At 41.1% G+C, this 144,179-nt stretch overlaps 2 protein-coding genes across 3 annotated transcripts; both read left to right on the top strand.

The window, feature by feature from the left end:
- Positions 1-62,388: 62,388 nt before the first annotated feature.
- On the top strand, positions 62,389-73,889 carry sall3b (spalt-like transcription factor 3b). Its single transcript, XM_036952540.2, is given in 5 exon segments — positions 62,389-62,573; positions 69,597-72,626; positions 72,835-73,178; positions 73,354-73,710; positions 73,713-73,889. Coding segments are annotated over 5 exon segments (3,858 nt in total). The 5' UTR covers positions 62,389-62,491; the 3' UTR covers positions 73,758-73,889.
- A 1,036-nt stretch (positions 73,890-74,925) lies between these two features.
- atp9b (ATPase phospholipid transporting 9B) lies at positions 74,926-134,653 on the top strand. 2 transcript variants are annotated; one of them, XM_021571743.3, is made up of 30 exons: positions 74,937-75,279; positions 77,958-78,131; positions 80,647-80,797; positions 81,995-82,108; positions 82,291-82,399; positions 83,761-83,819; positions 84,100-84,151; positions 86,482-86,576; positions 88,215-88,295; positions 89,368-89,443; positions 91,161-91,237; positions 102,593-102,753; positions 107,320-107,462; positions 111,041-111,153; positions 112,592-112,864; positions 116,122-116,283; positions 119,525-119,617; positions 120,447-120,530; positions 120,788-120,958; positions 121,189-121,287; positions 121,409-121,498; positions 124,080-124,224; positions 124,568-124,632; positions 124,790-124,945; positions 125,031-125,095; positions 125,249-125,357; positions 125,528-125,585; positions 130,494-130,697; positions 131,150-131,182; positions 131,585-134,653. In XM_021571743.3, exons 1-30 carry the CDS (start codon positions 75,200-75,202, stop codon positions 131,719-131,721), a joined length of 3,429 nt encoding a protein of 1,142 aa, XP_021427418.3. In that variant the 5' UTR covers positions 74,937-75,199; the 3' UTR covers positions 131,722-134,653. The 2 variants fall into 2 exon arrangements, with proteins under 2 accessions (XP_021427419.3, XP_021427418.3); XM_021571744.3 differs by lacking the exon at positions 131,150-131,182 and having other exon boundaries at positions 74,926-75,279.
- Positions 134,654-144,179: the final 9,526 nt, after the last annotated feature.

Below are 144,179 nucleotides of genomic sequence, written 5' to 3'. Positions count from 1 at the left end.
GGATGAGACCTCTAACAAGGAGTGTCACGGAAGCACAGTGATTTCACAAACCTGTATGAATTTATACCCCTTCTTTTCAGCCTGCCCCCCCCCCCCCTCTCTCACTCTCTTTCTCACTCTCTTTTTCTCTCTCTTGCTCAACAAGTAGTCATGGTCCAAGGCAGTATGTTCCTGTCATAACCGCTGAAATGATTTAATGCTGACACCTAGTGTTGTGATGAACAGCTTGTCAGAGGTAAGGAACACACTGAGGGTACGTCTCAAATAGCATCCTATTCCCTACATAGTGCACTACATTTGACCAGAGCCGTATTGGCAATGGTCAAAAGTAGTGCACTAGCTCTATAGGGAATAGGGTGCTATTTGGGATGTAGATATGGGGGCTGAGATATTTATCTCCCACCAAAAAGGGACTGAGAAGAAGAAGAAGAAGAAGAAGAAGAAGAAGAAGAAGAAGAAGAAGAAGAAGAAGAAGAAGAAGAAGGATGATGATGTTTCCAGGAAGAGAACTCCATAAAGATCATGTTTCATCTTTAAGAAATACTTAATAGCATGAATTATGAGTTTGACTAAATGATGGTCTACATTTAGTGTATTAATTTTCTTAGGTTCTAATCTTAAATAAATAACTCACGGACACTAGAGAAGCTGAACCAAGTTGAATTCTTCCCAAAGGGTCGATACAGCTGTAAATCAGACTGACATGGCTTACCCCGTGGTGGTATTCATACCCCACTTTGAGTGGAGTCTCCTCCTTATCTCTAAACATTGCATCATTACTGCTAAGCAGGGAACTAAGTGATATGAGCCTTCAGTGGTTTCTCCCCTTATCAGTAGTGTCACATGCGATCGTGTTCCCTGCATTCAACACCTTCCAAGCATAGTTGCACACACTATATACTTTCCTCCTATAACCCTTAACCTCTGGTCTAGACCCTCTAAACCGTAGCATTCCATTACTGACATGAATAAGTATATTTTCATATTCTCAGAAACCAACCATTTTTATTGATTGTCGTACTGTAAATGTTGTTTACAGTACAGGCCTTTATCTGGCAGCTGGATGATACCAAAGTACGTTTGAAGTTTTAATGTTATTGGATTAAATATTTAGCATTAGACCTATACAACTGTATCAATGCAAACATTTATTGTGAAAAAAGTTAATTTATTGAGTATTTTTCAATCAAATAAACAATGCCGCACCATACTATAGGTCCCTGATCAAATTCACACAGAGTAGACTTTCTCACTAGATGGCAGCACTCTCCTATGATGCAAATCAGGTGCAAATTAACTCGCTCTACTATGGAGAGATGCTGTTTAGATTTGTGTTAGTTTAATTACAAAAAAATGCAGTTTTTTCCACATTAAAGATGAGGTTATGATGTATAAAATGCATGCTAAATTACAATAAAACTGTTTGAGTTACGTATGAAAATTGTTGTAAATTGTTTTACCCCTAGCCCCTTCTTCCTGCCCCCTATAGCCACACTAAGGATGTTAAACTAATACGAATTATGCACATTTTCCACTGAATGCCACAGCATTCTTTTGACTACTGCCTGTATTTGTCATTGTTATATTCTAACTAGGCTCAAAACTGTGTGTGTGTGCGCGCGCGTGTGGGGGTTTAACAGTTAAGTAACAATTAAGTACCTCACTGTGATTGTTTTCAATTAAAATGATCAAAAGAAACGAAAATAGCTTCTTAGCAAAGAGCAATAATTTTCACACTTTGACAGTATTATTCCAAATTTCAAAAGGCACTCGCACATCTGAGCAATCTTTTTTGCAGGTGCCTGGCAAAAGTTGAACAAGATGAAGGAAAAAGGAAACCGCACTCTGCTCTTGACAGTATCACTGATCGTTAATAAGCTCTGCGTATTGTCCTCACCGCCTTCGTCAGAGTTTTTGTGAGTTTTTTTAAATTAGCACCCTTATGTAGACCTAGCCCCACCCACATCCGTCTCACGCATCGAATGTGTTTGGAGGCGAGGGAAAAACAAATAAGTGCTACCAAATATAACAACATGCATTTCATAAATATTAAAATAAAGTGTGTAAATAAGACGTATTAAACACGTCTGTAAAACCACAATGAGGACACGAGGACAAGTTTTCATTAATCATTGGGTACATCGTACGAAATCAGAGTAATCTTAAATAGGGGCATAATTCATGTTCAAATTCACAACATAACATACATAGGCATTTCATCATTAAGACCTTTAGGAAATAATGTCTGGAGGGTGAAAATCCCAAAACGTTCCCTTCTACTCAGAGTATTATTAATATCACCTCCCGTGTCTGATATCTTAACTTTCTCTATGCCACAAAATCTAAAGGTAGAAATGTCATGCTTCATGCCATTGAAATGTACTGCGACTGGATAATCGCTGTCATTTCTCCTGATTGAACTTTTATGTTCTCTGATTCTCTGCTTGAGAGAAGGAGAGGTTTTACCGACATAGCACAGCCCACATGGACATTTAATAATGTAAATAACATGGGTGGTGGAACACGTAATAATGTCATTTATTTGGAACCGTTTTCCTGTATGTGGGTGGCAGAAATATTCACACTTCATCATATTGTTGCACTGTGCGCATCCTCTGCATTTATAGCTACCATTTGGTAGGAAGCGTAAAAGGGGCTGGCTGATTGTCTTTTGTGGCTGGCAGTTGGCATGAACCAATTTATCGCGTAAATTGCGACCTCTCCTATACACAATACGTGGTGGAGTTTTAAATTCAGCAGGCAAAACTGGGTCCGATGATAAAATATGCCAGTGTTTCTTGACCACACCTCCCACTTTTCGCGAGTTTAAAGTATATGTGGTTGTGAACATTACGGAGTGTTTATCTTAAACGGGTATTTTTTTGTAACAGTTCATCTCGTGTTTTTCCCTAATGCCAAGTTAAGAGCTTCATCCACACATTGTGGCGAATAGCCTCTTCTTGGAAACATAATGCGCATCTCCGCTGCTTTTTCTAGAGAATCCTCTGTGGAGTGGCATATACGGCGCAGTCTGAAAAACTGGCTTCTTGAAAGTCCTCTTTTTAATGGCTCAGGATGGAAGCTGTCCCCCTGTAATAGAGTATTTCTGTCCGTTTCTTTTCTATACAGAGTTGTAAACAGGGTTCCATTTGATTTCTCAATCTACATATCAAGGTAATGAACACGTTGAGTGTCACATTCAATAGTGAATTTGAGATTGGGGTCAATGTCATCGAGTCGTGCAATAAAATCTGACAGCTCTTTTTCCGTTCCTTCCCATATGCAAAAAATGATGTCAATATATCCATACCACTTCAGGACTTTATTCAAAAATTGATTTTCGTTTTCATTATTAACAAAACGTTCTTCAAAAAGACCCACATAGAGGTTAACATAGCTCGGAGCGAATATGTAGCCCGCGTTTGGAGGTAGTATTCATCATCAAACCTGAAATAGTTATACGTGAAAACATATTCAGCTCTAGAATAAAGTTTGTTGGTGGATATTCGTTAGTATCTCTGTCTCCCAAATAGTGAGCTATGGCTAGGGTTCCTATTGGAACTAATGACAAAAAGAAAGGACAATGCCTGCAGCACGATATGTCCTTTAATTTACATTTACATACTAGGCTAATCAGAAATGTTCTTACTGTATGTCCCTGATTATCCACTATCCTATTGGTCACATACACATGGTTAGCAGATGTTAATGGTCACATACACATGGTTAGCAGGTGATAATGGTCACATACACATGGTTAGCAGGTGTTAATGGTCACATACACATGGTTAGCAGATGTTAATGGTCACATACACATGGTTAGCAGGTGTTAATGGTCACATACACATGGTTAGCAGGTGTTAATGGTCACATACACATGGTTAGCAGATGTTACCTAACACATACACATGGTTAGCAGGTGTTATTGGTCACATACACATGGTTAGCAGGTGTTAATGGTCACATACACATGGTTAGCAGGTGTTAATGGTCACATACACATGGTTAGCAGGTGTTAATGGTCACATACACATGGTTAGCAGGTGTTACCTAACACATACACATGGTTAGCAGGTGTTATTGGTCACATACACATGGTTAGCAGGTGTTAATGGTCACATACACATGGTTAGCAGATGTTAATGGTCACATACACATGGTTAGCAGGTGTTAATGGTCACATACACATGGTTAGCAGGTGTTAATGGTCACATACACATGGTTAGCAGATGTTACCTAACACATACAAATTGTTAGCAGGTGTTATTGGTCACATACACATGGTTAGCAGATGTTAATGGTCACATACACATGGTTAGCAGGTGTTAATGATCACATACACATGGTTAGCAGGTGTTAATGGTCACATACACATGGTTAGCAGATGTTACCTAACACATACACATGGTTAGCAGGTGTTATTGGTCACATACACATGGTTAGCAGGTGTTAATGGTCACATACACATGGTTAGCAGATGTTACCTAACACATACACATGGTTAGCAGGTGTTAATGGTCACATACACATGGTTAGCAGATGTTAATGTTCACATACACATGGTTAGCAGGTGTTAATGGTCACATACACATGGTTAGCAGGTGTTAATGGTCACATACACATGGTTAGCAGGTGTTAATGGTCACATACACATGGTTAGCAGGTGTTAATGGTCACATACACATGGTTAGCAGATGTTAATGGTCACATACACCTGGTTAGCAGGTGTTATTGGTCACGCACACATAGTTAGCAGGTGTTATTGGTCACATACACATGGTTAGCAGATGTTAGTGGTCACATACACATGGTTAGCAGGTGTTATTGGTCACATGCACATGGTTAGCAGGTGTTAATGCGAGTGTAGCGAAATGCTTGTGCTTCTAATTCCGACAGTGCAGTAATATCTAACAAGTAACCTAACAATTCCCCAACAACTACCTTATACACACAAATCTAAAGGGGTGAATGAGAATGTGTACATATAAATATATGGATGAGCGATGGCCGAGCGGCATAGGCAAGGTGCAATAGATGGTATAAAATACAGTATATACACATGTGTAATCTCCCAGCAATTTTATGGGTATTTAATAGGCACCCTGAGGAAGGCACCCTGAGGAAGGTACCGTGATGCTGAAACGTTGGTAAATACCCATTAAATTGTTGGGAGATTCCACATTGAGTGTGCGACTTTCTTTATTTTGATAGGCTTCATTTTGGGCCTACTTTTTTCACGGTCGCTGCACTCAGAGCGAGCTACGGTCAAGCGGGTCATCTCCTTGAACTCGTCACGGCCTAGAGAATATGTGTGTGTGTGTGTGTGTGTGTGTGTGTGTGTGTGTGTGTGTGTGTGTGAGAGAGCTTTTCTTTGACATCTGTTGGGAGAAATGACTGACTTACAGTTCATGAGGGTTGCCTAATCACACATATGAAGTTTTGAAAAGATCTGACCTTTTTAACCCTTCGAAACAGCACCTATGACACCATTTTAAGGCACTTTCGGGTTACACAGGAAGCTGAAAGTGAACACATATCCTCCTTGGGGTAGGCAATTATATAATTTTATTATAGAGTTTTAAGTCTTTACTTTAAGAACTGACTTATTTACGGAGGGTTTAGTGAGTGTGTGTTATTTCAAAAAATCACAGAAAATCACAGAAATCTCGCAGAGCTCCGAAACACTCTTTAAAAAGATTAGTATGAACACGCTGCAACTGGATCTGTAACTGTTTCTTTTTTTTAAACTATTTTTGAACATCACCAATTTGGCATTGTATGATTTCTCTTAAATGATGGCTGTTTTTTTTTTAATGGACACTGTAGGTTCCTTTACCTTGACGTGAAGCGGAAAAATTATTGCTCTATTTTAATTTTGGACGTTTAATCCCAGAAAAATGGCCATAACTCAAAAACAGTTGAGGCCTAGACACCATCTTGTTCGGGGCCAACTGCCCATTTTGCCAAACCTATGCTCACCAAATTTCGGCTTCAAAATATTTTCTGTTTAGGAGATAAGGCCACGTCGTGATTCGTGATGTTTTGTACATTTGCAATATGATTCCATTCACCCTCTTGTGGGATTTACCGTGCCAGCGGAAAAATAACCAAAATTTGATTATTGTATAAAAAGGAAACCGAATGTCCGAGAGAGATCGTTTGATGACTTCCTGGAAGATCCGGCCCTGCCGCACGGCCCGATGCCGAAATTTTAGAAACGTTTTTCGGACGTCTAGTAAGGGACCGTACATTTGCAATGTAGACTCTCACTAACCATATGGCAAATGTCAAAATGTTCCCTTATGTATGGAAGTGCATTGGAGATGCTGTACCCACTGTGACGATTAAAACCTACCCTAACCAGAAACCATGGATGGAAGGCGACATTCGTGTAGAACTGCATTTAATCAAACAAGTGAAATGCCGTTACAGGGACAAAGTGGAGTCGCAATTCAATGGCTCAGACACGAGACATACAGTGCCTTGCGAAAGTATTCGGCCCCCTTGAACTTTGCGACCTTTTGCCACATTTCAGGCTTCAAACATAAAGATATAAAACTGTATTTTTTTGTGAAGAATCAACAACAACAAGTGGGACACAATCATGAAGTGGAACGACATTTATTGGATATTTCAAACTTTTTTAACAAATCAAAAACTGACAAATTGGGCGTGCAAAATTATTCAGCCCCCTTAAGTTAATATTTTGTAGCGCCACCTTTTGCTGCGATTACAGCTGTAAGTCGCTTGGGGTATGTCTCTATCAGTTTTGCACATCGAGAGACTGATTTTTTTTCACATTCCTCCTTGCAAAACAGCTCAAGCTCAGTGAGGTTGGATGGAGAGCATTTGTGAACAGCAGTTTTCAGTTCTTTCCACAGATTCTCGATTGGATTCAGTTCTGGACTTTGACTTGGCCATTCTAACACCTGGATATGTTTATTTTTGAACCATTCCATTGTAGATTTTGCTTTATGTTTTGGATCATTGTCTTGTTGGAAGACTCTGTCCGAGTCTCAGGTCTTTTGCAGAATCCATCAGGTTTTCTTCCAAAATGGTCCTGTATTTGGCTCCATCCATCTTCCCATCAATTTTAACCATCTTCCCTGTCCCTGCTGAAGAAAAGCAGGCCCAAACCATGATGCTGCCACCACCATGTTTGACAGTGGGGATGGTGTGTTCAGCTGTGTTGCTTTTACGCCAAACATAACGTTTTGCATTGTTGCCAAAAAGTTCAATTTTGGTTTCATCTGACCAGAGCACCTTCTTCCACATGTTTGGTGTGTCTCCCAGGTGGCTTGTGGCAAACTTTAAACGACACTTTTTATGGATATCTTTAAGAAATGGCTTTCTTCTTGCCACTTCCATAAAGGCCAGATTTGTGCAATATACGACTGATTGTTGTCCTATGGACAGAGTCTCCCACCTCAGCTGTAGATCTCTGCAGTTCATCCAGAGTGATCATGGGCCTCTTGGCTGCATCTCTGATCAGTCTTCTCCTTGTATGAGCTGAAAGTTTAGAGGGACGGCCAGGTCTTGGTAGATTTGCAGTGGTCTGATACTCCTTCCATTTCAATATTATCGCTTGCACAGTGCTCCTTGGGATGTTTAAAGCTTGGGAAATCTTTTTGTATCCAAATCCGGCTTTAAACTTCTTCACAACAGTATCTCGGACCTGCCTGGTGTGTTCCTTGTTCTTCATGATGCTCTCTGCGCTTTTAACAGACCTCTGAGACTATCACAGTGCAGGTGCATTTATACGGAGACTTGATTACACACAGGTGGATTGTATTTATCATTATTAGTCATTTAGGTCAACATTGGATCATTCAGAGATCCTCACTGAACTTCTGGAGAGAGTTTGCTGCACTGAAAGTAAAGGGGCTGAATAATTTTGCACGCCCAATTTTTCAGTTTTTGATTTGTTAAAAAAGTTTGAAATATTAAATAAATGTCGTTCCACTTCACTATTGTGTCCCACTTGTTGTTGATTCTTCACAAAAAAATACAGTTTTATATCTTTATGTTTGAAGCCTGAAATGTGGCAAAAGGTCGCAAAGTTCAAGGGGGCCGAATACTTTCGCAAGGCACTGTATGTGGCAGAGTCTACAGGAAATAAACAAAAAGAAAACCAGCCACGTCACGGACACCGACGACACGCTTCCAGACAAACTAAACACCTTCTTTGACCGCTTTGATTTTAATACAGTGCCACCGTTGCGGCACGCTAACAATGAGTGCGCCTCCCCCTCCTTCTCCGTGGCTGACGGAGTAAAACACTGCACCTGTACTTAGCCTATCTGTAAACAGCCCATCTACTGTATCTACCTACCTCATCCCCATACTGGTATTTATTTATTTATTTTGCTCCTTTGCACCCCAGTATCTCTGCCTGCACATTCATCTTCTGCCGATCTACCATTCCAGTGTTTAATTGCTATATTGTAATTACCCTCGCCACCATGGCCTATTTATTTCCTTAACTTACCTCATTTGCACTCAGTGTATATAGACTTTTTCTTTTCTACTGTATTATTGACTGTATGTTTTGTTTATTCCATGTGTAACTCTGTGTTGTTGTATGTGTCAAATTGCTATGCTTTATCTTGGCCAGGTCGCAGTTGCAAATGAGAACTTGTTCTCAACTAGCCTACCTGGTTAAATAAAGGTCAAATAATAATAAAAAGAAAATCACACGTACACTTCAACTATGACAGACAAAATGTGAAAAAAAATCAGGAAAATCACATTGTAGGATTTTTACTGAATTTATTTGCAAATTATGGGGGAAAATAAACTTTTTTTATTGACCAAATACTTTTCTAAATACTTTGTTATATACCCTTTGTTGGCAATGACAGAGGTCAAACATTTTCTGTAAGTCTTCACAAGGTTTTCACACACTGTTGCTGGTATTTTGGCCCATTCCTCCATGCAGATCTCCTCTAGAGCAGTGATGTTTTAGGGGTGTTGCTGGGCAACACGGACTTTCAACTCCCTCCAAAGATTTTCTATGGGGTTGAGATCTGAAGACTGGCTAGGCCACTCCAGGACCTTGAAATGCTTCTTACGAAGCCACTCCTTTGTTGCCCGGGCGGTGTGTTTGGGATGATTGTCATGCTGAAAGACCCAGCCACGTTTCATCTTCAATGCCCTTGCTGATGGAAGGAGGTTTTCACTCAAAATCTCACGATACATGGCCTCATTAATTCTTTCCTTTACACGGATCAGTCGTCCTGGTCCCTTTGCAGAAAAACAGCCCCAGAGCATGATGTTCCACCCCCATGCTTCACAGTAGGTATGGTGTTCTTTGGATGCAACTCAACATTCTTTGTCCTCCAAACACGACGAGTTGAGTTTTTACCAAAAAGTTATATTTTGGTTTGATCTGACCATATGACATTCTCCCAATCTTCTTCTGGATCATCCAAGGGCAAAAATGATTTTGGGGCTAGCATTTGATGACAATCGAACTAGCTTCCCAGGCTTACATAATTAGAAAGAGGAGATTCTCATGATTAAAATGGAGTCCGACTTGAAAAAATCTAAATATACACATTGCAAGATATTTGGCGAAATAGACAAACATGCCTTTATGTATTGTAGACTGCACAGTAGCCTAATAAATAAATACATTTCGTTAATAAAATAATGATAAAAATACTCTTTCAACATGCAGATGATGATTTAGTTATAGATCCATAACGAATTACTATGGGAATAAATATCACTGATTTACATAAATATTGGAACAAAATCCACCAATCCTGTAGCCTATTCCCAACAATCACGTTGTACAGCGCCGTATTTTACATTCCATCCTAACGGAAACACTGAGGGTTTTGTTTTAGTTTTTGATGAAACGATGAATGATGAAACGTTCATAAAGCAGGCTCAGCCCTGTGAGTTCTATTGCTTATCAGTTGTTGTCTCTGTGAAGAGGAAATCCCCCTCTTAATCTATTCTAAATGGAATGAATATGAACAAGTATAAGGTAGCAGCAGTTTGACAGGGTTTTCACCCCCCCCCCCCCCCCCCCAGAGCCAGGAGTTTTTTTTTTCAGGAGTTTCTTTAAAACCATGTGACGTGATTTGGAAAAACTGGTCCCATCATACTCCATTTGAAACCGTTTCACAACTGATCAATCACTGTCATACCTTACAGGGTCCAGAGTTTTCTTGGTGAGGATAACAGAAAAACTACAGGCCCCAGGGGAGTTACAATAGCGTGCCTGTAATGGAATGTATCTGCTGTTTGTACACAACTATGTCCCTTCCTGTTCCCTGTTTAAGAGGTGGTGACCACTCCACTACCACTGTCAACTCTCTCCTGACAGTGAAGCCACGTCTCATGTGCCCACTCATCCACTGGCACCATGAATGTTTCTTCTCCAAGCTCTGTGAGTAGCCACATCAATTTTCTCTCATTACTGTATGTAGAATCAATCACACACACAATCACAATCACATTATTTCACATCAAGGATTTTACTCCTCGCTTGAACTCATGAATTCTTAGCTCTTTTGTCTAACTGCGTAATGTATTGTGTTATTGTTTTTTGTCTTCCTAGTCAAATCTTGTCCTGTCCTCAGTGGAAGAGTTGAGCTCTTCTCCTTCCCTATCCATCAATGATGCGCCTGTCCTGCACTCAAGCATCTGAACACCTCAACTCATGCTGCATACCCTCATTCATTCACTGCTGTGATCCCTTCCCAACAATGTGTAAGTAGCCCTCTCATTCCCATTCCCCATAATATTGTACAGTCTTTATTAAATGCTTTAGGTTAAAATAATAATAAGTCTTTGACACATTTTTAAACACGCTTTGTCGTCTCCGTGCGTTTCACACCCATACCCTGGGTCTCCCATCCTCTTAATTTTCACCAGCCTCCACTGGATTCAGATATATTTACTGCTGAACATAGCTATATAATTGTGTGATCTCGCTCTCCGTAGCCAATGTGAGTAAGACCTTTTAACAGGATAACATTCACAAAACTGCAGGGCCAGACGGATTACCAGGATGCCCACTCAGAGCATGCGCTGACCAGTTGGCAAGTGTCTTCACTGACATTTTCAACCTCTCCCTGAGACAGTCTGTAATACCTACATCAGGGCTGCCCAACCCTCTTCCTGGTGATCTACTGTCCTGTAGGTTTTCAGTGCAACCCTAATCTGATTCAGCTAGTTAAGGTCTTGTTGAGCAGCTAATTAGTAGAATCAGGTGTATTAAATTAGGGTTGGACTGAAATCCCACAGGGCGGTAGATCTCCAGGAAGAGTGTTGGGCAGCCCTGACCTACATGTTTCAAGCAGACCACCTTAGTCCTTGTGCCCAAGAACGCCAAGGTAACCTGTCTAAATGACTATCGCCCCAAAGCACTCACATCTGTAGCCATGAAATGCTTTGAAAGGCTGGTCACATCAACACCATCATCTCAGACCTTGTGTTTTAGGTTATTGTCCCATTAAAAAAGTAAATTAATCTCCCAGTGTCTGGTGGGAAACCAGACTGAACAATCCTTCTAGGATTTTGCCTATGCTTAACTCCATTCCATTTATTTTTTATCCTAAAAAACTCCCCAGACCTTAACGATTACAAGCATACCCATAACATGATGAAGCCACCACTCTGCTTAAAAATATGGAGAGTGGTACTCAGTAATGTGTTGTATTGGATTTTCCCCAAACATAACAATGTGTATTCAAGTCAAAAAGTGAATTGCTTTGCAAATATTTTTGAGGTATTACTTTAGTGCCTTTTTGCAAACAGGATGCATGTTTTGGAATATTTTTATTCTCTACAGTCTTCCTTCTTTTCACTCTGTGACTTATATTAGTGTTGTGGAGTAACTACAATGTTGTTGATCCATCCTCAGTTTTCTCCGATCACAGTCATTAAAAACTGTAAAGGTTTAAAAGTCACCATTGGCCTCACAGGGAAATCTCTGAGCGATTGGCTTCCGTTCCGGCAACTGAGTTAGGAAGGACGCCTGTATCTTCATAGTGACTGGGTGTGTTGTTACAGCATCCAAAGTGTAATTAATAACTTCACCATACTCAAAGGAATATTCAATGTTGGCTTCTTTTTTTACCCATCTTCCAATAGGTGCCCTTCTTTGCGAGGCATTGGAAAACCTTACTGGTCTTTCTGGTTGAATCTGTGTTTGAAATTCACTACTTGACTGAGGAACCTTACATATGTGTGTGAGGGTACAGAGATAAGATAGTCATTCAAAAATCATGTTTAACACTATTGTTGCACACAGTGTATATCCATGCAACTTATTTTGTGACTTGTTAAGCACATTTGTATTTTTTTAGGAATTTTACTTATTTAGGCTTGCCGTAAGACTCATAACATTTCAGATTTACAATTTTTATTCATTTGTAAAAAAAATAATTGAAAAACACAATTCCACTTTGAAATTATGGGGTTCAGGACAGTGACAAAAAAAATAATTAATACATTTTATATTCAGGTTGTTGTCACACCCTGATTAGTTTCACCTGTGTGTAGGACAGTGACAAAAAAAATAATTCATACATTTTATATTCAGGTTGTTGTCACACCCTGATTAGTTTCACCTGTCTTTGTGCTTTCTCTACCCCCACCAGGTGTCTCCCATCTCCCATCAATATCCCCTGTGTATTTATACCTATGTTCTCTGTTTTTCTGTTGCCAGTTCGTTTTGTTCGTCAAGCCTAGAAATGTTTTCCCCCTGGCTCCTGTCTTTTCTATGGTTCCTGTTTTTTAGATTTCCTTGTTTTGACCATTCTGCCTGCCCTGAGCCTGCCTGCCGTCCAGTACCTTGCCCCACCACACTGGATTATTAAACTCTGCTGACCCTGAGACTGCCTGAGGTTCTGTACCTTTTGGACTCTGATCTGGATTACTGACCTCTGCCTGCCCTTGACCTGTCGTTCTGCCTGCCCCCTGTTCTAGTAATGAACGTTTGTTACTTCCACACTGTCTGCCATGACCAGGCGTTTGAGACTTTGCTGGAGCAATTCTGCGGATTCCCCACTGGGCAGCGGGTCATACCCATAACCTCCCAGCCTACGCCTGTGTCCCAAGAACCCTGCTTACCTCCTCCGGAGCGCTACGTTGGGGATTCCAGCACCTGCCAGGCTTATCTCTCCCTCATTTTCAAGCTGCAGCCTTCTTCATTCACCCTGGACCGCTCGGGGATAGCGTACATCATAACTCTGATGTCTGGGAGCAACAGTCCACGGTCTGTCTCAGTCTAGAGGAGTTTGTGGCGGAAGTTCAAAAGGTGTTTGATTCTCCGTTGTCCAGGAGAGAGGCTGCTCATAAGCTGCTCTAGCTACACCAAGCATCCCATAGTGTGGTTGGCTACGTTGTGGATTTTCGCACGTTGGTGGCTGAGAGTGCCTGGAACCCGGAAGCATTGTTTGACATGTTTCTTCACGGATTTTCAGAGGTGGTCAAAGAGGAGCTTGCAGCCCGGTAGCTGGCCATGGACCTTGACTCCCTCATAGCTTTGACCATCCGGATTGATGGGCAGCATTGAGAACATAGGAGGGAGAGGGAATTTGTGTACAGTCGTCCTTATTCGCCCTCGATTCCCACCTTGCCTCAGACAAATCTCGGAGACCCCCGAAGTCTACAGGTCCGAGTGAACCCGACGTCACCTGAGTTCTCTGGGGAAGCATCTGGGCAGGGCTAGATTGACTCCGGCTGAGCGCTTATGCCAAATCCACAACCAGAGCTGTCTATATTGTGGAGCTACGGGACATTTCGTAGCTACCTGGCCATTAAAGAACCAGGCTCATCAAGAAGGGACGTTATTTAGGTCAACATTGGATCATTCAGAGATCCTCACTGAACTTCTGGAGAGAGTTTGTGCACTGAAAGTAAAGGGGCTGAATAATTTTGCATGCCCAATTTTTCAGTTTTTGATTTGTTAAAAAAGTTTGAAATATCCAATAAATGTCGTTCCACTTCATGATTGTGGACCACTTGTTGTTGATTCTTCACAAAAAAATACAGTTTTATATCTTTATGTTTGAAGCCTGAAATGTGGCAAAAGGTCGCAAAGTTCAAGGGGGCCGAATACTTTCGCAAGGCACTGTATATCCGCACCACCAAGCTTCTCAATTCCAGGCAAGCTAGGTGGGCCCTGCTCTTCACCCGGTTCAAGTTCTCCCTCTCATACCGACCAGGATCCAAGAACATCAAGCCGATGCGCTGTCACGCCGCTATAGCCCCACGGCTACACCCTTGCACCCCGAGACGATCTTTCCCACCTCATGTCTAGCGACAGAACTTAGCTGGGGATTAGGTAAGCAGGCCCGTGAGGTGCAGCGTTGCCAGCTGATCCCTGGAGGGGACCCAGATAACCAGATGTTTGTGCCTGACACGGTCTGCTCCTCAGTCCTGGAGTGGGCCCACTCCTTCAGGCTTGCCTGCCACCCAGGCTCCCGTCTAACCCTGGTCTTTGTGCGACAATGCTTTTGGTGGCCTACCATGGTCCCGGGCGTCTCCGCGTTCGTTGCTGCCTGCACAGTTTGTGCGCAGAACAAGACACCTTGGCAAGCTCCGACTGATCTTCCTCAACCACTGCCTGTCCCTCACCGTCACTGGTCTCACATATCCCTGGACTCCATCACGGGTCTTCCCCTGTCTGATGGCAACACCGCAATCCTGACAGTAGTGCACCGGTTTTCCAAAGCTGCCCACTTCATTCCTCTCCCCAAGCTACCCTCTGCCAATGAGACAGCCCAGCTCATGGTGCAGCATGTCTTCCAGATCCATGGACTCCCAGTGGACGTGGTCTCCAACCGGGGTCCTCAGTTCTCGTCCCGGTTCTGGAAGGCATTCTGCACGCCCATTGGGTCATTGGCCAGCCTGTCATCCGGGTTCCACCCCCAGTTCAACGACCAGTCGGTGCGAGCCAACCAAGACTTGGAAATGACTCTTTGCTGCCTGGTCTCCGCCAATCCCACCACCTGGAGCCAGCAACTAGTGTGGGTCGAATACGCCCCGATACACCCTTCCTTGCTCTGCCACGGGTCTCTCGCCCTTTGAGTGTTCCCTGGGCTGTCAGCCCCCGCTCTTCCCTGAGCAAGAGGACGAGTTCGGCATACCTTCGGCCCAGATGTTTGTCCACCGTTGAGCCGTGTTGTCGTAACTGAAAGAGAGCCCGGTCGGCCCTTCTCAAGACCACCTCCAGGTGTCAGATGTAAGCAATATGGCTACAATTCCACCATGGTTATCAGAGTTTTTTTTTACATTTAATACATTTGCTAAAATGTAAAAAATGCTTTGTCAGTAATGGGTATTGTGTGTAGATTGATGAGGTGGGGAAATGATTTAATCCATTTTAGAGTACAGCTGTAATGTAACAATACTCAAATACTTGTGGGCAATAACTTTCAGTCTGGATAACAACACAAAACAATTTATAAGGCTAAAGAAATGTATCGACCAATATTACCAACACAGTCACAACAGAACAAGCATTTTGCTACATTCACATTAACATCTTCTAACCATGTGTACGTGACCAATACAATTTTATTTGATTTAATTTGAACATGTCGGAGTGTAAGCATGGAGAATCAATTCCCAAAAGAAAACGAGACTCCTCAACTGACAGACGATTTATGATTTTCATCACCTGGAAGGGTAAGTGTAGAAACCGACTTGCTAAAGTTCATAAATTATAAATTGGGCATACTTGAACTAGTCAGTAAAGATACAAAGGAGTTGACGAAATGCCGTGAAGAAAAGCCATGACAATTGATAAAGAAACAAACAAGCTAAAACGTACAGTCAACACTATTGAAATGAACATTAAAGAACTTAAAAAAGAGAACATTCTTCTGAGAGAAGCCTTACTTGAAAAACATACTAGATCTATGCGAGAAAATATGGTACTTACTGGTATTAAAGAGAATGAGGGTGAAGATCCGGGAGTGCGGTGAAACATTTCCTGGTTAAAGCACTACAGATTCCAGTCAGCAAAATCAAACTCGAACGTGTACATCGTTTTGGACAGAAAGGACAGAGATATGAGCGCACAATCGTTGCCAAATTTGCATTCTTTTAGCATAAAATAATGGTTAAAAGCCCGGGCCAAAGACTCGGGACGAAAATAGGCATGAATGATCAGTTCCCGAAGGAACTTGCAGAATGAAGCAAAGTTCTGTACCTACTCCTCAAAGTGAATAGACTAAAAAAGGAAATGTGTAGCTCTCGTAGTCGATAAACAGTACATAGATAACCAAATGTTCTGAGACACCAAGACTACTTAATGGCTATTCTAAATATTACAAAGTTCCCATAGAGGAGTCGAAAAATGGAACACCCAATACTATCCATGGTAGGGATTGTAATAAAAAACAGGAAAACAAAAAATACACTATACTCTTCAAGATAGGGAATGTTGTAAAATAATACATTTTCAACATTCTATTTGTAGTATTTATAAATAGATAAAAGACAGCATTCGAAGAAATGCTGCAGTCATTTCAGTCGCTGTAGTGGCTGAAATGTATAGTATTGAGTCACCCGTATGCATAGACACTCTGGCTTCCCTCAAAGCCAGTGGCAATTCATGATGAAGATTTGAAAAAAGTAAGGGGCCTAGACAACTGCCTTGGGGAATTAATGATTCTACCTGGAACATGTTGGACAGGCTTCCATTAAAGAACACCATCTGTGTTCTGTTAGAAAGGTAACTCTTTATCCACAATATAGCAGGGGGTGTAAAACCATAACAGATACGTTTTTCCAGCAACAGACTGATCGATAATGTCAAAGGCTGCACTGAAGTCTAACAAAACACCACCCACAATATTTGTATCATCAATTTTTCTCAGCCAATCATCAGTCATTTGTGTAAGTGCTGTGCTTGTTGAATGTCCTTCTCTGTAAGCATGCTGAACATTTGCTGTCAATTTGTTCACTGTCAAAAAAACATTGTATCTGGTCAACACCATTTTTTCCAGAAGTTTACTATGGGTTGGTAAAAGGCTGTTTTGGTCGACTATTTGAGCCAGTGAAGGGGGCTTTACTATTGTTAGGGAGCTGAATGATTTTTGCTTCCCTCCAGGCCTGAGGGCACACACATTCCAGTAGGCTTAAATTGAAGATGTGGCAAATAGGAGTGGCAATATCATCTGCGATTATCCTCAGTCATTTTCCATCCAAGTTGTCAGAACCCGGTGGCTGGTCATTGTTGATAAACAACAATCATTTTTTCACCTCTTCCACATGAACTTTACAGAATTTATGTGTAGTGTCAGCATTTGCTGCTGGCATGTTATGCCTAAATTTGCTAATCTTGCCAATGAAAAAATCATTAAAGTTCTTGGCAGTGTCAGTTGGTTTTGATGAGTCACAGGATTTCTCATTTTGCAGTAAGTTTGCCAATCGGTTGTGCAGCCAGACTTATTTGCCATTACTTTTGCTTCATCACGCCTCATGCTTTTGCCTCAATTCCTGATCAATCAACAGTGATTTAACCATTTTTAATGCCATTTCTTTAATGGGTGCATGCTTATTAGCAACTGGAATAAGCAATTTCATAAATGTGTCAAGTGCAGTGTCTGGTTGCTCCTCATTACACACCATGGACCAATAGATATTCTTTACATCAATAACATAGGAATCTCTACAAAACGTATTGCATGACCTCTTATACACTATATTAGGCCCAGCCTTTGGAACTTTGGTTTTCCTAGATATGGCTACTATATTGTTATCACCAGATCCAATGGACCTGGATACTGCGTTAAAGCTAATTTCTGCAGCATTAGTAAATATGTGATCAACACTTGGTGGTCTACAGCAGCTTCCCACCAGAATGGGCTTTAGGTGAGGCAGATGAATCTGTAGCCATATTACTTCAGCAGTATTTGACATGAGATCCTCTCTAATCTTTATAGGAATGTGGTTCTGAATAGAAACATTAACACCTCCACCACTGGCATTTCTGTCTTTTCGGTAAATGTTATAAACTTGTATTGCAAAACACTGTATTGTCAAAGGTATTATCTCAGTGAGTGTCAGAGATAGTCAGAACACGAATGTCATCTCTTATTAGCAAATTATTGATTTCATGAACCTTGTTTCTTAAGCTACATATATTAACGTGGGCTATTTTGAGCACTTTTCTTCCGGGATGCTTACTTGCTTTCATTGATTTACTGGGAAGCTTAGCAGCAGAAGATATCCTCATGTTCTGAATGCTTTTCCAACAGCCTTTAAGGACTTGCCACACTGCTTTTCCTTCACTCTGCGGTCCAACTCATCCAAAACCATCACAACTGAGTTGAGGTCGGGTGATTGTGGAGGCCAGGTCATCTGATGCAGCACTCCATCACTCTCCTTATTGTTCAAATAGCACTTATACACCCTGGAGGTGTGTTTTGGGTCATTGTCTTGTTGAAAACAAATGATAGTCCCACTAAGAGCAAACCAGATGGGATGGAATATCGCTGCAGAATGCTGTGATAGCCATGCTGGTTAAGTGTGCCTTGAATTTTAAATAATCACAGACAGCTCCTCCTCCATCTTCATGGTGGGAACCACACATGCAGAGATCATCCGTTCACCTACTCTGCATCTCACAAAGACATGGCGGTTGGAAACAAAAATCTCAAATTTGGGCTCATCAGACCAAAGGCCATATTTCTACCAGTCTATTGTCCATTGTTTGTGTTTAAAGCAAGTCTCTTATTATTATTGGTGTCCTTTGGTAGTTGTTTCTTTTCAGCAATTCAACCATGAAGGCCTGATTCACACAGTCTCCTCTGAACAGTTGATGTTGAAATGTGTCTGTTACTTGAACTCTGTGAAGCATTCATTTGGGCTGCAATTTCTGAGGCTGGTAACACTAATTAACTTTTCCTCTGCAGCAGAGGTAACTCTGGATCTTCCATTCCTGTCCTCATGAGAGCCAGTTTCATCATAGCACTTGATGGTTTTTGCGACTGCACTTGATTGACTGACATTCATGTCTTAAATTGATGATGGACTGTCGCTTCTCTTTGCTTATTTGAGCTGTTCTTGCCATTATATGGACTTGATCTTTTACCAAATAGGGCTATCTTCTGTATACCACCCCTACCTTGTCACAACACAACTGATTAGCTGAAACGCATTAAGAAGGAAAGAAATTCCACAAATTAACTTTTAACAAGGCACACCTGTTAATTGAAATGCATTCCAGGTGACTACCTCATGAAGTTTGCTGAGAGAATGCCAAGAGTGTGCAAAACTGTCAGCAAGGCAAAGGGTGGCTACTTTGAAGAATCTCAATTGTAAAATATATTTTGATTTGTTGAACACTTTTTTTGTTACTCATGATTCCATATGTGTTATTTCATAGTTTTGATGTCTTCACTATTATTTTACAATGTAGAAAATAGTCAGAATAAAGAAAAACCCTTGAATGAGAAGGTGTGTCCAAACGTTTGACTGGTACTGTATATATATTTATTCATATAATATTTTCCTGCTGTTGCTCTGGCTCTATAATAATCACTTTGTTGCTGTACACATGTATCAGAATCCCACAGTTATTACCTTTCTAAGAGTACTAAGAATACATTTGTAGGACTTGTAGTTTAGAAATCAAAATGTATTTAACGAAGGTAGTTTACAATTTGTGTCACTGACAAAATGCCACCAGAGGGTGTCAGAGTTTAAAAGGTTAAACCATTTTTAAGGGAATCACTATTATTTACCTATCACAAGATTATGATGGGGAGAAAATCTGAGCTGTCGGCCTAAATTGTTTAAAGTGTATCCCAGGCTTTGTATTCTATATGGTAAATTATGGCTGGTATTGGTTACAATCTGCTGCAATAGCAATGTTTCCAGCTATATGAGGGGGATAGTAAGGCCAGGTTGAACTAGGCTATCTTAATGTGTACATTATGGAAGTTACAAGTAAATATGAGTTATTTCATGGAGAAAGAACAGTTTAATGTGATTAAAATGACTGTGACTACAACCAGACAAAAATTGTTCAGAGTTTTAGTAGATTGATAATGACGACAACTATGAACGATGAAATGACTAAAATGGGACTAAGACTAAAAAGTATTTTAGACAAAAGATTTTTGTTGGTTGGATTTAAGATAGTCATACCAAGGATCATTTCGGTATTTGATTTGTAATTTTAGGGCCACTGTAGGTATAAATATATATATTTTTGTATTATTTAAAGAAATATTGAATTTGGCCTTACTGGTATTATCCCATAGAAACGCATTGAATAACATATTCATACTTATTAAGATAGTAAAAAAATACATTGAAAGGAAGTAGGTTTTGAAGTGTCTGTCCTTTATCTGAGAGAAATAAGGATTTATAAAAATTTTAAAAATGGACCCATTTTTAACCTCTTTTTGGGGGGGCACTAAAGTACTTCCATTCTTTCAATCATTTTTTAAACTGGTACCGGGTTACATTCAGATGAGTCTTGTGGGCGTCACAGAGCAAAACATGTACATGTTCATGAGAGGCTCAGCTTTCGATGGTGGGGGGTAATATTAGTTTGTAGACCAAACCATTCAGACGATAAAGACGTTTTCGTGAGAAGACCAGTTTTGGGGATGTCTCCTGGTCTGACAAACACGCTGTAGCTCTGCCACATTCCAACACAGATGCTGAAGGCCGACCTTAGCGGATGCGGTGGATTGAGATGCAGCGTGTCAATCGACTCTAGTGGGTCTATTAAGGACGCACTACATATATGTTTGGTAGCTGGGATATACACTATATATACAAAAGTATGTGGACACGCCTTCAAATTAGTGGATTTGACTATTTCAGCCATACCTGTTGCTGACAGGTGTATAAAATAGAGCACACAGCCATGCAATCTCCATAGAAAATATTGGCAGTGGAATGGCCTTAACTGAAGAGCTCAGTGACATTCAACTTCACACCGTCATAGAAGGCCACCTTTCCAACAAGTCAGTTTATCAAATCTCTGCCCTGCTATCTCTGCCCCGGTCAACTGTAAATGCTGTTATTGTGAAGTGGAAATGTCGAGGAGCAACAACAGCTCAGCCGCGAAGTGGTAGTCCACACAAGTATACTGTTTACACTGTTCAACATACCTTGTGTCAATTGAAGCTTATCCTCAATACTGACAAAACTAAACTAATGGTGTTTTCTAATGCAAGAAATAGACCTCTGAACCTTTCACCTATTACTACCTGTCAGGGCAAGGAGATTGAGGTTGTAACCTCATATAAGTATCTTGGAATTTTAATTGATGACGGCCTCTCTTTTAAATTGCATATTCCACAACTTCCACAAAATTGAAGATGAAAATGGGATTTTATTTTAGGAATAAGGCCTGTTTTTCTTTTGAAGCCAGAAGGAGGCTAGTATCAGCTACATTTATGCCTTTACTAGACTATGGGGATATTTTATATATGAATGCTTCCGCTCAGTGTTTGAGATCAATTGACACTCTTTACCATGGCACTTTGAGATTTATTTTAAACTACAAAACCCTTACGCACCACTGCACTTTGTATACCAGGGTTGGCTGGCTTTCTCTAGTCACTCGTAGGCTCAGTCACTGGTATACTTTTATTTACAAAGCCATTTTGGGTTTACTACCTTTTTATTTGTGCATTTTTATTGTTCAGAAATGTGGTGGGTACTCTCTTCGTTCGCTGGACTTTATCCTTGGTAATAGGGCTTTTATGAACTCTGCACCATCGTCTTGGAACACCTTACAAAATACTTTTAAACTGGAAGAACTTGTCCCGATTGGTGTTTTTAAATCACTGATGAAGGATTTTGAGGCTGATTCCCTGACCTGTCAATGTTTTTAATTTTCTGTTTTATACTCTTGTGAATTAAAGGTTTTTACTAGATTACTTGTAGTTTTTCATGATGTTGTCACTGACCTTAGTATTCTTTGTTTTCCTTGTTATTTTGGTTAGGTCAGGGTGTGACATGGGTGATGTATGTTTTTTTGTCTTGTCTAGGGGTTTTGTATGTTTATGAGGCTGTCCCCTTTCTAGGTATTTTGTATGTCTATGGTTGCCTAGATTGGTTCTCAATTAGAGGCAGCTGTCTATCGTTGTCTCTGATTGGGAACCATATTTAGGCAGCCATATTCTGTGGGTACTTTGTGGGTGATTGTTTCCTGTCTTTGTGTTCTCTGCACCAGATAGGACTGTTTCAGTTTTGCCACGTTTGTTATTTTGTATTTGTGTAGTGTTCACGTTATCGTCTTTCATTAAACATGTTGAACACGAACTACGCTGCATTTTGGTCCGATCCCTGCTACACCTCCTCTTCAAGAGAAGGAGAGGAGAAAATCAGCCGTGACAGATGTCTGTCTGTATTTTTTTTTGTAATGACTTGGTGCTGCCTATCTTGGCCAGGGCGCTCTTGAAAAAGAGATTTTAATCTCAATGAGCCCTTCCTGGTTAAACAAAATTTTAAAAAACAAGCTAACAGAACGGGACCGCCAAGTGCTGTCCTCGGTTGCAACACTGACTACCGAGTTCCAAACTGCCTCTGGAAGAAATGTCAGCACAATAACTGTTCGTCTGGAGCTTAAAACCTGTTATGGCAAGGCGATCCCCGAGGGGAACTCCACCCCCCCCATTCAGCTGAAAAGGTGGCGCAGGGAATTCAAAAATATTCTTTAGAAATATTTAACTTTCACACATTAACAAGTCCAATACAGCAAATGAAAGAAACATATTGTTCATCTACCCATCATGACCACCACCAAATCAAATCAAAGGAAAAACACAGCCATTTTTTCCAGCCAAAGATAGTCACAAAAGCAGGATTAGAGATAAAATGAATCACTAACCTTTTGAAAATCTTCATCAGATGACACTCATATGACATGTTACACAATACATTTATGTTTTGTTCGATAATATGCATATTTATATCCACAAATCTCGGTTTACATTGACGCCATGTTCAGAAATGCCTCCAAAATATCAGGAGGATTTAAGAAATACTCATCATAAACTTTGATGAAAGATACATGTTCTACATATAATTAAAGATACACTGGTTCTTAATGCAACCGCTGTGTCAGATTTTTTTTTAACGTTACGAAAAAAGCCTACCATGCAATAATCTGAGACAGCGCTCAGACGTAAAAGTATTTCTCCGCCATGTTGGAGTCAACAGAAATACGAAATTACATCATAAATATTCCCTTTGAGGATCTTTCATCAGAATGCAGTGCAAGGAGTCCTAGTTCCACAATAAATCGTTGTTTTGTTCCATAATGTCCAATACTAGTGTCCAATTAGCTGCATTTGCTAGCACTTTCAGCTCCGTGCCCAAAAGCTGACGCTGTTCCAGGCGACCTCGGACGAAAATGTCAAAAATATATATTCCAGGTCGAATAAACTGGTCAAACTAAGTAGAGAATCAATCTTCAGGATGTTATTTTCATATATATCCAATAACGTTCCAACCGGATCATACGTTTTCATCTGCAGCCAAATGGAACAATGGTAACACCCACAAATGCGCCACAGGAAAATGGCATTCTGTCTGGACAGTGACTATTTCCCCTCCCATTCGGTCAAAGTTCACACCAGAAGCTCCATTCCACGTTCTACTGAATGAGGACATCTAGTGGAAGGCGTAGGAAGTGCTACCAGATCCATATCTTATTTTTAAGTGGATAGGCGATGACTAGAAATTAGACATGTTTTCAGAATTTCACTTCCTGTTTGGAAGATTGCCTGCCCTATGAGTTCTGTTATACTCACAGACATAATTCAAACAGTTTTAGAAACTTCAGAGTGTTTTCTATCAAATAGTAATAATAATATGCATATATTAGCAATCTAGGACAGAGTGAAATGCAGTTCACTATGGGCACGCAATTCATCCAAAGTGAAAATACTGCCCCCTATCCCCAACAAGTTTTAATGAAATGGGTTTCCATGACCGAGCAGCCGCACACAGCCCATGATCAACATGTGCAATGCCAAGCATCGGCTGGAGCGGTGTAAAGCTTGCCGCCATTGGACTCTGCCGCAGTAAAAAGGCGTTCTCTGGAGGGATGAACCACGCGTCACCACCTGGCAGTTTGAAGGACGAATCTGGGTTTGGCGGATGCCAGGAGAACGATACCTGCCCCAATGCATAGTGCCAACTGTAAAGTTTGGTGGAGTAGGAATAATGGCCTGGGGCTGTTTTTCATGATTCGGGCAAGACCCCTTAGTTCCAGGGAAGGGACATCTTAACGTTACAGCATACAATTACATTCTAGATGATTCTGTGGTTCCACCTTTGTGGAAACAGTTTGGGGAAAGCCCTTTCCTGTTTCAGCATGACAATGCCTCTGTGCACAAGTCCAATTAGAATTGGTTTGCTGAGATTGGTGTGAAAGAACATGACTGGGCTGAACAGAGCCCTGACCTCAACACCATCAAAAACTTTTGGGGTGAAAAACCTGGCCTAATCGCCCAACATCAGCTCCCAACCTCACTAACGTTCTTGTGGCTGAATGGAACCAAGTCCCCTCAGCAATGTTCCAACATCTAGTGGAAAGCCTTCCCAGGAGAGTGGAGGCTGTTAAAACAGCAAAGGGGGGACCAACTCCATAATAATTCCAATGGTTTTGTAATGGAATTTTCAATGAATACGTGTCAACATACTTTTGGTCATGTAGTGTATCAGTTAGCAGTTAACCATTTACAGTAACAACAGTTCAGTAATAAGTTATTAAAACCTATCATTTTTGTGGCTAGCTTACATGACTAAACTTAACTCTAAAGTAGAAATGGTGAAATACCACTTCATCTTGGCATTAAAGCAAGAATCCGTAGTTGAAACAATAACAAAGTGTTCACCTTGCCACTGTTTTTGTAAATTGGTGAGAGATAGGCCTGTCACATTCATAGACAGACCTATGGATGCAAGGTCTGACCGTCCATGTTATCAAAATTATAGTTCTAACCATGTCTTGAGTCTACAGTGCCTTGCGAAAGTATTCGGCCCCCTTGAACTTTGCGACCTTTTGCCACATTTTATGCTTCAAACATAAAGATATAAAACTGTATTTTTTTGTGAAGAATCAACAACAAGTGGGACACAATCATGAAGTGGAACGACATTTATTGGATATTTCAAACTTTTTTAACAAATCAAAAACTGAAAAATTGGGCGTGCAAAATTATTCAGCCCCTTTACTTTCAGTGCAGCAAACTCTCTCCAGAAGTTCAGTGAGGATCTCTGAATGATCCAATGTTGACCTAAATGACTAATGATGATAAATACAATCCACCTGTGTGTAATCAAGTCTCTGTATAAATGCACCTGCACTGTGATAGTCTCAGAGGTCCGTTAAAAGCGCAGCATCATGAAGAACAAGGAACACACCAGGCAGGTCCGAGATACTGTTGTGAAGAAGTTTAAAGCCGGATTTGGATACAAAAATATTTCCCAAGCTTTAAACATCCCAAGGAGCACTGTGCACGCGATAATATTGAAATGGAAAGAGTATCAGACCACTGCAAATCTACCAAGACCTGGCCGTCCCTCTAAACTTTCAGCTCATTCAAGGAGAAGACTGATCAGAGATGCAGCCAAGAGGCCCATGATCACTCTGGATGAACTGCAGAGATCTACAGCTGAGGTGGGAGACTCTGTCCATAGGACAACAATCAGTTGTATATTGCACAAATCTGGCCTTTATGGAAGAGTGGCAAGAAGAAAGCCATTTCTTAAAGATATCCATACAAAGTGTTGTTTAAAGTTTGCCACAAGCCACCTGGGAGACACATCAAACATGTGGAAGAAGGTGCTCTGGTCAGATGAAACCAAAATTGAACTTTTTGGCAACAATGCAAAACGTTATGTTTGGCGTAAAAGCAACACAGCTGAACACACCATACCCACTGTCAAACATGGTGGTGGCAGCATCATGGTTTGGGCCTGCTTTTCTTCAGCAGGGACAGGGAAGATGGTTAAAATTGATGGGAAGATGGATGGAGCCAAATACAGGACCATTCTGGAAGAAAACCTGATGGAGTCTGCAAAAGACCTGAGACTGGGACGGAGATTTGTCTTCCAACAAGACAATGATCCAAAACATAAAGCAAAATCTACAATGGAATGGTTCAAAAATAAACATATCCAGGTGTTAGAATGGCCAAGTCAAAGTCCAGACCTGAATCCAATCGAGAATCTGTGGAAAGAACTGAAAACTGCTGTTCACAAATGCTCTCCATCCAACCTCACTGAGCTCGAGCTGTTTTGCAAGGAGGAATGTGAAAAAATGTCAGTCTCTCGATGTGCAAAACTGATAGAGACATACCCCAAGCGACTTACAGCTGTAATCGCAGCAAAAGGTGGCGCTACGAAGTATTAACTTAAGGGGGCTAAATAATTTTGCACGCCCAATTTTTCAGTTTTTGATTTGTTAAAAAAGTTTGAAATATCCAATAAATGTCGTTCCACTTCATGATTGTGTCCCACTTGTTGTTGATTCTTCACAAAAAAATACAGTTTTATATCTTTATGTTTGAAGCATAAAATGTGGCAAAAGGTCGCAAAGTTCAAGGGGGCCGAATACTTTCGCAAGGCACTGTATGTATAGGACAGACACTTCAAAACCTTGACTGTCTTTCTTGCCATCTTTCTATGAGCTATTGAAGTAAAGGCCAAATTAAATATTTGATCAAAATATTTTTACATTTTTCTTGGGGGATACCTAAATGACTTCAGAGGGCACTATCAGACACAAACCCCTTGAATGGCCTACTCCATTAAGTTGGAGTACTGTCTAAAGAACACTATTTTGCGCAAAACATGTTTTTATTTACCCATAAGTGTGTGTACACAGCATTTATACATGGGAGAATGTTCCTTCAACAGGAAAAGTAAAAAAATGTATGTAGTGCGTCCTTAATAGACCCACTAGAGTCGATTGACACGCTGCATCTCAATCCACCGCATCCGCTAAGGTCGGCCTTCAGCATCTGTGTTGGAATGTGGCAGAGCTACAGCGTGTTTGTCAGACCAGGAGACATCCCCAAAACTGGTCTTCTTACAAAAACGTCTGAACAGTTTGAACTACAAACTAATATAATCCCACTATTGAAAGCTGAAACTCTCATGAACATGTACATGTTTTGCTCTACGACGCCCACAAGACTCATCTGAAGGTAACTTCAGTGCCCCCCAAAAAGAGGTTAAATATGCGTATTTAATCAAAGAAATCCGGAGCTTTCTAATAAATTGATGCACAGTTATTTTCAGGTCTCTCCAGAGATGTTCTATCTGGTTCAAGTCTGGGCTATGGCTGGGCCACTCAAGGACATTCAGAGACCTGTCCTGAAAGCCACTCCTTCATTGTCTTGGCTGTGTGCTTAGGGCCGTTGTCCTGTTGGAAGGTGAACCTTCGCACCACCACCATGCTTTACCATAGGGATTGTATTGACCAGGTTGGCCAGGTTGACCAGGTTGACGCTTGGCATTCAGGCCAAAGAGTTCAATCTTGGTTTCATCAGACCAGAGAATGTTGTTTCTCATGGTCTGAGAGTCCTTTAGGTGCCTTTTGGCAAACTCCAAGCGGGCTGTCATGTGCCTTTTACTGAGGAGTGGCTTCCGTCTGGCCAGTCTACCATAAAGACCTGATTGATGGAGTGCTGTCCTTCTGGAAGGTTCTCCCATCTCCACAGAGGAACTCTGGAATTCTTTCAGAGTGACCATCGGGTTCTTGCTCACCTCCCTAACCAAGGCCCTTCTCCCCTGATTGCTCAGTTTGGCCAGGCGGCCAATTCTAGAAAGAGTCTTGATAGTTACAAACTTCTTCCATTCAAGAATGATGAAGACCACGCTGTTCTTGGGACCTTCAATGCTGCAGAAATGTTTTGGTACCCTTCCCCAGATCTGTGCCTCGACACAATCCTTTCTCTGAGCTCTACGGACAATTCCTTTGACCTCATGGCTTGGTTTTTGCTCTGACATGCACTGTCAACTGTCGGACCTTATATAGACAGGTGTGTGCCTTTCCAAATCATGTCCAATCAATTGAATTTACCACAGATGGACTCCAATCAAGTTGTAGAAACATCTCAAGGATGATCAATGGAAACAGGATTTACCTGAGCTCAATTTCGAGGCTCATAGCAAAGGGTCTGAACACTTATGTAAATTAGGTATTTCTGTTCTTTGTGAAAATTTCTCGCATGAAATAGCCTTCATTTCTCAGAACAAGAATAGACTGTCATGTTTCAGAAGAAAGTTATTTGTTATTAGCCATTTTGAGCCTGTAATCAAACCCACAAATGCTGATTCTCCAGATACTCAACTAGTCTAAAGAAGGCCAGTTTTATTGCTTCTTTAATCAGAACAACATTTTTCAGCTGTGCTAACATAATTGCATGAGAGTTTTCTAATAATCAATTAGCCTTTTAAAATAATAACGTGCCATTGGAACACAGGAGTGATGGTTGCTGGTAATGGGCCTCTGTACGCCTATGTAGATATTCCATAAGAAATCTGCCATTTCCAGCTACAATAGTCATTTACAACTTTAACAATGTCTACACTGTATTTCTGATCAATTTGATGTTATTTTAATGGTAAAAAATGTGCTTTCCTTTCAAAAAAAAAGACATTTCTAAGTGACCCCAAACTTTTGAACGGTAGTGTATATAAAGTGTAATATTGGAATGCAAAATTAAGTACATTTCAACTCTATATCTGACATGGTACAGTACAGGAGTCTTCTTTCTTCAATTTTTTTTGCTCATAACTATGTGTGTGATGTGTATACTTTTGTTTCAAAGTAGATCAAATCAAATCAAATGTATTTATATAGCCCTTCGCACATCAGCTGATATCTCAAAGTGCTGTACAGAAACCCAGCCTAAAACCCCAAACAGCAAGCAATGCAGGTGTAGAAGCACGGTGGCTAGGAAAAACTCCCTAGAAAGGCCAAAACCTAGGAAGAAACCTAGAGAGGAACCAGGCTATGTGGGGTGGCCAGTCCTCTTCTGGCTGTGCCGGGTGGAGATTATAACAGAACATGGCCGAGATGTTCAAATGTTCAGAAATGACCAGCATCTGGAGCAGCAGCACGGCCAGGTGGACTGGGGACAGCAAGGAGTCATCATGTCAGGTAGTCCTGAGGCATGGTCCTAGGGCTCAGGTCCTCTGAGAGAGAGAAAGAAAGAGAGAATTAGAGAGAGCACACTTAAATTCACACAGGACACCGAATAGGACAGGAGAAGTACTCCAGATATAACAAACTGACCCTAGCCCCCCGACACATAAACTACTGCAGCATAAATACTGGAGGCTGAGACAGGAGGGGTCAGGAGACACTGTGGCCCCATCCGAGGACACCCCCGGACAGGGCCAAACAGGAAGGATATAACCCCACCTACTTTGCCAAAGCACAGCCCACACACCACTAGAGGGATATCTTCAACCACCAACTTACCATCCTGAGACAAGGCCGAGTATAGCCCACAAGGATCTCCGCCATGGCACAACCCAAAGGGGGGCGCCAACCCAGACAGGAAGATCATTTCAGTGACTCAACCCACTCAAGTGACGCACCCCTCCTAGGGACGGTATGAAAGAGCGCCAGTAAGCCAGTGACTCAGCCCCTGCAATAGGGTTAGAGGCAGAGAATCCCAGTGGAAAGAGGGGAACCGTTCAGGCAGAGACAGCAAGGGCGGTTCGTTGCTCCTGAGCCTTTCCGTTCACCTTCCCACTCCTGGGCCAGACTACACTCAATCATATGACCCACTGAAGAGATGAGTCTTCAGTAAAGACTTAAAGGTTGAGACCGAGTTTGTGTCTCTTACATGGGTAGGCAGACCATTCCATAAAAATGTAGCTCTTATAGGAGAAAGCCCTGCCTCTTTGCTTAGAAATTTTAGGGACAATTAGGAGGCCTGCGTCTTGTGACCGTAGCGTACGTGTAGGTATGTACGGCAGGACCAAATCAGAGAGGAGCAAGCCCATGTACTGCTTTGTAGGTTAGCAGTAAAACCTTGAAATCAGCCCTTGCCTTGACTGGAAGCCAGTGTAGGGAGGCTAGCACTGGAGTAATATGATCAAATTTTTTGGTTCTAGTCAGGATTCTAGCAGCTGTATTTAGCACTAACTGAAGTGTATTTAGTGCTTTATCCGGATAACCGGAAAGTAGAGCATTGCAGTAGTCTAACCTAGAAGTGACAAAAGCATGGATTAATTTTTCTGCATCATTTTTGGACAGAAAGTTTCTGATTTTTGCAATGTTACGTAGATGTAAAAAGCTGTCCTTGAAATGGTCTTGATATGTTCGTCAAAAGAGAGATCAGGGTCCAGAGTAACGCCGAGGTCCTTCACAGTTTTATTTGAGACGACTGTACAACCATTAAGATTAATTGTCAGATTCAACAGAAGATCTCTTTGTTTCTTGGGACATAGAACAAGCATCTCTGTTTTGTCCGAGTTTAAAAGTAGCTTTGTTTTAGACTACTAAGAATCACTCTGTGTGACCCTGATTTAATCAAATAAAGGTGACAGTTGTGAGATGATTTATTAATTTGTTCTGATTTAAACACTCTGGGTTACAGTGGTGATAACATTAACATCATAATCAACATGATGGAGTTCATGCCAAATGTATTCTCTCATTTTCACACAAAGAAAACATGGAACATGGGGAGAGAGAATGGTTGAATATCAATATATAACAGACAAAAACGTCAGATTTGTGTAAAGGGAAACGTAATCAGAAGAGGTTTTTTAACTGTGTACTTGAGATTGTTCAGCTCTCAAATAAAATTACAGGGATTTATTGACTCAGCGACATTGAGATTGTAATGTTAGGGTCTACAAGGGGCCAAGAATAATGTGACAAGTGTCCCCAGAACCATACATCAGGGTAAGAAAGACAATCCCTCCAGTAGACTAATGTCTCAGTCTCTGCAGTCAGTCAGGCAGGTTGTTCTGGAGAGGTATGTCTGGGGGCTGCTGAGAGCTAGGAGCTCAGCCCACCCTCTCAGTCAGGCGACAGGCCCTGATCCTGAAAAATGATGAGGTGATTGGCTCTTTGTGGCACTTGTGTCAGTAGAACAGCACCAGGGGCTTATGATGAACTGTAACGTCGGGTGAGTGATGAGTGAGGAGTCAAATGCAGAGAGCGGAGTGAACGAGGAAAATGCTTTAATGTCCTTCAAAACGTAACAGGTCCAAAACATGTGTGAATGCCATAAAACACTGGCGCTAAACAAACCCAAAACCTAGTTACAAACACTGGACAGCGAAAATCCAAAACAAACACGATACATCACCAAACGTAACAAACCAACAAGCCCGCACAAACACCAGCGGGCAAAACAAACTTAAATAACATCCATCCCAAAATCCCAACAAGGAACAAGTGAAAACAATTAGACAGACAAAAACAAACAAAAAGGAAAAAGGGATCGGTGGCAGCTAATAGACCTCCTCAGGACTTTAAATGGCCCTACACACTGCGGACCCAGCTCCCGGCAGGGCAGGCGGAGGGGCAGGTTTCGGGTCGAGAGCTAGACCCTGTCCCCCGGTGCAAACACGGGGGCCTCACTGCGGTGACGGTCAGCGCTCTTCTTCTGCCGTCCACTCGCCTGACGCAATGACTCCTGGACGGCTCTCCAGGTCTCCTTAGAGCGCTGCACCCCCTCCTCCACCGCAGGAGCCTCGGTCTGGCTCTGATGCCATGGTGCCAGAACCGGCTGGTACCCCAACACGCACTCAAACGGTGACATGTTGGTATAGGAGTGGCTTAGTGAGTTCTGGGCCGATTCTGCCCAGGGGATGTATCTCGCCCACTCCCCTGGCCGGTCCTGGCAATACGACCGCAGAAGCCTACCCACCTCCTGGTTCACTCTCTCCACCTGCCCATTACTCTCTGGGTGATAACCAGAGGTCAGGCTGACCGAGACCCCCAACCGCTCCATAAACGCCTTCCATACTCTGTACGTAAACTGGGGACTCCACACCTTCAGAGCCTTAACCATGGCCAACAACTCCCTATCCCCCACATCATAATTCTGCTCCACTGGCCCGAGCTTCTTCGAAAAAAAAGCACAGGGGCGGAGCTTCGGTGGCGTACCCGAGCGCTGGGAGAACACCGCTCCAACCCCAGCCTCGGATGCGTCCACCTCAACTATGAATGCCGAAGAAGGGTCCGGATGCGCCAACACTGGCGCGTCGGTGAACAGCGCCTTCAAACGACAGAACGCTCCGTCCACCTCTGCTGAGCACTGCAAACGCACCGGCCCCCCCTTCAGCAGTGAGGTAATAGGGGCCGCCACCTGGCCAAAGCCACCGGTAGTAATTGGCAAACCCTAAGAACCACTGCACCTCATTTACCGTGGTGGGTGTCGGCCAATTACGCACAGCCTTGACGCGGTCACCCTCCATTACCACCCCCAAGGTGGAAATGCGATAACCCAGGAAGGAAACGGCTCGTTTGGAAAATTCACATTTCTCTGCCTTCACGTACAGGTCATGCTCCAGCAGTCGCCCAAGAACCTTGCGCACCAGAGACACATGCTCGGCGCGTGTAGCGGAGTAGATCAATATACAACACTACACCCTGTCCGTGCAGGTCTCTGAGAATCTCATCAACGAAGGCTTGAAAGATGGCTGGAGCATTCTTTAACCCGTACGGCATGACGAGGTACTCATAATGGCCAGATGTGGTACTAAATGTGGTTTTCCACTCATCTCCCTCCCGAATACCCACCAGATTATACGCTCTCCTGAGGTCCAGTTTCGTGAAAAATCAAGACCTAGATAATCAATACACAGATAAAAACCACCCTCCTTTTTCTTCACGAAAAAGTAACTCGAGGAGATGGGTGACATGGAGGGCCGAAAGGTTTATCACGCAATCCCCCTGTCGATGGGGTGGTAATAGGGTCGCCTTCTTCTTACTGAAGGCGATAGCCAAATTGGCATACTCAGCAGGAATGCGCACAGTGGAAACCTGGTCTGAACTCTCCACCGTTGTCGCACCGATGGAAACTCCTAAACACCTGCCTGAACACTCATCAGACCACCCCTGGAGCGCTCCCTGTCTCCACAAAATTTTAGGATTGTGAATAGCCAGCCAGGGAATCCCCAATACCACCGGAAACGCAGGTGAATCGATAAGGAACAGACTAATCCGCTCCTCATGATTCCCCTGCGTGATCATCTCCAGAGGAATCGTGGCCTCCCTGACCCGCCCTGACCCTAACGGTCGACTATCTAAGGAGTGCACGGGGAAGGGGGGGGGGGGGGGTCTACCTCATCTAACGGAATCCTCATTGCCTTGATGACAGCTTTTCATCAAATGTTTAGAATTTGTCTGATTACATCAAACTTGTGACTCTATAAACTTCTTGGATGCATTTGCTGGTTGTTTTGGATGTGTTTCGGAAAGTATTCAGACCCCTTGACTTGTTGGGGGTTTTTGTTACATTACAGCCTTATTCTTATATGGATTAAATATGAATGTTTCTTTTATTTTTGCACATTTATTAACAGAAATACCAGAAATACCTTATTTGCATAAGTATTCAGACCCTTTGCTATGAGATTCAAAATTGAGCTCAGGTGCATCCTGTTTCCATTGATCATCCTTGAGATGTTTCTACAACTTGATTGGAGTCCACCTGTGGTAAAATAAATTGATTGGACATGATTTGGAAAGGCACACACCTGTCTATATAAGGTCCCACAGTTGATAGTGCATGTCAGAGCAAAACCAAGCCATGAGGTCGAAGGAATTGTCCGTAGAGCTTTGAGACAGGATTGTATCGAGGGACAGATCTGGGGAAGGGTACCCAAAAAATTCTGGAGCATTGAAGGTCCCCAAGAACACAGTGACCTCCATCATTCTGAAATGAAAGAAGTTTGGAACCACCAAGACTCTTCCTAGAGCTGGCCGCCTGGCCAAACTGAGCAATCGGGGGTGAAGGGCCATGGTCAGGGAGGTGACCAAGAACCCGATGGTCACTTTGACAGAGGTCTAGTTCCTCAGTGGAGATGGGAGAACCTTCCAGAAGGACAACCATCTCTGCAGCACTCCACCAATCAGGCTTTTATGGAAGAGTGGCCAGACGGAAGCCACTCCTCAGTAAAAAAGGCACATGGCAGCCCGCTTGGAGTTTGCCAAAAGGCACCTAAAGACTCTCAGACCATGAGAAACAAGATTCTCTGGTCTGATGAAACCAAGATTGAGCCCGGACTTGAACCTGATAGAACATCTCTGGAGAGACCTGAAAATAGCTGTGCAGCAACGCTCCCCATCCAACCTGACAGAGCTTGAGCGGATCTGCAGAGAAGAAATGTAGAAACTCCCCAAATACAGGTGTGCCAAGCTTGTAGTGTCAGACCCAAGAAGATGTGATGCTGTAATCGCTGCCAAAGGTGCTTCAACAAAGTACTGAGTAAAGGGTATGAATACTTATATAAATGTTATATTACAGTTTTTGGAACCACGATTCTGTGGTTCCAACTTTGCGGCAACTGTATGGGGAAGGCCCTTTCCTGTTTCAGCATGACAATCCCCCCATGCACAAAGCGAGGTACGTACAGAAATCGTTTGTTGAGATCAGTGTGGAAGAACTTGACTGGCCTCCACAGAGCCCTGACCTCAACCCCATCGAACACCTTTGGGATGACTTGGAACGCCGACTGCGAGCTAGGCCTAATCGCCAAACATCAATGCCCGACCTCACTAATGTTTCTGTGGCTGAATGGAAGCAAGTCCCCACAGCAATTACTGAGATGTTTTACGAGCAGGTGTCCACATACTTTTGGTCATGCAGTGTAGATCTAAAACAGCTATCCCCCATCTCCACCAGGGGCAGTAGCAGCTCTGATGTTTAACAGCAGAAGTGGAACAGGAAGGATGTTGTTAATTGTGGCTGTTGGACCTCCAGCATGGCTTTGGCTGCTCTCAAGGTAGGACTGAGCAGCAAGAATATTTACATCAAGTTAAATGACTTATTCTGTATTCTACACAATGATTTAAACAAAGTTGGACAGAGATCTTCATCATGCACAATTCTCTATCAATAGTTACTTTCACTTGACATTTCTCAGCACTGATGAAGTGACTACTAAAGTCATGCGCAAACAACTTGTGCAACGGTGGATATAACTGAGCTAGACTGTGTTTGAATAGAATATGAAGTTGAGAACCAAGCTAATCACCTGACACTAGACAGGAGTAATTGAAGGCTTTTCAGAGGGCAGATCTTTACACTTTTCCACCGCAGCACCTCTCTCTCTCTCTCGATCTCGTTCTCTCTTTCTCTCTGGCATTATCTCCTCTGAATACCCCCCCCCCCCCCCCCCCCATATTCGAGGTATATTTTAAATACATCTGTCTATAGTGAACCCGTGCTTTGTGACAAGTTGTGTCTACAGTGAACCCGTGCATTGTGACAAGTTGTGTCTATATCTCCGGTGCAGGGTAGCAGAGCTAATGTCACTGTGACGTGACGTGGCCTACCATCTCCCACTGACAGCTCAGGGCTTCCCTGGAGGGAGGGTCCCTTTGTTCCCGCAGTCATCGTGAGCCACTCCTTTCAGGAAGAGATCATACCAGAAGGTGAGGTCAACTATAAGAAAACTCCAGACAATAGGAGCTGGAACTGGATTTAACGTTCCACATAGCAGAGCTGTGTTCTTTGAAGATTTTGTTTCCCCCTGTGAGGGCTAATTAAACAACAGCCAGCTTGGGGTTCAACATCCTTGGCTGGAACAGATGAAAATAAAGACTAAATTCTGGAAACATTAGCAGCACATGCATCATTATTATCATGTGTTTAGAGCTTGCAAAAACGGAACTGTACTTGTACATGTGAACTTGAAACTCTTGTTGTGGATTAATTTAATATGATAGGTTATGGCTATTTCAAAAACAAAAAAAAGGCATATGTCCCAAATAATAACTGTCTCAAGTAAGATTATCTGCAAAACCAATACAAAAACAGTCAATGAATGAAAATATGAAAAATATTCATATCAGCAGAAAGAGGGAGTGTGTCCATTATTTTATTTTCTTCCGTCGTATAAATAAAAATTGAACTGAGGATTGGCATAATGTCCATTCATATAGATGTTCCCGTTTTTTTTCTTCGGTCAAACATTTTAGAGCATCTTTGAAACTCAAATTCTCTGTAATCTCACATTTTTGTGTTGTCTGCCCTTCCATGTCTTGTGTTGTTGCTTTCTGGGGCCCTCAGTGGGATGGTTAGTTTGTGAAATGACAGGACATGCCAACAAATTGCATCACTTCTGGCTAAGAGGCCAAGGACAATGCCATGCCATATGCCAATGAGGGGGATGAATGAATGGGTCTCATTTCCATGGACCCTCCCTCCGTACCCCCCCCCACCCTGCCGAGAGCCTGCCTGGCCAGTGGTGTGACACAGATGAACGAGCTGACACAGCCATTAGCCAGAGTAAAACATCCAGAGATACATTTCAATACACAAATGGGCCCGAGGAATACCACTGCTCCCATATTCGGCTGTTGTCCTTACCCTCCCTGACTCAACTTGTCTGTCCTCACCTGACTCCATGATGTGTGTGTGTGTGTGTGTGTGTGTGTGTGTGTGTGTGTGTGTGTGTGTGTGTGTGTGTGTGTGTGTGTGTGTGTGTGTGTGTGTGTGTGTGTGCGCGCGGTGTGTGTGGCAAGTAGAACAGCTGAGGAATGATGGTTGGTGATTAAGCATCTCTCAGTTGACATGAGATACTAATTAGGCTGAAATGAAAGGTCAGGACCTGGATCGGGGCATAATGCACTCTTTGCCCCAACACACACGTATGCAGGCACTTACACATGTGCACACACTCCCAGGCACTTAGTGCCATCATCAACATAAGAACAATATGTTCATAATAATTTACAGTGTGTTAGCATTGCTGGTCTCCCTATTCAAATGGCGAACTCGGACATCTGTTAACTAAAAAAGGTAAATGTATTGTTTAAGTGGCGATGTATTATAAATGTATATATTACAATTCAACATGAACTTCCTCTTTGTAAAGAATTATTGTTTTGGCAATAGAGAAGGGAGTGTGAATGAAAGTTATGGTAGCTTTAGGTGGTGAGATTCTCGCTTCTATTACATTCACACTATCAGGTACGTATATCAAGTTTTTTAACCTTCTTTGGAGGCCATTTTGTGCAATTACTCTAGCCACCTCTTCCTTGGGCCAATGCCAGGTGTTCTTTCAACCTTATTTTATTTTTAAACCAGGCAAGTCAGTTAAGAATAAATTCTTATTTTCAATGGCAGCCTAGGAACAGTGGGTTAACTGCCTTGTTCAGGGGCAGAACGACAGATTTGTACCTTGTCAGCTCAGGGATTTGAACTTGTAACCTTTCAGTTACTAGTCCAACGCTCTAACCACTAAGCTACCCTGCCTCCCCGTGTGGCTTGGTGTGGGATGGGCCACACAGATGCTTTCAATCAGTCCCTTGTACTTAGTAGCCAGATGCCAACAGTACAACCCCAGGTAATTTTAGGACCAGGATATTGGAGTTGTGGCCAATAACACTGAATGCCACGATACAGGTCATTAGCAGCAAGCTTAATTTGTGACGCTATTAGTTTTTGCATGGCATTAGCATTAGCACAATCGCATGAAACATCTGATAAGGCAAAGCCAAATCATTATCCTGCTAATACACACCTACAGTATATGCCAGTTTCAAAACATGATCAAACATTTAATCTGTCTTTGATGATTTTGTATGTGTGACAATGTTTTAACATCTGTTTAGTTAATCATTTTCAACAGAATAGTCTTAAACTATAGATTAAGAAGTGCAACTAGGGATATTCAAATGGAAATCAGCAGGCATTGATACCCCCTGTTGGGCAAGACAAGATTGGGAGGATCGTTCTAGAAGAGCAGAAGAGAAGCGGAACTGTACTGACAGATTCATTGGTGATTTAAATTCTGAACACTTCATATACTGTACAGTGCCTTCAGAAAGTATTCATACCCCTTGACCTTTCCACATTTTGTTGTGTTACAGCCTGAATTCAAAATTGATTAAATTATCTACACACAATACCCTATAATGAAAACATGTTTTTAGACATTTTAGCAAATGTATTGATAATGAAACACAGAAATATCTAATTTACATAAGTAATCACACCCCTTCGCTATGACACTCCAAATTGAGCTCAGGTGCATCCAATTTCCATTGGTCCTCCTTAAGATGTCACTACAACAACTTGATTGGAGTCCACCTGTAGCCAATTCAATTGTTTGGACATGATTTAGAAGGACCACACCTGTCTATATAAGGTCCCACAGTTGACAGTGTTATGTCAGAACAGAAACTATACCGGGAAATCCAAAGAACTGTCCCTAGATCTCCAAGATAGAATTATGATGAGGCATATATCTGGATTGTTGAAAGTGTTCAAGAGCACAGTGGTCTCAATGTAGCACTGCCCAGACTCTTCTCAGATCTGGCCATCCGACCAAACTGAGCAACTGGGCAGAAAGGAGCTTGGTTAGGGAGGTGACCAAGAACCCAATGACCACTCTGACAGAACTACAGAGTTCCTTGGCTGAGATGGGAGAACCTGCCAGAAGGACAACAGTCTATACAGCACTTCACCAATCTCAGCTTTATAGTAGAGTAACCAGAAGGAAGCCACTCCTGAGAAAGGCACATGACAGCACACCTGGAATTTTCAGAGGATAAGGCAACATATTCTGTGGTCTGATGACACAGACATTTTACTCTTTGGCCTGAATGCAAAGCGCTATGTCTGGAGAAAACCAGGCAAGCTCATCACCTGTCTAACTTCATCTCCACCGTGAAGCATGGTGGTGGCAGCATCATGCTATGGGGATGATTTTCAGCAGCAGGGACTGGGAGACTGGTATAGAGCAGCGTTTCCCAAACTTGGTCTTCAGGACCCCAAGGGGTACATGTTTTGGTTTTTGCCCTAGTACTACACAGCTGATTCAAATAATCAACTAATCATCAAACTTTGATCATTTGAATCAGCTGTGTAGTATTAGGGCAAAAACCAAAATGTGCACACCTTGGGGTCCCGAAAATCGAGTTTGGGAAATGCTGGGATAGAGGGAACAGTGACTGGAGCCAAATACAGGCAAATCCTTGATGAGAAGCTGCTTCAGAGCGCAAACAACCTTAGACTGGGGTGGAGATTTAGTCCTTGAGTGGCCCAGCCAAAGCCATGACTTGAGTCTTATTGAAAATCTGTGGGAAGACTTGAAGATTGCTGTTCACCACATCTCCCCATATAACTTAGCAGAGCTTGAGAAAATCTGTAAGGAAGAATGGGAGAAAATCCCCATATCCAGATGTGCATAGATGATACAGACACCCAAGACAACTCAAAGCTGTAATGGCCGCTAAAGGGGATTCTACAAAGTATTGACTCAGGGGCATAAATTTGATATTTCTGTAATTCATTTTCAATAAATTTGCAAAAAATTCTAAACATATTTTCACTTTGTCATCATGGGGTATTGGGTGTAGATGTTAATCCATTTTGAATTCAGGCCATAAGACAAAATGGAGTAAGTCAATGGGTATGAATACTTTCTGAAGGCACTTTTAAGTTTATCCTCCCACTTTTTTCCCTCGACACATACATTTTTGTACTCGTTGTGTCTTTTTTTAGGCAAAACTATAAAACATTTGACTTTCGTTGCATGCTGTAATGTGGGAAGGTATCGCAATTACATATGCAAATATGTTTATATTTACATATTGTCTTTTTTTCCCGTTTTCTTAACATACTTTTAAGGAGGGAGGACGTCCTGTGGGTGATTGGCTTCTTTTTTTTGTCCCCGTACTTTTTTCCCCACTTTATTTTCTTGAAAAAGATGAAATATTTCTGCTTGAGAAAGTCTTTTTAAGTCTGTCGCTGACTGCTGTCCTGGCCCCTCTGTCATTGTTTCTGCACACAGAGCCTCCTCCAAGCCCCATAGTTCTCCCTCATTTTGTCATTCCAAAATGTGGGGAAAAAATGTAATCTTCTGACAAAGAATAGAAAAGGAGCCTATAAAGGAATTTTTCTGCAAGTGACCTCTTTATTGGGTGGGGGATGGGTGAGGGCCTTAAACCAATGGGTCCTACACAATATCCACACACAATACGGTTCCAATCTGTCAAATAATTAGCCGGTGTGGAGGGACAAAGGTATTATTTGCGTGAATTTCATACCTCACTGCTTGAATACTTCATCACTGTATTGTGATAGGTCATGGGAACGTCAACTTTGGGGGGAAGAGAGAGCTATTCACAAAAGACAGAGAAATTGACAGCTAAGGGAGCATATTTCATTCCTAATTTATACATGTTCATACTTGTTTTGATGGATGCCCAGGCTGTATTAAGGAGACTTGTTGATATCGAAGTCAAGATTTTTTTGTGTGCAATGGACTGTATTGAATAAATGCAACAGTCACACCTGTAATAAACAGAGTTTACATTGTATACTTAATATGCGCTTAAATGTTTACATCAGATACAATACTTGTAAATCTAGGCGTATTTGATCTATATACTACATACTTAACTAGTTAATTTATTTTGCGCTTAACTTCTTTACTAATACATTAAACATACACTGAAAGAGAAGGACAGAGGAGGAGAAAAGAACATTACCTGAGTGGAATTGAGAAGAGTCAATAGTAAAAAATATGGATTACCTTCATTCTCCACCATTCACACAGCCTCATACTGGCTCCCTTATTGATTTATGAAGTGTTCAGGTCATCCCGCTCTCATCACCTCTCCAATGGCTGTTAAGAAACTTAAATGTCCACTTGGTCAATTCCAGCTTCTTCTGTGGCAACATTAAGAATGCTTTCTTTTAGTACGGTGTTCATTATGAAAAATGTTTTCAAGTTTTCAATACGCAACCAAATTGTTTTTTTTTTTTTTGTAGTGTTGATGTCCATTGGCAGGTAGTGAATTAAAACTGCATTAGAAACTGGCGATTTTTGGGGTAAAATCATTGAATTCTACAGCCCCTTGAAACGGTAGCAGATATGGTCCAACCATTGTCTTTTCAATCTTAGCAGTGTATAAGTCATTGTCAATAGTGTGAGGAGTTAATTTCTCTCTAAAGCTTTCTGAAAACACTCTATTTTTGAAAACTCCTTCAAAATGATTCATTTGGATTGAAGTCAGATAAGGATTTTTACTCTTACTGCTACACCTTACTGTCTGTGTCTGTCTTTCCCCCTTTCCTACCTTTCATCATTCAATTACTAGGCCTGGGTATCAGACCTCTATATGCCTATTGTTTGGTATCATTGAAGCATCGCACCAGTCTGTCAAACACTTATCTTCAGAACTGAATTGATCCAGTAATGATGTTAGAGGGACTTTATTTCTCAGGATCATTAGTGTCTCCATACTGTATGTAGGTGAGGGTATAGATAGAGGATTTTAAGGGTAACTTTGGTGGGGGGAAACAGCTACAGGGGACAGCTCAGCTCTGCTTCCTTAGTCCTTACCATAGCTGGGCTGAGAGAAGTTGGCTTTGCCCTCAGTCGTAGACAAACATTTATTACAGAAGAGCCAAGGCTGCTGAAAATCAGCTTAGGAAGTGGTGATATTATCTGTGTTGGTGGTGATTTTTTTTTCTCTAGAGATTGGGAGGGGAAAATGGGTCAACTGTGAACACTGACCACAGTCCGGACCTATAGGTTGACTTGTGCTGGCCTGGTAACGTGATATACTGTAGGCTTCTGGGTCTCACATAATGGCTTGAAGAAGATCCCTTTGGCATTAAAGACATGACTTTGGCGACTACTAAGTCTTTTTTCAAACTCCCGCTTTGGCCTGGATTTGTCAGTTCATACAGTACATGCATAATCTATGAGCAGAATTACTCTCTTACCTCAATTAGCCATGGAATCTCTAGTTTGAATGTAACTGTTTTTCTGGAAGCCCTTCTCCCTACATTTTCCCCTACGTGGGCTACCCCCATACAGTAGCAATTCGAGTTCAACCAATGAACTTCAAGATGCAACTAGCAAGATGCAGATGATACAGCCACATTAGGGCTTCAGAGACAGAGCAATGATGTGTTGCACATATCTGCATATATGTGACATAGTACAATACACGATGTTTGGGGACCACTTTTGGCTCATGAGCTACTTTCAGAACTAGAATGCATTCGGAAAGTATTCAGACCCCTTGATTTTCTCAACATTTTGTTACGTTACAGACTTATTCTAAAATAGATTTATTTTTTTATCCTTATAAATCTACACACAATACCCCATAATAACAAAGTGAAAAACGTTTTTTCTAAATGTTTGCAAATGAATATATATATATATAAAAAAAACTGAAATATTACATTTACATAAGTATTCAGACCCTTTACCCAGTACTATGTTGAAGCACCTTTGGCAGCGATTACAGCCTCGAGTCTTGGGTCTGACACTACAAGCTTGGCACACCTGTATTTGGGGAGTTTCTCCCATTCTTCTCTGCAGATCCAATCGGGTTCTATTGGGTTCAAGTCTGGGCTCTGGCTGGGCCACTCAAAGACATTCAGAGACTTGTCCCGAAGCCACTCTTACGTTGTCTTAGCTGTATGTTTAGTGTCATTGTCCTCTTCGAAGGTGAACCTTTGCCCCCAGTCTGAGATCCTGAGTGCTCTGGAGCAGGTTTTCATCAAGAATCTCTCTGTACTTTTCTCTGTCCATCGATCCTGACTTGTCTACCAGCCACTGAAAAATATCCCTACAGCATGATGCTACCACCACCATGCTTCACCATAGGGATGGTGCCAGGTTTCCTCCAGACATGACGCTTGAAATTCAGGCCAAAGAGTTCAATCTTGGTTTCATCAGACCAGAAAATGTTTCTCATGGTCTGAGAGTCCTTTAGGGGCATTTGGCTAACTCTGCAGCTGTCATGTGCCTTTTACTGAGGAGTGGCTTCCGTCTGGCCACTCTACCATAAAGGCCTGATTGGTGGAGTGCTGCAAAGATGGTTGTCCTTCTGGAAGGTTCTCCCATCTCCACTGAGGAACTCTGGAGTGACCATTGGGTTCTTGGTCACCTCCTTGACCATGGCCCTTCACCTCCGATTGCTCAATTTGGCCGGGCGGCCAGCTCTTGGAAGATTCTTGGTGGTTCCAAACTTCTTTCATTTCAGAATGATGGAGGCCACTGTATTCTTGGGGACCTTCAATGCTCCAAAATTGTTTTGTTACCCTTCCGCAGATCTGTGCCTCAACACAATCCTTTCTCTGAGCTGTCTGGACAATTTCTTCAACCTCATGGCTTGGTTTTTGCTTTGACATGCACTATCAACTGTGGGACCTTATATAGACAGGTGTGTACCTTTCCAAATCATGTCTAATCAATTGAATTTACCACAGGTGGACTCCAATCAGGTTTTAGAAACATCTAAGGATGATCAATGGAAACAGGATGCACCAGAGCTCAATTTTGAATCTCATGGCAAAGGGTCTGTTTTTCACTTTGTCGTTATGGGGTATTGTGTGTAGATTGATGAGGGAAAAAAATATTAAATCAATTTTAGAATGAAGCTGTAACGTAAGAAAATGTGGAAACATTCAAGGGGTCTGAATACTTTCCGAATGCACCGCACTGGTTAAGAGCTATACAAAAGTAACAAATAATCCCTTTAAAAACAAGCAAAAATACTACGACCATGACTAAATCAAGCTGACCAGAAAAAAATGATAATTGATATTCAAAAATGTCTATAATAGGATGCTAGAGATTTCCATTCTAAATGTTGCTATATGTTATAATACAATTTTTAAGAACTAAACTTACACAATATTCTAATTCTGATATCAAGGGAACGTGACTTTCTCAGTTCTCATCTTAGAGAGAGTGTTTTTCTTTCTCCCCATTTTGTTCTCAGCCTCTTGATTTATATCCACAACATGTTGCACAAAGGGAGCCTTGTTTGCTAAATGGGATAGCCTTAATGGAGACTTATATTTCCAGGATTATATCTGTATTCAGTTGCAAATTATTTTTGGGGGTGTTTAAATGCTCTGCCTCTGTCTCTATGAATAATAGTATCATTTGAATTAAGTGGACACCTGGTGCAGTGGCTAAGACTCTGAGGCGGGCTGTTGACCCGTCACCACTGCCAACTTCCCTTTTTCCCAGCCTGTCCTTATCCATCCCACTGAGCCTCCGATTTCATTCTCCCTCTGCAAAATGCCACACACTTGTAACTTTATTCTCCCTGGGTAAAAACTTGCTCTCTCGTGAAAGACAAGGGAAAGAAAAACTTTAAGAGAGAAGGAGTGAAGGGGGAGGGAGGAAATTCTTATCAAGCTCCTCTTAGATTTGGGCAAAGTCATTTGGAAGCGGGGTGTAATGTTTCAGGAAAACCTTCCAATTAAATACTGCAAAAAGATAAAATAACAGTAGCCTCGGCACTGCCCAGTGCTCGTATTAAAGCCCTCTTTTGTTGATTTATTGTACATTAACCACTGAGCCATGCAAGGAATGGGCCATTTTAGAGGGGCTTCTATTTGTATGCATCCTGCGTCTACTCCACACACAATAAGGTCTGTATTGCGTTTTGCAAATTTATACCAGGATGTAGGTTTAGAGTGTTTTGCTGAAAAAAAAGTTTTTCAAGTGTCTGCTTTCATGAGCACAAGTGATCGAGGCACACAAACAAACCATTGTTTCAAAACTCCGAGATGTACGACCCAAGCCTAGCTTTGTCCTCCACCCATGAGAAGTATTCATAGATTTTGTGTTGGAGTACAACACTGAATTGTTCAAAAATACTTTTAGAATGGATGTACAATATTAACCTAAGCTTTCCCAGGACTATATTTTCCACCCAAGATTCAATTTAATAGATCAGATAGGAAGGCAGGAGTCTTTCTCTTGCTCTCAGATAGTTTGTTTTCTTCTTTTAATTGACTTTTTCTAGTCTTGGGTAACTAATAGGACATTAAGGTTTTTAATATAGAAAACATAATTTATTTGATTTGATTTATTAGGATCCCCATTAGCTGACGCCAATGGCGACAGTTAGTCTTACTGGGGTCCAACACATAATTTAAAAAAAAATACATTACCGGCAAAATACTTTACAATTTACATACAGTAAGAGTCAAAGGTTTGGACACATCTACTCATTCAAGGGTCTTTCTTTATTTTGACATTGTAGAATAATAGTGAAGACATCACTATGAAATAACACATATGGAACCATGTAGTAACCAAAAAAGTGTTAAACAAATCAAATATATATTTTATATTTGAGAGTCTTCAAAGTAGCCATCCTTTGCCTTGATGGGAGCTTTGCACAATCTTGGCATTCTCTCAACCAGCTTCATGATGAAGTCACCTGGAATGCATTTCAATTAACAGGTGTGCCTTGTTAATTTGTGGAATTTCTTTCTTTTATGCTTTGAGCCAAACAGTTGTGTTGTGACAAGGTAGGGATAGTATACAGAAGCTAGCCCTATTTGGTCACCTCCCTGACCAAGGCCCTTCTCCCCCGACTGCTCAGTTTGGCCGGGCGGCCAGCTCTTGGAAGATTCTTGGTGGTTACAAACTTCTTCCATTTCAGAATGGTGGAAACCATTGTGTTCTAGGGGATCTTCAATCCTGCAGAATTTTTTTGATACCCTTCCCCAGGTACCCAAGGCCCTTCCACCCGATTCCTCACTTTGGCCAGCGGCCACACTCTTGGCATTCTCTAAACCAGCTTCACCTGGAATGCTTATCCAACAGTCTTGAAGGAGTTCCCACATATGCTTAGCACTTGTTGGCTGATTTTCCTTCACTCTGCGGTCCAACTCATCCCAAACCATCTCAAATGGGTTGAGGTACTGGTGATTGTGGAGGCCAGGTCATCAGATGCAGCACTCCATCACTCTCCTTCTTGGCTAAATATCCCTTACACAGCCTGGAGATGTGTTTTGGGTCATTATCCAGTTGAAAAACAAATTATAGTCCCACTAAGCTCAAACCAGATGGGATGGCGTATCGCTGTAGAATGTTGTGGTAGTCAGGCTGGTTAAGTGTGTCTTGAATTCTAAATAAATCACTGACAGTGTCACCAGCAAAGCATCCCCACACCGTCACACCTCCAAAAATCTCGAATTTGGACTCATCAAACCAAAGGACATAAACTCAGCATAAAAATAAATATCCTCTCACTGTCAACTGCGTTTATTTTCTGCAAACTTGACATCTGTCAATATTTGTATGAACATAACAAGATTCAACAACTGAGACATAAACTGAACAAGTTCCACAGTCATGTGAGTAACAGAAATGGAAAATGTGTCCCTGAACAAAGGGGGGGGGGGGTCAAAATCAAAAGTAACAGTCAGTATCTGGTGTGGCCACCAGCTGCATCAAATACTGCAGTGCATCTCCTCCTCATGGACAGCACCAGATTTGCCAGTTCTTGCTGTGAGATGTTACCCACTCTTCCACCAAGGCACCTGCAAGTGACATTTCTGGGGGGAATGGCCCTAGTTCTCACCCTTCGATCCAACAGGTCCCAGACGACCATCACCTCTGGTGAGACAAAACCCCGACTCGTCAGTGAAGAGCACTTTTTGTCAGTCCTGTCTGGTCCAGCGGCTGTGGGTTTGTGCCCATAGGCGACGTTGTTGCCGGTGATGTCTGGTGAGGACCTGCCTTACAACAGGCCTATAAGCCCTCAGTCCAGCCTCTCTAAGCCTATTGTGGACAGTCTGAGCACTGATGGAGGGATTGTGCTTTCCTAGTGTAACTCGGGCAGTTGTTGTTGCCATCCTGTACCTGTCCCGCAGGTGTGATGTTCAGCTGTACCGATCCTGTGCAGGTGTTGTTACACATGGTCTGCCACTGCGAGGACAATCAGCTGTCCATCCTGTCTCCCTGTAGTGCTGTCTTAGGCGTCTCACAGTATGGACATTGCAATTTGTTGCCCTAGCCACATCTGCAGTTCTCATGCCTCCTTGCATCTTTCTTTTGGTGTTTTTCAGAGTCAGTAGAAAGGCCTCTTTAGTGTCCTAAGTTTTCATAACTCTGACCTTAATTGTCTACTGTCTGTAAGCTGTTAGTGTCTTAATGAGCACTCCACAGGTGCATGTTCATTCATTGTTTATGGTTAATTGAACAAGCTGTGTTTAAACCCTTTACAATGAAGATATGTGAAATGATTTAGATTTTTACAAATTATCCTTGTAAGACAGGTTTCTGAAAAAGGGACGTTTCTTTTTTTGCTGAGTTTATTTCCACCGGTCTAATGTCCATTGCTCATGTTTCTTGAACCAAGCAAATCTGTTCTTCTTATTGGTGTCGTTTAGTAATGGAATTTTTGTAGCAATTCGACCATGAAGGCCTGATTCACGCAATCTCTTCTGAACAGTTGATGTTGAGATGTATCTGTTACTTGAACTTTGTGAATAATTTATTTGGGCTGCAATCTGAGGTGCAGTTAACTCTAATGAACTTATCCTCTGCAGCAGAGGTAACTGGGTCTTACTTTCCTGTTGCGGTCCTCATCACAGCCAGTTTCATCATAGTGCTTGAGGGTTTTTGTGACTGCACTTAAATAAACTTTCAAAGTTCTTGAAACTTTCCTGATTGACTGACCTTCATGTCTTTAAGTAATGATGGACTGTCGTTTCTCTTTGCTTATTTGAATATAACAATATAGACCTTACTGTGAAATGCTTACTTACAAGCCCTTAACCAACAGTGCAGTTCAAGAAATAGTTAATCAAAAAGTTACCAAATAAACTAAAGTAATTAATGAAAAGTAACACAATAGCATAACAATAACGAGGCTATGTACAGGGGGTACCGGTACAAAGTCAATGTGCGGGGGGTACAGGCTAGTCGAGGATAGGGCTATCTTAATGCTGTTGAGCCAATCAATTGTGTTGTGACAAGGTAGGGGTGGTATTGTATTAAGAAAGAAAGAAATTCCACAAATTATCTTTCAACAAGGCACACCTGTTAATTGAAGTGCATTCCAGGTGACTACCTCATGAAGCTGGTTGAGAGAATGCCACGAGTGTACAACGCTGTCATCAAGGCAAAGGGTGGCTAATTTTATTAATCTCAAGCATAAAATATATTTAGATTTGTTTAACACTTTTTTGGTTACTAGATGATTCCATATGTGTTATTTCATAGTTTTGATTGCTTCACTTTTATTATACAATGTAAAAAATAGTAAAAATGAAGAAAAACCTTGGAATGAGTAGGTGTGTCCAAACATTTGACTCGTACTGTACTTTCAAAAAACATTTTAACATGTAGTGTGTGTGTGTGTGCAGTTATCAATTGCACATACATGTCAGTACATACTGTACATACACCAAGTAGGTCACCTGCAAGGCGTTGTGCCGTGAGGTGTTACTTTATTTGTCTCACATATTCAACATAAACATGTATAACAAATATATGTGTAAGCATAAGATCAGTGAAAATATTAAACAAATTCCACTGCAATTTTTTTATTTTCATGAATGTCTCTTATTATCATCTTACAGTATGTGCCCTGAACACCATTTGAGCTCTCTTTATCCAAGTTTTTTTTCTGAATATCTTGCAGAACAACTATGTTAAATTATTATTGTCACAAAAAGTTGACAAGGTGACAAAAATATATTTTAAAAACATGATGGCTCTGGTCAAATGTAGTCCACTACATAGGTACTGTTCCACTACATATGGATGTAGCCCTAGTGAATCTGCCAAGCTGACCTGGGTTTGTTAAATTCAGTTGTAAATCTATTAGTGGTCGAAGGAAGTTATGGATTAGCTACTTTTGCCTGAAGTGGATGCAGCTGATTGTGTGATTAAATCAATGATCACTCCTTGATTCATTCCTGTGTAGTTCTGAGGCTTAGCAATTTGCCTCAGTAAAAAGCAAGGATGTTGGTATCATTTACCAAAAAAATTATGCATTTTTGTTGCGTATAACAACAACCGGTTCTGTCAAAAGTATATGATGAATTAATGTATGGGAATATAGAAAATATGTTTAAAAACATTACATTTGAGTAAAGTAAGCCGTTGACAAGTGAGCCATGTCAAAGCCAGAAAATAAACAAATTACATTCTACGTAACATTTTACAAATGGCGTAGCTGTTTTTTATGTATTTTTTATTACGATTTTTCTTTCATTTTCCCTTTTTTTACTGTAATTTGCCTGTCAAAGATTTGCAGTGCACTCCTACTATACTATGCCTCTACCTCCTTTGTTGTGTCTAGACTACAGGAAATGTGAAATTGCATTTGTTTACAACCGTTAGGAAGTCAAAGCGGGTGGCGGTTTAAGTGTAGCACCCAGTGAGGATGGCTCAGAGAGGCGGAGAACAACACATTGCTGTTTTTCTGAAGGGGGCCGGATATGAGGCGGGTTTGACTGCAGGCAGTCAGTCAGATCCAGCCCAGGATGTGCTGTAAAACTGTTGTAAAGTATATTGGACTATTTTACTGTTTACATCACGTAACGTTTTTTTTTCTTCCCTTCTTTTCTGGTAAATGGTCTCTTTGACACACATGCTGCCATTTTGTGTGTTTGTCAGCCGTGTTTTAAATGAGAGCAAAGGCATACAACCAGGTAACAAGAGATAAACATCAGTGGTTCTTGCCTTAGGTTTTACAGGAGAATGCATGTGTGCAAGTGTGTGCATGTGGATGTGTGTGGCCGTAGCGATTAAATCGGCATTAACGAAGCATCAGCCCTGCAAAACATATGTCAAGGTGGTGTGATATTACTGGTGTTCACACATCCAGTGCAGGATAGACATATTGTAAACATTACATTGATGACAGACTTTGTCCAAGCAGTCTATGCTGTCCAGCTGCCTATCCCTGGATTTGTAGATTTTACCCCCTTTTTCTCCCTAATTATGTGATATCCAATTGCGATCCAATTACAATCTTGTCTCATCGCTGCAACACCCTAACGGGCTCGGGAGAGGTGAAGGTCGAGTCATGTGTCCTCCAAAAAATGCAAAAAATGCTTCTTAACACCCACTTGCTTAACCCGGAAGCCAGCTGCACCAATGTGTCGGAGGAAACACCGTCCAACTGACTACCTAGGTCAGCTTGCAGGCGCCCGGCCCACCACAAGGAGTCGCTACAGCGCAATGGGCCAAGTAAATTACCCATCATCATCTGGGTCAAAATATATTCACAACATCTGACCTGTCACTAGAGGTTAATCAAATAAATCATACTAACTCCATTAAGCTCATTGTGCCCAAATGTATTTGATTTATTTGATCTTTAGGACTAATTTGGGCACAATGAGTATTAAGCTCATTGTGCCCAAATTAGTCCTAAAGATCAAATACAACATGTTTCTTGACTGGTTTTAGACCTCTATCTAGCTCACACACTCATTGATGATTCGATAAAATATAGGGGGGTAAAAAAGTAATGGTAGATGGAGTTAGTATGATTTATTTGATTAACCTCTAGTGACAGGTCAGATGTGAATATATTTTGACCCAGATGATGATGGGTAATTTACTTGGCTCATCGCGCTGTAGCGACTCCTTGTGGTGATAGAAGATAGAAGATTACATTGTTTGACGTTAATACTTTTTTCTAAAAGTCTGTCTTTATATGTTTTGACACATATGTGTTTAAACCCGACCCAAGAAAAACTACAAGTGCCAGAGAAAAATGCTCACAGGGTGGCTGAACTTCCTGATTTGGAATTGTATTTAATTTTGGTCGTTAAGAAATGCAGCGGCCATGACGAGAGTTGTCTTAGGGTGGTGGTTTAATGTGGGTGTCTCTTGTGTGTTCATACATGGTAAGTGTACAGTCCCTCAGCCAAAACAGTACACAGTAACTCCGCCTTCTAGATAGCTTGAAACAGTCTAACCAGGTCTCGTGTCTTGAAGTAGCCTAGGCTAGCTAGTGCTAGCCAACCTCTTTAGCCAATTAGCTTCAGCCTGCTGGTGTGCAACCGTGACATAGTTGGTTTGACATTACATAGCCTATCTCTGGGGCTAGTTAGAGACCGTCAATAAATTACACAATGTAAACGGAACAATATTTTCATGTTGCACATCTTTAAGTTACCTCATTAAATGCTTTCAATATTAATTTTTACAATTTATAGTTGGTTTGAGGCTTTTAAGTCATTGAAATTTGGAGCTATTGACATTTTAAAAATATTGTCCCTTATACATACATTGTATAATTTACTGATGGTCCCTAACTAGCCCCACAGGGATATGGAATCTCAAACCCAATTGAGAGGGCATTACAATTGGACCGTGTGCAGCTGCTCTCCGAATTGATGATTACTTGGGTGCTGCCAACTGTGGGTATGTGGGCAGGATTCAAATAAACCCAACCCAAGGAAAACTGTACAGTACCCTTCATCCTGTGACATACACTTTTTTCCTATCATCTTGAAAATCTCAGTTTAGGACAAGAATGACTTTATGACCAAAATTATCCCACTTACACTTTGTAGTCAATTTTGACATTACAATAAATGTTTCAGACTCATATTGATTCGCCATAGGCCATTTCAAAACGAGAAGTTGCTTTTTAGGGGCAGCCGCTCTTAATTGCACAACATATGCGAAATTCACAGGTAATAAAAAAGAAAACTCCTACCGAGAAATGATGACCCCAATTTATGAATTTTCCAAAACAAACAAGTTATATATTTTACTGTGGGATTGTAAAAGAAGAACATCTCACTGTAGCAGAGGAAAACCGTCATAAAGTCTATGGATGGAACCTTTACAGTCTCTCCTAATCTCTCCTAATCTAGTCTCCATCTCCTTAGCCCTTTGATGCTGTGGCATTTATTTACAATCTCAATAAGTAGTTGCAGAAACCCATCACTCCAGTATCCTCCCTGATAAATGGAGGATGCTAACTTTAAGGGTGGTGTCATAGAGAAACACTAATATCACCGAAGAGGACAGGAGAGCAAGGGAGAGGAAAAGAGACCCTGGGAAGCCGCCGTGCTGTTTATGGCTCCAGTCCTCCGTCCCCCTCCGTCCTATGATCCCCTGGGTTTGTTTGGACTAGTTCACTTTTTCTCTGAACCGCCGAACATGTCATTATGTGGAACCCTATAAAACGAAGCTTGCATTAATGAGGATATTCAGAAGAACATGTGAAGGAGGGCCTGTGACAGACTTATAGAGGCACTATAAATGTCCACAGTAAGAATGAGGGGATATGGGAAAACATTGCTGTTGAACCTGTTATTGAGTTCTCTTGATCACTGAAACATTAGGTATGACCCTACCTTGTATATGAGACTAATATATTGATGAATCTTGTTCTTGTTTATCTCAAATGTACATGAGAAGGCAGCGTTATGATCATATCTTTGGACTTTTGGATAAAAAAATATATCTTCCAGGCACTGAAATGTACAGTAATGTCATACTTACAACCTTAGTGGGGCAATCTGTGTTTTGAGGCTATAGAGTGGTTGTTCACATTTACTTGTTTTATTCCAATGTTTGTAAACAAACTAAATGTAAACAACCATTCTATAGCCTCAAAACATGGTCAAAACTTTCCTTTTGATATCATGCATGGTGACTCCTTGACTCCATAGCTCTGTCTAGGAATTTGAGAGTGGTCAAAAACATTTGCCAAACAGTGATGTGGGAGTAAGCTTTGTTATTATTTCAACTGCTGATTGTCGCTTTAAAAGTGAGCTTTGATTTAACTAGAGCATTTTAGAGGTATAAGACACACGGACCTGTCCCAACTCCCAACACTGCAGAATATATTTGGGACTCAATGTATTGGAGACCAGTAACAAAGCGTAACCATGGGAATGTGTGCCATCTTGCATGATAAATATCTTTGATTGCTTCAGGCTTCAGACTGACTCACAGGAAGTCCCCGTTTCAGACAGTTTACACAGATGGAGACCATTCTTAGTCAACATTCACATAAAAATGGGTCTGAGACTTTTTTTCATGCCTCTTTTTCAATGTATGCAGACAGTGACAAAAGTTTTAGAGTGTAAAAGCGTTTGAATGGGCAGGAGTAAAATAACTATTTGTTTGCCAGCCTTGCTGAACTTCATTGAATTCTATTTATTTTCAAACTGCCCTAGCCATCTCTTGTTTATAACCTACACTAATTCAACATATTTTGGGGGGCAAGGTAACACTAATTTCCGTGAAGAATAAATGCAATACTACTAAAATAATTGTTTAGTCCTCCCAGGTTCTGTGTTGTTTGAAATGTCTGTTTGAGGAGATTTTACAGGCAGAGAGGAATCCAGCTAATTCATAAATTCAGACACATCATTGCCACCGTCTGTTTATTCCCGATCGGTGTACAGAGCTTCAAAACTACAAATGCAAGCATCTGTGATCTCACACCAGTGGCATCTAAGTAGGGGGAACTATTTTCAGACACACCATCTTGTCGAGCATTTCTAAAAAAAAAAAACTATTATATGCATCTGAAATGCACAATGATTTACTTTTGCTGTACTTATGAAAAGTGTAGATGTACAAATGTAGAATGACATTTCTGTATGTAAAAGTGCAGGAGGAAGTGGTTTCATTCTGGTTCGTTTCTGGTGTTCATGCTATACCATCCTCGTTCATGAGTCATTCATTTATGTGGGAAATCAGGTGACAGTTGTATAGGTGAATTATGAGTACTTAAAAATGGTTATGTGTTTCTCCCAGCATGCTTTAGAGATGAGTTTCCAAATCGTTATCTTGTCCCCTGTCTCCTACTGAGACTCACATGCTGGATAGAGGCTCCAGAATCTTTACATATGTTGCTTTAATGTGTCAAAGATGCCAGTTAGTGTAGCGTTACAACTTCAGTAAATGTTTCACAGTTTCCATTTCAATGACATATGCCAATGTCGACATTGAAAACATAGTAGGATTCTTGAAATTCAGGACAATCCTTGTCCAGCAGGGAACATTAATTGTTAATTTGATTTATTTTTATTTTGCATTATTTGAGATACAAAATAAATGTAGTGGAATTTTAGGAAAAAGGGAAAAGATCTGTTTTTGAAATATTCTAAATATTTTCTATATTATTCATTTCCACGTCGACTCTATGCCCAGAAATGCCCTTCTCGGGAGCAAAGGATCCCAATTGTAAACTCTCCAGAAAAGCAATAATTAATATTAACTGAAAAGATATCTTATGTAGTTTCTTGCAATAGCCCTCTCTGACTTTGTAGCCCTCCCTAAAAAGAGTGTCTGGACAAATTACCGCTGGACTGGTATAAAAACTTGGTTTTGCTAAAGCTAGAAATCAACAAAGGGATATCAGTAGGTACGCTATTTGAAAAAAAGGGTTCCAAAAGGCTTCTTCAGCTGTCCCCATAGGAAAACCCTTTTTGGTTCTAGATAGAACCCTTTTGGGTTCCATGTAGAACCCTCTCTAGAAAGGTTTCTAGATGGAACCAAAAAAAGGTTTCTTCAAAGGGTTCTCCTATGGGGCCAGCCGAAGAACCCTTTTAGGTTCTAGATAGCACCTTTTTTTCTAAGAGTGTAGGATGCTTTTTGAGGAAGGCTACGAAAGGACTCCTTGGTTGTCCTTTTATCTGAAAAACATTAACGGGACATCCTCAAACAACACAAACGACATCCTACTGGTACATCCAATAATATATTCCCCTTTATTCTCCAAGAAAACAGCTATGACAAAGATCTACAATACTCTCATTTGTAGTATTCAAAATAGTTACAACGACCTTATATATATCCTGTAACTTTTGGAGAGGCTGGTCTCACATGGTATCAATATAGGGTGCTACTAAATAACCTTTGCCACATTAAGACACACTGAGATCAACACATAAACGATTTGATACCTTCCCATACTTTAACCATTCTCTGTAATAACAGGGTCTTTACTAGTTCAAGTCTTAAATGCGTCTGAATTATATTGTGCCTTGAGTCTTCTTTTGCCCACTGTTAGATGTTATATGCTCACAGGCTTTATTTAACCACTGTTAGATGTTATATGCTCACAGGCTTTATTTAACCACTGTTAGATGTTATATGCTCACAGGCTTTATTTAACCACTGTTAGATGTTATATGCTCACAGGCTTTATTTAACCACTGTTAGATGTTATATGCTCACAGGCTTTATTTAACCACTGTTAGATGTTATATGCTCACAGGCTTTATTTAACCACTGTTAGATGTTGTATGCTCACAGGCCTTATTTAACCACTGTTATATGTGATATGCTCACAGGCTTTATTTAACCACTGTTAGATGTTGCATGCTCACAGGCTTTATTTAACCACTGTTAGATGTTGTATGCTCACAGGCTTTATTTAACCACTGTTAGATGTTATATGCTCACAGGCTTTATTTAACCACTATTAGATGTTATATGCTCACAGGCTTTATTTAACCACTGTTATATTGCACTCATTGTTGTAATTTCCATGTACTCCCTGGAGGTGGTTAAAATAAATAATTTCCATAAATCCACCATTTTGTTTCAGATGGGGTTGTTATGCAAGCTTAAATGCCAACAAAACTCCCAACCCTATCATAAAAAGTCACCTACTTGTTTGAGGATGTCAGTCCTAGAGGTGTTAAAATGTTTATCCAGTCTGTTACTAAATGTGTTAAATTAGAGAATTAGCTAAACGCCTTGTCTCTTGTGTAACTACAAAATGAGGAAATCCACTCACTTAATAATTAGAAAAGTGTTGTATATTTCTGAGGTAATCACACCTGTATGTTAAATAAACCATAATGTTAGTTATAAGGAATTTGCATAGTCATAATTGGAACTGGGCATTTGATTGATACATTGACAAATACATGACAATGTCATGACCATATGCTGTGAATTGAAATAACAATGTCCCAGGATAGTTCTACTCATAGTCAGAGCAAATATTTACAACAGTCATGTCCCATGCAGAGGTAGAACGTAGATTTAGGTGTAAAGAGTTGTTTTGTTGTAGTTTCCATCTAAGCTCCACTCTCTCCTCTCATCTCTATCCCCGGCCAGTGGTATCGTCATCCAGCTTGTTTATTTCTGGAAGGCAATCCTGACACACTGGACATCATGTGAAACCATGAACGACAGGAGGCAATAAGGTGGAGAATAGCAGCAATCTGGAGGAAAGCTCACCATTCACTCTGGCTCCCTTAGCGCTCTGTCCTGTTATCCAGCATTAAAGATAAAAATAAAAAAAAATCAATACTGTAACACAGTGCCAGATAAAAGCAGTGGGTGAGAGAGAAAGAGAGAGAGAGGCTCCCTGGTCGGATATGGTGAATTAAAGCGATCAGAAATGTCTAGTCTACTCAGCCCCGCTCTACATAACCTAAAGCAGTCTACCACTCTCTGTTCATTTCCCTTCTTTGTTCACTTGTGATTTATTTTTGAGCTTTGTGATGAGGTACAGTACCTGCACCCATTTAGTTTCAATTGCAGATTAGTTAAGGTTTGGTATATTAGCTTGCCTTTCTGAGCTGTATTATCAACTTAACAATATTATATTGGGCTCTTGAAAAACATATGTAGTTCTCCTTCTTGTTCATCCTTGTTGGGGCAAAGGCATAATGTACCTGTAGCATAAAACAACATTACAGTTTCATTCAAACAAGTCATGCCGATAGGGGGCACAAGGGCACGTGTCCCCTCAGATCTGTCCTGTTTTAAAAAAGATTCACATGTTAAATTAACTTCCAGGCTTCATTTTTAAGCCCACGATCATAATTATTTATTCAACTATTTGTCAGTGGTATTTTGCGGAGGGGGCACACTAGCTGGACCAGACAAAAAGTACCCTCCCCTATTCTCCCTAGCAAGTGGTTCCTTCCAAGGTGCACCACAGAGCAAAGATATGCTTGGCAGGGCGCTAGATACTCTAGTGCGTGCAGACAGTATCGTCAGTGGGGGAGAAAGAGTGTAGAGTGACACACACTGCATTTGATTTGATTTTAGGTGCTGGTGATGTACAGGACTCGCAGGAGGTATGTTTGTAAATTAATTTGTAGCCTATTGATTCCTTCTTGATGAATAAATAAAACAAAAATGTTTTGTTGTTTCTCTGTAATACTAGCCACCTAGCAATGTTATGAAGTTGGCTTTAGCTAGCCAGCTAGATAGGTTCCCAACCTCCCAACCTCATAACTACACTCTTAGGGGGGAAAGGGTTATTTGTAAGGCAAAGGGTTCTACCCAGAACCTTTAACATCCAAAGAACTGATTTTGGAAGAAACGGTTCTACCCAGAACCTTTAACATCCAAAGAACTGATTTTGGAAGAAAGGGTTATTTGATGATTATTTAGAAGGCAATAATTATTTTTTTGGAAGGCAAGAAGGGTTCTACATTTAGCCATATTTCCCAGTGTGCTCTATTGTGTTTTTACATGTGCATTGATTGGTTGATTCATTTAATGCTACACAAAGATAAATAAATAAATAAATTCTAAACTAATCCAATCTGTTAGTAATTATACCACTTATTACACCTGGTACTGGGATGGTTGTTCCAGTTTATATGATTGAGTTAGTCTAAGTATTCAATCTTTCCTACCCTGGCAGTCATATTGAATGCAAGTTGAAAGTGATAAAAAAAAATCAAATTGTTGGATATCCTAACTCTGGCTGGATTCCAATAGGAATTATACATCACTTTGCAAGCTAGCATAATGTGACTTGCAGGCCTGACGTGGCCTGTAAACCGGGAGTTTCCTAATCAATCAATCAAATGTATTTATAAAGCCCTTATTACATCAGCCGTTGTCACAAAGTGCTCTACAGAAACCCAGCCTAAAACCCCAAACAGCAAGCAATGCAGATGTGGAAGCACGGTGGCTAGGAAAAACTCCCTAGGAAGGCAGGAACCTAGGAAGAAACCTAGAGAGGAACCAGGCTCTGAGGTGTGGCCAGTCCTCTTCTGGCTGTGCCGGGTGGAGATCATGGCCAAGATGTTCAAACATTCATAGATGACCAGCAGATTCAAATAATAACAATAATCACAGTGGCTGTAGAGGGTGCAGCAGGACAGCATCTCAGGAGTAAATGTCAGTTGACTTTTCATAGCCGAGTCAGAGACAGCAGGTGCGGTAGAGCGAGAGAGAGTCTAAAACAGCAGGTACGGGACAAGGTAGCACGTCCGGTGAACAAGTCAGGGTTACATAGACGCATACAGAACAGTGTGTTAGGGTAGAACTAGGCCCTCAAAGAAAAGCCTTTTGTACTTATTGTCATAAAGAATTTTATTTTAAAGGCTAATAAGGCTGGTGGAACGATCCATAGACGATTCTAGAAAGAACCCTCCAAAGATAAAATGGTTCCTCGGTAGAACCCTTCATAGATGGTTCCAGCAATTGCTCTTCATATAGGGTTCTAGGTAGAACCATTTGCAAAAGGTACTACATAACACCAAAAAGGTTTCTCCTATGGGGACAAACCAAAGAACCCTATATGGTTCTATTGGTGTAGCTATCAAGCCAATTCAGGGTATCAATCAAGTAGCTTGTGTAACTATCTTAGCTGGCATGCCTGCTGGAAAGGTTGCTAGACTTTAGAAAAGCAAGCAATTACTAAATGTACTGAGTAAGACTCACATTCCTTTCAATCTTTTCCCCAGATTATAGCAGAGATGCAGAGAAGCATATTTATTTTCTTTAAAAAAAAAAGAACCACCAGGATACAGACAGCTCAAGAGGTATGCTTAGATATGCAGAAAAATCCTTGGTTTAAATGTAATCTGGCACGTTATGACAATATCACATTTGTGTATTAATTATGATGCCATGTTATATGCCTCTATTGATAACATATGTTGTGATTCTATGTACTGTGTTGTAATTTGGATGAAATATCCTAGGCATTAGTGCAGTATATTGAGATGTGTGATTTACAACGGTCAGAATGATACCCTCATTAAAATGATAATTGAACAGGTGACGAGGTATACTTAGATAACGTATGCAGAAAAATATATATAAAATATTTTTTTATGATTATGGCTCTAGAATGCAGGAAAAGGCTGTTGTGCCTCCTCTAAAATAATGGTTTCATTGCTGGGAGAAAAAAAAAATATATATATATATATATATATTAACCTTTATTTAACTAGTCAAGTCAGTTAAGAATAAATTCTTACCCCGGCCAAACCCTAACCCGGGCGACGCTGGGCCAATTTTGCGGCGCCCTATGGGTCTCCCAATCACTGCCGGTTGTGATACAGCCTGGAATCGAACCAGGATCTGTGGTGACGTATCTAACACTGAGATAGAGTGCCTTAGACCGCTGCACCACTCTGGAGCCCCCCACTTTCATGTCAAGGGATGTGTGGACAAAAACAAAACCCTTCTTTCCCACGCACATGCCATCATGTATAGAAGGCAGAGCTGAAGAAGCACACACACACACACACACTATACCGACTCTTGCTTCACAAACTCTTTACACCTATAGGTTCTTGATCCCAACTACATCTGATTACAGATATCAAGAACACATTTGGTGCACTAAAGGGACAGAGCTTAGATCATAATATTTCATGATATAAGGTCTGACTCTCTGTCATGTATGAATTAAAATCCAAATACCCAGCATTGATTGTGTTATCAGGCCATTGCAGCCAGGCCCCACTGTATTGATCCAGGCTGTGATTGATGATCATTTTCAAGAAAAATCTCTTTGTGTGATTATACGAGGAAACAGACCCTCAGTATGTGTGTAATTATTTTGTTATCTATTTCGTAACGGTGTAGCGTGCAGGCAGACTGCACAGAATGTTGCCAAACATGGTGCTCCTCTGATAACCCTTTTGTGGAATGATATTTTCAAATAAGTAATAGCAAGTGATAACTATAGAAGCTTACTATCAATAGTGCCAAACTGATAAGTAACATGCTTATGTAATGTTGCTACAATAGTAATTACAGCGTTACTACACAGGTGCAAGTTAATGTAAGGTGTTCCTTATGTGGTAAATAGTAAAACACCTACAATGTTGCCCAGTGTCAGAGAAATGGTGTTGTCTCTCCAAGTAGATTTGAAAGTGTCCCAAAATAATTCAATTGTTCTTCCTTGTACAGCCCTCACCAGGCCTGTTGGTGTCAGTCATCTGTTGTCTAACCCATAATGCAAAGCTTAGCATTTTGCGGTTGCTGTCTTGCTGATCAGTGTCTTTGAGCAGGGACAGGGAAAGGGGTCACAGGATGTCATATCTTCATTGTAGGTCACCAAACCCACATAGTACACACATTCCTCAGCTGACAGATCCTGACCGAGGGGGGTAAAATCTGCTCATCCATTTGGCCCGTAGTAATTCACACCCCACTGTAATCAATGCACACAAAAGCATGCCACAGGAAGCACTTCCATATGTACACTTGAGCACTGGCCTCCAAGACGTTGTTTACCTTGAAACGAGCTTCTTGTTTCGTTGAGACTTTAGTGGCACAGACAAAATGCAGTAAACATGTTTTTTTATACACATACGATTGTTTACCATCTATAACAATGTATTTTGGAAAATTATTTTTTTCCGCATGCACACTGAAAACAATCTAAAGTAGGCTGATACTGTAAAAAAAAAAAAAAAATCTAAATAATCAGAAGGTTGAACGAACAGAACACCACAAATCTCCCTGGTCCATGGGAAAGAAACACTTCCCTAAACCCCTCCCTCTACTGGAGCTCATGCACTTCTTTGTTATAGCATGCATGTGATGCACTATCCTATTGGATTAAATCATTTACTCATGATAAGTAGGATCATACATTCAGCTTAAGTAGGCTGATCTGTGTCTGTACTGTATTGTGTTTCTCTTTGGTAAAAGTACAGTACTGAAATGAAATCATACAAACTGTTTCAAAATAGGATTTTCTTTGCAGAAGCAGGAGATCAGTGTTCCAGCATTGTAGTTGTACATGATAGTGGTCAAGTAGGTAGTTTGTGTGCCGAGCTAATTATAAAGAATCAATATCATATCAAGGAGGGTTAAGTTTCGAGATAAGACAGCTCTCAACCACTCTCGCTACTCATCATAAGTCTGTAGGAAGCTGATAGGTCAAAATAAATTGTATTCCTCAAGGAGTGGGTCTTCTTACCTCTCTATACCAAGGGAATGGGAGACAAGGCGATCAATACAAGGCTGTTGTGTAGTAGTCCTATATGCAGTTATTAACAGCTGATTCTGCCCTCTCCAGGCAGGCCACATATTTTAACACCATAATTACAGACTTTTAAACAATAGCTGATGAGAGGGCCATAACTAAAACACCCACTTTGATACATTTAATTTAAAACATAATATTATCTCAGACAGGGAATGATTAATGAATTATATCCACACAACTCTTACAACAGTGTATTGTTAGTAAGACATGAAACCTCAAAAGTGACATTTGTAATTTAATTATCTATAGGCTACTGTTAGTTACACTCAGTTTGATTGTTTGAGAAAACAACTTATCAACCCAGTAAAATGGCTCCATAAGCCAACTGAAACATCAGCTGTGGGAGGTCGCTGAAACTGAAGTAACGCTTCCAACACCTTCTGTGGCATCCTAGCGGTCGCCTATCACATTCGGCTGCAGGGCTTCTCATAATGGACTAGAGGCGGAAGCTTCTAAAGAATAGCAGCTGCGGGCAAGGAAGACCAAGAACCCGCTCCACGGAACGACCATCGCAATGAGATTCGCCGTCGGTCTGGGAATAGGAACATTACTTTTACGCAATAACTAGATTGTTATGCACGAAAACAGAGATAGGGATTCGATCACGGCCCCGTGACATCTTTTTGGGCACCTGAACCGGACTCTTGCTATCTTCATTTTTTTTGTTTTACTTTCCCCCTCCTCCGCTCAGCTTCATGAAAAATAGAAGACGAGGAGGATAAAGGCAATGGGCAACACTTTTCCAGCCAGCACTTTCTTATCCATGTGTAGACCTCCAAAATAAAGTACAATACTCAATGCGTGGGAAAAAAACAGAAATGAAAGTGGAGTAAATTAAAAGAAAGGACTTCTGATAACAATGGGACTTAAACTTAAAGACGCGTTGGGGAAAAGGTAGGCTACAATAAAAACGAATGGCACAAATACATTTACAAAAGTGTGGCGGGTAAAAACAGAACAAAACCAACCAGAAGGGAGAGAAATGTTCTCGACTTAGTAATGTCCATCACTGTTGTATGGTGGACCGTGCGGAAAGACAGGTGGATAGGAAGCAAAGTATAGTGTAATTATCAAATCCATCCCTCATTTCCATATCTAGTGTGGGTCAGCTGGACCTTAGCCAATCCCCCATCGAAAGCCAATCCCCCATCGAAAGCCACCAAGAGTCATCAAGCATTATCCTCCATCATAATTACACCGACATGCGCAATCTGCACATGGGTAAGTAACACCAGCTAATAGGTTATCCCTTATTTCACAGACCCGACTCTCTCTGACGGGTTTTATTTGTTAGATGCTGATGTATCCGCCAAAGGCAACAAGAGCAACTAGCAGAGAACTGACAACATGTCCCGCCGCAAGCAAGCGAAGCCACAACATCTCAAATTGGACGAAGAAGCGTTGCAAACCGACGTCGCCACAGAACATGGTACGTGAGATTCGCACACATTTTTATCCAACAAAAAAAAGCATTAAAAAAAGTTATCATATGCATATTTGATTGCCAGATTATACTAGGCTACAGCAGGCCTATTTAGCTTGAATAGTTATTAATTAATTTCTTATTATAATCCTTCCTAACCATTCATATATTATTATAACCCTTTGCCTTATATATATATATTTTTTTTATTAGAGTCAGGGACTTAAAAAAAACGATTTTATTATTTCCTTTACTTCCCAAGTTGTCACAAAAACTCAGGATTACTGTGAATGGGAGCAGATGTTCAACGGTCTTTATCCTGCACCTCAGTGTGATGTCTTATTCAATATAAGAAAGTGTTATAAATAAATGGTCGTTTATAGCCTGGATAAATAATACACATTAGCATAAATACATTAAAAAGCCCTCGGATATGATAAGATAACTCCGGATAGATTATTGTCTGATCGATATCAAAGCACACTTTCATGAGCTATGCGTGCAATTTTGCCCACAGGTAATGGTAGAAATGTGTCCTGAGAGATGTGTAGCCTATCTATAGGCTATATCCTTTCGATGTGAAGGAATATTGAAACAGTTTGGCCCTACATGTACATAAAAAATGTATTGTTGTTGTTATTACATTTATCATGAAGTCATATGACATTATTTTGACCCATTTATAAAAAGGAAGTAGTTTCAAAGAGGATCCACGTCAGCTCCCTGTCTGTGTATATTATGCTTTAGTGTAACTGTATAATGTTAATGAAAAACTATGTCATAAAAATGTTTTGTTGTCACACATATGGTAGGCAACTATGGTACAATTGACATATGATTTACACAAGGAGTTATAAGTCCAGAATGTGAGTTCGGTTTTGGATTATGGACGTGTCCAAGATAATTAGGACAGGTCCACTCAAAAATACTTCGTTTTTTGAAAGAGGTAGGCTTTATATGCTATTTTAGTTTTTTTATTAGACTATATTTATCCTCAGGTATGGAAAAGAAAACGTATATGTCATACAATTTTTCATATTCTACTGCAATTGAAAGTGTGCACAAACTGGTTAAATCAACGTTGCTTCAAGGTATTTTGTCAACATATAGTGACGTAAAATCTACATGGAAAATACATTGTATTTGGAAAAAAAGCACAAAAGTAAACTGTTGTTTTGAGGGTGAAATTTAAACCACAGGATGTCATCATTGTAACCATATATTAACATAGACAAACCTAGTATAAAATATGTTGAATTTGTACCTTTAAAACAATGTCAGATCTTCAACATTATTTCCACTATCAGAAAAAAAAACAATAGGCTGGGCAGCACCTCCTACTGGAGAATTGATCTATCTACAGCTACCCTCTGATCTCCCACCAAAGGTTCTAAACAAGCCCTGCTGAGCTATGATATTTGTCACTGACTATGACCAATGTGCTATCGAGAGAATGATTGTTGAGAGATCTCCACTTAAAAATGAAATAGATTTTCTGTTGCTATCAATGTCATTCCAAAGGGTTAGTTTAATAGAGCAAACAAAATGTGACCATACTTTATCACTCACATCATCAATTATGCTATTTAGGCCTATATAGCATTTGCGAAATTGTCAACAGCTATTGTTTCAATTCACCCAGGATTCAACCAAAAACAATCAACAATACAGAGGCTTAGGGTTTCAAGCTCGGGTTGATTTCAAATGTAATGATATTTAGTGATGTTCAATTGTGTTTGGTTGTCAACGCAACCAAATATCAACATTTGAAGGCCATGTATGTTCTAATTAGATAGTTCTGTGCCACTGACTTCGTTCCAGTTTGTCTACAAATGAATAATGTATATGTTGGAATCACATCTCCATCTCATCCAAAAAGTTAAACAATAGGACTGTGATTTTAAATAGTTGAAAGCGTAGTGATAGACATTTGGGTGGCAACTAAACCAAAAATCTGATATTGTTTTAACAATGGAATTTGGTTGTGCTATTAGATGGTTGAAAGCGTAGTGATAACACAATGGAAATTCAACTAACTTTTGGCTGTCTTTTTGAGTGTAGGAATATAGGTTGTAATCTCATTGATCAATGTCTCAAACAGATATTACCAAATTATCCATGTTGAAATGACGTGGTGTGCTCAGTGGGAGGCTAATGGTCAGAAAATGTTTCCCTGATTCGATTCATATTTTACAGATACAGTAGCCTATATGTATAAAATATGAATATCAACAAAAATATAGTATTTATCCCGTTAATCTATTCAAGCCATTCAAGACAAGAAATTGCATTGTTTAAATATTTATCTGAGCCACACTCAAACATGACTATTTTAATTGAGTTCTATTTGAGACAACATATTTTATGCTTTCTACACATTTCCTAAATAGTCTTAAAGTATTTTTTTTCCATTTTCCATAGATACAAATTCTAGATGACAGTTTTTGTTTTGTTTAAGATATTCGTCATTTGTACCAATGCTATTCCCTCCCTCCAAATAAAATGCCTAATGTTTTCTAAAGTTTTCTGGACAGCACATAAGTGTAGGCCAATATTGTTCTCATATGGCTGATGGATATATCAACTTAAATAAATATATTTTACAGTAATAGCACATTTATCCTTATGATAATATATGATATATTTCATGGTAACATTAATTTGTGATAATTAAATAATCTAGTTTTGATACGTTTTAGAAGTGTTATGGTGTTAAACGGGTTGTAATAGGGTTTGGCACAGTGATTAAATCAGAATCATCAGAATCTTGCTCAGAGGTCCTTAAACTCAAAATGATTCATTACTATCAGGTTTATTACATTATCTGCACGGTATTTATTTGAGTAATTATTTTAAAATATTTCCCCCCACCTCAGTCAAAGATTGTGTAGGATTTTTCCGTTATTCAATGTTAGGCAACCCATCAGGCCATTTTTTTCTAGGGTCTTCGTGCTTGGCCTGTATTGTTGACAAATGTGGCAGATTAGTAGTATGAAAAGGTGGGATTGCATTGAGTGCCAACAAGGCTCTTCTTTGTCCCTTCCCCCACCAGGCAGGGGTTGTGTTCTGAGATGAGCTTTGATTGAGCCTGCTGATTTAACCTTTGTCCACCTCACCCTACAAGGGGCAAGTGCTGCATGTCAGAATCATAATGCAATTAGTACATCTGTGCCATAGACCTCTGAAGCATGTATTGCTGTGTAAACTGATTCCTCACTCTGATCTGTTTGTTTTCATATCAAAATATCAATTGCTGTGAATGATTTTGCTCTCCACTGTAAACAAACAATACAAATATATTTTGGCCATCCTTTGTTCCTGTGTTTGGATAGTGCATTGTGTCATTTATTTCCCGTCAGAGTCATAATATACCCACCTAGATTGTCAAAAGTGTTTCTGTTTTTGTTGTTGAGGTAGCTTTCTGATACAGCAACAACTTTCCCTATATTAACTATGAAGAAGGATAGTATTTGAATTATCAATTAGAAAAATATTTGTAACATTTTTTAGAAAATCCAACTCTAGCTACTCATGGCATCGTTGTCTTACTTCTGTTTGCTAAGTAACTTACCATTGGTGATCTTGAGGCCACCCACTTAGATGAGCCAATGACACTGATTCTCTACTGAAATGTTTTGTATGCTGTTTAGGTTATTAAATCAAAACAAATAATATTGTATTTGTCACATGCGCCGAATCCAAGAGGTGTAGACCTTACCGTGAAATGCTTACTTACAAGCCAACAATGCAGTTAAAATATGTACAGATTAACTCAATTTAAAAAATAAAAGAGCAACAATAAAATAACAATAACGAGGCTATATACATGGTGTACCGGTAACGAGTCAATGTGCAGGGGTACAGGTAAGTCGTGGTAATATGTAAAGTGATTATTCATAGATAATAGATAATATATTTTTTAAAAGGGTGGGGTCAATGCAAATAGTCCGGGTAGCCATTTGATTAGCTGTTCAGCAGTCATATGACTTGGGGGTAGAAGCTGTTAAGAAGCATTTTGGACCTAGACTTGTCGCTCCGGTACAGCCTGCCGTGCGGTAGCAGAGAGAACAGTCTATGACTAGGGTGGCTGGAGTCTGGCAATTTTTAGGGCCTTCCTCTAACACTGCCTGGTATAGAGATCCTGGATGGCAGGAAGCAAGGACTATGATAGTTTGTTGGTGATGTGGACACCAAGGAACTTGAAGCTCTCAACCTGCTCCACTACAGCCCCGTCGATGAGAATGGGAGTGTGCTCGGCCCTCCTTTTCCTGTAGTCCACGATCAATTATTATTGAACTTGGTGTGACAATAAATTAGTGCAGAAATGTCTGCTATTTTCTAGGCTTTAAACAACTAATTGACCAACATCGGTTCAATTATTTTTATTCGCCTTCGTTTATTTTTTTTCTGTGAGCTCAATGCTCACATTGGCAGTTTCTCTAAAGATAAATCAGATCAATCCTGAACTGTGTCATGTAGTAGGGAGTTGTAGTTTCCAACAGGCTAATATTCTACATAGTTTCAAGTTGGAAACAAGGTTAATTAACTACAATGCCCATAATCCATTGCACGCCTACTTGTCCAGTCTGTGTGTTTCTTTTACGCCTGGCACGTTAGGTTAGTGTGGTCCAGACACTGACAGTGAGAGAAGAATGTGTGATCAAGAGGGATAGAGAGCAGCTGTTTCGCTGGTATCTCTACCTGAAAATATCTAAGGTATCTGAAAATACATGATATGATTGTTAGTTGGTATTCAGCAGTCATAAAAGTGTGTCTTATTTACTTTGAAGAACTACTAAATAGTGATTTGTCAGACAGCATAGGCAGCAGAACTATAGAGATGAGATTATGACTCGGAATGAAATAATAAAGTCTTCAAATAAAACAAATGTAATAAACACAACTGAAATATTTTATGAAAGTCAAGTAATGCGAACAAATTATGGTTAATAAGAGATAAGCAGTAACTACCATCATGGGACTTGTATTAATTATTTTATTATGTGTTGTTACAGCATTGCACTCTCATGATGCATAGTGCATTTAATGTTAAAAAACAAAACAATAGGAACTGAAATTGATAACCGTTTTTTTTTAATTATCAAACTGAAACCGAACTGACTTCAAAAAGCACTCATCACTAATCCCTCAGAACTACAATTTATTTACCACACAGTATGCTAGACATTGTTGGACATGCGCATACAAACACACACACAAACATACACGCGCGCACACACTAGACAGACACACACAGACACAGACAGACACAGACACAGACACAGACACACACACACACACACACACACGCACACACGCACACACGCACATTATCGAAGCTGCTTTGTGTATGCGCTGTCACAATGGCCCTGTTTTTCAACCAGGGCCACGAAGGCACTCAAAAATAGTAAGAAACCCCCCAAAACTGTTTTTGCTACAATGTTTAGTTTTTTAACAAACAGTGATCAAAAAAACATGTCAATTTTATTTATTTGATGTACTGAAAAGACTAAACCTTGGATAGATCACGGCACTCATGTTTCAATGATACGTTTAAGCCATATCTCCATTCTATCTTATTCTATAGAAGGGTAAACATGCACAGTTATCCCTTTTTTTCTGATTTTATAGATTTATAGACTGAATTTATTCATCACACAATGACCATTGAAAAGTTGTTTCAATGCGCATTGAAAAGCAACTTGGGTGTATGTGCAATAAAAGAAAGGTTGAAAATGGAACCCTATGGGCGCTGGTCAAAAGTGCACTATACAGGAAATAGGATGCCATTTTGGATGCACATAAAGTATTGTTTCGCTGGAACTTCCCAGCATTACCCAGCTGGCATGCTCATCAGCCAGCCTCCTAACAACACACAGCTTTAACAGATGCCATGGCGATTTCCCTGTCAACTGCATTGATTTGAGGGCATTTAGGAGAAGCTTAATGTCTAAAAGAATTAAGCTCTCTAGACTTTTTACAGTTACTGCAGCTGCTAGAATATCACTGAGGATATTGAACAAGAGGCCATGAGATTGTAGGAACGTCTGTTTACTCCTTATATAATTTACATCAACATAGCAGTAGCTATTGCATGTCCAAGATCTAGATAAATATCATGTTAAAATATAATGTTCTGTCTGTGCGAGGGAGGTATTTGCAGCCAGGAATAAAAAAAAAAAATGGTTTGCCATGTGTTTATAGCTGGATTGTGTAGCTAGGTATTAGTGAAGTTATTTAATATCAACATCAGACCAATAAATACATGTTTTAATGATCTACATTGATAACATGTTAAACTAATTATTACTTTCAAATAGAAGCAGCATTATAGATGAATAATTTAAAAGGTTCCTATAGAATGAGAAAGATCAATTATTGGGTTTTCCCTGTTTTGTTCTTTAAATTACTACACTGTAAATATAATCTCACATGAATTCACAGAATGTAGTAATTCGAATGAACTATGAAATATTATTTGGAAATATTGCTGTTTTATGAACTTGTTTTCAGCTTGTTTACAGAAGGTCATTTTGGAAACAATTTCACAAAGATAATGGTGCACTTTTCCCAGGCATGCTCTAATAGACAGTGATTTGTTTGTTTGACAGAGCCAAGCGTTGTGGAATAGCATTTGAAATTCCTGCTGCGGAAATTCGAGTGGTTGATTGCAATAGGGAATGAGCCATTCAAAGACCCAATTTGTACTCAACGGACATGGCACTTTAACTGTATGAATGCATTGGGAATCAATAATCAATACATTTCATTAAGTTTCAGTATGCACAATTGGTAGGTCACATAATTTGATTGATTAACCAAATCAAATTAGCAGCTGCATACAAGGAGATTGAATTGAGTAGAAACTGGGTCTAATATGATGCAATTAATCTACACATTTAGAATGAAAACTATAGATTTAGTTTATCGTTGAAAAGGTTTACTCTTACTGTAGTTGTAGGGTTATAGTCTGTCATCCTAGTTATATTAACTAACAATTATTTTCTTCTCCCCCTGTTTTCCATGCAGCTCTATTGGAGGGAATGGATGAGGAGGAGCGCCGCAGTGGCATTGAGGAAACCCATGTGTGTAGAAACATTGCTGAGTACTTCACCTGGGCCGAACTGTATGAGCACCAGAGAAGCTGCACAGAGGACCTTCCTCAGGTCCTCATTGTGAAGGAAGATGAGAGGATCCCTGAACCTGAGGGGTCCCCAGCTGGATCCTCTCCAACCCTCAGCCTGGCCATTCTTAGCCTGGCCCACAGGGACTCAGCAGACATGGAGTCAGCGGACGGGGGCCTTGAACTGGTGGAGCCTATGAATTATAATGATAATGACAGCACAGATGTGTTAGAGGAGATGAACATGGGTGAGAAGGAGGATGAATCCATGGAGGTGGAGCAGCAGCACCACGGCAAATATAAGTCATCTAGCTCCCAGAGTCCCCCAGATATAACTGAGTTGGCTATCCCTTCAGCTCAGTCGTCCTCTGTGACTAGCAGCATGCCCAGTACGAACGTAACACTGGAGATCCTCCACGGTACCCGGGTGGCTGTTGCCCAGTTCTCCCAGAGCCTCCACAGTAGTGGGGCAGGAGGGAAGGCGGCCACAGCGGCCATCCCAGTGATCCTAGAGCACCTGCTGGCTTTGCAGGAGCAACAGGTCCACCAGTTGCAGCTTATTGAGCAGATCCGTAGCCAGGTGGCCTTCATGAACAGACAGCCCACACAAACAGCACTAAACCCAGTCTCCAGGGCCCTATCACTGGCACCAAACCCTTTCCCCTCCCAAGGCCTCATTGCTCCCCCTGTCCTACCACTGTCTGGGACCATACCCTCTGCTGTTAATGGACAAGCGTCTGTGTCTTCGGCATCTGTGCTTGAAAGGTCCCACACACTCTCCAAACAAACGTCATATGGACAGGCCCACATGAGAGACGCTAGATGTACCTCAGCTCCCTCTGACAACTCTGCCCCTCCCCCTACTAGCTGCAACAATATTTCCTCATTACATCCTCCCTGCATGGGTTCATACTCACACACAAGCAGTAGCTGTACTCAGACCCTGACCTCGTCCAGCCCACTCTCCATGCAGGACCAGAGCAACAGTCTCCTCAGCTCACCATCCAGCCTGCCGTTTCTACCTCAGAGCCCCCCCAGCAGTGTCATCTTCCCCAACCCCCTGGCCAGCATCGCAGCCACGACTAATGCCCTCGACCCCCTCTCCGCCCTGATGAAGCACCACCGGAATGGCAAGCTGCCCAGTGTGTCCATGTTCGACACCAAGCCCAGCCCCGAGGAGCCCTTTTTCAAGCATAAGTGCAGGTTCTGCGCCAAAGTGTTTGGCAGCGACAGCGCGCTGCAGATCCACCTGCGCTCTCACACCGGGGAGAGGCCCTTCAAGTGCAACCTCTGCGGCAATCGCTTCTCCACTAAAGGGAACCTGAAAGTCCACTTCCAGAGACACAAAGAAAAGTATCCCCGTGTTCAGATGAACCCTTATCCAGTGCCGGAATATTTAGACAATGTGCCAACGAGCTCTGGCATTCCCTATGGCATGTCATTCCCTCCTGAAAAAACAGGAGCCACTTGGCTGGATAGCAAGCCTGTTTCAGCGACGGTACCCACCTCTATGGGCATTCAGCTTCCCTTCACTCTCACTACTATGGGAAGCTCAAGTGGATCTCTAAGTGTCACACCACCCATCAAATCTCCTTTTAGGCCTTCCCCAGCCTTAAGTGAATGTGTGTCTTTGTCGCTGAACACTACAGGCAATGAAACTAGTGTTCCCACAGCTTTAGAGTCTCCACAGTCTAATCAGGAGGGGGAATCCTCCCATGTCTTGAAAGCAGAGGAAATTCATCTGTCCCAGAACTGGATGACTAGACCCAGGGTGAGTCCACTTACTGTGGCAACAAGTAAAGCCATGACTATTACCACATCCACACCTGAGCCCAGTGCTCTGACTTCCAACTTTTCACCACTTTCCCTGGCCTCTGACCCGTTCAAAGCAAAGTTTCCATTCGGTGGCCTCCTGGACTCTATGCAAACGTCAGAGACCTCAAAGCTCCAGCAGCTGGTGGAGAACATAGACAAGAAGATAACAGACCCCAACCAGTGTATCCTCTGTCACCGCGTGCTCAGCTGCCAAAGCGCGCTGAAGATGCACTACCGTATCCACACTGGGGAGAGGCCCTTTAAATGTAAGGTGTGTGGCAGGGCTTTCACCACCAAAGGAAATCTGAATACCCACATTGGTGTCCACAGAGCAAACCCTCCTCTCCGGGTTCAACATTCATGCCCCATCTGCCAGAAAAAGTTCACCAACGCTGTAGTTCTACAGCAGCACATCCGCATGCATATGGGAGGTCAGATCTCAAACTCACCCTTAATGGACTGCCTACAGGACCTCGACAATGATCTCTCCTTCCACGAGAAGAACTTTGACAGCCTGAATAAATATGACAATGACCTCATGTATGACAACTCCATGGGGGAGGAAGAGGATGATGATGAAGAAGAAGAAGAGGTAGAAAATATGGAGGGGGGTGTTGATACCCTTAATCCCCTGAGCTCTGTCTCTAGTTCTTCTCCCAACTCTGATGCTGTTGTCTTCAGCATAGCTGCACTGGAGAACCAAATGAAAATGATAGACTCCACCATGAACCTAAACCACTCCTTTGGGCTAAAGTCAATGATGAATGGTTTTATGGACAGTGAGCGCCATGCTGCTATCCACTCCTCTATAGTGGGAGAAGGACAGAATCACAATGCAGCCGGCAGCCCAACTGTGTCTGAATCGTCCACCTGTATTCATGTACCAGTGTCACCTGCGCAAAGCAATTCTGAGGTCCACCTCTGCAATTCCCCATCTGGGAAGCACAGTGGAGAGTCCCAAGAGATCACAGCCTCAGTGAAGAGTGAGCAATTTGATTTGTCCACCTCAACTCCGGTACTGGAAAATGGAGTGACTTTGGATCTGAGAGGGTTGCAACCTAACAGGCAGTGTGTGAAACAAGAGAGTCCTTACAGTACGCTGTTCCTGAGTAAAGAACGTGGTAAGATAACAATATCAACTGATAATACCTGTTGTGTAGAGTAGGTGTAATAACAATGTAAAAAGGTGTTCCCTTTTTAAAAGCTCTTTATCACTACAAGTGTTGAAAATGTTGTTTTCCCCCTTCACTATCTAGCAAATGTCGATCTTATTAAGTTATCCCCACAACTGATTAAAACTCTAAACATCCCTTTATCTAATTGTTTTAGGTTCCAGCCAAAGCATTCCTAGCCTGATTACCAGCATTGCGCCAAGGATGATCAAATCTGAAATGAATGGGCACCATCGACCAATGAACTTCAACGAGGGGCTGCATCATCCATTTGGCCTCCAGGTCCCTGCTGCTCCTCCATCTCTGGTGAGCCCAGGAATCACCTCTCTGCTTGGGCCACCTCAACTTCGACGGACCCCGAAGCAACACAACTGCCATGCGTGTGGAAAGAACTTCTCCTCAGCCAGTGCTCTACAGATCCATGAGCGGACCCACACAGGGGAGAAACCTTTCGGTTGCTCCATCTGTGGCAGGGCATTCACAACTAAAGGAAACCTGAAGGTACTCCACATTTTAATGGGATTATAATGACTGTATTTTCTCCCAAACACTCTTAAGACTCAGTACCTGTTGTTCAAACTATTTCAGCATATTTATAGCTTAGCTAATAGCTATGACTAATGTTCATGTATTTGGGTTTTATGTCCTCCATCCCATCTCCCCCATTTCTCTTTAGGTACACATGGGCACTCATATGTGGAACAACGCACCAGCCAGAAGAGGCAGGCGTCTGTCGGTGGAGAACCCCTTGGCCTTGCTGGGTGGGGAAGCTGCCATGAAGTTCGGAGAGATGTTTCAGAAGGACCTGACGGAACGGGCCATGAACGTGGATCCAGGGTTCTGGAACCGCTACGCATCAGCTATAACCAACGGCCTAGCCATGAAGAAGAATGAGATCTCAGTGATCCAGAATGGGGGTATTCTACAGCTTTATCCCATGACGGCAGGCATGGACAGAGTCAGCACTGGGGGTAGCCCACCAATGACCAGTCTTGGAAAGACAGCCATGGACCTTGGAATTAACCGACCCGACACTTTTCTTTGTTAATTGGTGACAGTAAAGAGATTGAGATCAATTAAAAATAATTTGAATGGCAGATTAATAAAATATATAGATTATACAAACAATGTAGAGAATAAATGATTGATTTATTTGTAAAAACAAGTTGACTATGTATTATATAGAGATAAAAAATGTTTTATTAATTCACAGACCTACAGTATTTCATTCTTTTTTTATTGAATTGTCCATATGCAAATGTTGGTTTTGCCCACACAAACAGGTTCTTTCACTTCGTCCATGGTGCTTACTATAGACACACACTCTATTACTCTAGAAAGGGAAAATGTGATATAGAAATGCAAAGAGATGAATCTGTCGGTTACTCACTGCTGCTAGTTGGTGCAAAGCACAAATGTCTTTATAACGAGGCCTCACATGTAGGCCTGCAGCATTTCAAATGGAAGAATTTGTGCAAGTAACTGAGCAAGCCTAAGGTTGGACAATCATTTATTGAATTTACTTCAGCTTAAATTGCATGTCCCATTTCTTCACTGGGCTTTACTCTTGACTTTATGCAGTCTATCAGCATTTATTTCAGCTTCATCATTTAGGTTATTTTCTCTGCATCCAAAATGTATATTAGATAAAAATGTGAAAACAATCAATTGGCTTACAGATGCATACATAAACAGAATGTAAGCTATATGGTTTAGTCAAAAAGTTGAATTTTTTGTTTATCTTGTTGTTAGAGATTGAATCATTTTATCTCCTCCAATGAGAACTGTTTTTTAGATTTCTGAATTTGATGTACAGAAGAGGCATCACAGATACAAACTAGAGACATTTGCCTCTTTTCTGCATGAAGGCTACAGACAACAACAAAAAATTAGTGTGCATATGGTAGGATGAGCTAAAAAGCAATGGAAGTGGATCCTCTCAATCTCAGCAAATATTTTTACAAGCAAAATTTACTGGGCTGACAGACATCTACTGAAAGAAAATAATTTATTTGTCTAGATTACAATATTTCATGCTACTTTAAATAAATATCTACAATTTGAGAAGTGTGATTTTTCCAACTTTTACTGTGTTAAGCATTACTGCTTAACATGTAGCGACATTAATTCATAATTGTAGACGACAAAACGAACTGAGCTAATAAAATCCCACATTCGCATCTGTCAATCCAGTCAAACCGAATAACGGTGCATTCGAGCCAACTGGGAACTCGGAAAAATGCTAGGTGAAATCACGGCGTCAGTCAGTGATGTTCAAGTCGGAAAGTCGGAGCTCAAGAAAGAGGCCCGTGTTCCCGAGTTGGATTTCCGAGTTGGATGACCGTTCAAAATATTTTTTTCTATTCGGAGCTCGTTTTTGTTCGAGTTCCCAGTTGTTCGTAACGCACTGAAGTCGGAGGTCAGAGATTTTCGAGTTCCCAGATACGGTGAACACAGCATACTGTAAGAAAAGCATTTTCCGGTGCTGGCAGTGACGTCAAGATGTGTATAGTCCAGCCAAGATGGCTGACAGCATCCCGCTAAACTCGATGCGGAAGGGCTCGAAAAAAGTAGCTTATTACAACACTCCAAGACATTCTAGGTATGGGACACGTTTTTTTTGTTCAACCGGTGGAGACATCGTTATAAGTATTTATTTAGCATTTCAGTAGTTTGGGACGTTGATACAATAACGTTAGTTGTTCGGTGACTAGCCGCGTGAGCTAATAAGCAATTCTTACCTCTGGTTTCAACAAACGAAGCAGGCTTCTTTGCTAGCTAATGTTAGCTGTATGATAACCGCTAATCTCGCTTGACTAGGAAAAGTAGACAAGACCTAATGCTATTTTAGGCATGACTAGGACTCAGGAGCCCTTTATTTGCCAAGCACCGCCAGATAACAGAACAGCTTTGCTGCACGCCAAGCGTCACATGACGTTTTCGCCCTTTCTTTTGTCGTCTGGTTATTTATCTAGGTTGGCTAGTTACATTAAAAAAAACATTTAACCTTAATTTAACTAGACAAGTCATAAGAACAAATTCTTATTTATTGGCAAACAGTGCTTATAATTCCACATTTCCAAGTGATACCTAATGAAATACAATGCGACCCCATGCTGGTCCGGGTTGGCTCGGAGTAGGAAGAGAATTGGCGGCAGAGTGCGTGACTAGCTCACTGATCAATAACCTACTGCTGAGGATATGTCCTTGCTAATGGACCCCGAATGTGGCCATTATAAAGACATTCACTGCTGAGTCTATTAGTGCATTTTTAAGAAAGCAATGCCAGCAAACGTGCTTCCCTACCTCCTTACACCATCACAATCCTATTTCCATGGCTCTTTGAATCTCTAGGTGGTTTATATTGAAAAGGTGTTGTCCCTTACTTTCACTCCTCTTCATCCAGCCATGGACATTCAGCATGGTCTGAGTTTGTGAAAACGTCACACTTCATTTTTTCTAGATATTTATTATATATGCCTAGCTTAGTCCTAATCATTTTTGTTTTCCAATTAATCAAATCCTCAATGATGATGTCAGCAGTGCAGTTTCTTTTGGAATGACTTTGAACTAGACAAACTCTCCACCACAGCATATGTCTGACAGAAAATCTTACATTTCTGATAAGCAGGAACATTAGTAGGGAATCTCCCTGATTTCCCAGTTCATAGAATCGTCTGCCTTGGCGTGTTGCACTGCTCGGTAGAGTTTAAATGCATCAAGTGCTACTGGATGGGTTGGCCCTGTGATTGTACTAAAGCCCTCCATCTGCGCTTCATGTTAATATCTTTTACAAGTACAACAACACCACATTTTCATCATCAATTGTTGCCTTTGTCCATTTTTGTGTAGTTGTTGGTGGAATGAAACGATTAATCAACAAATGCTTGGCCAGGTTATTATGCAAGGCCTAGTATTTGTCTTGGGCATGGCTCCTCACTTCTCCATTCGAATGTAGGGGAACCATTGTTTCAATGTTGCATTATGTAGGCCTTGGCTATGCATTGGAATTGATACAGTGCAGGTATCATATTTAGCACGTTTTCATGATGAGACTATGCATTGTTGAAAATAAATGCTAGACAATGTAGACTGACCCAAATTAGATAGGTCCTTTGCACTTGCTATCAACTTTCAATTTTGATCCATTATCCCTTTGATATTTTGAACTGGCCAATTATTACTCAAGCAAAGTGGTTTGTAAATCTTTATTTTTTTTACAAAGGATCAATTGAAGAAATAGAATAGCTATTACCTACTTATAGAATAACATGAATACAGAAAGGAAAATAGCAAGGGGTTTACAGTAACCAGGGGAGAAGCTCTTCTAATCACCAGTATAGCCTAGTGTTAGGGAATCTGATACCCTCATGGGACTAAACCAGTTGCATTGTAGCTTATCTATCAAAATGTGTCTGTTGCATTGGAGAGTTGTGGACCCATTCAATGACTGAGGCAGGATGATCAGAATCTACAGTATGCTGTGTAGTCCAGCTCATTGAGAGGCCCTCCTTTACCTGGTATTGTATTAGATCTGCTTCCTAATTCCTTAAGTCCTTATGCATAAGACATTATGTTCCCAGGAGACTTTCCTGTGTGCTCTTAGTGCTCATGTGAATTGTGTGCTACTCCAGGACATAGGAACCAAGCCAACCTCTCCTCTGGCTTAATTATATTTGTCAGTAGTCTTTCATTCCTACATCAGCGATGTTAAAGCTTTAAAATGCAGTAGAGATTAGTTTACATGCATCCATACTGTTAGGGTCCATACATGTTTGCATCTGGATGCTAGGATCCTATTTGTTAAGTGAAAAATGTGGCCCAGTGGAATCGATGTAATGCAATAAAGTAGGAGGAATGTGTCAGCAAATTAATTAATTGAACCTTATCTTTATCAGAGTGGTAGTGAATCAGTGAAACCAACTGACAAATGTTCAAGTTCCCCTGCTTTAAGGTTGCAATCAATACAGATCCTCACCCTGATAGGCCTTTGTTGTTGTCTGGGTAAACAACTGTCTAGAATTTTCTGCCCTCGTCTTCATTATTGTTAGTTCCCAAGTTCTCACTTTTACCATGAGTTCCTTCCTGTTTTTGTAAATATTTTGCTGTAACAACAAGCCCAGTTATCAAACATCTGTATTTTGTAGGCATACATGCGTTTGCTGTAAGGTCTCTTCTGTCAACATGTTCACTGCAGGTTTGTTAGTATCTGTGCCTGCTTGAAATGAACTTGTATATAGCTGTATTATTTACAGTAAACATGTTGTTTTTCCTTTCCAGGTATTCTTTAGAAGATGAACCCTCTAACTTGGACGAGATGCCCCTGATGATGTCTGAGGAAGGTTTTGAGAATGATGAGAGTGACTACCACACCCTGCCTCGGGCCAGGGCCAACCAGAGACAGAGAGGCCTGGGGTGGCTCCTCATGGGAGGCTGGAAGATCCTCTGTGGCAGGTAGGTGGGAAGTGGAACCACTAACTGTTGGGCTGCAACCCGATTCTCCACCCTTCTCCTGACTTGCACACTCCCTGTAAAAGATTTAACAATGTTGGAAACTTCCTCTAGCTAATGCTTGCACAAATCCAATGCTTTTATATCCATGTCCTGAATGTGTAAGTGCACACTTTGGGAGGAGGGTGCAGAATTGGGATTCAGCCTTGGTCATCCAGGGGCTCTCAAAAGGTTTTAGTTTTTTCATCAAGCAACCAGTGGCTTTAGTGAAAGATGAGCTATACTATATATTTTTTAAATTGGTTATTAAAAAAAGAAGAAATGTTTTTAACAAGGCAAGTCAGTTAACAAATTCTTATATACAATGACGGCCAAACCCGGACGATGCTGGGCCATTTGGCCCCCGCCCTATGGGACTCCCAATCACGACCGGATGTGATACACTTGCACTGAGAGGCAGTGTCTTAGACCGCTGCGCCACTCGGGTGCCCTATATGGCGATGTAGTTTTAAGGACTTCATTTCATATCACAAAAATATAGTCATTCCCTGCCCCAAAGTGTGTGTGTTGGGGAGGGGGCATTATTGGTATATTTGTATTGTATGCCAGAGAAGCTCAGTTTGGATTTCCAACGCACTGGTAGCTGTGCATGAAGTGAGCAGAGGGGATGTTTTTGGTTGAGTTCCTCGATACGCACTACCAGTCCCAAAATACTTTGAGGTCAAACAATACAATGCGGCTTATCCAGCTAATGATTTATTTGACGGGTTTTGTCCTCTACTAAAATACAATTTACAATGTGTTAGAGTGAAATATTTATCAGCACTAACACCAATAAAATGTAATAAGGTGTGTAAACAAATGGAAGAGGGATATTTTAATGCTAAACAAATAACTTTTTGCAATGTTTATGTATGAATTTGATAGAATACTACGTTTTCAGTGTCGTTTGGTTATCAGTGGTGCATCTCCAGCCCAAAACTGCGTATTGATCTTTTCCCTAATGAACAAATCGGATTTTTCACAGCTGACCAGTTTGATGCTTTCCAGTAATTTTATGTATGCTTAGCCGAGGATTATAAAACACAAATAATTCACGCAGAATAACCCCTGCTTATTCAAATGTCCTATTATTTAAATAGTATTCATTTGTGCAAATAATCTCACTTATGAATCTGGACGGTGGCATGTAGAGAGGGGTTACATAGAAGCCAACACAAACACATATTTTTTTCAAAGTTGATTTATGTTGTGTTTTGCCAATGTGCTTAAAGAGTGTAAATGCCAAGGCAATCAGCATGACGGTGTACACCATGAGGCCAGACTTTCTCTTCTCTCTAGTGCCAGAGTTTAGGGCAGAGGCCTAGTCAGATGCATCTGAATATAGACCCATACGTGTTAGCTATCCCTACCACTAGCTAGTTGTCTAAAGACAAGCAGTTGTATCACACACAGTCCACATCACTCAGCCATTATGAAGTAGCCATTATGCATGTCAAATGTGTTTGCAGAGACTGTACTGAAACTGATATTCTGGCCTCTTTGCAACTTCTTGTAGACTCAGATGCATGGGAAATGGCTAATCTCTGGATGTTACCAGTGCCACTCAGCCACCCCGGGCAAAACTCACAAAGAACCTATGGAGTAGACTATATGCAATTATTACATAATGCCCTAAAAAGCATTTATTCCATATGTCTGGCTCTTGAGTGAGACTTGACTCTTCTCTTCAGCTGGCAATGAAGTCTGGCTGCCGTAACATTCACATGGGAATCCGCCCTGGAGTGCTCCTAACCTTTTCAGTTAATTTAAAGTGCTAAAAGAGCTTTCTTATAAATTGTGTCAAAGCAACCCAGTATATCTAATTAACAGTGACATGGCTTAGGATATAATTAGCAGGCTGGACCACCACATTGTTTCTCCTCAGCAATGCTATGAACGATGAGAGACCTAGCCTGCTTTGGGAGAATGTGAATGTGTACTCAAGAAACTGTACTAGTCTCTACTTTGCAGTATCCAGGCTGAACCCCAGTAATACAGTACAAATCCCATGATAATTGTGTAAAGTAACCGTCCCATAGCTAGAGGTTTATTTACATTATAAAATCTACCTGTAAACATTACGCAACTTCCTTTGGTAGCTCACCTGACCTATTTTATTTCCATAGCAGAGATGCCACACTTCAGACCTTTGCAAAGGCCGTCCATGAGGAAGGCCGTCTGAACAAAACGTGTTTAGTGTTAGGCTATTTATTTAGGGTTTTCTGTTTAATTGAAGATAACCATGAAAGCAAAAACCTTGTTTGGGACGTATGTAGTTATTCTCCAATTATGTTTCTTAAGATGTCATTCTTTCTCCTTTTGTTTGGATTACCTGTCTGGAACACCTTTTGTTTCATCTGTTCTTGGACTACTACTCACGGGAAATAAGGGATTCTCATGACAACGTCACCCGTGGCTTGTTTTTCACAGCACATTTCTTAGTGATGGTGATGACGTTCTTCATTCTGTCCCTCAGCTGCTGTGACTGCTTGGCTCGTATGTGTCGGAGGACGAAGGAGCTGAAAGCCCGGACAGTGTGGCTGGGCCACCCGGAGAAGTGTGAGGAGAAGTACCCCAAGAACGCCATTAAAAACCAGAAGTACAACTTCTTCACCTTTGTGCCTGGGGTGAGTTTACACACAGTGCTGAATGTTAGCTTATCTATCAGGATGCGCTTTAGACATATTTGAAATGTGTCGTTCTAAAGGACAAAGTTAAAACTTATTACAAACTTTTATATTAGATGTCATGTACCAATTTATAACAGTTCAGGGTGCATACAATTCCAACATATATTTAGAAAAATGTATAGAAGAACATGCTGTGAAGAAATTGCTGTCACGAACTGAGGTATAATGTTAAGTTTCCAACAAAGCGCAGATCAACCAAAGCTCAGTTTTATTTACCAAATGGCTTTATGATGAAGAGACTGGTCTTCAGCCAGTGTCATGAAGCTGTCTCTCAGAAACATATTCTCATCCATATTGAGCCAAACCCTCTGCTTTTCTCCTACACTTTGAATTATTAAACAGTTTAGCAGTATGAGTCATAAAATGTCAACTGTCTCTCAGAAACATACATATTCTCATTCATATTGAGCCAAACTCTCTGCTTTTGTCCTACACTTTGAATTATTAAATGGTTTAGCAGTATGCTTTATCCTAAAGGTCAAGGAGTTCATTAACTATAGAGCGTCATTCATTGATCCCATTGGCTCTAATAATCTGGGACTGGAAGCAAGCGCTCATCATTGTGATCATTACAAAAAAAATTAATTTGGCTATCTGTGGGAGTCTAGTGTACTCAAAGCATGCGCAGACCAACTGGCAAGTGTCTTCACTGATATTTTCAACCTCTCTCTGATTGAGTCTGTAATACCTACATGTTTCAAGCAGACCACCATAGTCCCTGTGCCCAAGGAAGCTGGGGCCAAGCTTCCTGCCATCCATGACCTATATACTAGGCGGTGTCAGAAGAAAGCCCCAAAAATGGTCAGACTCCAGTCACCGAAGTCATAGACTGTTTTCTCTGCTACCGCACGGCAAGCGGTACTGGAGCGCCAAGTCTAGGACCTGTATATAGCCTCGTTATTGTTATTTTATTGTTACCTTTTTATAATTTTCTACTTTAGTAAATATTTTCTTAACTTTTTCTTGAATTGCATTGCTGGTTAAGGTCTTGTAAGTAAGCATTTCATGGTAAGGTCTACTACACCTGTTGTATTAGGATCATGTGACAGTTTGATTTGATCTAACCCATCCGGTGTGCTATGACGTTCTTTCTTCAGTGCAGATATTCACTCATAATTTTCTTATTCTTCTCAGGTTCTCTACCAGCAGTTCAAGTTCTTCCTCAACCTGTACTTTCTAGTGGTGGCCTGCTCCCAGTTCGTGCCATCCCTAAAAATAGGGTACTTGTACACCTACTGGGCACCTCTGGTAAATGTGTTTTTCACTTTTCAGGATTAGTGTGAATGCTTTGTGTAGGCTAACCTTTGTGTTTTTGAACACACAAACTGACGTTGTCCCAGTCCTAAATATGAACACACTTGTATTACATCCTGTCAGTACTTGTTATGTGTGTTAAATGTCAACGGTGTGTTTTTATTTCTGCCACCCAGGGCTTTGTGATGGCTGTTACAATGGTACGTGAGGCTGTGGACGAGGTCCGACGGTACCAGCGGGACAAGGAGATGAACTCCCAGCTCTACAGCAAGCTCACAGTGCGAGGTTCATAACAAAACATGTTTCCTCCTCCGTATGGATGAAGATACTACTGTAACTGTTTTGGAAATGGCTACTCCTCTGTATGGATGAAGATACTACTGTTATGGAAATGGCTACTCCTCTGCTCACACTTGATTGGTCACATGATGCTGAATGATATTGTAGTTGTACTTAAGCTTGCCCCATGCAATTAAGGAACAACACTCACAGGGTTCTGCATTCTAACGAAAGTCATTCTACTTGCTGTAATTGCATTGATTTCTTTCCAAGACTGCAAACAGTTGTGTGTGTGTGTGAGAGGATATCCTCTAGTGTGATATCCATGACACAGGAGAGGGATGTCAGTTTCGCACACAGAATGTGTGTGTGCCTAGTGCAGGGCTGGGCAACTTGGGTGGGGGCCATAAAAAAGGGTCTCGTGGGTCTGTATACACACATCCCCCCACACCTTGCGGGAAAAACATTTTAGCGGCCGCCCTCGTGACAGCAACGATAACAGCATTTAAGTTTCCTGAAATTCTGCACATTTTGCCATGGGGTGTAGAGAAAATGTTGTTGTTTTTTAAAGCAAGTTCGCTGCAATTCCACATATTTTGCCATAGGATGGAAGCAAATATTTTCAGTTTTTAATATGATAACTGATGATCAGTGGGCCCCACCCCAGTCGGTAATTCGACCATGCTTACTACACGATTAGATAGCTGGCCACTATACTAACTTACCAATCTAAAAAATATTAGCTGACATGGGCAAATTGAGTGACTGCTGGTTGTGCATCAGCAATCAAATGTTGAAATTGCACGTGTATTTTCTAACTCTCAAGAGCCCCCCCCCTGAATGAATTAATGTTTTGTTTGTTGTAATTGGTCCTCGGCCCACAAAAGGAATGCGGGTCGACAGTTTCCCACACCTGGTCTATTGTGTGTGTGTGTCTCTCTGTCTGTCTCTGTCTGTCTGTCTGTCTTTCTGTCTAGTGTGTCTATGTGTCGGAAAGAGGGTATTGAATGGATATAATTGAGAGTGACCTGGTGTGCCCATGTTTTTGTCTATGCCTCAGACCAGGGATCAGAACAGAAGGGTATTACATTTGCATGGGCAAGGTAATCAATCTCTTCAAAGTTGAGGGAGTGAGAAGAAGAGTGATGGAAAAACAGGGTTGTGGTTTTAAGAGTCAGCATCATTTTCAATGACCAAAGATCAATACATGCATTTTATTTCACCTCTGTTTAAACATTCATAGTGTGTCTTATGAGGTAGTCAATCTACAGTCAATGTGTCTGTAAAGGAGCCACTTTAGAGATTGCTTTCTGTGTTTCTGTCTATTTACAGACATTTGATCTTGGTTCTCTTTATTTTTCCCTCAGGTAAAGTTCAAGTGAAGAGTTCTGACATACAAGTTGGAGACCTCATCATAGTTGAAAAGGTGGGTCTCTTATAGCTCTTGTGAGCAATGTTGCAATCCTGTAAATTCACTTTGTGTTTGAGTATCATATGGCCCTAAGTGATTCATATGACTGGATCACCGTAACTGCCTAGTCAGGGAAGTGACCTTGTTCAATTATTCAGGAATATCCCAGGACTACTGTTACTGCGCTCGCTAACATTTTGACAACCATACTAAGCTCACTTAGTGGCCTTAGTTGACTAGCTAGTTCTCACCTCATCTTTTTCTGTTTTTATCTCATTATAATGTTTTGTTGCAGAACCAAAGGATCCCTGCAGATATGATATTTCTAAGGACATCAGAGAAGACTGGTGGGTTGTAGGGTCTCAGTGTCTGTAACATGGAATAAACACAACATTCCCAAAGCACAACAAATACCATCAGTGTAATTATACTCAACAAAACTATAAACTCAACATATGACCATTTCAATGATTTTACTGAGTTACAGTTCATATAAGGAAATCAGTCAATTGATATAAATAAATTAGGCTTGAATCAATTGATTTCACTTGACTGGGCAAGGGAGTGGAGCTAGGCCCAGCCAATCAGAATGAGTTTTTCCCCACAAAAGGGCTTTATTAAAGACAGTAATGCTCCTCAGTTTCATCAGCTGTCTGGGTGGTTGGTCTCAGATGATCCCGCAGGTGAAGAAGCTGGATGTGGAGGTGCTGGGCTGTTGTGGTTAGACGTACTGCCATTCTCTAAAATTACATTGGAGGCAATTTATGGTAGAGAAATTATTCCTGCAGTCAGCATGCCAATTGCATGTTCCTGCAAAACTTGAGACAGCTGTGACATTGTGTTGTGACAAAACTGCACATTTTAGTGGCCTTTTATTTTCCCCAGCACAAGGTGCACCTGTGTAATGAACATGCTGTTTAATCAGCTTCTTGATATCCCACACCTGTGAGGTGGATGGATTATCTTGGCTAAGGAGAAATGCTCACTAATAGGGATGTGAACAAATTTTTGCACAACATTTTAGAGAAATAAGCTTTTTGTTTATGAAGAATTTCTGTGATTTAAAAAAAGTTTTTACATTTTTTTATTTCAGCTCATGAAACACAGGACCAACACTTTACATTGGGCATTTATAGTGTAGATAATAACGTTTGACATTAAGACTACAAAGTTATGTAGTCCATATAAATGATTAGGGGAAGGGATTGTTCAATTATAGTAGTGTTATTACATTATCCAGTTAGTAACTTTATGCTTTCCCCTGTCATGTTTATCTTGGCTAATATTTACGGGCAATTTTGGTTATACAATGGAGCAGAGAAAGTAAAGTCATGACAGTTCAAATATCCCACCTTGTCTTTCTATCTAATTCAGCTGTAGCTCACTGAAACAAACCTTTCCTGAAAAGTAAAGTTGAGTTTCATACAACTTTTACTAGAAAAAAGTACTGTAGATTGAATAAAGATATCGGATTTGGGAATGATAAAGACCCGAACAAATTCCTTACAGTTATGATAGTGATGAAATGTATTTGATATAAACACATTCCAATTTCCAAAGCATTAGATATTCAAATACAGGACTGCCAAAGCCTGTCCTCACAGAATGAAATACTCCTCTCTTGTCACATTATAGTAAAGTAGCAGGATTTACCCTAGATCTGGCTCTCTGTCCAGAAAAACACAGATTATAATTTATCGTAGATTTAGGGACTGTCCTGTGACCTATATGTGTAATGAAAAACCCTGCCCACGAAAGTACAGTATTAATCCAAATCTGAACTATTTTGCATTTACAAGCAATAAAACAAGCATGTCCACCTTTTTGACTAGAACTAATAAAGAAACCTCAACATCAATCCATGATTTTACTATAGATACAGTACTACAGAATGTAATGAGTGAAATGAGCCGTTGACTGGCGATAAGGGACAGTATTGAGCTCAGTGTGGTATTACTGACTCGTCTCATCAGAGGCCTCTGTGTTCTCTACCATCAGCTGATTGGCTGGGGAATGGAAACCATATGCCAGACTCCTCCAGTGACTGATGATTTAAATATCAATTAATCAATGGTTCCATCGGGTCTCGGGCTCCTCTCTGAGAGGTATCATGAGAAATAAAGGCTCTGGACATAATTTCCATCGATCTCCTATGTGTCAATATGCCCTCGCCCGAAGGGAGCACTGATGTCTTTATGCCCTCACAACATCTCAGTGGTGTTATGTGTGCAGAGTCATAGCAGCCATGAATCATCCTTGGCGATATGTTTTCCATCATGCTTAACCCCCTGGGCCCATTTTAAAGCTGACCTTTAGCCTCTCTGTCAAATAGCCATCCTCGTCCATCAGTTTCATATAGAATATTACCTCAGATCCATACAGTTCATGACCTCTAAGCATTTGTTAGGCTCTTGTGGATGGCTAAGTGGCTTTCTCATGGCTCTATATCGTGCAGTGCACACATGTTGAAAGCAGACATACTGTAATGGTTTGACCATTAGTACATTAATACTTTCAGGCTAAGAACTGATATTTATAATATGTATACATCTTCTTTCACTGTACTGCATATCTTTCATATTTTAGGTACTGACTAAACCCAAACGTCTCTGATTACACACTTATTTTTTGCGAGGGATTAAAAGCATACCTACTGTAAAACCTTTTGTTTTTCTAGGTTCATGTTTCATCAGGACGGACCAATTAGATGGAGAGACAGACTGGAAGTTGAAAGTTGCTGTTGTTTGCACACAAAGACTACCTGCTCTTGGGGTATGTACATGACCTGTTCTCAGTATGTGACTAATATAACTGATAAATGTCATGTTATATTCAGTGATTATATTTTGTGTTATTAAAAACATTGTCAGTATTAGGTTGTTTTTAATGAGGCATGGAAACCTTATCCTCATGATAGCCAGAATGCCATAGAACACAGTACCTTCTTTCTCTACGATGAGATGATACTAAACACTTCAGATTTATGTTTGTTTTTCTGTCACTACTTAATGTGACCACATAATTCAAGTTTCAGCAAGTCAACTGGGCGATTTCATTACCATATAAGGTTTCCAGTCGATGGGGGATGGCAATCACTTTATTACTTTTTACCCCAATTAAACCCATCCTCCCTACTTATTGTAACAGGATAATTTTTAGAAGGCTGTGGGGTCATTTTAACGTTCAGTGAATTGTGACAAGCTTTTGAGAAGATCCATACAGTTGTTAACCAAATCATATTCTGTCAATTTGATGAGGTCTATTGAGCTGATTGGTTCTATTTTATTAGTTATATGTCCCATGTGTTATGATTGAATGATCTTTATACAGGGATAACCTTTCACCCAATAACACTTGAGAGTGAATTGAAATTATGTTGAGCGGGAAAACAACATAATTCAGTATCGCTATTTGACCAGATTACTAATCGAGGTTACAAATTCTAACTTCAGATACACTTTTCTCATAAAACTCTCTTGTCCACATAAGCAAGTTATTTATTTGAACGTTTGATTCGGAACCCCATTCATTTCCTTTTTCATTTCCTATCTTGATGAGACAGTTAGTCTGTGGTAAGACACTTGCTGCAACTGTGTCTCAGAAAGTGGCATTCTGCCTCTATTGTGTCTGGCTCTAGAGAGTCTGTATTTCATCCATGGGAGGCATCTACTGGCAACAGCTCTACACTGGGGCTGAGTAAGATAATCTTCCCCTCCCTGCATGTTCTCACCCAGAGAGCACTATGTGAGCATAACTGAGGGTACCTGGTGCATAGAGGCAGCCTGGCTGAATAATTTAATGTTTACAATCAATTCTATTCCACAAGGGGAGTGGGCTGCAGTAAGATCGGCGACAGGTCACACAACTGAAATGGAGCTTTTGCACCTTTATTTACTAGGCAAGTCAGTTAAGGAAAAATTATTATTTACAATAAATGGCTTCCCCGGCCAACCCTAGCGACACTGGGCCAATTGTGCGCCGCCCTATGGGACTCCCAGTCACGGCCGGTTGTGATACAGCCTGGAATCGAACCAGGATCTGTAGTGCCGCATCTAGCACTGAGATACAGTGCCTTAGACCGCCGCGCCACTCGGGAGCCCCCAACTTGATACAGTTTTTAAGGGGGTTGGGATAATAGAAGAGAGTAAGGTAGTGTCTGTACTGTATGTGTTTGCAGTTAAATATTTTTTACGTTTTGGGTTGTTTTTTACTGTGTCACACACACACACACACTACTTTTCGCTGACACGATAATCCCATCCTTTTATAGCAGGTGTTATCTTTGGCAAGCCTCACAGGTTTCTTCAACTCCTGACACTTTGATACTCTCTGGGATAGTTAGGAAGGCTTTTTATGAAGGGAAATATTTACTTGATTACTTTATTCAGGTCATTTCTACCCCTCTCTCAGGACCTCTTTTCCATCAATGCTTATGTCTATGCCCAGAAGCCTCAGCTGGACATCCACAGTTTTGAGGGAAACTTCACAAGGGTAAGTGGCTCACTGACATCACACTGTCAAACAAATGTGAAAGGTACATGACATGAACACAAAAATAGGATCAACATCACAAAGGGATATACCACGTTGACAAATGGCAACAATAAAGAATAGTGTGAGCAGCAGCAGCAGTATCTCCAAGAGGCATGGTGCTGAGTGCTGACATCACAGGAAGGTCCTCCCTGCTCTCCTCCATCCGTCCCCTCACTTATTTTATTTTATTAATAGCAGATTAGTGCAGCCCCCAGAGAGAGTAGAGCCCCAACACAGAGGGGCTTTGTGTATCGCCTTCACTCTTGGCGCCACACCAGGCTTAGTGAGCGAGCACTTCCTCTGCTCATTCATCCTCCGCGGCCTTCCTTTGCATAACGTGTACTTTAGGTCCCGGCCATTCCCACTGACCCCTTCAACTAAACGTACCTATTTATGAGGCTTTCCTTCCTCAAGACGGATATGAAGCTTTGTTTCTTTCAGTGTTCCCTACTTCTACATTCAGTGGTCAGACTCTGAGAACGATGTGGGAAATTATGTCAATGTCAGAGTGGGCAAGCATTCAGCCAACCTGCCATTTTATTTTTCATGCACCTTTTCCCCTGTTTTAATGAATTGACCGGATGTGGGGGCTTGGGTATCATAGTTATCATATCAGGCATGCAATTTGAGCTGAAATCGGAGCCTTGGCACTCATTCTGACTTGAGCTGTTTTCAGCGTACGTCTTTATTTAAGAGCATCGGGGGTGGGGGTACTACTCTGAATCGAGGCCCTCTGGGGGCTTATGTATCACTGAAATCGCATCTGCAACCCCACCCAGGACTCTTTTAAAGGAGCCTCTTTCCCCACTATTGCCACATCTTGTGAAAGTATCGATAAGGGAGTATGTAGCTACAGTATGTAGCTCGGACCCATGGTAGCAGGTGCTTATGGAAATGAATGGTACTGAATGGCAGTCTGGTATTCTGACTGCACCGTCTGAGGATGGGCGGTCAGGTATTACCCTATAAAGTAACCTTACTTCTTGAATGTTGAGCGAAGATAAACATATTTTTGAATTTTCCCCTCTAGGAAGACGGTGATCCACAAATCCATGAGAGTTTGAGCATTGACCACACCCTTTGGGCCAGCACTATTGTGGCATCTGGTAAGTAAAAAAAACTTCTCAACTGTGTGGTTTATGATATGTTTACTGTCAAAGGCCAAGATAGGTTGACTCTTAATTTTCATTTTGCATTCAAAGTTTGCAATTAAGCTTTATCTAGACATTTCTGATGTGTAGTTGTTTATGACTTGGGATCACATTTTCCATCCAACCCAATGACATTTTGTAGTGAGATACAATGATTCGGAAATGGGAGATTTAAATACATTTAAATTAAATGTGTGAGCTTACAGTGTATAACTTTCTCCTACCTCAGCCTGCTAAGCTTAATTCCCCACACCACAGTTGTCTCAGTAGAAAGTGTTTGACACTTTCTCAGTCATTCTCCACACCATTGATCTGCGGTTTCCCTCTCTCCCTTGGCCTGACCTTGAACACAAAAACACACATCCTTTATTGCCCCCAACCCACCTTTACTTACACACACCTAACTTAGACCTCTGACATCATTCTTGTAAGGCTTTGTCATTGTCCACCACATAGCTCTCCTTGGCTTTAATCAGAAGGACACTCGATAGACTTAGGTCTTTGTCTGGGACTGGTAAAGCACTCCTCAGATGATCACGGTTTTGCTCTATTAGGTGTGATAAGTCAAGTTGTGAGAAGTTATTCACATACAGTGGGGCAATTTTGTTTCTGATGTCCTTTGACAGCTCTTTGGTCTTGGCCATAGTAGAGTTTGGAGTGTGACTGTTTGAGGTTGTGGACAGGTGTCTTTTATACTGATAACAAGGCCAAACAGGTGCCATTAATACAGGTAACGAGTGGAGGACAGAGGAGCCTCTTAAAGAAGAAGTTACATGTCTGTGATAGCCAGAAATCTTGCTTGTTTGTAGGTGACCAAATACTTATTTTCCACCATAATTTGCCAATAAATTCATTAAAAATCCTACAATGTGATTTTCTGGATTTTTTTCTTCTCATTTTGTCTGTCATAGTTGAAGTGTACCTATGATGAAAATTACAGGCCTCATCTTTTTAAGTGGGAGAACTTGCACAATTGGTGGCTGACTAAATACTTTTTTGCCCCACTGTATTTAAATGAAATCTTGTCTGTGCCAAAACCATTTGTCACATTTTTGCCCATTTATCTTCAGTCAAGGTGATTCATTACATTTGATTTGTTTCCTCACCGAATGTTCTCTCCTAATCTTTCAATAGTTTTCTCTTTACCATTTTTCTCACCCAGTTGTGTCCTCTCTCTCTTCCTCTTAGCCTTTTTAGTTGGGGGATTGCATGGGCTGTATTTAAGTTTATTAGTGGTCTTGCTCTCCCATTTAAGCTCATTTAATATTAATGGCACATTCGTCTTCTGTAATAAGGGTGCCTTAATGAATCTGCAAATAAAGATGGTGGAGTATCGATTGGCTTTTAAGAGCTGCTTCCATGGGAAGTCCGGCCAGGGACCAGGAGCCTAGCACATTAAACCTCTGTCTCTGTCTGTGGGGCTACAACCATAGAGCATAGCCGCTCTCTGCGCTTTGCATTGTTTTTTTTTAAATATCTAGGTAAGTCAGTTAAGAACAAATTCTTATTGTCAATGACGGCCTAGGAACAGTGGGTTAACTGCCTTGTTCAGGGGTAGAACGCTCTAACCACTAGGCTACCTGCCGCCCGCTTACTTGACAAAGATGAGTCTGAAATGTGTGTATGTTCCAGTTAATGAGCAGCATTGCTTTCCTGTCTCTCTGTTTGACAGGCACAGTGATAGGGGTGGTGATCTACACAGGAAAAGAGACCAGGAGTGTACTGAACACGTCCTCGCCCAAGAATAAGGTAAATGTTTTTTGTGTACAGGCCGAAAGAAGTTGGAGATTTGTGTGTGTTTATATGTGCTTGTTGTATGAACAGATAACCCATAACGTTACACCAAATATAACCCCTCTATTTTATTTAAAGGGGTTCTTTGGGGTTTTGGCAATGATGCCCTTTAACTACTTCCCCAGAGTGAGATGAACTCATTGATACCATTTTTATGTCTCTGCATGTTGTTTGAAGGTAGTTGCTAACTAGCGTTAGCGCAATTTAGCGCCTGGAAGTCTAGGTGTCTGCTAGCATGCTAGTACATACCCATTGCTAACTAGCATTAGCGCAATGACTGGAAGTCTGTGTGTCTGCTAGCATGCTAGTAAATACCCATTGCTAACTAGCATTAGCGCAATGACTGGAAGTCTATGGGTGTCTGCTAGCATACTAGTAGATACCCATAGACTTCCAGTCATTGCGCTAACGCTAGTTAGCACTGGCTCTTGAAACTACATCGAACTTCCTTCATACTAGACACAGAGACACAAAAATGGTGTCCATAAGTTCATCTGCCTCTGAGGAAGTAGATAAAGGGCCTCATTGCCAAAATCCCAAAGTATCCCTTTAAGGCTCCCTTTATTAAAGATGTACAGTAAGCAGCTACAAAAAAACTGAAATGTTGTCATACCATTTATAAAATTTCAGTGGTGTTAGATTTGTAAGATTATAAGCCTCAAAAGGTTCAAGGCCCGTACAGCATTGAGAACCACAGAACTCCTCTCTCTGTTCCGCTGCCTTTCTCTAATCAGTAATCAATCACTGTTGACCTGTCAATTCTAAAGGTCACCCCCATGCTAATTAACCTGGAGGGAAATTAACCAACCCAGGATTTAAATTACATTTTCAGCACAAAGTTAATCCTGCAGAATCCCCATTGAGCGTTTATTCTCCCCAGAACGAGGAGATTAATGAAAACGCGTTTCTAAATATAAGATTTCAAACCCAAGATCTTCAGATTAGATGGACGTGGGTCAACTGATAGAGAGCTATCTATTAGATCCCGCTGTCTGGCACTGTTTTGGCAACAGTAGAAGGAAGAATATCTCTGCCATGCACTGATATGTGTACAGAGTTCTTACCTAAAGATCTTTGCCACAACCACACTCTTCTGTGTTAACCTTTTTGTTGGTTGACACTCTCCTCACTATGGACATTTTTTGACACAAGTTCCTTTTAATAAGATCGCTGATGTTGCCGGTCGAACAGCAAGGGCCAGTGTTTTGTGTAAGCTCCGCGGTTGAGAGGAATTCAATATTTCAAGGAGATGTCAGAAGTGCCAATATGGAGACTGAGATTGGGGAGAAAGTCAATACAGTGTGGCTAAAGTCACAAGAAGGTTTTTGCCTCATAATCTATTGTGACACAAGCCAGCACAATGCACTTGATCTGAGTGACAGGACATCAGGTGTAGCTTCTCTCTTTTTATTTGGATGTTGTTAAAACAGTACATCAACATTCTGTGATGTGAGACATTCCCCAACGTCTATTCCTCATTGAACCCTGTACTTATTATTTCCACTGGTTCTTCACAGAGCACATTGGCGGTTACTAGAATGATTTACATGATATACAAAAAGATCCGAAATGCTTTCTCTGCTGTTTTGTCTTTTTCCCTTTTCTTTTAAGCACAATCATGTGGAATGTTACTGAATATACTACCTGCTTGTTATTTTTGCCATGGTCTTAGTGTTAGGATTCTTTGGCTTTTGCTCAATGAATATGCATGTCTCAAGGCTGTAATTCATCATCAAATTTCACACAAACACCGCCGTGCAGCCAGATTAAATAATTCCTTTCACTTTTAATGGGTTTGGGATGAATGGAGTAAAATATGCACTTTTATTCATTGATAGCATCTTTAGGTTGAGGTAATTGAGTCCTTTCCCCCCCTGACTGAATGAATAGTGACTTCATCTGATCCTCAGCGAGCCTCAGAAAATGAAGGTTGGTCCATTGTTCAGGCAAAAGGGTATCCTTTGCTTTTCAGCCATTAAACTGTGTCCTCTGTCTTAAATTTTTCTTAATTTTAATCTACCAAACCCCCTATTTTTCTCAATAGCTCAAGCATGAACCTTGTAGTGAGGCACTGGGGTGGGGGGGGGGGGATATTTCTACCCCCCTCTACAGCGGGGGTTTAACTACAGCAGATAAGTCACTCACTGCTCTCTCAGTGCTCTCAGTTCTCTGGGGAATGGGGCTGGTAGGGGCTTAGCAGCACTGGAATTCACCTGCTTTATATACACCCCCCATCCTCCCCCTCCCCCCTTTTCAATCCAAGTTCCTTTATTTAGGGGGAGATGTTATGGCTTGCTGTTTTTGTTTGCATGGTGCGGAGATGAAAGACCTCTGTGTTCGGTGCTTTGCTGCGAGCCCTGCCAGAGAGGGGAAGGGCACTTCTTTTTTTGACATCATTTTCCCACATGCTCCATTGGCTGAGCGATGCACTTGAGAAATAAAAGAAAAGTTTGGACCTTTTGAAGGAAAAGCCATTTCAATATGGGAACTTACTCTTTTTTGGCTTCTTTTTGTGGTATTCAAGGAGGTTTGTGACAATTCAGTTTATGGTTTACCAGGAAGTGCCACCAAGAAACTCATCTCTGCCCAACAACACGGTTTGCATGATAAAAGACTGCAGTGGAGACTTTCGCCTGATTATTCCCGTGTTCTTCACCCTTGACGTAATAAGGTTGAGGAACTCATTATCCTAGGAGGGGATAAAAAAATATGTCCTCTTGAAAGTGAGACTTAAGGAATGGCTTAAGCATTATTTGCCTATCAGTAACTAGCTTTATAAGTTCATACACTAGGGATCCTGCTGTCTCTATATGAAGGAATACTTCTATATGAATGCCTTTGTCGATCCTACAGCTATTGTCAGCAGTAATCATGCGCCTATGAACCCGAGTTAGCACTGAAGTCCACTGTGTACTAACAGTATATCAGCTCAAACACAACCATCACCGTCATGTCTCTCTCTGATGAGCCTAGCAGTTTAGCAATAAAAACAATCAATAATCCCAGAAAAGTGCAAAAACATTGTCCAGATCAACATATGTATCCTAAGAAACAATTCACTGTATCACAATTCCAGTGGGTCAGAAGTTTACATACACTGCCATTAAACAGCTTAGAAAATTCCAGAAAATTGTGTCATGGATTTTGAAGTTTCTGATGGGCTAATTGACATCATTTGAGTCATTTGGAGGTGTACCTGTGGATGTATTTCAAGGCCTACCTTCAAACTTAGTGCCTCTGCTTGACATCATGGGAAAATCAAAATAAATCAGCCAAGACCTCAGAAATAAAATTGTAGACCTCCACAAGTCTGAATCATCCTTGGGAGCAATTTGTGTCTGTGTAGGTAAGTAAATAAATAAAACAACAGTAAAAAGACATTTCAAAAAAGAGTAGCAAGGCTATATACAGACACCTGTTAGTCAGGCTTATTGAGGTAGTATGTACATGTAGGTATCGTTAAAGTGACTATGCATATATGATGAACAGAGAGTAGCAGAAGCGTAAAAGAGGGGTTGGGGGGGGCTAAACGGGTGATGATTTAGCACTGTCGTTGCACCAAACCTACCCATAAATATCAATGCCTTTTAAAGTCAATACACAATTATTTATTTTTAAACCTGCATATTTAGTTAATATTGCCTGCTAACATTAATTTCTTATAATTAGGGAAATTGTGTCACTTCTCTTATTTATTTATTTTATTTTATTTCACCTTTATTTAACCAGGTAGGCTAGTTGAGAACAAGTTCTCATTTGCAACTGCGACCTGGCCAAGATAAAGCGTAGCAATTTGACACATACAACAACACAGAGTTACACATGGAATAAACAAAACATACAGTCAATAATGCAGTAGAACAAAAAAGTCTATATACACTGAGTGCAAATGAGGTAAGTTAAGGAAATAAATAGACCATGGTGACGAAGTAATTACAATATAGCAATTAAACACTGGAATGGTAGATCGGCAGAAGATGAATGTGCAGGTAGAGATACTGGGGTGCAAAGGAGCAAAATAACGAAGTAAATACCAGTATGGGGATGAGGTAGGTAGATACAGTAGATGGGCTGTTTACAGATAGTCTAAGTACAGGTGCAGCGATCTGTAAAATGTTCTTAAAGCTAGTGAGGGAGATGTGAGTCTCCAGCTTCAGAGATTTTTGCAATTCGTTCCAGTCATGGGCAGCAGAGAACTGGAAGGAAAGACGACCAAAGGAGGAATTGGCTTTGGGGGTGACCAGTGAGATATACCTGCAGGAGCGCGTGCTACGAGTGGGTGCTGCTATGGTGACCAGTGAGCTGAGATAAGGCGGGGCTTTACCTAGCAGAGACTTGTAGATAACCTGTAGCCAGTGGGTTTGGCGACGAGTATGAAGAGAGGGCCAACCAACGAGAGCGTACAGGTCGCAATGGTGGGTAGTTTATGGGGCTTTGGTGACAAAACGGATGGCACTGTGATAGACTGCATCCAGTTTGTTGAGTAGAGTGTTGGAGGCTATTTTATAGATGACATCACCGAAGTCGAGGATCAGTAGGATGGTCAGTTCTACGAGGGTATGTTTGGCAGCAAGAGTGAAGGATACTTTGTTGTGATATAGGAAGCCGATTCTAGATTTAATTTTGGATTGGAGATGCTTAATGTGAGTCTGGAAGGAGAGTTTACAGTCTAACCAGGCACCCAGGTATTTGTAGTTGTCCACGTATTCTAAGTCAGAGCCGTCCAGAGTAGTGATGCTGGACGGGCGCGCAGGTGCGGGCAGCGATCGATTGAAAAGCATGCATTTAGTTTTACTTGCGTTTTAAGAGCAGTTGGAGGCCACGGAAGGAGAGTTGTATGGCATTGAAGCTCGTCTGGAGGTTAGTTAACACTGTCCAAGGAGGGGCCAGAAGTATACAGAATGGTGTCGTCTGCGTAGAGGTGGATCAGAGAATCACCAGCAGCAAGAGCAACATCATTGATATATACAGAAAAGAGAGTCGGCCCGAGAATTGAACCCTGCGGCACACCCAGAGACTGTCAGAGGTCCAGATTACAGGCCCTCCGATTTGACACACTGAACTCTATCAGAGAAGTAGTTGGTAAACCAGGCGAGGCAATCATTTGAGAAACCAAGGCTGTCGAGTCTGCCAATAAGAATGTTGTGATTGACAGAGCCAATCAGAATATGGCTGCACACTAATGTCTCTTATCGATGACTGCTTGCGTTCCGTGCAAGCAGTCAGGGTATATACAGCAGTTTGGGCCGTCTGGCTCATTGCGAACCGTGTGAAGACCATTTATTCCACAGGCCATAATTCATTTGCCAGAATTGTACATAATTATGATATAACATTGAAGGTTGTACAATGTAACAGCAATATTTAGACGTAGGGATGCCATCAGTTAGCTGAAATATGGAACGGTCCCGTATTTCACTGAAAGAATAAACGTTTTGTTTTCGAAATTATAGTTTCCGGATTTGACCATAATGACCAAAGGCTCGGGTTTATGTGTGTTATGTTATAATTAAGTCTATGATTTGATATTTGATAGAGCAGTCTCTTGTGTGAAGCTGCTATAGACCACCAAGTGCTAACAGTCAGTATCTGGATAATGTGTGTGATGTCAACAGAGGTAATTTTCTGGGTGACCTAAATACTGTGACTGGCTTTCATCAAGCTACCACTCAAGAAAAAGCTTCAAACTGTAACCAGTGCCTGCAACCTGGTTCAGGTTATCAGTCAACCTACCAGGTTATTTACAAACAGCACAGGAATTAAATCATCAACATATATTGATCACAGCTTTACTAATGCTGCAAAAATCGGCTTTAGAGCAGTATCCGTTGGAAGTAGCGGTCACAATATATTAGCCATATCTAGAAAAACCCAAGATCCAAAGGCTGGGCCTAATATAGTGTATAAGAGATCATAGAAGAGGTTTTGTAGTGATTTCTACGTTGAAGATGTAAATAATATTTGCTGGTATGTGGTGTGTAATGAGGAGCAACCAGATGCTGCCCTTGACACATTTATGAAATTGCTTATTCCAGTTACTAATAAGAATACACTCATTATGAAAATTAGTGCAGAATCATGTAACAATTAACTTATTAGGAATTTGGGGCACCACGGGAAAAGTTGTTTACCGAGTTACTATCTCCCGACTTAAACTCTAAAGATCTATAAATATCTCTTACATTAATAACAGTCAATTCTGAATTATTACCTCAGTGTCAATCTGAACCTCGCATAATTCTGGATATCTGCACAAACCCTAGCTTAAGTGATGAATCAGCGATACACAAATTGGCTTAATTACTTATTTACTAACTAAATAATCACACAGAAATGCATAAACACACTGTATAGGTTATTGATTACTAACATAATGGAATGTTAATAGGTCCCAACTGGACTAGCAAAAGCATGACTGTTTGGTTACACCACGGAAAAGGAGGGGTGGTAAGGAGAGAGGGCGACAAAAAGAGTCAACTTGTCGTACATACATTTGGAAGCTACGCTCACTGGAATATGAACATTTAGCACCCTAACAACCGCTCATTCAGATTAGAAATGCAACATATATTTACACGTAGATGTCGTCTCTCTGAAACCACTCGATCTGTCTATGGGGGAGTAGTTTGATTGCGAATAGCTGTGCAGCAACGCTCCCCATCCAACCTGAAAGAGCTTGAGGGGATCTGCAGAGAATAAAATGCAAGAAACTCCCAAAATACAGGTGTGCCAATCTTGTAACGTCATACCCAAGAAGATTTGAGGCTGTAATCACTGCCAAAGGTGCTTCAACAAAGTACTAAGTAAAGAGTCTGAATACTATTTTTTTAAAATCATTATGGGGTATTGTGTGTCGCTTGAGGGTGGAAAAAACTATTTCATTTTCAAATAAGTCTGTAACGTAACAAAATGTGGAAAAAGTCAAGGGGTCGGAATAATTTCCGAATGCACTGTAGATTTTATTGGACTCCAACTAAGACTTCGTAAGATGGGACTGACCGACAATTCTCTGTGTTGGAAATGCCAAAAAGACACTTGGACATTTTTACATGCAATATGGGAATGTACTACCTTTCTGGAAGGATGTTTTGAAAAATCTGGAGGAATGGTTGAGGTTAACAATTCCAGTTTCACTGATACAGTGGGGCAAAAAAGTATTTAGTCAGCCACCAATTGTGCAAGTTCTCCCACTTAAAAATATGAGAGAGGCCTGAAATTTTCATCATATGTACATTTCAACTATGACAGACAAAATGAGAAGGAAAAAAATCCAGAAAATCACATTGTAGGATTTTTAATTTATTTGCAAATTATGGTGGAAAATAAGTATTTGGTCAATAACAAAAGTTTATCTCAATAGTTTGTTAAATACCCTTTGTTGGCAATGACAGAACTCAAACATTTTCTGTAAGTCTTCACAAGGTTTTCACACACTGTTGCTGGTATTTTGGCCCATTCCTCCATGCAGATCTCCTCTAGAGCAGTGATGTTTTGGGGCTGTTGCTGGGCAACACGGACTTTCAAGTCCCTCCAAAGATGTTCTATGGGACCTTGAAATGCTTTTGAGTTGAGTTTTTTTTACCAAAAAGTAATATTTTGGTTTCATCTGACCATATGACATTCTCCCAATCTTCTTCTGGATCATCCAAATGTTCTCTAGCAAACTTCAGACGGGCCTGGGCATGTACTGGCTTAAGCAGGTGGACACGTCTGGCACTGCAGGATTTGAGTCCCTGGCAGCGTAGTGTGTTACTGATGGTAGGCTTTGTTACTTTGGTCCCAGCTCTCTGCAGGTCATTCACTAGGTCCCTGGAATTCTGGAATTTTTGCTCACCGTTCAAGGTGATCATTTTGACCCCACGGGGTGAGATCTTGCGTGGAGCCCCAGATCGAGGGAGATTATCAGTGGTCTTGTATGTCTTCCATTTCCTAATAATTGCTCCCACAGTTGATTTCTTCAAACCAAGCTGCTTACCTATTGCAGATTCAGTCTTCCCAGCCTGGTACAGGTCTACAATTTTGTTTCTGGTGTCCTTTGACAGCTCTTTGGTCTTGGCCATAGTGGAGTTTGGAGTGTGACTGTTTGAGGTTGTGGACAGGTGTCTTTTATACTGATAACAAGTTCAAACAGGTGCCATTAATACAGGCAACGAGTGGAGGACAGAGGAGCCTCTTAAAGAAGAAGTTACAGGTCTGTGAGAGCCAGAAATCTTGCTTGTTTGTAGGTGACCAAATACTTATTTTCCACCATAATTTGCAAATAAATTCATAAAAAATCCTACAATGTGATTTTCTGGATTTTTCTTCTCATTTTATCTGTCATAGTTGAAGTGTATCTATGATGAAAATTACAGGCCTCTCATATTTTTAAGTGGGAGAATTTGCACAATTGGTGGCTGACTAAATACTTTTTTGCCCCACTGAATGTCTCTTGGGCGATAGAACAGAGTTACTTAATGTAACAAATTTGTGTGACGAATTTGCACTGATCATTGTTGGTATGGTTACAGCAGCTAGAGTAATCCTTAGAATTTGGAAAGGTCATGCCACTCTTACTCTGAAACAGTGGATAGAATCAATGTTGGAGGTTAGCATCTTATAAACAAATGCTTGCTAGGATCACTTGTAGAAACAACAATTCTAGAAGCTGGATACATTTTTAGTTGTAATGTTATTTCTAAAACTGGGAGTTGATGACTTGAACCCTTTTAGTTCTGTATTGTAGCTTGTGAGATACTGTTTGACTGTGTGCTATGTTGGAGGATATGTCTGGATGTCATGCTCAATGTTTTTATGCGGTACAATGCTTTTTTAAAATTGTTAACAAAAAAATAAACTGTACTATAAATTATATAAAGAATGATAGTAAAAAGTTTTGGAGTATCTTAAATGAAATTTTGGGCAAAAATGCCAACTGCTCCATCATTCATTGTATCAGATGGCTCATTCATCACAAAACCCACTGATATTGCCTACTAGTTTTTCATTGGCAAGCGACAAATGCTGACACTACACAGTGTAACTGTCTTTCAGAATTTGTTCAATCATTGTAATTTTGAATTCTGTAAAGTGAGTGTAGGAGGTGCAAAAAGTGTCTGTCGACAATGACAAGCCACCTGGGTCAGACAACTTGAATGGAAAATTAGTGAGGATAATATCGGACGATATTGCCACTCCTATTTACCATATGTTCAATCTAAGCCTACAAGAACGTGCCCTCAGGTCTGGAGGGAAGCAAAAGTTATTATCCTACCTAAGGAGAGTAAAGCCCCCTTTGCTGGCTCAAATAGCTGACCAATCAGCCTGTTACCAACCCTTAGTAAACTTTTGGAAAAAATTGTGCTTGACAAGATACAATGCTATTTTACAGTATTCAAATTGACAACTTTATGCATACTTATAGGGAAGGGCATTCAACATGTACTGCACTTACACAAATGACTGAGGATTGGCTAAGAGAAATGGGTGATAAAAAGATTGTGGGAGCTGTTTTGCTGCACAGTGTGTCTTTTGACATCCATCATAGTCTGCTGCTGGAAAACTTGTGTTATGGCTTTATACCCCCTGCTATATTGTGGATAAAGAGTTACTTGTCTAACAGAACACAGAGGATGTTCTTTAATGGAAGCGCCTCATATATATATATGAATTCTCCAGGGCAGCTGTCTAGGCCCCTTTACTTTTTTAGATCTTTGCAAATGACATGCCACTGGCTTTAAGTATGCGGATGACTCAACACTATACACGTCAGTCAATACAGCAAGTGAAATTACTGCAACACTTAACAAAGAGCTGCAGTCAGTTTTTGAATGGGTGGCAAGAAATAAATGAGTCCTAAATATTTCAAAAACAAATCATTCACTAAACCCTAACCCTCAACTAAATGTTGTAATGAATAATGTGTGAATTGAGCAAGGTGACATGACTAAACTGCTTGGAGTAACCCTGGACCATAAACTATCATGGTCAAAACATATTGATATAACAGTAGCTAAGATGGGGAGAAGTATGTCCATAATAAAGTGCTGCTCTACTTTCTTAACAGCACTATCAACAAGGCAGATCCTACAGGCCCTAGTTTCTACATTCTTAACAGCACTATCAACAAGGCAGGTCCTACAGGCCCTAGTTTCTACCTTCTAGACAGCACTATTAACAAGGCAGGTCCTACAGGCCCTAGTTTCTACCTTCTAGACAGCACTATTAACAAGGCAGGTCCTACAGGCCCTAGTTTCTACCTTCTTAACAGCACTATCAACAAGGCAGGTCCTTACAGGCCCTAGTTTCAACCTTCTTAACAGCACTATCAACAAGGCAGGTCCTACAGACCCTAGTTTCTACCTTCTTAACATCACTGTCAACAAGGCAGGTCCTACAGGCCCTAGTTTCTGCCTTCTTAACAGCACTGTCAACAAGGCAGGTCCTACAGGCTCTAGTTTCTACCTTCTTAACAACACTATCAGCAAGGCAGGCCTTACTTTTGTCGCACATGGACTACTGTCCAGTCGTGTGGTCGGGTGCCATAAAGAGGGACTTAGGAAAATTACAATTAGCCCAGAACAGGGCAACACAGCTGGCCCTTAAATGTACATGGAGGGCTAACGTCAATCTCTCCTGGCTCAACGTAGAGGAGAAATTGACTTCATCACTACTTGTATTTGTGGGAAGTATGCATGTTGAATGCACTGAGCGGTCTGTTTTAAACTACTGGCACACAGCTCAGACACTCCTGCATACTCCACAAGACATGCATTCAGAGGTCTGTTTAAACTACTAACACACAGCTCAGACACTCCTGCATACTCCACAAGACATGCCATCAGAGGTCTCTTCGTAGTCCCCAAGTACAGAACAGTCTCGAAGGTGCACAGTGCTATTTAGAGCCATGACTATATGGAAATCTGTTCCACATCAAGTAACGCATTCAAGCAATTAAATCAGATTTAAAAAACAGATAAAAATACACCTTATGGAACAGTGAGGACTGTGAAGACTAACACAGACACACACATGATAACATAAGCATTATACACACACGTACACATGGATTTTGTGTTGCAGATATGTGGTAGTAGAGTAGTGACCTGAGGGTACACAGTTAATGTGTTATGAAATGTAATGTTTTTAATTGTATATAAATGCCTTAATATGGCAGGACCCAAGGAACTGTAGCTGCTGTCAATGGGGATCCATAATAAATACATGCATGCATAAAGAGTCAACGAAACCAAGCATATCTAGTCCCAGGGGATGATTTGTCTGTCTTTTTAACCTTTAACCTCTGAACCCTGACCTCTTTCGCCTCAACAGGTGGGTCTGCTGGACCTGGAGTTGAACCGCCTTACCAAGGCTCTGTTCCTGGCTCAGGTTGTCCTGTCTATTGTCATGGTAGCGCTGCAGGGCTTTGTGGGCCCCTGGTTTCGCAACCTGTTCCGCTTCATCGTGCTATTCTCCTACATCATCCCCATCAGGTACAGCACATAGAGGTACACACAGTATAGATAGTGTATCTAACTATGGTACAGCATGGCATCCATTTCACTGCTCTAATTAGTCTTTGACTCTTGTTGGGTAACATTATTATTTTTTGTTTATTAACCCCTCTTCGGAGGACAAATTTCATAGTTTTTTTTTACAGCTTTTTTGCTACATATACATTTCACATACATGGTACTTTTAAATAAAGCAGTCACATAACTATAATACATTACCAAACATAAGCTCTTTAATCCCAACCCTCAGCCACTCTCAGCCCATCCCACCTATCACCATGTGCCATATATTTTTCAGTTGTGCTGTGATGTTTTACATTTTTTAACCTTTCTAATCGGATATTATTGGGTGACATTGTTTGAGTAGAATCATGGTAGTTGGATTTAATTTTGCTTGCTTAAAACATACACTGCTCAAAAAAATAAAGGGAACTCTTACACAACACAATGTAACTCCAAGTCAATCACACTTCTGTGAAATCAAACTGTCCACTTAGGAAGCAACACTGATTGACAATACATTTCACATGCTGTTGTGCAAATGGAATAGACAACAGGTGGAAATTATAGGCAATTAGCAAGACACCCCCAATAAAGGAGTGGTTCTGCAGGTGGTGACTACAGACCACTTCTCAGTTCCTATGCTTCCTGGCTGATGTTTTGGTCACTTTTGAATACTGGCGGTGCTTTCACTCTAGTGGTAGCATGAGACGGAGTCAACAACCCACACAAGTGGCTCAGGTAGTGTAGCTCATCCAGGATGGCACATCAATGCCAGCTGTGGCAAGAAGGTTTGCTGTGTCTGTCAGCGTAGTGTCCAGAGCATGGAGGCGCTACCAGGAGACAGGCCAGTACATCAGGAGACGTGGAGGAGGCCGTAGGAGGGCAACAACCCAGCAGCAGGACCGCTACCTCCGCCTTTGTGCAAGGAGGAGCACTGCCAGAGCCCTGCAAAATTACCTCCGGCAGGCCACACATGTGCATGTGTCTGCTCAAACGGTCAGAAACAGACTCCATGAGGGTGGTATGAGGGCCCGACATCCACAGGTGGGGGTTGTGCTTACACCGACACCGTGCTTACACCAACACCGTGCATGGTGTTTGGCATTTGCCAGAGAACACCAAGATTGGCAAATTCGCCACTGGCGCCCTGTGCTCTTCACAGATGAAAGCAGGTTCACACTGAGCACATGTGACAGACGTGACAGTCTGGAGACTCCGTGGAGAACGTTCTGCTGCCTGCAACATCCTCCAGCATGACCATTTTGGCAGTGGGTCAGTCATGGTGTGGGGTGACATTTCTTTGGGGTGCCGCACAGCCCTCCATGTGCTCGCCAGAGGTAGCCTGACTGCCATTAGGTACCGAGGTGAGATCCTCAGACCCCCTGTGAGACCCTATGCTGGTGCGGTTGGCCCTGGGTTCCACCTAATGCAAGACAATGCTAGACGTCATGTGGCTGGAGTGTGTCAGCAGTTGCTGCAAGAGGAAGGCATTGATGCTATGGACTGGCCCGCCCGTTCCCCAGACCTGAATCCAATTGAGCACATCTGGGACATCATGTCTCGCTCCATCACCAGGAGTTGGCGGATGCTTTAGTCCAGGTCTGGGAGGAGATCCCTCAGGAGACCATCCGCCACCTCATCAGGAGCATGCCCAGGCATTGTAGGGAGGTCATACAGGCACATGGAGGCCACACACACTACTGAGCCTCATTTTGACTTGTTTTAAGGACATTACATCAAAGTTGGATCAGCCTGTAGTGTGGTTTCCCACTTTAATTTTGAGTGTGACTCCAAATCCAGACCTCCATGGGTTGATAAATTTGATTTCCATTGATCATTTTTGTGTGATTTTGTTGTCAGCACATTCAACTATGTAAAGAAAAAAGTATTTAATAAAAATATTTCATTCATTCAGATCTAGGATGTGTTATTTTAGTGTTCCCTTTATTTTTTTGAGCAGTGTATTTTGCTTAACTTCTTGACGCTACCCATCCCGTTAGCGGGATCATTTTCGTCAGCAACCGCTGAATAGCATAGCGCAACAGTCAAATAATATTACTAAAAAATATTAATATTCATGAAATCACAAGTGCAATATTGCAAAACACAGCTTATCCTTTTGTTAATCCACCTGTCGTCTCAGATTTTGAAATTATGCTTTACAGCGAAAGCAATCCAAGCGTTTGTGTAAGTTTATCGATAGCACAACAAAACATTATGTACACTAAGCATTAAGTAGCTAGGTCACGAAAATCAGAAAAGCAATCAGATGAATCGTTTACCTTTGATCTTCGGATGTTTTCACTCACGAGACTCCCAGTTACACAACAAATGTTCCTTTTGTTCCATAAATATTATTTTTATACCCAAAATACCTCAGTTTGTTTGTCGTGTTATGTTCAGAAATCCCTAGGAAAGAGCAGTCACAACAACGCAGATGTACAGTGCCTTGCGAAAGTATTCGGCCCCCTTGAACTTTGCGACCTTTTGCCATATTTCAGGCTTCAAACATAAAGATATAACTGTATTTTTTTGTGAAGAATCAACAACAAGTGGGACACAATCATGAAGTGGAACAACATTTATTGGATATTTCAAACCTTTGTAACAAATCAAAAACTGAAAAATTGGGCGTGCAAAATTATTCAGCCCCTTTACTTTCAGTGCAGCAAACTCTCTCCAGAAGTTCAGTGAGGATCTCTGAATGATCCAATGTTGACCTAAATGACTAATGATGATAAATACAATCCACCTGTGTGTAATCAAGTCTCTGTATAAATGCACCTGCACTGTGATAGTCTCAGAGGTCCGTTAAAAGCGCAGAGAGCATCATGAAGAACAAGGAACACACCAGGCAGGTCCGAGATACTGTTGTGAAGAAGTTTAAAGCCGGATTTGGATACAAAAATATTTCCCAAGCTTTAAACATCCCAAGGAGCACTGTGCAAGCGATAATATTGAAATGGAAGGAGTATCAGACCACTGCAAATCTACCAAGACCTGGCCGTCCCTCTAAACTTTCAGCTCATACAAGGAGAAGACTGATCAGAGATGCAGCCAAGAGGCCCATGATCACTCAGAGATCTACAGCTGAGGTGGGAGACTCTGTCCATAGGACAACAATCAGTCGTATATTGCACAAATCTGGCCTTTATGGAAGAGTGGCAAGAAGAAAGCCATTTCTTAAAGATATCCATAAAAGGTGTCGTTTAAAGTTTGCCACAAGCCACCTGGGAGACATACCAAACGTGGAAGAAGGTGCTCTGGTCAGATGAAACCAAAATGGAACTTTTTGGCAACAATGCAAAACGTTATGTTTGGCGTAAAAGCAACACAGCTGAACACACCATCCCCACTGTCAAACATGGTGGTGGCAGCATCATGGTTTGGGCCTGCTTTTCTTCAGCAGGGACAGGGAAGATGGTTAAAATGGATGGGAAGATGGATGGAGCCAAATACAGGACCATTCTGGAAGAAAACCTGATGGAGTCTGCAAAAGACCTGAGGCTGGGACGGAGATTTGTCTTCCAACAAGACAATGATCCAAAACACAAAGCAAAATCTACAATGGAATGGTTCAAAAATAAACATATCCAGGTGTTAGAATGGCCAAGTCAAAGTCCAGACCTGAATCCAATCAAGAATCTGTGGAAAGAATTGAAAACTGCTGTTCACAAATGCTCTCCATCCAACCTCACTGAGCTCGAGCTGTTTTGCAAGTAGGAATGGGAAAACATTTCAGTCTCTCGATGTGCAAAACTGATAGACATACCCCAAGCGACTTACAGCTGTAATCGCAGCAAAAGGTGGCGCTACAAAGTATTAACTTAAGGGGGCTGAATAATTTTGCACGGCCAATTTTTCAGTTTTTGATTTGTTAAAAAAGTTTGAAATATCCAATAAATGTCGTTCCACTTCATGATTGTGTCCCACTTGTTGTTGATTCTTCACAAAAAAATACAGTTTTATATCTTTATGTTTGAAGCCTGAAATGTGGCAAAAGGTCGCAAAGTTCAAGGGGGCCGAATACTTTCGCAAGGCACTGTATATTCCAAATAATATCCATAATCTCCACAGAAACATGTCAAACATTTTTTATAATCAATCCTCAGGTTGTTTTTAAAATATATATTTGATAATATATCAAACCGGTGTTTAGGATTTTCAAAAACACCGGGAGAAATGCGCAAAACTCACTCTGAGAGCCCCCACCTATCCACTTACGCAATGTGATCTTTCACGCTCATTTTTCAAAATAAAAGCCTGAAACTATGTCTTAAGACTGTTGACACCTTAGGGAAGCCATAGAAAAAGGAATCTGGTTGATATCCCTTTAAATGGAGGCAATATTTTTACAGTTTTGGAAACTTTAGAGTGTTTTCTATCATAGTATGACAATTATATGCATATTGTAGTTTCTGGGGCTGAGAAATAGGCAGTTTCAAATGGGTATGTTTTTTAGCCAAAAACTAAAATACTGCCCCCTACACGCAAAAGGTTAACACATATTTGACTTGACCTCTGTTTTATTTGTATCTGCAGCTTGCGGGTCAATCTAGACATGGGGAAGTCGGCCTACGGTTGGATGATCATGAAAGATGAAAACATCCCTGGTACTGTGGTACGGACCAGTACCATTCCCGAGGAGCTGGGCCGCCTGGTGTACCTACTGACTGACAAAACAGGTGACAGGACACACAGCCACTGTAGTATGACCAAATGTAACCATCAGGGATGCAAGCTTGTCGCTTTTCAGCGATATTCACTGTTTTGATGTCAAAATAGGCCATCCACATGAATTGTGTAGATCTGTGTAATTTCTCATTTCGAAATCATTGACTGTGCGCAGAATGCATCCCAACGCATCCTACAAAAAGAATGTCAAAGAAAGGGTTGTCAGATATGTGATGTGAGTGTGGTGCTGAAATAAAACAAATTGGCACATAGGCATAGTTGGTCTGGTTTACCAGAAGGTCTATTTACATAGTTTTGCTAGGTTATTTTTCAATGTTAGTTTGCGATTGATGCAACTGCTAACTAACCAAGAGATGTCAGAGATTCTCGACAGTTACCATGGCAACCTACCGTCCTTAAAGGGGCAGCTGAATATTTTTTTTCTCACCTAAGTCACTCATATTTGAGGGTACAATGTGCTTGATTGAGCATGGAACACTCCAAAAACCTTTTATTCATTAACTTTCATGTCTTATTATTAAATCCCTCAAATACTTCAAATAATATTGTATTGGTCGCATACACATATTTAGCAGATGTTATTGCGGGTGTACCAAAATAGTTGTGTTCCTAACGCCAACAGTGCAGTAATATCTAACAATCCACAATAATACACATCTAAAAAGTAAAAGATTGGAATTAAGAAATATAGGATGAGCAATGTCGGAGTCCTGAATATATGTACAGTTGAAGTCGGAAGTTTACATTTAAACTCAGTTTTTCACAATTCCTGACATTTAATCCTAGTAAGAATTCCCTGTCTTAGGTCAGTTAGGATCACCACTTTATTTTAAGAATGTGAAATATCAGAATAATAGAGAATTATTTATTTCAGCTTTTATTTCTTTCATCACATTCCCAGTGGGTCAGAAGTTTACATTTACTCAATTAGTATTTGGTAGCATTGTCTTTAAAATTTTTAACTTGGGTCAAACGTTTCGGGTAGACTTCCACAAGATTCCCACAATAAGTTGGGTGAATTTTGGCCCGTTCCTTCTGATAGAGCTGATGTAACTGAGTCAGCTTTGTAGGCCTCCTTGCTCGCACACGCTTTTTCAGTTCTGCCCACACATTTGCTATAGGATTGAGGTCAGGGCTTTGTGATGGCCACTCCAATACCTTGACTTTGTTGTCCTTAAGCCATTTTGCCACAACGTTGAAAGTATGCTTGGGGTCATTGTCCATTTGGAAGACCCCTTTGCAACCAAGCTTTAACTTCCTGACTGATGTCTTGAGATGTTGCTTCAATATATCCACATAATTTTCCTGCCTCCTGATGCCATCTATTTTGTGAAGTGCACCAGTCCCTCCTGCAGCAAAGCACCCCCACAACAGGATGCTGCCACCCCCGTGCTTCACAGTTGGGATGGTGTTCTTCGGCTTGCAAGCCTCCCTCCTTTTCCTCCAAACATAATGATGGTCATTATGGCCAAACAGTTCTACATTTCTCCAAAAAGTACAATGTTTTTCCCCATGTGCAGTTGCAAACCGTAGTCTGGCTTTTTTATGGTGGTTTTGGAGCAGTGGCATCTTCCTTGCTGAGCGGCCTTTCAGGTTATGTCGATATAGGACTTGTTTTACTGTGGATATAGATACTTTTGTACCTGTTTCCTCCAGCATCTTCACATGGTCCTTTGCTGCTGTTCTGGGATTGATTTGCACTTTTTGCACCAAAGTACGTTCATCTCTAGGAGACAGAACGCATCTCCTTCCTGAGCGGTATGACGGCTGCGTGGTCCCATGGTGTTTATACGTGCATACTATTGTACCTTTTAGGCTTTTGGAAATTGCTCCCACGGATGAACCAGACTTGTGGAGGTCTACAATTGTTTTTGCTGTGGACTTGGCTGTTTTTTTCCATGATGTCAAGCAAAGAGGCACTGAGTTTGAAGGTAGGCCTTGAAATACATCCACAGGTACACCTCCAATTATGTTAATTAGCCTGTCAGAAGCTTCTAAAGCCATGACATAATTTTCTCTAATTTTCCAAGCTGTTTAAAGGCACAGTCAACTTAGTGTATGTAAACTTCAGACCCACTGGAATTGTGATTAAGTGAAATAATCTGTCTGTAAACATTTGTTGTAAAAATGACTTGTGTCAGGCACAAAGTAGATGTCCTAACCTACTTTCCAAAACTATAGTTTGTTAACAAGGAATTTGTGGAGTGGTTGAAAAATGACTTTTCATGACTCCAATCTAAGTGTATTTAAACTTCCGACTGTATGTATGTGTGTGTGTGTGTGTGTGTGTGTATATATATGCCTTGATGACAGCTTTGCACACTCTTGGCATTCTTCAAAACTGTTGGAAAAGCATTCCAGGTGAAGCTGGTTGAGAGAATGTCAAAAGGGTGGCTACTTTGAAGAATCTCAAATATAAAATATATTTTGATTTGTTTAAAACTTTTTGCGTTATTGCATGATTCCATACGAGTTATTTCATAGTTTTGATATCTTCACTATTATTCTACATTGTGGAAATTTTGTAAAATATAAAGAAAATCCCTGGAATGAGTGTGTGCCCAAACTTTTGACTGGTACTGTATATGTGTGTATATGGAATGTATAGACAATATCGACAGTATATGGATAGAATATGTAGTATATCTGAAGAATAGTATATGTAAGGCGATGTCATGATGAGCCCTACTCCCCCTTACACCTGGACACTATTTTTATATCTGTATTATGGACTTGTTATTCTCAAAAAATAACCAAATGTTCTTGCACTTTTCACTCATTTCCATGCCCAAAAAATGTGGTCACCTTTTGGGGCCCTCACCTGTTCGCACCCCTGAAAATATAGAATTCACATGAGATTGTTAGTTAATTTCTCTTTTGTTTATTCTACATGTATTCTTTCTCTGACTCTTTTAGAACAAATGAGTGTCCTTTCCAAGAACCAAACCTTATATCAAAGTGATCAACTCTGGGGGTGGTCCCGACATGCTTCTTTGTCTTACCAGGCAGAGTAGGAATAGATTAGCCAGCCTCCTTACCTATTTATCCCAGTTGATAGTTAAACCACATGGAAAGAAAGCAAAAAACGATCAATCCATTAGAATTGGATAACCTTGTGGGCCCGTAATGTTATTGGAAGGTAGTTGCCCCCTAATCAGGTTTACACTGTATCAATACACATTCTGGCAAGCAGCATCCATTAAACGAGAGCCGCTGCCTCCATTTTCAGTAGTTTTTAGTCGGAACACTCAGTATCTCTTGTATGCTGTGTTGGGTTGGTTGGAGAGGACAGGGAGTCCATACGGGTAATGAGATGCATGATGGTACGTGGTCATTAGGCATTTTTCTGAGGACAAATGTCTGTCCCCCCCAATAAACTCTGCCACCAATGCTGAAAGAAGTCCTAGGGGTAACACTGTAGCTATAAGAATGCATACATGACCCACTCAAAAATGACTCGATGAACAGCAGTATGTGAATTATGTGCTGGTATAGAGAGAGACTCACTCATTAACCTGTTGTTTGCCTCTAATACAAATCTCACTTCATTCTGCTTTGTGAATTGAAGGCACTCTGACACAGAACGAGATGATCTTCAAGCGGCTGCACCTGGGGACAGTGTCCTATGGGACAGACACCATGGACGAGATCCAGAGCCATATAGGGCAGTCATACGCACAGGTGATCCCACATTCTTAGTGTTGTCCTAAATGGTTCACTGAATTTGAGAAACTTTAGTAAACATGTGCAAACATCACCTGTCATTTAGGGGAATAAACAGGAGAAAGATTAGCTATTGATCTCTTTTTTTTATTAACTTTCATAGGTACCAGGAGAGATCATGGCTCACAACCCCTCATAAAGAGACACTTAGTTAAACCTCTCTCTCCACTACTTCTCCTCTTGGCCTTTTCATTGTTCATTCAAGCTCAGTCCCTGAGTGTTACACTGACATACAGTAAAATACAGCGTTCCCTCTAGGTGGTTGATCTCTAGATGAAGGCATGACTGAATTATATTGTTCACACTCAGGCAGGCCCCTAACAGCTGTGCTGAGGATGGAACCATCTGCCTGCACTCTGTTTAAGCTTGGCTAATGAAAGATGAGTCTTTTTAGCACATTACTCAATAGCAGCTAGCGCTTCAGCGCCATTGATTTGTCGTGCTGGTGTGTTTCATGTTCCCTTTATTACTGAGATGACAGAGAGGGTCAGAGGTTGATTGTAACGCTACGTGGAAATCTATCATAACCTCATTATAGGTCCCTGCGGGTAATGGTTTGTGACGAACAAAGGGCATATAGATATCAATGTGTGAAATTGAATTATGCAGGCATCTGTAAACATTATGTAATTCATAGGAATAAATCAATGTAATATCATGTGCAAAGCTATGGTGATGCCATTGTTACATTGAATGTACACTATAGAGTGCAGTTGTGTACAGATCTGCCAACTCGGTGGAAGTAATCTATTAACTACAGATGTCAATGTAGACATAGAGGAATCAAATAGATGTTTATCCCTTTAATCAGACCATTTTTTACCCACCCCCGGTGTAAGTGATTGAAACAGAGAGAGAGTGAAGGGTTTTCTGAAAATAGAAAGAGAGGGATGAAATGAAACATGATGTTAATGGCAGCTGGCAATAAAAGGAGCTCTCATAACTTGACTGACCACCTCTCCCATTCTTCATAGTGAAGTGAGCACTCCATTGTAGTAGGCTTGCTGAAGTGTTTCCATTTTGTGTCTTTGTAGGAGTCTCTCTCTTTCAGCAATAAGGGTTAATAAGGCGAAACCATCCGCTTCAGTGGAACACATCAACTCTGTCAAACCTAGGTGGCACAGTGGGCTGCCGTGAGACGCCACTGAGTTGAATTGATGGGAGTTGTCAGAGAACACGTTTTGGAACATTCAGATAGAAATATGCTATGTAGAACAAGGAGTCATGTCGATTCTAGTCATGGCATTTCTATCTGCAACATTCGAGAATGTTTGGCAACTGAATGTGGCCCAGTGCTATTTGGAATTCCCTATAGGGAATGTCTGTTTTTCATGTCATCATAGTCCACTCCCTGTATGCAGAATAATAATAAATGTGGTGTACTTTGCCTCCACAGCCGAACTCCCAGACCCAGCAGTCCAACAGCAGCAACAGCTCCTCCCCATCCAGGAAGCCCCAGCCAGCCCAGGCCCCCAAGGCGGCGGCCCCCAAGGTCCGCAGGAGCGTCAGCAGCCGTATCCACGAGGCAGTGAAGGCCATCGCGCTGTGCCACAACGTCACGCCCGTCTACGAGTCCCGCGCCAACGGGGAGACGGAGTCCACTGCCGCCGAGGCCGACCAGGACTTCAGCGACGACAACCGCACCTATCAGGCCTCCAGCCCTGACGAGGTCAGCTCTAACATCACCGAGTTGTATTTATTACTCACACCAAAGCAAAATGTTTTGCAACGGAATACCGAAACAAGCGTTTCTTATTGGACAAGTACATGTAGCCCCTCCCTGTTTCAGTCCATTGTTTTCCATTTAGTCGCTACTGATTACAACCCCGGTTTCTCTCTGATGTCAGTCTTCAACACTAAATTATCTTTGTAGTTTGTCATAATGGCCATTCCATTGAGGCCCAGGTTAACGCAGAGGCCATAAAGTTGTCAGAGGTTAAGCTATTTTAATCAGCGGCGTTTGTGTCCTTTAGAATCTGGACTGATAAAGACCCCAACGGCAGTCCTATGGCGTCACCTTCCACTGCCTGTCTGTGTAATCCTAGAGTAGGGCCGTTTATGAGTACCAGGCGCTGCTTACCCAATTATTTATTTCCATTCTGATGGAAATATGGTTGCTATTTTTTTGAGAAATCCAAGAAAGTCCTGGATGAATATTGAATACATACAGGGCACAGGGACAGATTGCTGGATGAGGAGGAGTCTTCGCCATATAACTTTGTCATAAATATGCAATACAAATCAAAGGATCGCTAATCCCACCATATAGTGAAGTGTTTCTCACCCATGACCCAATGATTTTGTGAAGCCTTTGTGAAACTTACCTTGACTTGCACTGGGCTCGAGCTCAACCTAGCAGTCCAAATGAAGATAAAACGGTTACAAAAGATATATCTGGGTTTCCCGCTTTGTCTGCTCTGGAATTGCCTGCCTGCTCGCCCGTCCTGTCCCACCTTCATGTGTATATTTATTTATTTCCCTTTACACTCGGCTCTATCTCCCTCTGTTGTCTGGCACTGCTTGGATTGATCAATATTTAATTTTCTCTGAGAGACGGTGAGAAGGGTCTGTGGTTGTTCAGTTCCCCCTCACCCACCCCTATCTGTGTCTCTTTTCCTCTCCATCTCTGCTCACATCTCTCTCTCCTTCTCGCTCTCTTTGTTCTTTCTCTCTCCCCTTAGCTCTCCTTTCCCTCTCTCTCTAGCCTCAGCCTCATTGACAACAGTGGCAGAGCCCTGTCAGTGCAGCGCTATGAGGCCCATATTTAATTAGCTGACTCTCTCTAATGTAATGAGCCGTCATTAAGGAGATGGAGTGGGCCGACCCGAGGTCAGGGGTCAGTTGACCTTCTGGTCAACCATGCTGTGAACAGGGCCCTGCTCTAACCTCTGACCCTGTGATGTCAGAGGAGGGCTGCATCTCAAATGGCACCCTATTCCCTATATAGTCCACTACTTTGGAACAGGGCCTACATTGAATAGGGTGCCATTCGGAACTGGCCCGAGAATGTTTGACCATGGCATTTAATGACCGTGGAGTCTCATGAAGTAGGAGTTTATCATCTCCAATAGGAGGTAATAGGATATCCGATAGAAAAAGGGGACCCCAATGGGAGTACCAGGCAAAGGAGCAATTCATTGGTTTGGTTGTTTGACTTGCATATGCAAGTCCCTGATTGACCTTTTCAATAGGTGACCAAATAAAACTGCAAATATGGACATTTATCTACAGAGTCGGCATGTAAGAATGTTTTACATACATGCACGTGTTAGCTACAGTGCTACAAGCTAGTATTTTGAATTTTGACCACCCTAAATCAATTAAGAAAATTATATTTAGTGATTGCTGTTAAAATCCTAGTTCTAATTGGTAATGACATGGTGGGAAGAATTTAGCTATTACAGATCCATTTTCATCATGAAATGCTTAGCTGCCTCTCATTTTAAATGCAGCTCTGCCATGTTGATATACATGATCACTAGAACTTTGGGAATGCTATTGAAATGATTGATTGGGTACTTTAAACCGGTCTGCCATTGTCGTCAAGTAGTCACGGGTAGTCTCTTACATTACTTGTGTAACACATGATTTACATACAGTTTGTATCAAAGTTGACATGGCTTTAAACAGTTCCCATGGAGCTGATAAACTTGATTGAGGAGGTAGGTATTAAATCCTGACTCTGTACGCATTTGTACACACATATGTGCCGCACGTACGCCCATGCGATTATGATTCACAGATGTGTGTTAAGTAAATACAGCCAGCTCTAGCACGGACCTCAAAGGGGAAACAGAAAGAAATTATGGGGTATTAGCAGGAAGTTCCAATTTGTAGGTCAGGAGTATAATAACAACCTTTGAGTGAGCAAATTGAAAATGAACCCGTGGAGAATTGAGTCGTGTGCAGCTGAACACTCACTTGGGGTGCAGGAGTTCCTGCTGAGGAGAGGAGGGAAAAGACAACAGGAAAAACACTCCTCTGTTTGTGAATGGACTCCACTCCAGAGATAAGGCACCTAGAGCATTGTATACAGAGTATTTGTAAGGCAACAAACTATCAATATTACAACTGTGGATGCTTCAGGATTTTGGGTTATATCCAGTAAAGGGCTGTACTGCATCACAATAGTGTACTGGATTCTATTTTGAAATGCAAAGCATGTTCTTGTAGTTCAATGTGTAATACAACCAGTTGTTAAACCACAGAATGTATTTATTTTGGCACACTGAGCATGGATGTGTTGGTTGTTTACATGAAGCTGTGGTTGAGCATATGCCCCATTATTGGGGAAGGGACACGCACACAAAGATCCCCATTCGTTATGATAACTAAGTAGAGCCCAGTTTTACTACTTGCCTTTCTGTTTCAATTATTGGCCATGTCACCTTTTTTATGCTTTTTGACCGCAAGTGATACTTAAGATAATTGGACAAAACAAATTATCCAAATGTGTATATTTTTTGGTTTACCAACCATTATAATGGTCCTGGATAACACATTTGTCCCTTCACCATATGTCTTAATCTAAAGCCTAGCCTATGACTTCAGGATTATTCACCATTCTTCTATTGTGTAATAATTGGCCACTGAGTTATAGTTAGTCCTTCTGTTACTATGAGGCCAACAGTCTCCTTCTGTCTCTCATTGTATTCCCTCTCAGCTGTGAATAATACTTAACAATGAACCAGTTACTTTCCTGTGTGTTTCCTTTGATTCAAGACGATCATGAAGTTGACCCTGTGAGTGTACACAGAGCCCCTAACCTTGACCTCTGAACCCTCTATGTGGACCCGTAGCTAGCCCCTAGTGAGAGGCACAGAGGGCCTGGGTCTGTGTAGTAGTGCAGGTGTGTTCCTGACCATTGACCTTAGTGTGTGTGTGTGTTTATGTGTGTGTGTGTGTGTGTGCTTTGCTCCTCTTCAGGTGGCGCTGGTGCGGTGGACGGAGAGCGTAGGGCTGACTCTGGTGAACAGGGACCTGACCTCCCTGCAGCTGAAGACCCCAGCAGGACAGGTCCTAACCTACTACATCCTGCAGATCTTCCCCTTCACCTCAGAGAGCAAGAGGATGGGCATCATCATCAGGGTATGGACGTAGTTACCATCCATGTAATGGTCAACAAAACTACAGTATCAGTAAAAAGTTTGGACACCTACTCATTCCAGGGTTTTTCTTTATTTTTACTATTTTCTACATTGTAGAATAAGAGTGAAGACATCAAAACTATGAAACAACACATATGGAATCATGTAGTAACCAAAAAAGTTGTAAACAAATCAAAACATATTTGAGATTCTTCAAAGTAGCCACCTTTTGAATAGGTGACAGCTTTGCACACTCTTGGCATTCTCTCAACCAGCTTCACCTGGAATGCTTTTCCAAAAGTCTTGAGGGAGTTCCCACATATGCTGAGCTCTTGTTGGCCCACTTTTCCTTCACTCTGCGGTCCAACTCATCCCAAACTATCTCAATTGGGTCGGGGGATTGTGGAGGCCAGGTCATCTGATGCAGCACTCCATCACTCTCCTTGGTCAAATAGCCCTTACACAGCCTGGAGGTGTGTTGGGTTGTTGTTCTGTTGAAAAATATATGATAGTCCCACTAAGCACAAACCAGATGGGATGGCGTATCGCTGCAGAATGCTGTGGTAGCCATGCTGGTTAAGAGTGCCCTGAATTCAACATAAATAACATAGTGTCACCAGCAAAGCACCATCACACTACCTCCTCCATGCTTCACAGTGGGAACCTCAAATGCGGTTCACCTACTCTGCGTCTCACAAAAACACGGCGGTTGGAACCAAAAATCTAAAATTTGCACTCATCAGACCAAAGGACATATTTTCACCGGTCTAATGTCCATTGTTTGTGTTTCTTGGCCCAAGCAAGTCTCTTCTTCTTATTGGTGTCCTTTAGTAGTGGTTTCTTTGCAGCAATTCGACCATGAAGGCCTGATTCACACGGTCTCCTCTGAACAGTCGATGTTGCGATGTGTCTGTTACTTGAACTCTGTGAAGCATTTGTTTGGGCTGCAGTTTCTGAGGCTGCTAACTCTAATGAACGTATCCTCTGCAGCAGAGGTAACTTTGTCTTCATTTCCTGTGGCAGTCCTCATGAGAGCCAGTTTCATCAGTGTTTGATGGTTTTGTGACTGCACTTGAAGAAACTGTAAAAGTTCTTGAAATTTTCCACATTGACTGACCTTCATGTCTTAAAGTAATGATGGACTGTCGTTTTTTTGTTGCTTATTTGAGCTGTTCTTGCCATAATATGGACTTGGTCTTTTACCAAATAGGGCTATTTTCTGTACACCACCCCTACCTTGTCACAACACAACTGATTGGCTCAAATGCATTAATAAGAAGGAAAGAAATTCCACAAATTAACTTTTAACAAGGCCCATCTGTTAATTGAAATGCATTCCATGTGACTACCTCATGAAGCTGGTTGAGAGAATGCCAAGCGTGTGCAAAGCTGTCATCAAGGCAAAGGGTGGCTACTTTGAAGAATATCAAATATACAGTTGAAGTCGAAAGTTTACATACACCTTAGCCAAATACATTAAAACTCAGTTTTTCACAGTTCCTGACATTTAATCCTAGTAAAAATTCATTCTCAGTCGGTCAGAAGTTTACATACACTCAATTGGTATTTGGTAGCATTGCCTTTAAATTGTTTAACTTGGGTCAAAGACTTGGGGTAGCCTTCCAGAAGCTTCCCACAATAAGTTGGGTAAATTGTGGCCCATTCCTCCTGTCAGAGCTGGTGTAACTGAGTCAGGTTTGTAGGCCTTCTTGCTCGCACACACTTTCTCAGTTCTGCCCACACATTTTCTATAGGGTTGAGGTCAGGGCTTTGTGATGGCCACTCCAATACCTTGACTTTCATTGACCATTTGGAAGACCCATTTGCGACCAAGCTCTATTTTTGATGTCTTGAGATGTTGCTTCAATATATCCACTTAATTTTTCTACGCCATCTATTTTGTGAAGTGCACCAGTCCCTCCTGCAGCAAAGCACCTCACAACGGGATGCTGCTACCCCCGTGCTTCACGGTTGGGATGGTGTTCTTCTGCTTGCAAGCCTCTCTCTTTTTCCTCCGATGGTCATTATGGCCAAACTGTTCTATTTTTGTTTCATCAGACCAGAGGACATTTCTACAAAAAGTACAATCTTTGTCCCCATGTGCAGTTGCAAACCGTAGTCTGGCTTTTTTTATGGCGGTTTTGGAGCAGTGGCTTCTTCCTTGCTGAGTGGCTTTTCAGGTTATGTCGATATAGGACTCGTTTTACTGTGGATATAGATACTTTTGTACCTGTTACCTCCAGCATCTTCACAGGGTGCTTTGTTGTTTGCTGTTGTTCTGGGATTGATTTTCACTTTTTGCATCAAAGTACGTTCATCTCTAGGAGACAGAACGCGTCTCCTTCCTGAGCGGTATGACGGCTGCTTGGTCCTATGGTGTTTATACTTGCGTACTATAGTTTGTACAGATGAACGTGGTACCTTCAGGTGTTTGGAAATTGCTCCCAAGGATGAACCAGACTTGTGAAGGTCTACAATTTGTTTTCTGAGTTTTGGGCTGATTTCTATTTGATTTTCCCATGATGTCAAGCAAAGAGGCACTGAGTTTGAAGGTAGGCCTTGAACTACATCCACAGGTACACCCCCAATTGACTCAAATTATGTCAATTAGCTTCTAACGCCATGACATCATTTTCTGGAATTTTCCAAGCTGTTTAAAGACTTAGTGTATTTAAACTTCTGACCCGCTGGAATTGTGACACAGTGAATTTTAAGTGAAATAATCTGTCTGTAAACATTTGCCAAAACTATAGTTTGTTAACAAGAAATTTGTGGAGTGGTTGAAAAATGAGTTTTAATGACTCCAACCTAAGTGTATGTAAACTTCAGACTTCAACTGTATTTGGACTTTTTTGGTTGCTACATGATTCCATGTGTTAATTCATAGTTCTGATATCTTCACTATTATACTACATTTAAAAAAATAAAGAAACTCTTGAATGAGTTGGTGTGTCCAAACTTTTCACTGGTACTGGTACTGGGTGTGTGTGTGTGTGTGTGTGTTAGTCAGTCAGTCAGTCCTGGGTTTAAATACTATTTGAAATCATTTCAAATACTTAAGCTGTGCTTGGTTGAGCTTTCCTGCTCTAATGGAACCCGTAGAAAAGTCAGAATGGTGCAAACCCCATCTAGAACTGTTAACAAAAATTATATTTGAATTCAGGTCTGGTGTTCGTACTATATGTACTGGAATGCTTTTTATATGATTATACATCTACATTTTCTCTCATATTTTGCTCTAGGAGGAGACCACAGGTGACATCACATTTTATATGAAGGGTGCTGATGTTGCCATGGCGAGTATCGTGCAGTACAATGATTGGCTGGAGGAGGAGGTAAGGCTTCCATCCAGACTGTTGTACGTATGAACAAAATGTATCGAACACATGCAGGATAATTACCTCTGTTGTTAACCAGGACATTCATTCATCACAAGATCAACAGGCCCACCCATGACTGGGTGTGCAATACTGTATGTTCATAATTGTATTGGCAATATTGAGTCATTTAGGACCAGGGGCTGTTTTTGATTTAATTAGTGACCAACATGAAGTGGATTCCTTTCCTAGGAGGCATTAATGTATGCGTCCCAAATCGCACCCTATTCCCTATTTAGTGCACTATTTTTGACCCGGGCGTTGGTTTAATATAATGCACTATATAGGGAGTAAGGTGCCATTTGGGACGCATCCAGTATGTCATATTCCTAACAATGGTGTTAATGATGTTCCATTGACTGTAATATCCCGTAGACTGTCCAAGCAGTGGCGCTATATGGGTACCATGTCAATAAGCAATCAGCGCGTCACTTTCAGCTCATTGGCGTTTCATATAAAACAATAAAATGTGGTTTTGTGTCCTCTGAACTTTCTCCCGAGGCAACGTTATTCCCCATTGATTTCTGTCTTTGTTGGTTGACTGTACGTGCTGTTCTGATGCAGCTGACTCTCAATTAGATAAAATGATCTATCCCTGTACCGTATGCTATTCAGCGTATGTTAAACCTACTGTATGCCATATGAAATTTGTTGAAACGTAGTTTGTTTAAGAAATATGTATCTGACTGGACTTTAGAGAGTAAGTTTGTCTCTACAAATGTTCAGTAATTTCTGGTTTTATCATATTACATCACTCTTTCCTAACTATCCCCTCTTTTGTTCTCAGTGTGGGAACATGGCCAGGGAAGGGCTTCGGACCCTGGTGGTGGCTAAGAAATCTCTGTCTGAAGAGCAGTATACAGACTTTGAGGTGCAAAACATAATGTCCCTCCTTAATGTCCTGCTGAATTGAAAATAATCTTCAAACCGAATGAGCTGCCAACTTGCCCTCATTCCACTTATTTCCTTTCCTCTTTTTCCCGATGCGCTACACACTTTTGCAACGGTTATTTATTTCTCTCTGATTTTCTCCCTTTGACTGGATTTCTACCTCCCTATCTCTTTCATTATCACTTCCTTTCTCATCTCTGCCTCCCTCACTGACTGACTATCTTTCCCTCTGTGTAGAACCGTTACAACCAGGCCAAGCTGAGTATCCATGACCGGGCTCTGAAGGTGTCAGCAGTGGTAGAGAGTCTGGAGAGGGAGATGGAGCTTCTGTGTTTGACTGGGGTTGAAGACCAACTACAGGCTGACGTCAGGCCAACCCTGGAGCTCCTCAGAAACGCTGGGATCAAGGTGTGAGACCACACTATTCTTCTGTGTTTTACTACACCTGTGAACTTGTTATATGTTGGCTGCATTTATATTGCGCTGTCCTTTCCATGTACAGTATAATGTTAGCTGTGAAAAAGACGTATTCCATGTCATACCAGAATCTGACTAGTCCTTGTATAATATGAAATATGGTAAAATGGTGCTTTTAATGCTGTCACTGATTCCATGTCATGGTTTTGTTATCTCTTCAGATATGGATGCTTACCGGGGATAAGCTGGAGACAGCTACTTGTATCGCTAAAAGCTCCCATTTGGTGTCCAGAAGCCAAGATATTCATGTATTCAGATCGGTACGCTTCTCTTTCTTTTTCATCTTAAGATAATAATCTGTCACTTGATGAGTGTTAAAGGGATGAAGAAATGGTCCTGTATCTGTCCTTCCACTAATTGTATTGCCTGGCTCTCGAGCAGGTCTCCAACAGAGGAGAGGCCCATCTGGAGCTCAATGCCTTCAGAAGGAAACACGACTGTGCTCTGGTCATCTCTGGAGACTCCTTGGAGGTACTACAGCACAAACACTTCTCACAGACCTCTCAAAGCAGATTGTAATGTAGATGCAGCCCCAAAAAATATAAACTGAGTGGTTTGAGCCCTGAATGCTGATTGGCTAACAGCCGTGGTACAGTGAGGGAAAAAAGTACTTGATCCCCTGCTGATTTTGTACGTTTGCCCACTGACAAAGAAATGATCAGTCTATCATTTTAATGGTAGGTTTATTTGAACAGTGAGAGACAGAATAACAACAAAAAAATCCTGAAAAATGCATGTCAAAAATGTTATAAATTGATTTGCATTTTAATGAGGGAAATAAGTATTTGACCCCTCTGCAAAACATGACTTAGTACTTGGTGGCAAAATCTTGATCAAGATCAGACGTTTCTTGTAGTTGGCCACCAGGTTTACACACATCTCAGGAGGGATTTTGTCCCACTCCTCTTTGCAGAACTTCTCCAAGTTATTAAGGTTTCGAGGCTGACGTTTGGCAACTCGAACCTTCAGCTCCCTCCACAGATTTTCTATGGGATTAAGGTCTGGAGACTGGCTAGGCCACTCCAAGACCTTAATGTGCTTCTTCTTGAGCTACTCCTTTGTTGCCTTGGCCGTGTGTTTTGGGTCATTGTCGTGCTGGAATACCCATCCATGACCCATTTTCAATACCCTGGCTGAGGGAAGGAGGTTCTCACCCAATATTTGACGGTACATGGCCCCGTCCATCGTCCCTTTGATGCGATGAAGTTGTCCTGTCCCCTTAGCAGGAAAAACACCCCCAAAGCATAATATTTCCACCTCCATGTTTGAAGGTGGGGATGGTGTTCTTGGGTTCATAGGCAGCATTCCTCCTCCTCCAAACACGGCGAGTTGAGTTGATGCCAAAGAGCTCCATTTTGGTCTCATCTGACCAAAACACTTTAATCCAGTTGTCCTCTGAATCATTCAGATATTAATTGGCAAACTTCAGACGGGCATGTATATGTGCTTTCTTGAGTGAGCAGAGGGACCTTGCGGGCGCTGCAGGATTCAGTCCTTCACGGCGTAGTGTGTTACCAATTGTTTTCTTGGTGACTATGGTCCCAGCTGCCTTGAGATCATTGACAAGATCCTCCCGTGTAGTTCTGGGCTGATTCCTCACCGTTCTCATGATCATTGCAACTCCACGAGGTGAGATCTTGCATGGAGCCCCAGGCCGAGGGAGATTAACAGTTATTTTGTGTTTCTTCCATTTGCGAATAATCAAACCAACTGTTGTCACCTTCTCACCAAGCTGCTTGGCGATGGTCTTGTAGACCATTTCAGCCTTGTGTAGGTCTACAATCTTGTCCCTGACATCCTTGGAGAGCTCTTTGGTCTTGGCCATGGTGGAGAGTTTGGAATCTGATTGATTGCTTCTGTGGACAGGTGTCTTTTTATACAGGTAACAAGGTGAGATTAGGAGCACTCCCTTTAAGAGTGTGCTCCTAATCTCAGCTCGTTACCTGTATAAAAGACACCTGGAAGCCAGACATCTCTCTGATTGAGAGGGGGTCAAATACTTATTTCCCTCATTAAAATGCAAATCAATTTAAAAATGTTATGACATGCATTTTTCTGGATTTGTTTGTTGTTATTCTGTCTCTCACTGTTCAAATAAACCATCCCATTAAAATTATAGACTGATAATTTCTTTGTCAGTGGGCAAACGTACAAAATCAGCAGGGGATCAAGTACCTTTTCCCCTCACTGTATATCAGACCGTATACCACGGGTATGACAAAATATGTATTTTTACTGCTCTAATTACATTGGTAACCAGTTTATAATAGCAATAAGACACCTCTGGGATTTATGGTATATGGCCAATCTACCACCCCTAAGGGCTGTATCCAGGCACTATGCATTGTGCAGAAGAACAGCCCTTGGCTGAACACCCTCTCTGGCCTTGTTGCTTAATTATAACACCATTGATTGACAGGTAGCCTAGTGGTTAGAGTGTTGGACTAGTGACCGAAAGGTTGCTGGATATAATCCTTGAGTTGACAAGGTAAAAATCTGTCGTTCTACCCCTGAACAAGGCAGTTAACCCATTGTTCCTAGGCCGTCATTGTAAATAAGAATTTGTTCTTAACTGACTTACGTAGTTAAATAAAATGTATACAAAATAATGATAATGGATCTGAAGAGATGGTACAGTAAATACTTCATTATGTAAATGTGCTTGTGTGGGTCCGGATGTGTTTGCATTTTCCAAATCGATATGTTTCTCTTCCCACAGGTGTGTCTGTGGTACTATGAGCATGATTTTGAGGAGCTGGCGTGTCAGTATATTTCTCTTCCCACAGGTGTGTCTGCGGTACTATGAGCATGAGTTTGAGGAGCTGGCGTGTCAGTATATTTCTCTTCCCACAGGTGTGTCTGCGGTACTATGAGCATGAGTTTGTGGAGCTGGCGTGTCAGTATTTCTCTTCCCACAGGTGTGTCTGCGGTACTATGAGCATGAGTTTGAGGAGCTGGCGTGTCAGTATGTTTCTCTTCCCACAGGTGTGTCTGCGGTACTATGAGCATGAGTTTGAGGAGCTGGCGTGTCAGTATATTTCTCTTCCCACAGGTGTGTCTGCGGTACTATGAGCATGAGTTTGTGGAGCTGGCGTGTCAGTGTCCAGCAGTAGTCTGCTGTCGCTGCTCCCCCACTCAGAAAGCCCAGATTGTCCACCTTCTCAAGCAGCACACAGCCAACAGAACCTGTGCCATAGGTGAGCCCCTTTGCACCCTGGGCAAGACCCAGATGCATAACAACTAACCACTCTCATCCTTTGTATCAGACACAACTGCTACAATGATCTGTGTACAATGAATGCCAAATGATTAAATAAGTAAATTGTAGAAAATTCCTACCAGTAATATACCTCACTAATTGAAAAAGAAGAAACTAGACCCAGTACGAGAAGGTACACACACCTATTATGTCCACAAGATGGCAATCAAACACCACAAGCATCATTGTTAACACTGTTCTGTCATCATCCTGGGGCGTAAGCCTTATTTCCATATTATTGAGCCTGTGGCTGACGTGGGGTCCTCTCTTGTCTCTCCCAGGTGATGGAGGTAATGATGTCAGTATGATCCAGGCAGCAGACTGTGGCATCGGCATTGAAGGAAAGGTAAACAACCCATATCACTCCTCTTATCCTATCCACATATTAAAACGTTAAATAGTCAAATCAAATGCTAAACCTGTTATGGGTGCCGTATTGAGTCGGTTATGGGGGTGTGTCCTTCCGTAGAGTAACATTACACACTTATGCTCTCCCCATGCAGGAGGGGAAGCAGGCATCCCTGGCGGCAGATTTCTCCATCACACAGTTTAAGCACATTGGCCGGCTGCTCATGGTCCACGGCAGGAACAGCTACAAGCGTTCAGCAGCCCTGGGCCAGTTTGTCATGCACCGAGGCATGATCATATCAACCATGCAGGTAACATACCTGAACATGTTTATGTTACTAGTACTGAATATGGAAGGACTTGAATGAAATGTGTCTCATCTCTCCCTCTTTGCAGGCAGTGTTTTCCTCCATTTTCTACTTTGCATCAGTCCCTTTATACCAGGGTTTTCTCATGGTTGGGTATGTGGTTGTCTATATTTCTACTGCAATTGTTTCCATTGGTGCGTACAGTATGTGCATGCATCTAAACATGAGGTGGTGAGACCCTTTCTATTGATGCACTGGTCCAGTGTTCTGTATTACCTCAGTCCTGTGTTCTCCCCTTCTGTGCAGGTATTCTACCATCTACACGATGTTCCCTGTATTTTCCCTGGTGCTGGACCAGGACGTGAAGCCAGAGATGGCCCTGCTGTACCCTGAGCTTTACAAAGACCTCACCAAGGTAAAATGGCAACCTCTCCTATATAATACAGGCTGACGGGAATGTATGGTCAATTTACTCTATTTTCATTAAGGGTTTAACAGGTTAACGTGAATTCAAAAGTTGTGTTTTGTGGTTTGACGGGAATTAGATTATGATGTCTGCAATTCTGTATTTTTCTCTTCTTCTAGGGTCGTTCCTTGTCTTTCAAGACTTTTCTCATTTGGGTGTTGATCAGTATTTACCAAGGTAAGAGAATTGACAGGATTCTGCAGCTTTCTGAGTTAGAACTGTAGACCTGGAAATCTAACGATGGATACTAACACACAGGGGAGGGTGCTTCTAAAGATGATGGATATTATGAAGATGATGGATACTAACACACAGGGGAGGGTGCTTCTAAACATTATGGACATGATGGATACTAACACACAGGGGAGGGTGCTTCTAAACATTATGGATATTATGAAGATGATGGATATTAACACACAAGGGAGGGTGCTTCTAAACATGATGGATATTATGAAGATGATGGATACTAACACACAGGGGAGGGTGCTTCTAAACATGATGGACATTATGAAGATGATGGATACTAACACACAGGGGAGGGTGCTTCTAAACATGATGGACATTATGAAGATGATGGATATTAACACACAGGGGAGGGTGCTTCTAAACATGATGGACATTATAAAGATGATGGATACTAACACACAGGGGAGGGTGCTTCTAAAACATGATGGACATTATGAAGATGATGGATACTAACACACAGGGGAGGGTGCTTCTAAACATGATGGACATTATGAAGATGATGGATACTAACACACAGGGGAGGGTGCTTCTAAACATGATGGATATTATGAAGATGATGGATACTAACACACAGGGGAGGGTGCTTCTAAAACATGATGGACATTATGAAGATGATGGATACTAACACACAGGGGAGGGTGCTTCTAAACATTATGGATATTATGAAGATGATGGATATTAACACACAGGGGAGGGTGCTTCTAAACATGATGGATATTATGAAGATGATGGATATTAACACACGGGAGGGTGCTTCTAAACATGATGGATATTAATGAAGATGATGGATACTAACACACAGGGGAGGGTGCTTCTAAACATGATGGACATTATGAAGATGATGGATACTAACACACAGGGGAGGGTGCTTCTAAACATTATGGATATTATGAAGATGATGGATATTAACACACAGGGGAGGGTGCTTCTAAACATTATGGATATTATGAAGATGATCGATACTAACACACAGGGGAGGGTGCTTCTAAACATGGCTATTATGAAGATGATGGGTACTAACACACAGGGGAGGGTGCTTCTAAACATGATGGACATTATGAAGATGATGGATACTAACACACAGGGGAGGGTGCTTCTAAACATGATGGATATTAATGAAGATGATGGATACTAACACACAGGGGAGGGTGCTTCTAAATATAATTGATATTATGAAGATGATGGATACTAACACACAGGGGAGGGTGCTTCTAAATATAATGGATATTATGAAGATGATGGATACTAACACACAGGGGAGGGTGCTACTAAACATTATGGATATTATGAAGATGATGGATACTAACACACAGGGGAGGGTGCTTCTAAACATGATGGACATGATGGATACTAACACACTGGGGAGGGTGCTTCTAAACATTATGGATATTATGAAGATGATGGATACTAACACACAGGGGAGGGTGCTTCTAAACATGATGGACATGATGGATACTAACACACAGGGGAGGGTGCTTCTAAACATGATGGATATTATGAAGATGATGGATACTAACACACAGGGGAGGGTGCTTCTAAACATGATGGACATTATAAAGATGATGGATACTAACACAGGGGAGGGTGCTTCTAAACATGATGGACATTATGAAGATGATGGATACTAACACACAGGGGAGGGTGCTACTAAACATTATGGATATTATGTAGATGATGGATACTAACACACAGGGGTGCTTCTAAACATGATGGATATTATGAAGATGATGGATACTAACACACAGGGGAGGGTGCTACTAAACATTATGGATATTATGTAGATGATGGATACTAACACACAGGGGAGGGTGCTTCTAAACATGATGGATACTAACACACAGGGGAGGGTGCTTCTAAACATTATGGATATTATGAAGATGATGGATACTAACACACAGGGGAGGGTGCTTCTAAACATGATGGACATTATAAAGATGATGGATACTAACACACAGGGGAGGGTGCTTCTAAACATGATGGAAATTATGAAGATGATGGATACTAACACACAGGGGAGGGTGCTACTAAACATGATGGACATTATGAAGATGATGGATACTAACACACAGGGGAGGGTGCTTCTAAACATTATGGATATTATGAAGATGATGGATACTAACACACAGGGGAGGGTGCTTCTAAACATGGACATTATAAAGATGATGGATACTAACACACAGGGGAGGGTGCTTCTAAACATGATGGAAATTATGAAGATGATGGATACTAACACACGGGAGGGTGCTACTAAACATGATGGACATTATGAAGATGATGGATACTAACACACAGGGGAGGGTGCTTCTAAACATGATGGACATTATAAAGATGATGGATACTAACACACAGGGGAGGGTGCTTCTAAACATGATGGACATTATGAAGATGATGGATACTAACACACAGGGGAGGGTGCTTCTAAACATGATGGATATTATGAAGATGATGGATACTAACACACAGGGGAGGGTGCTTCTAAACATGATGGACATTATGAAGATGATGGATACTAACACACAGGGGAGGGTGCATCTAAACATTATGGATATTATGAAGATGATGGATACTAACACACAGGGGAGGGTGCTTCTAAACATGATGGATATTATGAAGATGATGGATATTAACACACAGGGGAGGGTGCTTCTAAACATGATGGACACTAACACACAGGGGAGGGTGCTTCTAAACATGATGGATATTAATGAAGATGATGGATATTAACACACAGGGGAGGGTGCTTCTAAACATGATGGACATTATGAAGATGATGGATACTAACACACAGGGGAGGGTGCTTCTAAACATTATTGATATTATGAAGATGATGGATATTAACACACAGGGGAGGGTGCTTCTAAACATTATGGATATTCATGAAGATGATGGATACTAACACACAGGGGAGGGTGATCTAAACATTATGGATATTATGAAGATGATCGATACTAACACACAGGGGAGGGTGCTTCTAAACATTATGGATATTATGAAGATGATGGATACTAACACACAGGGGAGGGTGCTTCTAAACATTATGGATATTATGAAGATGATGGATATTAACACACAGGGGAGGGTGCTTCTAAACATTATGGATATTCATGAAGATGATGGATATTAACACACAGGGGAGGGTGCTTCTAAACATTATGGATATTATGAAGATGATGGATACTAACACACAGGGGAGGGTGCTTCTAAACATGATGGATATTATGAAGATGATGGATATTAACACACAGGGGAGGGTGCTTCTAAACATGATGGATATTAATGAAGATGATGGATACTAACACACAGGGGAGGGTGCTTCTAAACATTATGGATATTATGAAGATGATGGATACTAACACACAGGAGAGGGTGCTTCTAAACATGATGGACATTGAAGATGATGGATATTAACACACAGGGGAGGGTGCTTCTAAACATTATGGATATTATGAAGATGATGGATATTAACACAGGGGAGGGTGCTTCTAAACATGATGGATATTATGAAGATTATGGATGTTAACACAGGGGAGGGTGCTTCTAAACATTATGGATATTATGAAGATGATGGATGTTAACACAGGGGAGGGTGCTTCTAAACATGATGGATATTATGAAGATTATGGATGTTAACACAGGGGAGGGTGCTTCTAAACATTATGGATATTATGAAGATGATGGATATTAACACAGGGGAGGGTGCTTCTAAACATGATGGATATTATGAAGATTATGGATGTTAACACAGGGGAGGGTGCTTCTAAACATTATGGATATTATGAAGATGTTGGCCAGGTGCACAACTCTTATATCCAAATGATCCATCCGCACAGTAAGGCAGCTCTTCTGAAAGCAACCTGAACGAAGCGCAGCTTAAACACCTTTTATTACTGACCGTCCAGGCACCACACTTATATTTCATCATTTTTACTATGTGCGATACCGTCAGTCCCCTGGCTCCCTGACTCTCAGACAGTCCTGTTTCTCAGTAGCTTAGGTTTCCAAGCATCATCTGCAGTTACACGCAGGCTTTTGTCTGTCCAGTAAATCGATATTTCTGTAATCGCTAAGCCATGCAGCGTATTGAGAAAGATCTATGTTCTCACTGAAGCGTCACTTCCTGACAGCTCTCGTTTTTTAATTAAAGGTCTATTACCAAAGTCCAATGAAAAACAGGGAGATATGAGGGGGGAGAAAAAATATCAGGCCACGATCGTCGGTTTTAATTTATTACAGAGTTTAACTCCCAGGAATGCACTGTATGTAGACTGTATGGAAAAGGCAATTATGTGATCAGTAATAGGCCATTAAGCTCAATTTGCGGCGTGGTATAATTAAATGAAAGGCTATCAAAATACAGTAGGCACCACTATAGAATTGATGAATGAGTGTCAAGCTACAGTACTCAGTGGTTTACCTGGTTGGTTTTTGGATACACTTGGACCTATTGTCTGTTTGCCCTCATACATACTGTAATTGAGTCAGGTCCTGTGTCTTAAGACTTACTTGAATCCTAATACATATTTTGAATAACAGACTTTCAGTTAGCAATGGGGATCAAAGTAACTTAAGAAGTAAACCAAAACAAAGGCCTAATGTACTTGTCATATTTGGTTCCCTAAAAGAATAAGCCGGTACATTTTATGTTAGGTCTTATTGTTATTAACTAGAAACAATTTGATTGTAGTTGATGACTAGAATTCATTCTAGTTGATCATTCTCTAGTTTCTTTCTCAAGCTGGTTAACCTGTCTGGTAGCGGATCCCCTCGCCAACAGCCAATGAAGTTAACCTGTTACTCAACCAGTACTACGTCACTAACACTTCTTTGTGGCGCCCCCAGGTGGCATCCTGATGTACGGCGCACTGGTGTTGTTTGAGTCTGAGTTTGTGCACGTGGTGGCCATCTCCTTCACTGCGCTGATCCTCACCGAGCTGCTCATGGTGGCGCTCAACATCCGTACCTGGCACTGGCTCATGGTGCTAGCAGAGTTCCTCAGTCTGGGCTGCTACATAGCCTCGCTTGCCTTCCTCAATGAGTACTTCGGTAAGCAAATGTTGTTTACCTGAGGGGGAAAAAACAACTCAATTAAATGTTATTTATCCCCTTAGGGCCAAAGTAAAAAAACAAAAAGTATTATGCTGTTTGCTATTGTGCTGATAAGTGTTGAGGGAAAATTATTTGATGTTGCTCTTTGCTTTTTGTTATGTGGAGGGCAGTTTTTTACGAACACTTTAATCTTGTAGTGGAACAGTCTCACCCTTTGCACTACAGCTTGTGTGTTTTAGTTTGATGCACTTATGTTTGATTTAACCCAATTAAACCTTGGAGGTCTGTGCTTTGTTCGTGTCTGCCATCTTTTCTCTCCCTCTCCCCTTCTCCCTCGCTCGCTCCTGTATTACTTTCCCTGTTTTTTTTCTCTCTCATGCACTCATTTGGTCTCTCTCTCTCTCTCTCTCATCCTCTCTCTTTTGCTACTGTATGTGTCCTTGGGACAGGCATAGGCAGAGTGTCCTTTGGAGCATTTCTGGGTAGGTGTGCAGCACTGGAAACGCTACCTCTTCTCTTCCACTTCCTTTTCACACTCTCCTCTCATCACTGTTTTTGACCGTGCTGTGACTGCTCCGCACGGTTCACGTTCCTTTAGTGACCAGACTCTGACCATGCCTTTTGCAGCCATATTTGATGTGACGTATTGAGCATATTTTCCTGCTACTTATATTGTTTTACCATTCCACTCAGTGATGTCTCATTCCAGGCATGTGTGCAAAAGCTCTTTTAAACAGATAGCATGGATCCATAATTATCAACCAAATCTTTTGAATAAAGTGATAATAAATGTATGTATATCAACATGTTAGTGCCTTGCACATATTGTTTGTGCCGTTATTTGGACAGATTTCTAACCTGTGTTTGTTTTTTATTTATCCCAGACCTGGGCTTCATCACGACACCAGCCTTCCTTTGGAAGGTGTCAGTGATCACCGTCGTCAGCTGTCTCCCTCTCTATATCATCAAATACCTGAAGCGCAAGTTCTCACCACCCAGCTACTCCAAGCTGTCCTCATGAGCCATTTTAAGCTCTATCCTGCTCACACAACTCCCCTAATTATCTGTCTCATGCTCTCTATGATTCCAACCTTTCTTTTCAGCGCTTTTTGAACTGGTCCACAGTGATTGACAGACAGGGAACCTAAAGAGGTCACTAGAAGCAACAACATGAGTAGAGTATTGTATGGATTCATGTCACTGAAATGTGGTAATACTTGTAAAGACAGCGCCACACAAATGCTAAAAAGGGACAGGGAAGGGGTAAAAACAGAACAAATAACCCTTTGAGGCACTGGACGGGAAGGCTCGGGTCAATTTGCCTTCTGCACATCCAACCCAATTGCTTCAAGTGTCTTTACATTTTTTATAACTCGATGACAATGGTTTCCGCGTTGAACTTTTTGTATATGTAGTTCTGCATTAAAAAGTGTTTTATTCAACTTTATTCATCTCTGTGCTGAGTAGAGATGCCAGTATGATGGTTTAATTTTTGATTTACAACTTTGATTCCTACGAACTTAACGCGTGCACCATTTTACTACTGTACCCTGACGCTTAACTGTACTTACAATAGCGGTCGGGGTTTTTCTTTCTTTTACATTTTTCAACATTGTAGAATAATAGTGAAGACATCAAAACTATGAAATAACACGTGGAATCATGTAGTAACAAATATATTTCTCTATTTGATATTCTTCAAATAGCCACCCTTTGCCTTGATGACAGATTTGCACACTTTTGGCATTCTCTCAACCAGCTTCACCTGGAATGCTGTTCCAACAGTCTTGGAGTTCCCACATGCTGAGCACTTGTTGGCTGCTTTTCCTTCACTCTGCTGTCCGACTCATCCCAAACCATCTTCATTTGGTTGAGGTCGGGGGATTGCCAGGTCATCTGATGCAGCACTTCATCACTCTCCTTCTTGGCAAAATAGTGCTTACACAGCCTTGGAGGTGTGTTGGGTCATTGTCCTGTTGAAAAACAAATGATAGTGGCACTAAGCGCAAACCAGATGGGATGGCGTATCACTGCAGAATGCTGTGGTAGCCATGCTGGTTAGATGTGCCTTGAATTCTAAATAAATCACGGACAGTATCACCAGTAAAGCACCATCACACCTCCTCCTCCGTGCGTCATGGTGGGAAATACACATGCGGAGATCATCCGTTCACCCACACCGTTGAGATGTCTGTTACTTGAACTCTGTGAAGCTTTTATTTGGGCTGCAGTTTCTGAGACTGGTGATTATAAGGAACTTATCCTCTGCAGCAGAACTAACTCTGACATTTTCCGCGTTGACAGACCTTCATGTCTTAAAGTAATGATGGACTGTATTTTCTCTAGTCTCATTTGAGCTGTTCTTGCCATCATATGGACTTTGTTTTTTACCAAATAGGGCTATCTTCTGTAAACCCCCCTACCTTGTCACAGCACAACTGATTGGCTCAAACGCATTAAGAAGGAAAGAATTCAACAATTTAACTTTCAACAAGGCACACCTGTTTATTGAAATGCATTCCAGGTGACCACCTCATGAAGCTGGTTGAGAGAATGCTAAGAATCTCAAATATAAAATATATTTGGATTTGTTTAACACTTTTTTGGTTACTAGATGATTCCATGTGTGTCATTTCATAGTTTTGATGTCTTCACTATTATTCTACAATGTAGAAAATAGTAAAAATAAAGAACAACCGTTGAATGAGTAGGTGTTCTAAACCTTTTAACCGGTAGTGTACATAGGGAAAACATACATTAACCAAAATAAGCTAAATTTTGCAAATAAAAGTGCAAATTATTTGTTCTGGGAAAAACACCCAACTGGCTTTGGATGTTCTCTCTTTGTACAATAAGTCCTTTACATTTCCAGATGCTGAATATCATATGAAATATCTTCTTGAATTCCTAAGAGTAGAAACCAGCACTCCATAGTTAATTTGATTTAGGCAATTGTATTCCTTGCATCCTGGCCTTGAACACAGTGTATTACGCTATCGGGATGTGTATTTGTCATTGGCTGCCAGCCCTGGTTGCTGGACATGCCAGTTTGCGTTTGCGCCTCATTGTTTGATTGTTGCGTTTGGATAACGGCTTTCATAGCTCCGATTTGTCAATCACAGGATTAGATAGACTAGCTAGAGTATTCTGTTTCTTATTTGAAAGATCTCCTGGGCCAGCAGCTTGACCACAAGGGATATATATACCTTGCTGTAACCACTCACTTCTGACAATATTTCACAATGACCACTGTTCTTTCTCAATCTTAAACAACCACAGAATATTAAGGCTGTAGTTTTGTAGGCATCCTCTGACAATTACTAATATGACAGTATCTTTATTAACCTCTGATCATGTCTTCTGGGCTTGAGATGAAGCTGACTTCACCCTGCTATGGATGCAAAGACGAAACCTGACAGCGGTTTGGGGGAATGAGTTTTATCATTCTTGCCATGTGAGTGTGTGTTTAGTTACATATAAATGCCTAGTCCAAACACAATTGAATATATGTATCACGATGCTTACACTGATCTATTTTCCTGATTGTCTTTGTCTGTACAGTAAGTGTTGTATATTTCTCTGTGGAAGAGGTTGCCATGTTTTTGTATCCCATTTGAGTTGAACTCAGGTAAATCATTCCTGTATGTCCTGAATAGTCTGAATAGAATTGTGGCAACCATACTGTACACGGCAACGCTGTATGAGACAGACTGGGCTGTTGTGTTTATTTATGAGTGAAGTATGGACATGGCTGTCATTGTAATACAAATATATATTTTTTAAGTTAACTTGATCCCAATTGTCTAACGATGTGTTTTCTGTTGATACTTATGCTCTGTTTGTATGGTGTTATACAGGTTTAATCTGTTGAGGACTTGCATTCTATGTCATAGACTGCAATTTATGGTATTACTATTGATTAATGAGCAATAAATTGACATTTTAACAAATAATTGCTTCATATGGTGTGATTGCTTAACAACCTTAAGGTATAAAATATTTTATTTTATATCATCTTGAATTTGTCCTTTACTACTTTAGCCCATAGAAATGCATTCATAAATGGCTAAAAAGACAGCCGGAAAGAAAGTAGATCAGAATCAGTGGCGACAAATCATTCAGGGTCCCACCTGTTTTGAGCCCTACATTTTTAGCAACAAAATAAATGATCTATATATATTTTTGGGGAGTGGGGTCTTGACAATTTTGCATGTTATTTTGGCATTAATACTTGTCACACATGAAGTTTGCAAACAATGTAAAAAAAGATATATCATTGAGTTAATAAAGCTACATACAAACATGGTTTCTTTTTTTCTTACTTGAGTAAGGCGGCTCCAAAATGCAGGTGTTTCAGCCTAGCTCAGTGCTTTCTGTGGTGGTGGGGCAGGCCAGCAGAAAATAGGAGCATTGCGCTGTGATTGGCTCAGTGTTCTGTCACTTATGGGGACACTACGTCACAGGCCAAGTCTAAGTCCTTAGTAAGGGTAGACATCGAACATTTAAGCCCTTTGGGTCCTGCCATAGATTAACATTCAAAATCATCTTGGCTCCTGGACTCTGTCCACGCATGGCTGCGATGAAACAATTACTTTTCAATGATCCAAGACCAGCTCAGTTAACCCCTACCATTGTGACAATGAGTCGTCATGATGCTTCATCAAATGGACAGTTGAAGTCGGAAGTTTATATACACCTTTGCCAAATACATTTAATCAGTTTTCACAATTCCTGATATTTCATCCTAGAACAAGTTCCCTGTTTTAGGTCAGTTAGGATCACCACTTTATTTTAAGAATGTGAAATGTCAGTATAATCGTGGAGAGATTTATTTCAGCGATTATTTCTTTCATCTCATTCCCAGTGGATCAGAAGTTTACATAAACTCAATTCGCATTTGGTTGCTTTGCCTTTAAATTGCTTAACTAGGGTCCATTTGGAAGACCCATTTGTGACCAAGCTTTGACTTCCTGACTGATGTCTTGAGATATTGCTTCAATATATCCGCATAATTTTCCATCCTCACGATGCCATCTAGTTTGTGAAGTGCACCAGTCCCTCCTGCAGCAAAGCACCCCCACAACATGATGCTGCCACCCCCGTGCTTCACGGTTGGGATGGTGTTCTTCGGCTTGCATGCCCCTCCCTTTTTCCTCCAAACATAACAATGGTCATTATGGCCAAACTGTTCTATTTTTGTTTCGTCAGACCAGAGGACATTTCTCCAAAAAGTACAATCTTTGTCCCCATGTGCAGTTGCAAACCGTAGTCCGGCTTTTTTATGGCGGTTTTGGAGCAGTGGCTTCTTCCTTGCTGAGCGGCCTTTCAGGTTGTGTCGATATAGGACTCATTTTTACTGTGGATACAGATAATTTTGTACCGGTTTCCTCCAGCACCTTCACAAGGTCCTTTGCTGTTGTTCTGGGATTGATTATCTCTAGAGACAGAACACATCTCCTTCCTGAGCGCTATGACGGCCGTGTGGTCCCATGGTGTTTATACTTGCATACTATTGTTTGTACAGATGAACGTGGTACCTTCAGGCGTTTGGAAATTGCTCCCAAGGATGAACCAGACTTGTGAAGGTCTACAATTTATTTTTGAGGTCTTGGCTGATTTCTTTTGATTTTTCCCATGATTTCAAGCAAAGATGCACTGAGTTTGAAGGTAGGCCTTGAAATACATCCACAGGTACACCTCCACTTGACTCAAATGATGTCAATAAGCCTATCAGAAGCTTCCAAATCCATGACATCATTTTCTGGAATTTTCCAAGCTGTTTAAAGGCACAGTCAACTTAGTGTGTGTAACTTCTGCCCCACTGGAATTGTGATACTGTGAATTTTAAGTGAAATAATCTGTCTGTAAACAATTGTTGGAAAAATGACTTGTGGGGGTGTGCTTTGGCACAAAGTAGATGTCGTAACCAACTTGCCAAAACTACAGTTTGTTAACAAGAAATGTGTGGAGTGGTTGAATGTTGAGTTTTAATGACTCCAACCTAAGTGTATGTAAACCTCCGACTTCAACTGTACATGATCCTAGGGGCATTGGCAAACACAATGTAAGCAACTTAATTTATGTTCCCCTAATTGCACGAATACCTCTGTTTATCCTACAGTTATTGTATGCAGTAATCCTTAGCCTATGAACCAGAGTTAGACTGTTTGCACTGAGGCGGTGTGCCCTAGTAGGAAGACCACTTTGTGCAGCTCACCCTGCACTATCAGCTCCAATACATGAGTAAGTCTACTTCAGATAAGCTTTCCAGTAAAGCATTAAAAACAACCAAGCAAAAGAAAAGTGCTAAAAATAGCTCATATTATCATAACCCGGAGGATGCAGATGACATTCATATTCTATCTCTGAAACATCACTTAGATAATACATTTGATGATACAGTGGTAGCAATAGCCGGTTATAACATCTACCAAAAATACAGAAATGTCAACATTGGGTGGTGTTGCGGTCTATATTCAGAACCACATTCCTGTAAATCTTAGAGACGATCTAATGTTAAATGCTGTTGAAGTAATATGGCTACAGGTTCATCTGGTCTGGCCCAGGAGTGTGAAGGTGAATGGAAAGGCACTGAAGTAACAAACTGCCTTTGCTGTCTCTGCCTGGCCGTTCCCATCTGTCCACTGGGATTTTCTGTCTCAATCCCTATTACGGGGGCTGAGTCATTGGCTTACTGGTGCTCTTCCATGCCGTCCCTAGGAGGGGTGCGTCACTTGAGTGGGTTGAGTCACTGACGTGATCTTCCTGTCCGGGTTGGAGCCCCCCCCTCTGGTTTGTGCCTTGGGGGAGATCTTCGTGGGCTATACTCTGCCTTGTCTCAGGGTAGTAAGTTGGTAGTAAGTTGGTGGTTGAAGATATCCCCCTGATTTGATTTGATGAGGGGAAGGTATGGAAAATAAGTCTGGCAGCCCAACATACTGCAAATTTAAAAAATCATGTGACGAAATAAAAAATAAACTATACTATGAAACAAAGATACATGACATACAGAATTACAGTAAAAATCTTTGGGGCACCTTAAATGACATTTTGGCCACCTCTGCTCCATCATTCATTGAATCAGATTGCTCATTCATCACAAAGCCCACTGATATTGCCAAGTACTTTAATGACTGTTTCATTGGCAAGATAAGCAAATCTAGGGATGACATGCCAGCAACAAACGCTGACACTACACATCCAAGTATATCGGACCAAATTATGAAAGACAAGAACTGTACTTTTGAATTCTGTAAAGTCAGTGTGGACGAGGTGAAAAAAGTATTGTTGTCTATCGACAATGTCAAGCCACCAGGGTCTGACATTTCTGGATGGAAGATTACTGCGGATAATAACAGACGATATTGTCACTCCTATTTGCCACATATTCAATTTAAGCCTACTAGAAAGTTCTGGAGGGAAGCTAAAGTCATTCTGCTACCAAAGAATAGTAAAGCCCCCTTTACTGGCTCAAATAGCTGACCAATCAGCCTGTTACCAACCCTTAGTAAACTTCTGGCAAAAATGGTGTTTGACCAGATACAATGCTATTTCACAGTAAACAAATTAACAACAGACTTTCAGCACGCTTATAGAGAAGGACACTCAACAAGCACAGCACTTACACAAATGAGGGATGGTTGGCTGAGAGAAATTGATGATAAAATGATTGTGGGGGCTGTCTTGTTAGACTTCAGTGCCGGTTTTGACATTATCGATCATAGTCTGCTGCTGGAAAAACGTATGTGTTATGGCTTTACACCCCCTGCTATACTGTGGATAAAGAGTTACTTGTCTAACAGAACACAGAGGGTGTTCTTTAATGGAAGGCTCTCATATATAATCCAGTTAGAATCAGGAATTCCCCAGGGTAGCTGTTTATGCACCTTGCTTTTTTCAATCTTTATGAATGACATGCCACTGACTGAGTTAAGCCAGAGTGTCTATATATGCGGATGACTCAACACTATACACGTCAGCTACTGCAGCGACTGAAATGACTGCAACACTTAACAAAGAGTTGCAGTTAGTTTCAATGTGGGTGGCAAGGAATAAGTTAGCCCTAAATATTTCAAAAACTAAAAGCATTGTATTTGGGACAAATCATTCACTAAACCTCAACTAAATCTTGAAATAAATAATGTAGAATTTGAGCAAGTTGACATGACTAAACTGCTTGGAGTAACCCTGGACCATAAACTATCATGGTCAAAACATATTGATACAACAGTAGCTAAGATCGGGAGAAGTATGTCCATAATAAAGTGCTGCTCTACCTTCTTGACAACACTATCAACAAGGCAGGTCCTACAGGCCCTAGTTTTGTCGCACCTTGACTACTGTTCAGTCGTGTGGTAAGGTGCCACAAAAAAGGACTTAGGGACATTGCAATTGACTCAACAGGGCAGCACGGCTGGACCTTGGATGTACACAGAGAGCTAATATTAATAATAGGCATGTCAATCTCATTGGCTCAAAGTGGAGGAGAGATTGACTTTGTCACTACTTATATTTGAGAGGTATTGTAGAATGCACCGAGCTGTCTGTTTGAACTACTGGCACACAGCTCGGACACCCATGCATACCCCACAATATATTCCATCAGAGGTCTCTTCACAGTCCCCAAGTCCAGAACAGACTATGGGAGGTGCACAGTACTACATAGAACCATGACTACATGGAACTCTATTCCACATCAGGTAACTTATGCAAGCAGTAAAATTCGATTAAAAAAAACAGATTACAAAACACCTTATCGAACAGCGCGGACTGTGAAGCAACACAAACATTTACACATACACATGGATTTAGTACTGTAGATATGTGGTAGTGGTGGATTCGGGGCCTGAGGGCACACAATGTGTTGTGAAATCTGTGAATGTATTGTAATGTTTTTTAAATTGTAGACACTGCCTTCATTTTGCTGGACCTCAGGAAGAGTAGCTGCTGTCTTGGCAGTAGCTAATGGGGATTCATAATAAATACAAATACAAAATATGTACAGTAGCTTTGATTGGATTGATCATGTAATTTCTTTCAAAGTCTTAGCTAGTAAGCTAGCAGTCATCATGAATCAAGTCGACAATCTTCTGGCAGATCTTTTTAATCCTTGTCATATGAAGAGAAATAAGGAAGAAAAATGATAGATGAAACGTATCGGTGCTCATCGGCAATTGGACATAAACATTACACAACAAGTTGGAAATCGCTAATTCAACAATGAGTGGTTTGGAAGGAATCAGTGGCTAACTGCAAGTATTGCAAAGCAATCATTAGCCTGCTATTTAATGGGGTGGCTGTGTTTTTTTTCCAGAGTTCCCACCATAAATCCAGAGAATGCCAGACTTTGATGACAAAATTTGCCTACACAGGACCGCCCCACCACCTTCCTGTTTAAGTGAGCACAGCACAAGGTGAGTCCAAAAATGTATTGTAATGTTATAGTGATGTATAAATTATGCAATATACCAGGGAGATGTGTATACTGTTGCTAAGAAAGTAATATTATGTGTATATTGTGTAGTAAGCTGTTAGTAACCCATGTGCCTCACCCTAATAATTTTTTTTTTTTTTTCCCCCTGACGCGGTATTATAAACACATCATTCGTGGCCGGTGTGTGTGTCACGCTGGTATGAAGAGATTAGGGAGACAGGTGCTGGAATGCGTAATAGGGTTTTTTATTATACCCCAAATTACGGCGTACCGTGTAAAGGCACGGGGACGAAGACCAAACAAACAATACAAAAACACAGCGTTGAAACCCAAACAAAAGAGTGAGGAGTACCTTGAATAAATACACACTCGCACAATGATTAACCCACGGGACAAGACCCGTAATCATCTGGCAATCCACAAGGGCACGAAAGCCCAAAACACACAGAGCACAAGTACTCACACGCACCAACGGACATAGTAGCAATAATCAACACCACCATGGTGAACAAAGGGCACAAATATACGAGAGGTCAACCGATAAATCGGCATGGCCGATTTAAAGTTTTCATAACAATCAGTAATGGAAACTGCGTGGCAGGCTGACCACCTTGTTACGTGAGTGCAGCGTCAAAAGGACCTTGTGGCTGCAAGGAGCCAAGGTAAGTTGCTAGCTAGCATTATATTTATCTTATAAAAAAACAATCTTCACATAATCACTAGTTAACTACACATGGTTGATATTACTAGGTTAACTAGCTTGTCCTGCATTGCATATAATCAATGCGGTGCCTGTTAATTTATCATCGAATCACAGCCTACTTCACCTTCGACAAACGGCTGATGATTTAACAAAAGCACATTCACGAAATAAGCACAATCGTTGCACAAATGTACCTTACCATAAACATCAATGCCTTTCTTAAAATCAGAAGTATATTTTTTTAAACCTGCATATTTAGTTAAAAGAAATTCATGTTAGCAGGCAATATTAACTAGGGAAATTGTGTCACTTCACACTCTCTTCAGTGCAAGCAGAGTCCGGGTATATGCAACAGTTTGGGCCGCCTGGCTCGTTGCCTACTGTGTGAAGGCCATTTCTTCCTAACAAAGACCGCAATGAATTTGCCAGAATTTTACATAATTATGATAACATTGAAGGTTGTGCAATGTAACAGCAATATTTAGACTTAGGGTTGCCACCCATTCGATAAAATACGGAACGGTTCTGTATTTCACTGAAGGAATAAACGTTTTGTTTTCAAAATGATAGTTTCCGGATTGGACCATATTAATGACCAAAGGCTTGTATTTCTCTGTTTATTTTATTATAATTAAGTCTATGACTTGATATTTGATAGAGCAGTCTGACTGTGCGGTGGTAAGCAGCAGCAGGCTCGTAAGCATTCATTCAAACAGCACTTTACTGCGTTTGCCAGCAGCTATTAGCAATAATTGAAGCACAGTGCTGTTTATGACTTCAAGCCTATCAACTCGCGAGATTAGGCTGGCAATACTAAAGTGCCTATAATAACATCCAATAGTCAAAAGTATTGAAATACAAATGGTACAGAGAGAAATAGTCGACACGTCTTAATTCCTATAATAACTACAACCTAAAACTTCTTAACTGGGAATATTGAACCACCAGCTTTCATATGTTCTCATGTTCTGAGCAAGGAACTTAAACGTTAGCTTTTTTACATGGCACATATTGCACTTTTACTTTCTTTTCCAACACTGTGTTTTTGCATTATTTAAACCAAATTGAACATGTTTCATTATTTATTTGAGACTAAATAGATTTTATTTATGTATTATATTAAGTTAAAATAAAATTGTTCATTGTTCATTCAGTATTGTTGTAATTGTCATTATTACAAATATTTATAAAAAACGGCCGATTAATCTGCCTTTTTTGGTCCTCCAATAATCGGTATCGGCGTTGAAAAATTATAATCAGTTGACCTCTAATATATACAAATACAATCAGTGGGGCCAGGTGTGCGCAATGTAAGGTCCAGAGGAATCTGTGACAGTGTGCTTGTTTGCAGACTTTTTTTTGTACAGCTGACAGTGCTACTGGTTGTAGTAGTGGTGCTTGGCTTGCACATGCAAATTCAGCACACGCAACATTCTATGAATTGTGTTATTTGACGTGTCAAATTAAATGCTTATTTAACACGTCAAGTAGTGTATCTTTTTTGACACGCAAAGACCCAAACAGCATTCAATGTGCCTCACCCTCATAATTTGGTCTATTTTTATCTCTTAATTCCGCCTACTGTTCTAATTTGATGGTGCACATAACCTGTTTTAGAGAAATGTAATCATTGAATATTATAAGAGCTTTCATTGTCTGCTTATATGACCTCTTTATTTATCCTACGGTTCTGACTTGGTGTACAGGAGTAAGAACGGCCCATGTTCTGAATTCTGTAGCTGTACATTTCAAAAGTGCTGAACAAATAGTTATATTGACTACTGTAATGGTTTTGACTTGAGGTTATTATTTATAGGGGTGTCAGGTAGGTTGTGCCTACCAGAGAAAACATTGGTTTCTCCTTTTGGTTTGGGAGGGAATGAGTCCCATCTGGTCCGTCAAATCTACACCAATACAAAGGACTTACAGTGCCTTGCGAAAGTATTCGGCCCCCTTGAACTTTGCGACCTTTTGCCACATTTCAGGCTTCAAACATAAATATATAAAACTGTATTTTTTTGTGAAGAATCAACAACAAGTGGGACACAATCATGAAGCGGAACGACATTTATTGGATATTTCAAACTTTTTTAACAAATCAAAAACTGAAAAAATGGGCGTGCAAAATTATTCAGCCCCTTTACTTTCAGTGCAGCAAACTCTCTCCAGAAGTTCAGTGAGGATCTCTGAATGATCCAATGTTGACCTAAATGACTAATGATGATAAATACAATCCACCTGTGTGTAATCAAGTCTCCGTATAAATGCACCTGCACTGTGATAGTCTCAGAGGTCCGTTAAAAGCACAGAGAGCATCATGAAGAACAAGGAACACACCAGGCAGGTCCGTGATACTGTTGTGAAGAAGTTTAAAGCCGGATTTGGATACAAAAAGATTTCCCAAGCTTTAAACATCCCAAGGAGCACTGTGCAAGCGATAATATTGAAATGGAAGGAGTATCAGACCACTGCAAATCTACCAAGACCTGGCCGTCCCTCTAAACTTTCAGCTCATACAAGGAGAAGACTGATCAGAGATGCAGCCAAGAGGCCCATGATCACTCTGGATGAACTGCAAAGATCTACAGCTGAGGTGGGAGACTCTGTCCATAGGACAACAATCAGTCATATATTGCACAAATCTAGCCTTTATGGAAGAGTGGCAAGAAGAAAGCCATTTCTTAAAGATATCCATAAAAAGTGTTGTTTAAAGTTTGCCACAAGCCACCTGGGAGACACACCAAACATGTGGAAGAAGGTGCTCTGGTCAGATGAAACCAAAATTGAACTTTTTGGCAACAATGCAAAACGTTATGTTTGGCGTAAAAGCAACACAGCTCATCACCCTGAACACACCATCCCCACTGTCAAACATGGTGGTGGCAGCATCATGGTTTGGGCCTGCTTTTCTTCAGCAGGGACAGGGAAGATGGTTAAAATTGATGGGAAGATGGATGGAGCCAAAATACAGGACCATTCTGGAAGAAAACCAGATGGAGTCTGCAAAAGACCTGAGACTGGGACGGAGATTTGTCTTCCAACAAGACAATGATCCAAAACATAAAGCAAAATCTACAATGGAATGGTTCAAAAATAAACATATCCAGGTGTTAGAATGGCCAAGTCAAAGTCCAGACCTGAATCCAATTGAGAATCTGTGGAAAGAACTGAAAACTGCTGTTCACAAATGCTCTCCATCCAACCTCACTGAGCTCGAGCTGTTTTGCAAGGAGGAATGGGAAAAAAATTCAGTCTCTTGATGTGCAAAACTGATAGAGACATACCCCAAGCGACTTACAGCTGTAATTGCAGCAAAAGGTGGCGCTACAAAGTATTAACTTAA

The sequence above is a fragment of the Oncorhynchus mykiss genome, chromosome 18 (genome assembly GCF_057628025.1).
Source record: "Oncorhynchus mykiss isolate SJ-2025 chromosome 18, ASM5762802v1, whole genome shotgun sequence".
Taxonomy (NCBI): Eukaryota; Metazoa; Chordata; class Actinopteri; order Salmoniformes; family Salmonidae; genus Oncorhynchus; species Oncorhynchus mykiss.
Note: the sequence above shows the minus strand (reverse complement) of the source record. Positions and strands in the feature narration are given on the sequence as shown.

What these genes read in the sequence shown, in the direction of transcription:
- atp9b (XM_021571743.3), top strand. Translation starts at nt 75,200, where the DNA reads ATGGCTGACAGCATCCCGCTAAACTCGATGCGGAAGGGCTCGAAAAAA. An exon ending in TTGAGGGAAACTTCACAAGG is followed by an intron (nt 88,296 to 89,367) that starts GTAAGTGGCTCA and finishes TTTCCCCTCTAG; the next exon opens with GAAGACGGTGATCCACAAAT. An exon ending in CCTACTGACTGACAAAACAG is followed by an intron (nt 107,463 to 111,040) that starts GTGACAGGACAC and finishes TGTGAATTGAAG; the next exon opens with GCACTCTGACACAGAACGAG.